This window comes from Lithobates pipiens, unplaced genomic scaffold (genome assembly GCF_037356315.1).
Source record: "Lithobates pipiens isolate NorthernLeopardFrog02 unplaced genomic scaffold, aLitPip1_a1.2 Scaffold_16, whole genome shotgun sequence".
Classification (NCBI taxonomy): Eukaryota; Metazoa; Chordata; class Amphibia; order Anura; family Ranidae; genus Lithobates; species Lithobates pipiens.
Window position 1 is genome coordinate 247,850,235 of NW_027507748.1, and position 144,179 is coordinate 247,994,413.

The window sequence follows — 144,179 nt, forward strand, 5'->3', positions numbered from 1 at the left end:
CCCTTTTAAGGGGGAAGAAGGTCCTCTTAAGGATGGACAACAAGGTTGCTGCCGCCTACATAAACAGACAGGGGGGGACCAGGAGTCCCTCCATGATGCAGGAAGTTATCCCTGTGATGGAATGGGCACAGTTGAACCTGTCAGACCTGAGGGCGACTTACATCTCAGGGGTCAAGAACATCTTAGCCGACACGCTCAGCAGGGAGTTTGCCTCCAACAACGAGTGGTCCCTGAGCCCTCAGGCCTTCTCCCTCATCTGCCAGACCTGGGGTCAACCAGACATAGACCTTGCTGTGACTCCGGCAAACTCCAAGTGCCGAAGGTTCCTGTCGAGGTTTCCCTTTCACTCAGCGGAGGGGACAGATTGCCTCCAGCATCCCTGGAATTTCCATCTCGGGTATATCTTCCCTCTGACTCTCCCTGATAGCGAGATTTCTCTTAAGGCTCAAGAGATCAACAACATTGGTGATAGCGGTGATTCCTTTTTGGCCCAGGGGGCCATGGTTTACCACCCTCCTACAACTGAGCACGGCAGACCCTCTTGCTCTTCCCCTGTCAGCCGACTTGCTCTCCCAGGGCCAGCTACTACATCCAGATCCGGGGAGGCTGCACTTGATGGCTTGGAGGCTGAGAGGGCTAGGTATCTAGGTCAGGGCTGCTCCCAGAAGGTAGTTGATACCCTGCTCCAGGCCAGAAAACCTACCACCAACTGCACCTACCGCAGGGTCTGGGAGAAGTTTGTTACCTTCTCTCAGGACCTTGGCCGGGATCTGTCCTCCCTTTCGGCTCCTCTGATCCTAGAGTTCCTGCAATCAGGCTTAGACAAAGGTCTTAGCTCTAGTACTCTGAAAGTTCAGGTGTCAGCTCTATCCGCTCTGACAGGGGTAAAATGGGCTCACGATCCCCTTGTTGTGCAATTTCAGAAGGCCTGTCTTAAACTAAGACCACCTAGGATGCCCTCCTTTCCAACATGGGACCTATCAGTCGTCTTAGAGGTACTATCCAAAGAACCCTTTTTTCCGCTGGAAAACATCTCCCTCTGGCACTAAAAGTTGCCTTCCTGGTCGCAATTACATCAGTGAAGAGAGTTTCAGAGATGCAAGCATTACTGATTAAGGAGCTGTATCTGATCATCCATCTGGACAGGGTAGTTCTTAGACCCTCGGATCGCTTTATCCCAAAGGTGGCATCCTCTTTTCACTTCAACCAGGAAATCAACTTGCCAGCTCTTAACACAGACCAGGGCAACCCTCATCCTCTGGATGTAAGGGGCAACATCATAAAATATCTTTCCATGTCCGAATCCTTTAGAAGATCGGAGAACCTCTTCATCATTTCCCACGGCCTTAGAAGAGGTCAAGCAGCATCGGCCTGAACCATTGCCTCCTGGTTGGTGAAGACCATTAAAAAGGCCTACTTGCTGAGTGAGCTGCAAATTCCTGAAGACCTGAGGGCTCATTCCCCCAGAGCAGTGGCCACCTCCTGGGCAGCGTATTGTAGGGTCTCAGCGGAAACCATCTGCAGAGCGGCCACTTGGTCCTCCAGGAACACCTTTATCTCTTACTACAAGGTGGACTCAGCTCGGCTATCAACAGTAGAATTTGGAAAGTCCATTATTCAAGCCAACTCTTCTATTCCTTGCTAATAAATGTTTACCTTTGCATCTCCCACCCAGTCTGCGAGTTAATCCCCAGAGTGTATGCTGCCATGATGCGTCAGGAAACCGGAAAATTGTATACTTACCTTTCCGTAATTTTCCTTTCCTGTCGCATCTTTATGGCAGCATACAATATCCCACCCACAAAGGTGATTCATATATACAGAGAATACCAGGGCGGGGGCGTATCTTCATCTTATAGCTATGTGGTCCTATCAGGTTGTGGGGGTGGAGTCACAACCCAGAGTGTATGCTGCCATGAAGATGCGACAGGAAAGGAAAATTACGGAAAGCTAAGTATACAATTTTCCGGTTTCATGATTTAAAAAATAACAAAACAGTAAAGTTAGCCCAATTTTTTTGTATAATATGAAAGATGATGTTACGCCGAGTAAATAGATACCTAACATGTCACGCTTTAAAATTGTGCACACTCATGGAATGACACCAAACTTCAGTACTTAAAAATCTCCATAGGCGACGCTTTAAATTTTTTTGCAGGTTACATAGAAATACAGAGGTGGTCTAGAGCTAGAATTGTTGCTTGCACTCTAACGCACGTGGCGATACCTCACATGTGTAGTTTGAATGGCGTTTACATATGTGGGCGGGACTAACATGTGCGTTCGCTTCTGAGCACGAGCTACTGGGGACAGGGGCGTTTAAAAAAAATATTTTTTAATTTATTTTTTATTTTACTTTATTTTTTTATGTGACAGGTCCTCTTTATGGAGAGATATGGGGTCAGTAATACCCCACATCTCTCCTCCAGGCTGGAAAGCATGAGATTGTGAACAAAAAATTTCACCGATCCCATGCTGACAGCCGCGGCCGCGGCTTTGTTTACTTTTGGGAACCCGGGCGTGAAGTCATAACATCGCTCCCGGGCCTCAGACAGTTATAGAGATGACTGGTGACCATCTGGTCACCGCAAATCTCTATAGTCATCATCCAGCGCTGGACAATTCTTTCTCCGGGTCTCCGATGGCACGATCAGGTGGCGGAACTGCCGCTATGATCGTTCTTATGGTGCACAGAATCGGCGTGTGAAAAAAAGGATATCTGAATGATGCCGGTGCCTGCTAACATCATTCAGATATTCCCACTGAAAGTCCAGGACGTCATATGATGGCCGTGGGCGGGAAGTGGTTAAACTGCAAAATTGTATCAGAAAAAAAATATATATAGGCAATAAATGCCTAAATAAGCCAGATAGATGAGAAAGAGATGGGTGCAACATTTCAACTCATGATGTCCTAATTACGCATCAGTAATGAATTTATCTAATTTTTCATTAATACATGCATAAAAATGCAATCAACGTATAATCCACAACTTCCAATTGTGATTTAACGATATTTTCATCCTTGTTCGATTGTAAAATCACACCATTCCCATATCTGTCAAGATGCGATTTTATCTGAAAATAGAAAATGCAATAAAATCGCTAACCATGTCATCATATAAAAATAAGTACAAATTGTAGTGCCTATTGATTCCATCTGGGTGGAGGGATCGTAATTTATTAATCCTCCAAACCTCTCATCTGAGTCTCAAAATTTTATCACCCCCTCTCCTGTCACGGGGAACCTCCTCAAGCACCATAAATCTTAGGTCTGAGTCCTGATGTCCTTTCTCTAAAAAGTGTCTTGAAACTGGCAACCCTGGGTTTTTCAGTCTTTTGGTGCTGCGATGCTGTGTGATTCGGTCTTTTGTCTTCTGAGTAGTCTCACCGACATACAGTAATTTGCACAGACAGGTCAGAATATAGATCACATGGGAGGATTGGCATGTAAAATATCCTTTTATTGCAACCTTATCCCCATTTTGAAGATGGACATAATGGTCACCTTTTAAAATGAGTTTGCACTGAATGCAATTCAAGCAGGGAAAGCACCCTTTCCCTTTCTTGCCAAGAAATGTCATTTTAGATAAATGTTCTCTTGGTCTATATTCTGATCTCACCAGTGCGTCTCGCAACGTTTTGTTCCTTCTGAAGGCTTTAAATGGTGTTTGTTGGAAGACCTCAATCTGTGGATAGGAACGTTTTAAAAGGGGCCAATGCTTTTTGATGATTCTAAAAACCTGCTTGCTGTAGCTATGAAATTGCATCAGAAACGGTAGTCGTCTCATCTGTGGTCTATGTCTCACTGAAGCTGTGCCCATCTCCTCCTGTTCTATCTTCTTTATTTCTTGTGAGATAATTCAATTGGGATATCCTCATTCCTGAAATTTAGAGCACATCTCCTTCATTCTTTTGTTCCTCACTGTTTCATTACTAACTATTCTCCTGTCCCGTAACAGTTGGCTTCTTATAATAGAACAAAAAACATGAGGGGGATGAAAGCTGTCATACACTAATAGTTGGTTCATGTTTGTAGGCTTGATGTACAAATCGGATTCCAACCAATTATTATCAAAGTAAATCCTAGTATCAAAAAATCGAATCAATTTACCCCCAATATTGATTTTAAATGAAATCTCATGAGAAAAATCGCTTAGCATCGCATCAAAGGCAAGTAGCGATTCAATGTTTCCCCACCATATAGCAAAAATGTAATCTATATAGCGCCACCAGGTGGTGCAGTGATCTTTGAATAAATCATTCTGAAATATATACCTGTGTTTAAAATCATTCATAAATGTACAGGCATATGGCGGGCCAACATTCGAACCCATTGCAACTCCTTTCAGTTGCACAAAAAAATGATCCCCAAAGAGGAAGTAGTTATTTGACAGTATAATTTGTTTCAATGTTTTTATTGATTATTATTGATAAAACAAAAATTGCATGTTACATACACATAGTAAAACATAAATCTGAATATCATGGTAATTATGAAATACAGAATTTGAAAATAAAGCAACAATATGAATTGATATTTGGCATAAGATAGAAATGCATAGATCAATAAAATAAAAATGAAACAAAAAAAAATACTTGTAAATATCTATCATATAGATGAAATTACTCCAATCTGGATAAAATTGATTTAAACAACACATGCGTATATATGGAGTCATATTAGTCGCATACCTACATCTCATAAGAAACCAAAAAAAGGTGTAACAAACTAGAGTAACAATGAATCTGTAAATTCAATATTATTTCACGCACCCCTAATGGGATCAAACTGTGCACGAAAATAATTTGAGTCCTAGCATCAGACTATATATAAGGTAGTGGTCTTTATGGCTTTAATCTGAGCTACAACCAACATGGTTGTCTACCTTATAAGGGATTAGTATCCAGAAATGAGTACAAGTTGCTATATAAAAGCAGTGAAATTTATTCTATTATATTAAGTTGGGGTCCCCAGGTCAAGCTAAACAGGGACAGATATTAGGGTGTTATATGTAGTCGAGCACTTAAAATGTGACCAACATGACCACGTTTTATGAAATTTAGTATGGGTATCTTTCACTTGAGAGATCAAGCCCTCCATTTCAGCTATTTTCTCTATTCTGCGGAGCCATTCAGAAATAGTGGGGGGAGAGGAAGAACGCCAATGAACGGGGACGCAAAGCTTTGCTGCATTTATAAGATGTAATGTGAGGGATCTTTTATAAGTCGATTGCGGAATAGATGTATGATGCAAGAGGTATTGAGCTGGCGTGTAGTCTGGGGTATAGGTTGTGATTTTAGTGATGAGCTTATGGACTTCCTTCCAATATGGTTGGATTAAAGGACAATCCCACCATATGTGGAGAAGAGAACCGTGTGCTAGATTACATCTCCAACATGTGGGAGGGATAGTAAAATGGAATTTGTGAATTCGGTCAGGCGTTCTATACCATCTAGAGTATAATTTGTATCCATTTTCTTGAGCGGTAACATTGTGTATGTGTGTATATATGTTTTGCCAGTCCTCGCGTGTTAAATCCAAGGACAGTTCTCTAACCCATTTCTTACATGTGGTGTCATTTGAGAAAGAAGCATCTGGGAACATTAAAGAATAGGTACATGAAATGAGGTGTCTTTGAGGGTCTGTTTTGGAGCATAAGTTTTCGAACGGCGTATGGTCTCTATACCACAGAGATTGGGAGTTAGAGCTTTGCAAAAAATGTCTTATTTGAAGGTATTTAAAGAAAGGAATCTTCATTCCAGGGAAACAAGCAAAAATTTCTTGAAAAGATAATATCTGACCATTGTGATAGAAGGATTTAGCTCTTGTGGGTTCCACTGCAGATATGTCAGCATCGGATTTAGGCGAAATACCAGGAGGGAAGTCCGGATTCTGGTCAATTGGGGTTAGTGGGCCCGGAACTGAGGCAATGTGTAGCTTCTTGTGAACCGAATGGAAGATTTGTAACGTGGGAGCTATTAGAGGATGTGATCTGAACTCATGTGTTAATTTTTGTGGATTGATCCATGGTAAATAAAACATTGGTAAATGGAGGACAGCTTCTTCGATACCTATCCAAGCCTTTGTCTTGTGATGTAAATGCCAATCTAATATTCTAGTCAGATGACAAGCCCAGTAATGCTTTTGAATATCAGGAAAACCTACCGTATTTGCCGGCGTATAAGACGACCTTTTACACTTAAAAAAACTGAGCAAAAAGGAGGGGTCGTCTTATACGCCGGGTCAGCTGCTGGGATGCCTTCTGGATGTCCGGTAATACTGTATGTAGCTTCGGCTACATACAGTATATACCACTGAACCAATCCCAGTGAGCGATGTATTCAAATGAATACAGAGCCTGCTCGGATTGGAGTAGCAATCTCTGCCAATCCGAGCAGGCTACACACAGTAGCCTGCTCCGATTGGCTTTGAGAGTGAGGCGCGGGCTGATGATGTAACAGCCTCCGCCAATCCCAGCAGGCTTTGTATTCATTAATAGAATACATTGCTCGCCGTGATTGGCTCCAGCACCAGCAAGAAGGAAGAAGGAAATGGCTCCAGCAAGAACGAAGAAGAGGGATATGAAGCGTCGGAAGCCTCGGAATGGGGGGTCGTCTTAAACGGTGAGTACGGGCAAAACATTTTAAAAACCTGCACAGTTAGGGGGTCGTCTTATATGCCGGGTCGTCTTATACGCCGGCAAATACGGTATTCCCCCCTTCAATTTTGGGGACACTAGCTTACCCTATTTGACCCGTGATGGTTTTTCTGCCCAGATAAATTTTAAACATAATCTTTTGTATGTGAAGAAGAAAGCTGGCGGTAGTTTTATAGGAATTGTTTGGAGTAAATATAAGAGTCTAGGGATTACATTCATTTTTATAATCACTGCCCTACCAAACCAGGAAAAATTGCCTTTGTTCCAGTCTTGAAGGTTCTTCTGTATGGTTTTTAAAATGGGGGCAAATTTTTTATTGTAAAGATAAGGTAGTTTTGAAGGCAATTGTATCCCTAGGTAGGTTATGCCTGATGTATCCCAGCCAAACGGGAAATTGGACAGACATTGCGATACAATAGAATCTGACAGAGAAATGTTTAGTGCTTTCGATTTGGATAAATTTATTTGGAGGTTGGAGATTTTTTTGAAAAGGTTAAAGTCCTTCAATAAGTTCGGAATTGTTATGATGGGATCAGTAAGAAAAAGAAGAATATCATCGGTGTAAGCCGCTAATTTGTAATGAGTATTTGCTATTTCAACTCCTTTAACCACTTCAGCTCCGGACCAATAAACACCTTAAGGACCAGAGGTCTTTTTGCAATTTCGCACTGCGCTGCTTTAACTGGTAATTGCGCGGTCATGCAATATTGCATCCAAACGAAATTTGCGTCCTTTTCTTCCCACAAATAGAGCTTTCTTTTGATGGTATTTGATTGCCTCTGCGATTTTTTTTTTTTGCGATATAAATGGAAAAGAGCGAAAATTTTGAAAAAAAAAGATATTTTCTTCTTTTTGTTATAAGAAAAATCGAATAAACTAAATTTTAGTCATACATTGAGGGCAAAATGTATTCAGCCACATGTCTTTAGTAAAAAAAATGTCAATAAGCGTATATTTTTTGGTTTGCGCAAAAGTTATAGCGTCTACAAACTAGAGTACATTTTCTGGAATTTACACAGCTTTTAATTTATGACTGCCGATCTCATTTCTTGAGGTGCTAAAATGGCAGGGCAGTACAAATCCCCCCCAAATGACCCCATTTTGGAAAGTAGACACCCCAAGGAAATTGCTGATGGGTATGTTGAGCCCATTGAATATTTATTTTTTTTGTCCTAAGGGATTGAATAATGACAAAAAAAAAAAAACTTTTACAAAAAGTTGTCACTAAATGATATATTGCTCACACATGCCATGGTTATATGTGGAATTGCACCCCAAAATATATTCCGCTACTTCTCCCGAGTATGGGGATACCACATGTGTGGGACTTTTTGGGAGTCTAGTCGCGCACGGCACCACGAAAACCAATCACCACCTTCAGGATTTCTAAGGGTGCAAATTTTTGATTTAACTCCTCACTACCTATCACAGTTTCGAAGGCCATAAAATGCCAAAATAGCACAAAACCCCCCAAAATGACCCCATTTTGGAAAGTAGACACCCCAAGCTATTTACTGAGAGGCATGTTGAGTCCATGGAATATTTTATATTTTGCCACAAGTTGCGGGAATATTACAAACTTTTTTTTTTTGCACCAAGTTGTCACTAAATGATATATTGCTCACACATGCTATGGGCATATGTGAAATGACACCCCAAAATACATTCTGCTGCTTCTCCCGAGTACGGGGATACCACATGTGTGGGACTTTTTGGGAGTCTAGTCGCGCACGGCACCCCGAAAACCAATCACCACCTTCAGGATTTCTAAGGGTGCAAATTTTTGATTTAACTCCTCACTACCTATCACAGTTTCGAAGGCCATAAAATGCCAAAATAGCACAAAACCCCCCCAAATGACCCCATTTTGGAAAGTAGACACCCCAAGCTATTTACTGAGAGGCATGTTGAGTCCATGGAATATTTTATATTTTGCCAAAAGTTGCGGGAATATTACAAACTTTTTTTTTTTTTGCACAAAGTTGTCACTAAATGATATATTGCTCACACATCCTATGGGCAGAAGTCAAATTACACCCCAAAATAAATTCTGCTGCTTCTCCCGAGTACGGGGATACCACATGTGGGGGACTTTTTGGGAGCCTAGCCACGTACGGGACCCCGAAAACCAAGCACTGCCTTCCGGATTTGAATATAAAATGCTATAAAAAACAAACTAACCAGAGTCACCCGTAACACTTATACGGTGATCAGTGGTGAAAGGGTTAACTAGGGGCAATAAGGGGGTTCAAATTTTTATTAGGTAGTATATGGGGGTCCCTGGCGCTATATAAAAACCTGACGGGGAACCTAAATAACTAACTGGCTAACCAGCGTCACCAGTGACACTTATACTGTGATCGCTGGTGAAAGGGGGTGAAAGGGTTAACTAGCAGCAATCAGGGGGTTAAAACCATTATTGGGTAGTATATCGGGGTACCTAGCGCTATAAAAACCTGGCGGTGAACCTAAAAAAATAACTAGCTACCTAGCGACACTAGCGACACTGATGCAGCGTTCAGAAAAATTATCGCTTAGTGACACTGGCAAAAGGGGGTGAAAGGGTTAACTAGCGGAAATCAGGGGGTTAAAACCATTATTGGGTAGTATATCGGGGTACCTAGCGCTATAAAAACCTGGCGGTGAACCTAAAAAAATAACTAGCTACCTAGCGACTGTAGCGACACTAATGCAGCGATCAGAAAAACGATCGCTTAGTGACACTGGCAAAAGGGGGTGAAAGGGTTAACTAGCGGCAATCAGGGGGTTAAAACCATTATTGGGTAGTATATCGGGGTACCTAGCGATATAAAAACCTGGCGGTGAACCTAAAAAAATAACTAGCTACCTAGCGACACATGCAGCGATCAGAAAAATGATCGCTTAGTGACACTGGCAAAAGGGGGTGAAAGGGTTAACTAGCGGCAATCAGGGGGTTAAAACCATTATTGGGTAGTATATCGGGGTACCTAGCGCTATAAAAACCTGGCGGTGAACCTAAAAAAATAACTAGCTACCTAGCGACTGTAGCGACACTAATGCAGCGATCAGAAAAACGATCGCTTAGTGACACTGGCAAAAGGGGGTGAAAGGGTTAACTAGCGGCAATCAGGGGGTTAAAACCATTATTGGGTAGTATATCGGGGTACCTAGCGATATAAAAACCTGGCGGTGAACCTAAAAAAATAACTAGCTACCTAGCGACACATGCAGCGATCAGAAAAATGATCGCTTAGTGACATTGGCAAAAGGGGGTGAAAGGGTTAACTCTAGGGGCAATCAGGGGGTTAAATCTTTATTGGGGGGTGATAGGGGGCTACCCTGGACCTAACACTAACTGTCCTGACAGTTTTTACTGTCACAACTGACACTGAATGCATTGATCAGTAAAGAAATGATCAATGCAATCAGTGACACTGTGACTGGGGGGGGAGGGGGGGCGGGGGGGGATCGGGGGGCGATCGGGGGGGGGATCGGGGGGGGGTTTGTGTGCCTGTGTGTACCTACATGTCAGTGTAGTGTTGGTGCACACTTACTTTGTGTCTTCTCCTCGTAGTCCGGTCAAAAAGACCGCCCCGAGGAGAATGACATCACTTCCTCCTTCCTGTGTAAACAATACACAGGGGAGGAAGCTTCTCATTGGCCAGGAGCGATCCAGAGGGGGTGGCCGAAAACCAACGGCCATCCCCTCATCACGGAGCGCTCCTGGACCGAATCGGACCGCCGTAAACAGCGGGAGGGGGTCCGATCGGACCCCCCACCCACTGGAAGGCAATCACGTAGATGTACGTGATTGTGCCTGCCTGTGCCATTGTGCTGACGTACAATGGCAATACGGCGGTCCTGAAGTGGTTAATATCTCTGTTGGCTCTAATTTTGCTTAGAATGGGTTCCATGGTTAGTATAAATATAAGGGGGATAAGGCTAGCTAGAAATTTGCTGGATTTATTCACAAACTCATAGAAGGTTTTTTGTGATAGGGCATATTTGCGACGTATGGATTTCCTTAGTTCTTCTAGAAATTCTTCCCTAGTTTTTAATAACTCTTAAAAACTTTGATCAGCCAATGATTGTTTATGCTGTCTTTCCAGGGAATGAATTTTATCCGATAATTTGGATATCAGAGCTTGTCTAGCTTTTTCACATTGAGCGTTTATGGAAATTAGTTCTCCCCGTATGACACACTTATGTGCCGCCCAAAGGGTAACCGGGGTAATTTTGGAGGAATCCTTCTCCTGAAAACACTGCAACAAGCGATCATTTATACGCTTTACATTGACGGGATCCGTTAAAATAGAGCTATTCACTCGCCCGATTGATTGTCTAGTGTTGGATGTAAAAAATGTGATTGTGACAGAAATAGGGTGATGATCTGAAATTACCATTGGGTCAATTGTAGCTTGATGAAGTAGATCCAAATCCGGTTGTGATAAGAAGAAGTATTCTATTCTTGTATATCTATGATGTGGGGGGGAATAGAAAGTGAAATTTTTAGAGTTTGGGTTCAATGTGCGCCAAGTATCGTGTAACTCCAGGTTAGATAGCTGTGTTTTTATTGCCCGAAGAGCCCTATGCGTGATAGAGGAGGCACCTGAGGACGTATCAAGTGAGGGGTTCAAGGCCAAATTGAAATCACCCCCGACGATGAGCATGCCTGCGTGAAATGTACTAAGGTTTTGTAAGGCTTCACGGAAATAAGGAACTTGTTGTTTGTTAGGGGCGTACAAATTAGCCAAAGTAACGAGTTTGTTATGCAATTTGCCTTTTAGAAAAATATATTTTGCATTAGTATCAATCAAAGTATCTTGGATCTGCAATGGGCATTTTTTAGATATCAGAATAGATACTCCCTTTGATTTGGAGTCTGGATTAGTGGCATGAAATACTGTTGGATACTCTGGATTGAAAAGTTTGGAGATATTATCTGATCTAAATTGTGTTTCTTGGAGGTATACAATGTCCGCTTTAGCTTTTCTTAGTAACATAAACAACTGAGATCTTTTTTCTGGAGTGTTAAGACCCCTTATATTTAAAGAATATAGCTTGACCTGGGGAGGAGGGCAGTGCCTTCCTGCAAGAGACATTGTATGTTTTGATTAGTAGCTTTCTTTTTGGATTCACTTTGGCAATAGGGGAAAGGAGGAAGGGGAATAGACCAGGTTATGTGATAAGGCTAAGATGGTGTAATGTGGGGAAAGGTCTGAAGCAATAACTGAGCAGGTTATGGGATCTACCCAAGATCTGCGTAAAATTAATTGGAGAAGTACAGAGCAAGGCCAGAGAAAGCCTACATAACACAGGCCAACTCTGGTCCAAGCTACTGTGTGGGGGTTGGATAAAACCTCAAGGAGAACAGGAGAATGAGTGACATGGTAATCCGTTGTTATCAATGCCAAATGCCTATAAAGGTGTAAATATGAGAAACTAAGGAAAATTTGTGTTGATACCGGTTATGTATAATGGCATGGGTGTGGAAGTACGAAATATCGAATTATGATAATAGACCCAAGCAACTACATGAGTAATGCAAATCAGGACATGGTGTATGCGAGTAGAGACTTGTTTTGTGGAATCTGCAAATAAAATACTGAGATGTTCTCACATAAAAAATAAAAATTGTAAATTTATAAAGCATAACAGTATCACGCCTATATAAACTTATACTTCTTTGGAAAGAACTAGAAACGACAGCTCTGAATCCTATTATATATAGAACAACTAACAGCAAATATTAGTGGGTGTATGGAATAGACGGTGTAAAATTAGAAATATTTGCCACACCAGAATGCCCTTACCAATATACCATTGATAAGGTGTCTTTGGTGTACTTTAACCTTAATATTAAAGATTATCTTAACCTAAGAAGACAAGTAAGGAACAGGAAAAATAAAAATAAAAAAAAATGTAATAAAATAATTCTAGTGCAGTCGGAGTATTTTGGGCTTTCTTGAACCAAACTAGTATCTTCCAACTACTTGTGTAGTGTCTAATTGTATTGGTACTATACCTATGTATAAACCCATTCACGTTCCTTAGTATATCCACAACGGTGGAAGAAATATAACAATCTCTCCCTGCCACATTCCAGTGGGTGTGAGGATAGGTGGGGATAGTTTAATGTAGAATCCTGGGATGGACTTATCAAGTGCTGGAAGTAAAATAGCCATACCTAAGCACTAACTAGGACAACAGCACAACTAATAATGCAAAACTAACAATTATAAAATGTAAAGAGTCTCACTTAATGTCTTGACCGCAGTGTAATTCAATAAAGCTTTCTAGTATTTCATCCATAAGAACGAGACATAACCATTATGATGATTCCACTAAAGTGGTATACTATAACACTAATATTGAAAATTAAAAATTAAAGGCCAATTTTACCTATGATGGCTTAAAAAATGCAAAAATAAAATGCAAAAATAAAAATAAATTAATAGTGCTTCCGATTTTCCTTGGGCCTTGTTGGACCACCTTTATGCCTTACATCTCATTTAAACAGTGCCTAGCTTGACTGTTTCTAGGTATCATATAGAGGATGATACTAGTTCATTGGTCTCCTCAGAGCAGGATAACTGAAAACAAATCCTAATAACCATAGTCCTACGGGTGTGATGAGGAGGAGGGGGGTTCTGCATTGGAAAACCTTATATAGGACTAATCAACTTCTGGAAATTAAAGAAACAAACTTAGCAGTAACTAATATCAAAGCACTATAAATGAGGATGAGGATGTTTAAAAACTGTGCAGTAGTACTTTCCTATGTACTCTTCTAGTGGGAACATGAGATTTGAATTGTATAAGAGAATTTATCATATCCATACTATAAAAGTAACTTAACCCCAGAATTTATATGATGTTGACAAACTCTAATCAGTTTAACCAAAGCAGATGAGTAAAGTCGGTGTAAAGAGGCTAGAAAAGGCATCTTGTACTATGCAATAAACCCATTGAGCTAGGAGATTATAAACATCCATGGATTAAACCAGTATACTCTCCAAGCTTGACTGTTAGCGCTGGTAAACACGGTTGCTCTGTGACCCGTGGTGCCTTCTGGCCCTTCTAGGTCGTGGGGATTCAGGTGAGCTTGTACCATTGTGCTGTCTTCTGGTGGACACTGAAGACCTGTCGTCTGATGGAGATCTGCGACGACGGTGTCGGGTCTCCTGTGCCTCCATAGGTTCTTCGTGTTGTTGTTCATTTTTAGTCGCAGATTGTCGGAATTCAGCGTACCAATTTGGGACTTCTGCTAGAGGCAGATGTGTTAGAGGCATGGTGTTGCAAAAGGATGGTGGGTCCTGGGGTACTCTCAGCAGAGCCGTGCGACCTTGAAATGTAGCTGAGAGCCCAAAGGGGAATTTACACCTGTACAGAATATTTTTGGCACGCAGTGTGTCTAATAGGAGTTTTAGGTCTCTTCGGTTCTTCAGAGTAATGCCAGAAAGGTCTTGGTATATATGAATCTCCGCTCCCTGAAACATAATGTGAATCCTGTTTCTCGCTTTGTGAAGAATATCTTGTTTAAGTTTATAATCAACCAAACAGCACACCACATCCCTGGAGGGATCATTCTCTCTGCCTTTAGGTTTGAGGGCCCTGTGAATTCTTTCCATTGCTATATTTGTGTGCCCTGGTCTGTCTAGCAGGTCATTGAATATAGTAGTAATGGCAGACAGTAAATGATCAGGATCCACAGCCTCTGGTAAACCTCTGACACGCAGATTATGTCTTCTCCCTCTATTATCCAAATCTTCTGTGTGTCTTTGTATGTCTCTAACCTGTAGTGTGTGGGCATCTATTTTATGGGACATTCTGCACAGAACTGTATGATGCTGGGCAGCTGTGTTTTCTACCACAAGAACCCTGTCAGCAATGGCACAGATGTCTAGACACAGGTTTGCAATGGCAGCTGACGGTGTATCCTTTATATCTGCTGCTACTGTTCTGAGGTCTAAAAGACTTGGATGTGTAGCAGCTAGGGCAGAAGCAGAGGCCACTGAAATATCAGTGGGGTGATAGTGGGGTGATAATCAGTCAGTGGGGTGATAATCTGGCTGCATTCCAGGTATTCTCTGCTGAGGTAACTGGGAGTTCTGTGAGGAAGTTTGACGGGAAGCCGCCATGTTCGAGCCCTGTGTCCAGAAAGGGTCACGAAAATTGCTGTTTGTGCCGCTTTGGTTACTACTTGGTGAGCGGGAACAAGAGGCGGAGGATGTCCGCGATGCTGTCCCCATGTCAGCTGGACCGAGTAAGCAAAGAAAAATCTCTCAGCAGCAAAACGGCAGTTGACACAGCGGGAGCTAACCTGTTATGCTTCCATCTTCCTGTGAGGTCCTACCATGCCCCCCTAAATTGAAATTTGATGTCAAAATTAACACGGGGTGGGTGGGAACAATTTCCTGGAGTAGAAGAACAGGTGCAGGGTGTGTGCTAATGAGGTGAGTTGGTGAATTACTTACTGTGTCCCAGGCCGGGTTCACACTGGTAGGACATATGCTCCGATTTTGGAAGCACACCGCATGACGTGTGTAAATCAATGGAGAGCTGTCCTAACTGGTCCAACACACGTCAGTCTGGATTTGAAAAAGGTTCCTGCACTATTTTGGGCCTACTTCAGCCCACTGACTATCATTAAATTCGGATCAAAGTAGGATCCTTGTCCTAACCATCCGACCTATGACATCCGACATGGTGATTTCAGCAGCAGTAAAAGGAATTTATGTCACACCGGGATTGTTTTGATTGGTCAAAGGACAGTCAGTAGACTATCACAAAGTTGGAACAAAGTAGTATTATGTTCATTCAAGTCAGATGGAAGTAGGGCTGATGTAGGACTGATGTTGCAGAGCAAAGTAGGATGACAGTTATATGACTGTCATGTAGTATAGGACAGGACAGTCGTACCACTTTGGATCTGACTTTGCCCTACGACTTGAAGTGCGAAGTGTTCGACTTCAATGAACAGGGATCCAACTTTGATCCCCAACAATACCAGGCATTGTGCCTGGAATACATTTTTAGGGGGAACTCCAAGCACAAAGTAAAAAAAAAACGGCCTGGGTTCCCCCTCCAAGAGCATACCAGGTCCTTCAGTCTGGTATGGGTTTTCAGGGGAACCCCCACGCCGAAAAAAAACGGCGTTGGGCTCCCCTTAAAATCCATACTAGACCATTATGCGAGCATACAGCCCGGGAAGGGTCAGGAAAGGGGATGGAGATGAGCTAGCATCCCCCCTCCTGAAGCGTACCAGGCCACATGCCCTCAATATGGGGGGGTGCTTTGGGGCAGGGGAGCCCTGCGCCCCCCACCCCAATGCACCCTGTCTCCTTGTTGATGAGGACAAGGGCTTCTTCCTGACAACCCTGGCTGTTGGTTGTCAGGGTTTGCAGGCAGGGGGGCTTATCGGAATCTAGAAGCCCCCTTTAGCAAGGAGGCACCATATTCCGGCCCCTCTCTATTTGAATGAGTATTCACCATTCATCTAAAAAAATAAAAAATAAAACACATTATATAGGTTTTCAAAGTAATTTATTAAGGCAGCTCTGGCGTCACTTCCGATTTCTTTCCCCCTCTTTGGCTTTTCTGCCTCTGCCGGTTCTTCTCCCCTTAGGCTGGGTTCACATTTTTTTCCCTATGAGAGCTGTCTTAACTGGTCTGACTTTGAAAATGCTCCCTGCACTACTTTGGTCCGACTTTGATCAGACTTCAATAATATTCAATGGGCTGAAGTAGGACCAAAGTCGGACCAAAGTAGTGCAGGGAGGGTTTTCAAAGTCAGACCAGTTAAGACAGCTACCATAGGGAAACAATGATTTTTACACATCATGCCCCCAATGCACCCCCCATGTTGAGGGCATGCTGCCTGGTATGGCTCGGGGGGGGGGGGGGGCGTTCGCTCATCCCCACCCCCTTTCCTGACCTGCTGAGGTGTGTGCTCGGATAAGGGTCTGATATGGATTTTGGGGGGACCCCAATGCTGTTTTTTTGGTGTGAGAGTTCCCCTGAAAATCCATACCAGACCGAAGGGCCTGGTATCCTCTTGGAGGGGAAACCCATGCCGTTTTCTTTTTACATTGTGCATGGAATTCCCCTTAAAGATTAATACCAGACACAGTGCCTGGTATTGTCGGGATCAAAGTCGGATCCCTGTTCATTGAAGTTGGACTTCAAGTCGCAGGGCAAAGTCAGATCCAAAGTTGTACGACTGTCCTGTCCTACACTACAAAACAGTCATCCTACTTTGCTCTGCGACATCAGTCCTACATAGGTCCTACCTCCTTCTGGCTTGAATGAACAGGATACTACTTTGATCCAACTTTGTGATAGTCTGACTTGTCCTTTGACCAATCAAAACAATCCCAGTGTGACATAAATTCCTTTTACTGCTGCTGCAATTACCACGTTGGATGTCATAAGTCGGATGGTTAGGACAAGGATCCTACTTTGATCAGATTTCAATGATATTCAATGGACTGAAGTAGGACCAACGTAGGATACTTGTCCTAACCATCCGACTTGTGACATCTGACATAGTGTTTACATCAACAGTAAAATTAATTTATGTCACACTGGGAAGGGTTTTGATTGGTCAAAAGACAAGTTGTACTATCTCAAAGCGGAGCAAAATCTTATCTTGTTCATTCAAGTCAGATGGAAGTAGGACCGATGTTGCAGGGCAAAGTAGGTTGTATAACAGTCGTGTAGTACCAGTGTGAACCCAGCTTAAACCTAGTTTCACCACTTTTACCTACAGGTAACCCTATAATAAGGCTTACCTGTAGGTACTAGAAATATCTCCTAAACCTACACTGAACAAAGGGCATGATCGTGCTGTTTCTGAGGAGCTCATGCCATGACTGGTGGCTCCCGCACGCATGCATGGTAGTGACGTCATGCAACTCTGGCCAGTCACAGAGTCAGAGTCCACGCCCCCCCCCTGGAAGGAAGAGGGGTAAAGATGGATGCGGCCACCAGCAGGGACACTGCGGGCTTTGTTTGCAGGTAAGTGGTGCATAATGGGCTAGTATGCGATGCATACTAGCCCATTATGCTTTTACTTTTTAGGGGAAAAAAGAGGAAGTAAAACCCATCAGGGTTTACTTCCCTTTTTACCAGATTTCAGTTATTGTAAGAAAAATATCATAGACAGTACTCACTTCTTCTTACCCACTAGATGGTGTTACTAATGACACACCTTAAATAAAGTTTTCCAGAACCAGAAACAGTTCCACAGAGCACATGGCACGATTAATTGCTAAAAGACACACCAAATATGCAGTGCATATACAGTGGGGATGGAAAGTATTCAGACCCCCTTAAATTTTTCACTCTTTGTTATATTGCAGCCATTTGCTAAAATAATTTAAGTTAATTTTCTTTTCCTCATTAATGTACACACAGCACCCCATATTGACAGAAAAACACAGAATTGTTGACATTTTTGCAGATTTATTAAAAAAGAAAAACTGGGGGGCGTGGCTAACCGCCGAGCAGGATGGACGTCTGACTCCTCAGCTCCCGCACCGACCGGACTTTCGAACGGAGCATCGCCGTACAGAGCACACGTACGAACTCCCTAACACGACCGGGTGACTACCGAAGAGCCCAGCTATGCCTCAGGCGAACCGAAAGCGGAAGGAATACCGGACACCGAAGAAATTGACCGATTATTTTACTCAGCCGCCTGACACAGAAATCCAAGATGGCGCCCGCGGCCCTGTCAGAAAACCTTCGGATTACACTGACCTCCCTGATGCGGACGAATCTGCAATATCCATCCAGCAGCACTCCCCTGCAATATCTCCACAGAATTCTCCCTCTTCAGCCAGTAACAGCCCTGCCAAAGCGCGGATGCGAATGGATTCTGCAGGGCCCAACTCTGCGGTAAGCCCTGCATCCATCTTACCCACACGCCAGCCCTCAGCTATTGCGGCCTTCCCCACATCAGACCAGCCTGTCCTGGACACTACTATGAAGGAGATGCTCATCTCCTTGCAATCTTCTATACATAATGAACTATCATCCATGTTTACCCAGTTTTCATCTCATATGCTACATATGGGGCAAAAAATCCAACGTATTGAACACCATATGAGTGACCTGACTATTACGGTTAATGACCTAGTGGATGCCCAAGACCACACACATGACGAACAAAAATGGATGAAATCCAAAATGGCGGACCTCGAAGACCGCTCTAGACGTAATAACGTCAAGATCAGGGGTATCCCCGAATCGGTATTACCTCATGACCTTAACACCTACGCCAGGAAAATGATCTCAACACTGCTACCTGATCTGTCACCGATGGAGACCATTATTGATCGCATACACCGCATCCCTAAGCCGTCGCACTTGGCTGACACCATACCCAGGGATGTCCTGATGAGGGTGCACTTCTATCATGCTAAAGATCAGCTAATGTTCAAGTCACGGCATATGAATAGGCTACCGGAACCATTCTCTGATCTACAACTATTTGCGGATCTGTCTCAACACACCAGACAACTGCGCAAACAGCTGATAACGATTACCAAACCGCTGTTCAACCACAAAATCCCCTATCAATGGGGTTACCCGACTAAACTCATTGTAACCAGGAATGGGTCTAAACACATTATTACATCAGTACCTGAGGGCATAAAGCTTCTACAACAATGGGATATTCTCCCGGAAGAGCCTGCCGTACAGTCCAACAACCGTGGAGGGCCTTCTCCGCCTCTATATCCTAAACAACCGCCTAATGCCCGCTGAATCTTTACTGCTGGCGATGCTCACCCGCTTCAATTCATGTTCTGCACCACTTTACTCCGGTTGGTGCCCTGCTCGAGATGTGTTATCCATAAACTTTCACCCCGCATAGTTTCAACAGCCTAGTGTTTTTTTTTTGGCTGTTCTGCACTACAGTATTAAGTACCTCTTTATTGCTCTGCCTACCACTACTGAAGTACTAATTTCTACCCTTTCTTTCCACTGTTCCTGCTTCTCCTCTTCCCTGGTTTGCCTCTGTTTTGAGAACTGCACCTGCTCCGGCTACAGGAACCCGCATCCGGACACCATCTGACATCTTATAGAGAACCTCACTCACTGTAAGTACCGACCACCACGCCTGACATCTGCACCTGACCTGCACAATGCCGAAATTTCTATCCCTTAACACTAAAGGACTTAACCACCCAGCGAAGAGATCCTCCATGTGGAGGACCGCTCTCCAATCCAAATGTGATGTCCTCTGCCTCCAAGAGACCCACTTCAAAAAGCTAGACAGCCCCCGTTGTTCCAATCGCCATTTTCCTCACATCTTTCACTCCTCAGGACCTGACAAACGTAATGGGGTTATGATAGCGGTAAAAGACACTGTCACCTTCGCCCTCCACAATAGCATGGAGGACGAGGATGGAAGATATATAGCCCTGGATTGTACCCTCAACAAAACCAGATATACTATCGTTAACGTCTACTCTCCCAATACGGACCAAATTAAATTCCTCTCTAGACTGATGAACAAGCTTAACAAGTTCCGACAGGGATGTCTCATTGTCTGTGGGGACTTTAACATAGTTCCAGATAATTTCATGGATGCCTCCTCCCGTTCCTCCAGGCTATCCTCCCCTATGACTACCTTCATACGGAACAACGACTTGTACGACATCTGGAGATGCCAACATACCACCGAAAGAGACTACTCCTTTTTTTCCCACAGACATAACTGCTACACGAGAATTGACTACTTCCTTGTAGATAAATGGACGCTGACCAACTCCACCGAATCAGGAATTGGTACGATCACTTGGTCGGACCACGCTCCGATCTCACTAACTGTCACTGATCATCTGAACTCCCCACGGCATACGGTATGGAGAGCGAATGCGGACATCATTCACTCTCCGGAACACTCCTTGTACATACGTAACCAGCTTGAAGAGTTTTTTACCCTTAATACTGGCTCAGTCTCCAGTAATACTGTCCTCTGGAATGCTCATAAGGCATTCGTCAGAGGGATTATAATGCAACTCTCTGCTCGAGAGAAGAGGAGGAGATCACAGCGTCTAGACACATTAATAGCCAAAATTCATGCACTCGATGTTCAAAACCAAACCACACCAGACCCTAATTCAAAAGACCAGTTAGTCCTCCTTAGACAGGAACTTAGAAATTTACTCCTAGAATATCATACTCGCACCAACACGAAATTCAAAGCACACTATTATACTACAGGTAACAAGGCGGGGAAAGCACTTGCTCTAAGGATCAAGGGTCACTATGCTAAATCTAGAATACATCATCTCTTTCATCCAACCACAAAGCAGAAACTTCTAGACCCTCAAGATATTGCAGATGCCTTTAGCCAGTACTACCATACTTTATATAACTTGAAAGATGACCCCAACACCACTCAACCCTCTATTGCTGACATCAATTCCTTTCTTCAAACGATCGACCTACCAACATTATCACAACAACACATCTCTGACCTGAACACCCCCTTCACACACTTAGAAGTTCAAAACATAGTATCAACCTTGCCTTCCCACAAATCACCAGGGCCTGACGGCTTAACTAATGAGTACTATAAACAATTCAGTACTACTTTGGCTCCCTACCTATCCCAAGTGTGCAATGACGCTGCCTCCTCCTCTTCTCTTCCCAATGAAATGCTTAATGCTCTGATAATTACTCTACCGAAGCCAGGGAAAGAGCCCAACACACCACAAAATTTTCGACCAATATCTCTCCTAAACACCGACACCAAAATCTTCGCTAAACTCATAGCCAATCGCTTAGTCCAAATTATGCCCACTTTGATACACCCTGATCAATCTGGCTTCACGAAGGGTAGACAAACTTATGATGCTTCAAGGAGATTGATTAACATAATTCACCACGCTGAGACTAGTAGAACGCCTTCTCTGCTTCTATCTCTAGACGCAGAGAAGGCGTTCGATAGAGTCCATTGGGCTTACCTAGAAGCTACCCTTAAAAAATTTGGATTCCAAGGTCATATTTTTTCAGCAATTATGGCCCTATATTCTTCTCCATCGGCACAAGTCTACACGGACGGAATAACCTCCCGAGCTTTTCCAATTACCAATGGTACCCGCCAGGGTTGTCCCTTATCACCACTTATCTTTAACCTGATCATGGAACCCCTGGCGGCACACATCAGAAATTGCACAACCATCTCTGGCTTTAAAATAGGCCACATAGAACACAAAATAAATTTATTTGCAGATGATGTCATATTGATGCTTACTAACCCTATGACTTCCCTGGCTTCGGTACAACATGTTTTAACTACCTTTGGCTCCGTCTCTTATTATAAGGTCAATGAAACCAAATCATATATTTTAGAACTGGGCCTTGATGCTGTCACTAGCAATATTCTAAGAAACCAATATGCATACCCTTGGGCTGACCAAGGAATACCGTACTTAGGCATTGTACTCACTAAATCGGTGTCTAGATTGTTTCAAGCCAACTATGTTAAAACCAAACAATTGTTAATCAAAGATCTGTCCAACCTCGCCAAATTTGAACTTTCATGGTCGGGTAGGCTCGCTGCGTTTAAAATGCTCACATTACCTAAAATTCTATATCAATTTCGCACCCTTCCCATCCCCTTATCTAAATCATACCTAGCTTCTTTGCAATCTATTCTTAGTAAATACATGTGGCAAGATAAAAAACCTAGAAGCAACTACTCCAAACTTCTCAAACATAAGCATGCTGGGGGTATGGGATATACAGACATCCGGGACTATTACTTGGCCACCATCCTCTCCCAACTGCGGGAATGGACTAACCCCCCCCATACTACGCTATGGGGAGATATAGAAAATTGTGCCACACCTGGTCCCGACCTCAAAAGCTGGTTATTTAGCTCCCTAGTCTCGGTGACAAATCTCAGCATCTACTCACCCACCATAAAAGCATCGCTTTCTGCATGGAAAATACTTCGCAATAACACATGGTCATCCCTCCCTATGAAAGACATACCGGTATCATTACAGACCCTCCAAATCTTATCACCTGATCTAACTATCCCTACATGGCTCACATCCAGGGCATCCCACACTAATGATCTTAGGACCCTCACGGATAACAAATCTTTCCCTGAGATCCAGTCCATTTATGGGGCACCCTCGTCAGATTTTTTCAATTATCATAGATTGCGCTCCTGTCTGACCACACACACCCGATTAGAGGGTGCAATACCCTTAAAACTATGGAATTACTATTTCAAACAAGATTCCACATATAAAGGTATATCGATTATTTACCCCCTGTTACAGGAGAAAAATATCTTCTTCAAATCCAAACCCTTCCTAGACTGGGAATCAGACACACTTCTCCACTTCTCTGACGCCCAATGGCAACAAGCCTTTACCTCTGTATACAAAGCCACACGGTGCACAGGCTTATGGGAACTGACGTCAAAAATCACTCTTCGCTGGTACATGACTCCCCATAGACTCGCTAAATTTCAACCCGGCACTACCCCACTGTGTTGGCGCAACTGCAACTATACAGGTACTTTACTCCACATTCTGTGGCAATGTCCACGTATTAATCTCCTTTGGTCAGACGTTACGAAACTTATTCGAGACGTATGCAATGTTCCAATCTCTCTGTCTCCGCAACTTGCTATACTCAACATATTTCCGGACGATGTCCCTCATACATGCCGCACAGTCCTTACTCATATCCTTCTGGCAACTAGACTACTTCTAACCAGAAATTGGAAATCCTCTACTATACCTAGCATCCTAGACGTTACCACACTAGTGCACTCTCACTATACATACGAGCTGATTGGGTCCAGAGGCTTACCATCCTATGCAAAAACCCAGGCCCAATGGCTCCCATGGCACAAATGGTACTCATCCCAGATAACCTGACTTTGTTCCTGATGAATATCGTTTTTGTTAACTTACTTGTGATTGCTGGGTCATCACTCCATACTTTGTTCTCAAAACCTCCCCCCCCCTTCCCTCCCAAACCCCATTCTCCCCCCCATCTTCTTCCCTTCTTTTTATCTGTCTCTCCCTCCCTTCATTACCCTACCCTCTACCCCACTTTTACTGCTGTACTATGTTCCAAGGCACACCCTTGAGTTACACATATGCTAGTACCTGTTTTCTGATTCAGATACAACTATGTGCCGAAGTTACTGTTGTTAATATCGTCATTGTTCATGCTGCCTATATCTGTATGACATCCAAGAATTGTATTGGATGTAGTTGCTATACATACTTTGTATTTTGTGAAATTTAATAAACATCATTTTGAAAAAAAAAAAGAAAAACTGAAATATCACATGGTCCTAAGGGCCGGTTCACACTGCAGGCGAGGCGAGGCGACTCCGACTTGCCTCGCCGCGACCTGCAGCGGCCTCGGCGGCGACTTGCAAATGACTTCTGTATAGAAGTCAATGCAAGTCGCCCCGAGGTCGCCCGAAAGTAGTACAGGAACCTTTTTTCTGAGTCGGAGCGACTCGAGTCGCTCCTCTCAGAATGGTTCCATTGTACAGAACGGGGGCGACTTGCGGGAGCGAGGCGAGGCGAGTCGTGTCGCCTCGCATCGCCCGCTGTGTGAACCGGCCCTAAGTATTCAGACCCTTTGCTGTGACACTCATATTTAACACTAGGTTCTGTCCACTTCTTCTGATCATCCTTGAGATGGTTCTACACCTTTGAGTCCAGCTGTGTTTGATTATACTGATTGGACTTGATTAGTAAAAGCAACAAACCTGCCTATATGAGACCTTACAGCTCACAGTGCATGTCAGAGCAAATGAGAATCATGAGGTCAAAGGATCTGCCTGCAGAGCTCAGAGGCAGAATTGTGGCAAGGCACAGATCTGGCCAAGGTTACAAAAAAATTCTGCTGCACTTAAGGTTCCTAAGAGCACAGTGGTCTCAATAATCCTTAAATGGATGACGTTTGGGATGACCAGAATCCTTCCTAGAGCTGGCCGTCCAGCCAAACTGAGCTATCAGGTGAGAAGAGCCTTGGTGAGAGCGGTAAAGAAGAACCCATAGATCACTGTGGCTGAGCTCCAGAGATGCAGTCGGGAGATGGGAGAAAGTTGTAGAAAGTCAACCATCAATGCAGCCCTCCACCGGTCGGGGCTTTATGGCAGAGTGGCCTGACTGAAACCTCTCCTCAGTGCAAGACACATGAAAGCCCGCATTGAGTTTGCTAAAAAAACACCCGAAGGACTCCAAGATGGTGAGAAATAAGATTCTCTGGTCTGATGAGACAAAGATAGAACTTTTTGGCCTTAATTCTAAGCAGTTTGTCTAGAGAAAACCAGGCACTGCTCATAACCTGTCCAATACAGTCCCAACAGTGAAACATGGTGGTGGCAGCATTATGCTGTGGGGGTGTTTTTCAGCTACGGGGACAGGACAACTGGTTGCAATCGAGGGAAAGATGAATGCAGCCAAGTATAGAGATATCCTGGATGAAAACCTTCTCCAGAGTGCTCAGGACCTCAGACTGGGCCAAAGCTTTACCTTCCAACAAGACAATGACCCTAAGCATACAACTAAAATAACGAAGGAGTGGCTTCACAACAACTCAGTGACTGTTCTTGAATTGCCCAGCCAGAGCCCTGACTTAAACCCAATTGAGCATCTCTGGAGAGACCTAAAAATGACTGTCCACCAATGTGTACCATTCAACCTGACAGAACTGGAGAGGATCTGCAAGGAGGAATGGCAGAGGATCCCCAAATCCAGGTGTGAAAAACTTGTTGCATCTTTCCCAAAAAGACTCATGGCTGTATTAGATCAAAAGGGTGCTTTGACTAAATACTGAGCAAAGCGTTTGAATACTTTTTCTTCTTTAAGAAATCTGCAAAAATGTCAACAATTCTGTGTTTTTCTGTCAATATGGGGTGCTGTGTGTACGTTTAATGAGGAAAAAAATGAACTTAAATAATTTTAGCAAATGGCTGCAATATAACAAAGAGTACAAAATTTAAGGGGGTCTGAATACTTTCCATCCTCACTGTAAGTGCTCAAAGTTCTATCGCGCTCAAATAGAGGTTGCAAAACCGTGCAATACCTGCATTTTCTAATAGTGAGAGAAAAATGCATAGCCACATTTCATTAATAGCAAAGTTGGATGGAATGCATGAAATATTGGTTGGAAACTTACCTTTAGTTTCTGTATCTGAAATGGAAGAAAAGGTCCTATAATGACAGACCCAATGTGCTCCCAGGCTTTTTTTTCTTTACCCAGTTTCTGCAATTGGGATCAGCTGGATTGTACAACTCTGGATGTTCTCGTACAGTGTTGATAAATTCATGTTTAGGCCGGGTTCACACCGCTGCGATGCGGGAACGCCGCGAATCCGCGGCGTTTTCCCGCATCGCATTACTCCCGCCGGCAGTTCACACTGCCCTATGCGGACGGCTGGGAGTGTCAATGATATGTTAATGACACCCCCAGATCCGTCCGCATATCGCAGTGCGATCTGCCGACTCGCACAGGAATCGGATCGCATGGTGTGAACCCCCATGCGATCCGATTCTGTTGCGGACCAAAAAAAGGGTCCCGTGCGAGTTTGCTGCGGGAGCGATGCGAATTCAGCCGAGTTTATCTGTATGGCTGAACTCGCATCGCTACGGAGATCGGATGTGATTTGCACTGCAGTGCGGGTGCGAATCACATCCGGATCTCCCCCCGCAGCAGTGTGAACCCAGCCTCAATGTCAAGGCTACTGGCTCTGCCACTCTTCCTGTGCTGGCTCATGTCTGGTCTTCTTTCCTCTCCCTCTCCTCAGTACTCCACCGAGGATTTACTGACTTCCAGAATGCAATTGGATATCCTGCACATGTGAGCGGAAAAAAATGCATAAAAAAATGCAACGCAGTGTGTTTTTAATGTGTTCCCATTGATATACAACATTTCTATTGGAGGTGCGTATTTTGTGCACTTTTTTCGCAGTGCACAAATGATGCTGCATGCAGGACTTTTCAAAACACAGCACACATGCAACGTACAGATGTGAAAATGTACATCTGATTTCAGGGGAAATACTTTTAAATACACCTTTGTCATACTGGAAATGTGCCTTCTAGTACTCCAAAAAGTGCATAGGTGTGAAAGGGCCCTAAGGGTTCAAACGCGGTCAAACTGAAGAACATTTTGTAATGTAAACAGAAGCAGAGGAAGTGATGTCATCTCTCCGCGTGAAGCCTTTTCGTTCCAGCTTCTGAGGAGAGAAGACATCCAAGTAATAAAAGTTTAACCCCCTGATCGCCTGGTGGGTGATATCAGTTAGGTTTTAGGGTCTGCATCACCCCAGGCGGCGTCAGGTTAGTGACAGTACCCCTAACACCCATGCACGCAACAGTGGTACAGTATCTGAACGGATCAATATCTGATCTGATCAGATCTATACTAGCGTCCTCAGCAGTTTAGGGTTCCCAAAAATGCAGTGTTAGCGGGATCAGCCCAGATACCTGCTAGCACCTGCATTTTGCTCCTCTGCCCAGCCCAGCCCACCCAAGTGCTGTATAGATCGATCACTGTCACTTATAAAACACAACACACATAACTGCAGCGTTCGCAGAGTCAGGCCTGATCCCTGCGATTGCTAACTTTTTTTTTGGTAGCGTTTGAATCAGTCACTAACAGTCAGGAGCTTTTTTACCTGTGAGTCTCACTAGTGTACCACTAAATTTAGAGCCCAAAATGGCTAATCGAAGGTACACTAGGGAAGAGGCCTACATATTTCTGAGCAGGACAGATAGCGAGGAGGAAGTCACTCATCTGTCAAATTCAGGTTCAGATACGATCCTATAGATGACAGTGGCTCCATGACAGATAGCTCTGACAATGGAGTTGTGATCCCTGCCAGGGTCAGGCATACCAGACCTCGATCTTCTTCTGCTGCTGAGGTGCCAGAACCACAGGGCTCTCGTATGGAGCAGAGAAGTACTAATGCCGCTATTCCTTCTGGTGAACTGGCAAGCGCCAACAGCCTAGTACACCTTGATCGTAGTCAAACCAGTACTGCAGTAACAGGTGGTGAGTCCCAAAAGTGCAGTTCAAGTTGGTGAGGTGGCAAGCACAAGTAGTTTCCTGCTGCCACCAGTGGCGTGACTAGAACCTTCAGGGCCCCGAAGCAGGAAACCATGGTGGGCCCCCCCCCCCGACCTCCGGACAGGGCTCTTTTCTCCGAGCCCGATGGTGGAACACCAGGGCCCAGTCCCAAGTGGGTGGCTGCATATAAAGGAACCGATTTAAAAAACATCAATTACAGCCACTGTGCCCATCAAACGCCACCACCATCATGTGTACCATCAATGTCACTACTGTGCCCATCAAACTCTGCCGCTGTGCCCATCAAATGCCACCGCTGTGCCCATCAAATGCCACTGCTGTGCCCATCAAATGCTGCCAGTGTACCCATCAAATGCTGCCAGTGTACCCATCAAATGCTGCCACTGTGCCCATCAAATGCTGTTGGTGTGCCCATCAAATTCTGCCACTGTGAATCCCCACCGCCCGCTCACTGTCTGCCCGCCACTTACCCTGTCTTGGTGGGGCAGCGGGTAACGGCCATGAGCGGGGTCCTCCATGCAGCTACTGCCATCCTCATCTCCCGTCCTCTCCTCCTGATGGGCGTCCAATAGCTGTGTCTATCGTTTCAGCCAATCGGGTGATGGGTAAAAGACCCGCACACCTGATTGGTGGAGAGGCCATTCAGTGTTAGGAAAGTGAATATTAATTCACTTTTCTAACACACCTGGGTAGACTGTGAGCGTCAAGCATGGCACTCGCAGTTCACCTATTTTGAAGCCTATTATAGCCCATGGCTCTAATCAGGTGCTGCAAGAACACCCCGCCGCTGTAATTCAGGCACCCGGCTCCCCAAAAGGGACCAGACACATAAATATGGGGGTGGCAGCGGTGGCCATGGATAGATTCATGCTATGCTATGCATGAGTCTATCCTTTGGTCATAGTGGGGGTGGAACCTGTGCACCCTTTTGGATGCACCGCCACTGATAAACACATGCACACACACACATGCATACATACATATATGAACACACACACACACATACATACATACATGCATGCTCTCACACACACTCACACACATACAAGCATGCTCACACGCACACATATAAGCATGCTCACACACACAAACATACATTAATGCTCACACACACACATACATGCATGCTCACACACACACACACACATATACAAGCATGCTCACACACACATACAAGCATGCTCACACACACATACATGCATGCTCACACACACACATACATGCATGCTCACAAACATACAAGCATGCTCACAAACATACAAGCATGCTCACACACACATACAAGCATGCTCACACACACATACAAGCATGCTCACACACACACATACATGCATGCTCACAAACATACAAGCATGCTCACACACGCACATACAAGCATGCTCACACACACACACGCACATGCAAGCATGCTCACGCACACACAAGCATGCTCACACACACACACAAGCATGCTCACACACACATACATGCATGCTCACACACACATACATGCATGCTCACACACACACACAAGCATGCTCACACACACATACATGCATGCTCACACACACATACATGCATGCTCACACACACACACACACATACATGCATGCTCACGCACACGCACACACACATACATGCTCACACACACGCACACACACATACATTCTCACACACACACGCACATGCAAGCATGCTCACGCACACACAAGCATGCTCACACACACACGCACATACAAGCATGCTCACACGCACATACAAGCATGCTCACACACACACACACGCACATACAAGCATGCTCACACACACGCACATACAAGCATGCTCACACACATGCACATACAAGCATGCTCACACACATGCACATACAAGCATGCTCACACACACATACATACAAGCATGTTTACACACACATACATACAAGCATGTTCACTCATACAAGCATGCTCACACACACACACATACAAACACAAATACAGTAGATAGTCTTATTAAAAAAAAAGGCAGACATTTACCTTCCTGGCTTTTCCTGCCGGGTACTGCACTCTAGGGGGAGACAAAGAGCACACACTGCTTTCACTACTAAGCCTAATGTGAGGAGCTCCCTGCACAGTGCCGATTTCAGTTCAGCTGATGATCGGGGAGCTCCTTTCAGCCTTCCCTCCTAACGAAGAGTGCAGGGGGCCCTTGGGCCCCCCCCCGCAGCAAGGGGCCCGGTCGCCATGGCGATCTTGGCGACCCCTATAATTCCGCCACTGGCTGCCACCAAGAAGAAGACAAACACAGGGACGTCAAGCCCATAGTACCCTTCCTGCTGCATTTGCCAATCCTAATTGGGAACCCACCACTTCTGCAGCACCTGTACTTCCCCCATTCACTGGCCAACCTGGCATTTAGATGGAAACAGTTGATTTTATGTCACTTGATTTTTATTCGCCGTTTTTCACCGAAGATCTCTATAGATCTATTGTGGACCAAAGCAATTTGTATGCTGGTTAATACATTGCCGCTATTCCCCAGTCCTCCCTTACCAGAGATTGGAAACCATTTACGGTTTCCGAATTTAAGATCTTTCTGGGTCTAACTAAAATGAGTGAGTTGCAGTCATATTGGTCCACTGACCCAATTCACCATATGCCCGTGTTCTCTGCCTCCACGACCAAGGCACGATACAAGCAGATCTTGCGGTTCATACATTTCAACAACAATGAACTCTGTCGTCCTTATACGATCCGTACTACAAAATTTGGCCCCTTGTAAACCACTTCAACCAACGTTTTACAGACTTGTTTACTCCCCATCATGTTGTCTGCATTGATGAGTCCCTCATTAAGTTTTCTGGCCACTTGTCTTTCAAACAGTATCTTCCCAGCAAGCGTGCCAGATACGGGGTCAAGATTTATAAGCTCTGTGACAGGGCCATAGGCTATACATGTTGTTTTATGGTTTACAAGGGAAAAGATAGCCACATTTGAGCCGCCAAACTGCCCAGGTTACATAGGGAGCATTGACAAGATTGACTTGGTGTCACCCTTATTTGGAAGGGGGTACCACTTGTATGTGGACAATTATTACACAAGCGTGCCACTTTTTAGTCACTTGTTTGATCATCGGATTGGAACATGTGGCACCGTCCGACCTAATCGCCGGGGGGTTTCCCCAGCGGCTTGTAAATTCCCATCTTAGGCTGGGAGAGAGAGTCTGCTTCAAATGTAATAATTTGCTTGCTGTGAAGTGGAGTCATAATAAGAATGTTTTCGTTCTAACCTCCCTTCATGCAGACACAACGGTCCATCAGGGTTTACTTCCCCTTTTTACCAGATTTCAGTTATTGCAAGAAAAATATCATAGACAGTACTCACTTCTTCTTACCCACTAGATGGTGTTACTAATAACACACCTTAAATAAAGTTTTCCAGAAGCAGAAACAGTTCCACAGAGCACATGGCACGATTAATTGCTAAAAGACACACCAAGTATGCAGTGCATATACAGTGGGGATGGAAAGTATTCAGACCCCCTTAAATCTTTCACTGTTTGTTATATTGCAGCCATTTGCTAAAATAATTTAAGTTCATTTTCTTTCCTCATTAATGTACACACAGCACCCCATATTGACAGAAAAACACAGAATTGTTGATATTTTTGCAGATTTATTAAAAAAGAAAAACTGAAATAACACATGGTCCTAAGTATTCAGACCCTTTGCTGTGACACTCATATTTAACACTAGGTTCTGTCCACTTCTTCTGATCATCCTTGAGATGGTTCTACACCTTTGAGTCCAGCTGTGGTTGATTATACTGATTGGACTTGATTAGTAAAAGCAACAAACCTGCCTATATGAGACCTTACAGCTCACAGTGCATGTCAGAGCAAATGAGAATCATGAGGTCAAAGAATCTGCCTGCAGAACTCAGAGGCAGAATTGTGGCAAGGCACAGATCTGGCCTAGGTTACAAAAAAATTCTGCTGCACTTAAGGTTCCTAAGAGCACAGTGGCCTCAATAATCCTTAAATGGATGACGTTTGGGATGACCAGAACCCTTCCTAGAGCTGGCCGTCCAGCCAAACTGAGCTATCAGGTGAGAAAATTCCTATGGCGACTGGTGTTGTGGAGAAACCCCTCTGTGTCCATGAATATAACCTTAATATGGGAGGGGTGGATCTCAACGTCCAGTTGTTGGCGCCATTCCTAGTTGCCCATAAGGCCAGATGCTGGTACAAAAAAGTGTCTATTTATTTATTTCAATTGGCTTTGCTGAACACTCATGTGCTATACAGAGCTTCAGGACGGACTGGATCCTTCTTTAAATTCCAGGAAGAGATTGTCAAAGCCCTTCTGTTTCCAGACGGCGCTCTACCTCCCCTTCCCAATCCAAATGCAGTAAGCCGGCTGCATGAGAGGCATTTTCTGTATGTCCTCCCGAGTACCCTCGTGTCTGCAGCAAGCACGGATATAGGCGTGACACCCGCTATTATTGTCCCTCCTGTCCTGACAATCCTGGTCTTTGCATTGGTGAATGTTTTGAACGCTACCATACACTAGTTGGGTATTAGCATAGGGTACAGCACTGCACAGAACTCTTTCACAGGGTCTCCCAAGACACGCATTTTGAGAGACCTGAACCTGGAACCATTACAGTTACAACAGTTACAGTGATGCCGCTTACACAGGATCAGACTATCCGGCGGACAACCCGCCGGACTTTGCAGCGGAGGTCCGCCGGACTTTCCAAACGTGTAGACTTGCCCACACACGACCGGACTTTTGAAATGAACGGACTTGCCCACACACAGAGTAAAGTCAGTTTAATTTGAACGTGGCTCCAGGTAGATGGAACTAGCGAAGGAATTGAATGTCGATGCCTCCATCGGCGAGATTGACACTTCGCGAGCCTATCACCTGGTATGGATTTAAAGGGGAACCCCATGCCAAAAAAATGCAGTGGGGTCCCCCCAAAGTCCATAGCAGACCCTTATCCGAGCATGCAGCCCGGCCTGTCAGGAAAGGGGGTGGGGACGAGCGAGCCGTACCAGGCCGTGTGCCCTCAACATGGGGGGGTGATTTGGGAAAGGGAGGGCCTGCAGCCCCCCCACCCCAAAGCACCTTGTCCCCATGTTGATAAGGACAAGGGTTGTCGGGAAGAGGCCCTTGTCCTCATCAACATGGGGACAAGGTGCTTTGGGGTGGGGGGGCTGCAAAGCACCCCCCCATGTTGAGGGCACGTGGCCTGGTACAGCTCAAGGGGGGGCACCCTCACTCGTCCCCACCCCCTTTCCTGACCGGCCGGGCTGCATGCTCGGATAAGGGTCTGGTATGGACTTTGGGGGGACCCCACGCCTTTTTTTCGGGGGTCGGTGTAGGGGTTCCCCTTTAAATCCATACCAGGTGATGGGGCTCGCGAGGTGTCAATCTCGCCAATGGAGGTACCGACATTCACTTCCTTCGTTAGTTCCATCTACCTGGAGCCACGTTCAAAATGAACGGACTTTACTCTGTGTGTGGGCAAGTCTGTTCATTTCAAAAGTCCGGCGGACTTGTCTGCCGGACTGCAGAAGTCCCGCGGACAATTTTGAGTCAAGACTTCTTTCTAAGTTCGCGGGACTTTTGGGAATAAAAAGTCAGCCGGAGCCCACACACGGGTGGATTATCCAAGTCCACAGGATAATCCGATCGTATGTACGCAGTATTACAAAAAGAAGTAAAAATAGTTGTCGTTTTATTGTTCTCTGTCTCTCGCTATTGTTCTCCACTTTTTTTTACTGTATTCTAGTCTGCAATATTTTATTGTTATTATGTTTTATCATGTTTGCTTTTCAGGTATGTAATTTTTTTATACTTTATACTGTTTACTGTGTTTTATTGTTAACCATTTTTTTTTTGTTTTCAGGTACGCCATTCAGCTGCAGCACGGATTTATTTATCTTGACAGCAACAGCGTTTGCTCCCACGATACATAAAGCCGTGACTCCAGCGCTGTAGGAGGTGATTTCACCACCACAATTAAAAACAAAATGGTGCATGTATGCCCATCATTAGAAGTGGGTGGATGAAGGGAGGTATTCTAATGGTAAGCATACCCACCGATCAATCTCTTTTTTTCGTTCAGCCCACAGGCTGCATGAAAAAAAAGATTACAATATATGCCCAACAAGGACCAACAACGTACTGGTATGTTGCTGGGCTTTGAGTGGTTATACCAGAATGATGCCTGTGTGTAGAGGTATCATCTTAGTATCCTTCTTTTCAGCCAGCGGTTGGCTTTCATGTAAAAGCAATCCTAGTGGATAATTAGCCTCTAGACGGCTTTTACAAGCAGTGGGAGGGAATGTCCCCCCCCCCCCCCCGTCCTCCACGGTTTTCTGTGGCTCTCCTGTCCCAACAGGGAACTTGAGAATGCAGCCGGTGGTTCCGCCAGCTGACCATAGAGCTGATCAGAGACCAGAATGGCTCCAATTATATATATATATATATATATATATATATATATATATATATATATATATATATTAAGGAGATTAAGTATATAAATCAATACGGAAAATTATCCTAGAGATGGGGCAGGAACGATTATAACCATTCACAAATATAGATGAAAATATTTAGCATATTCACTTCTCCAAAAAGGGCTGTAAACTACATTCCGTAGTGCTAATAGGGTCACCTGAACCACACCCCACCGTTTGGTGTGGATGAAAGTATCTGCATTATTTTTATAAATTAAATAGTGATTAATTAATAAATTTTTTGGTTGATACAGGCAACCTTTGTTATTTGTATGTATGTTCTTTAGGACCATTGCCCTTTTCTTGCCTTTGTGATCCCTCCACTATTTATTAATTTCTTTTTTTTTTTTGCAAATATAAGTTTTATTGATAATTTTGAACAGAAAAAACAAGAATATACAGAACAAAAAAGAGCCTGGATATTCACAATCTCTCGTAATATCCCTTATATCCTTTATCTCGTTAAAGAGTTAGCTTTACCCGTTACCCGTGCAAAGTGGTTATGGTACTAAGTCACTAGAATCCTTTATGGTTCATCAGCCCAAAGTCTACTCGTTGGCCTAGGAAGCACAGTTGTTGGGTTTCGTGTGTGAGATATCCAAGGCAAGTAAAGAGACAGAAAACAGAGAAAACAGCAAGAGGGGGTAAGATAGGGGGTAAGGGTAGGTACAGGGGGAGGGAAAGGTGGGGGGGTTGGGGATCCCAGGAAAAGCAGGACAAGAATGCCACGTGTCCTCCTCCCTGACAACTGCTGCAGACCACCAACCTGTGGGGTCTCCTGAGGGGTCTATGACTGAAGTAGAGATTTACCTTCCTGTGAATACTTAAATATGTTCCAGTGGGTCCAAGTTTGTCTATACGTCTCTTGTTTGTCTGTCGCGGTCAAGATCAGGTCTTCCATTTGATTTATATGTTCTACTTTTTGTAGCCATAATGCTACAGATGGAGGGTTTCGCTGCTTCCATAATAATGGAATACACGATTTCGCCGCATTCATCAGATGTCTCAGGATAGACTTTTTGTAAGTTTTAATCGGGATGTCGGAGACCTGCAGTAAAAAAAAAATGCTGGGTCATCAGGTATAATATAGTAAGTGAACTTCTGCGAGATGGTGCGTACTGTCCTCCAGAATGTGCTTAGCACAGGGCACTCCCAGAAGATGTGCAGGAGGGTTCCCCTGTTAGTGTCACACCTCCAGCAGTTACCTGACGCATCTGCGAAGATCACCTGAAGTCGACTTGGTGTCATGTACCACCTCGTCAGTACCTTGTAATTTAACTCCTGAGTTTTGGTGCATAGAGAGGATTTAAAGGATAGGTTTATAATGTTCTGCATTTGAGGTAGGGAGAATGATCGGTTTAAATCTGTTTCCCATTTTAGGATGCTGGGTAGTATTGGTAGTTCCGGGGGGGGGGGGGGGGTGTTTAGTAGCGCATACATTTTCGAGAGGGTCTGTGAGAGTGGCTCAAGCCCCGCACAAAATTCTTCGAAAGTGGTTAACTGTCGACCGAACGCCTGGGGGTGACCTAGCGTCCTGAGGAAGTGATGGATTTGTACCGCGTCCCAAAATGATAGGTTGTATGTGCCCGTAACGGTCATCATGTCTTCTATGGTAGGCCATGTGTTGTTATGTATAAATCGGCATGCAGTGACAAGATCTGAGTCTCTCAAAGTCTGATATCGCGCCAACGAGTTACCTGGGACAAATTTAGGGTGTCCCAGCACCGGTGTTATCGGTGACGTCTTAGTCGTCAGGCGTTGTTGTATAGTAACTCGGGAGCATTGACGTAAAGTATTGCCTATAAGGGGTTGTCTGTTTAGGCTGGGCGGTAAAGCTTCCCAGCACCAGAGTGCACTTTTGAGGGGGATCAGGGATTGATCTTGTTCCATCCGTACCCACAGTTTAGATCCACTATGTCGTTGCCAGTCCAGCTACCTACCCAGGTGTATCGCTTGATAATATTTCCTGATATTTGGCAATGCAAGCCCCCCTAGATGTTTCGGTAAAGTCAATTGGGTCTGGGGGATCCTCGGTTTCTTCCGGGCCCAGACAAATCTCGTAAAAAGTGATTGCACCCTCCTAAAATAAGAATCAGGGATTCTAATCGGCAAGGCTTGGATAAGGTAAAGATATTTGGGTAAAATGCTCATCTTGAGTAGGTTGTATCTGCCAAACCAGGAGTGTAGACCCTTTTGCCAGCTAAGAGCTCTCTCGTTTTAATAAAGAGGGGGGAATTTAGTTCATATATATCAGAGATGTCCGCCGTAATGTACGTGCCTAAATAATGCAGTGCTGTCATGGTCCACTTGAAGCGGAACTCGGATTGTAGCGCTGGAAGGGTTTGTGTTGGTAAAGCTATGCCCATGGCTTCCGATTTGTTGAAGTTTATTTTTAGATTAGAAAGGTTTCCGTAAATCTCAAATTGCCGGAGTAGATTTGGTAAAGATATGGTAGGATTAGAGAGGGAGAAAAGTAGATCGTCCGCATACGCGGAAACCTTATATTGCGTTCTACCAATAGTTATACCCTGTATGTCCGGGTGGCGTCTGATAGTAGCAAGGAAGGGTTCTAGGGAGGGGGCGAATAGCAACGGGGATAATGGGCACCCCTGCCTAGTACCGTTGGTGATCGGGAAGGATTCCGATAGGACCCCATTTGCCTTAACCCTAGCAGTGGGATTGGCATAGCATCATTCGCCCAGGTCCTAAACACACCTCAAAATCCACAGGGGATTACATCAAGAGGCGTAAACTGAAGGTTTTGCCATGGCCTTCACAATCTCCTGACCTCAGCATTATTGAAAATCTATGGATAGACCTTAAAAGAGCAGTGCGTGACAGACAGCCCAGAAATCTCAAAGAACTGGAACACTTTTGTAAGGAAGAATGGGCAAAGATATCCTCAAACAAGAATTGAAAGACTCTTGGCTGGCTACAAAAAGCGTTTACAAGCTGTGATACTTGCCAAAGGGGGCAGTACAAGATATTAACTCTGCAGGGTGCCCAAACTTTTTGTTTTCTGTCATTTTGAAAGTGTAAATGATGGAAATAAAATCTAACTTTTTTGACATATTATAAGAATGTTTAATCTGTAATTTGATGCCATTTGGAGATTTTTCCATCTTTCCTTGGCTTCGTTATGCACATTAATACACATTTTTACCTGGGGTGCCCAAACTTTCGATCCCCACTGTATCTCCCGACTCGTAACTAGCTTTACGGCAGAATTGTAACGCCGCCTTAGCCTTGTAGAGTAGTAAATCGTTCACCATTTGTCTTATCAACAGTAATTCCGTTTCCAGGATCAGCTGGCCGACTGTGAATTCTTGCAGTTTACCTAGAGTGTGATCCAAGAAGGCGGCTTGATAATCATTGGGGGAGTAGATCATGGCCAATGTCACCTGAGTCTTCCCCAGTAGTCCTCTAAGGAAGATATAGCGACCTAGTGGGTCAATAAGGGTGTCACAGGTTTGCCACGGGGTGTTACCGGATATCAGGATTGAGACACCTTTGGATTTGCTCGTCAGGTTGGTTGAATGGTATGTAAGGGGATAGTGCCTATTCTGTAGGTAGTGAAGTTTGTCAGTTCTGAAATGCGTCTCTTGTATAAACGCTATGTCAGTGCGAGATTTTTTCAAGTCGTGGAGCAGCATGCATCTTTTCTCTGGTACGTTAAGGCCCTTGACATTAAAGGACATCACCCTAATAGTGTCCATAGTCATTTTCCTGGGGGGGGGGTGGTGGAAGGGGTAGAGAAAGTGGGGTTAGGTGGGAGTTTATGGGGTAGACAGGTATATAGAGGCTCAGAAAGTGAGAAAGAAAAGACAGAGGAAAGAAAGAGAGAAATTAGTATACCGTAGACAAGAGGTCCACGGACCGCGTAAGCTTGCGGTTTTAGCAAGTAGTCCACCTGGGAGGAGAATCACCCTCCCGGTGGGCTTGCTATCCTATTAGGGGGAGAGGGAGGACAAGGCTCCACAATGGGGCACCCGAGTCTCCCGCCATCCCGGCAATCTAAAATTCAACCTATAACATCGTCATGTAAAACAGAGCAAAGGCAGCAGCACTCCATATAATGCAACAATGACAATTTGAAAAGATAGAAGAAAAAAGAAAAAAAAAAGAAACACAGAAAAAACAACCCATAATGGTTTAAGCAACGCAAATAGCATACATTAACTAGACATTATACTCAAAACGCATCCGCTCATTTATAGACCAACATCTCCCCCCAAGGAACAATGCTCCTGAACTCCCTCCCCCCGCACACCAGGTAGGTGAATTGGCCAACTAGACACATGTGCCAGAAATAGGCAATACCTTCGTAGCCATGATCGGCCATTGGGTGTCCCCCCTTTCACTGAGAGTGTAACCAGGGATTCCCCCTGGAATCTGCATCCGAGGTTAGGGGCACAAAGAACCCTCCTAGTCCCCCAGCTACACCCCCCACAGCAGATGTCCCAGTGTTCGTCTCCGCTGTCAAGGGACCCCAGTTCCTTGAATCCTGGCCTCCCCCACCCCACACCCCAATTCCCAACCATCAGTCAGCTCTGTGTGCCAGCTGTGTCCAGCGGCTGTCGTTTAGTGGAAGTAAGATCAGGGATCTGCAGGTAGAGCAAGGGCCATATCAAAATAGAGTCCGCTGCATAGTTTGGGGGGGAGCTCCTGTGCAAGTAGATCGTGTAGGGGGTGGAGGGGGGCCCAGACCCGGCCAAAGGTGTGTCCGCAGGTCGGTGACCCGGGTAGAATCACGCAGGCTCACCGCAAAGCCGCTGCCAATTTAAACAGGGGAAAGGGGGGACCGCTCAGGGGGTGCATATCTGCAGCAACAGGTAATCCACGGCCATATTAGTAGTCAGCCCCGAGCCTCACAACAGACAAAATCAGGGAAGTGATGTGAGTAGCAAGTCTAGCCCACCCGGGTAAGCACAGCTCCACCGTGCGGGGGGGGGGGGGGAGAAGGAAAAGTACTCATGACCTCGTTGTATCACAGTTCTCTGGCACTCTCCAAAGATGATGCCCTCTGACGACGACGTCCTCTCTGTGGTCTGGGAGGGGGGTCTCTACCTCCTTGAGTTGGCAGATGTAGACGGTTAGATGAGCGGGGAAGGAGAGTCATCCAATCTGGCACTGCAATAGGCTCCACCTGAAGAAATTCAAATAGGGCAGGCAAGGACGCCGGGGATCTAAGGTAAAAGGATCTCTGTTCCCGTCGAAAAGTCACTGAGAACAGGTATCCCCATCTGTAAGTGACGTTATGTTGCCGAGCAAGGTCCAATAAAGGTTTAAGCATTGCACGTCTATGCAGAGTGACTTGTGACAGGTCCGGCAGAATTTTAATGGGTACTCCATCGAATTCTAAGTCTCCTGCCTCCCACGCCTGCCTCATGATGTGTTCTTTCTGCGTGTAGTGGTGTAGTTTGCACAACACATCTCTGGGTCTCGCAGGGTCTGTAGGTATGGGCCCCAGGGTTCTGTGTATGCGGTCAATCGTTACTTGCACGGGTAGTTCGACCCCGTCAATACTGCGGAAAATGGCAAGTGCCGTGGGGGCTAGGTCTCTCGGGCCTGTAGCCTCTGGGATGCCTCGGAGCCGGAGGTTGTTCCTCCGGCTCCTGTCTTCCATCTCTTCTTGATGCAGTTGTTGGTCCACCATGGCCGTCATATGTGTTGTTTGCGACTTTTCTAATGCTGCGATTCGCTGTTCTAGGGAATTCGCGGTCGCTTCTCCACTATTCAGTCTGGTCACCAATTCCTGGATCTCCCCTCTAACCTCCGCTATCTCCCTCTTATGAGCTGCCTCCACCGTGCCAATAAGAGCAACAATATCTTCCTTTGTGGGAAGCGCCCGGAGCAGGGTGCAGAGCTCTGTGTCTGTGTGATACTGGAGGGATGTGGTCCGGGGAGGGCTGTCAGTGATAAGCGGAGAGTCCGGCGGAGCGGCCTGTATTAGCTCCAGGATCTCTGTGTCGCTTGTGGTGGCATGTGTGTGCTCTGGTGCCGGGGACTCCGCCATACCTGCATGTGTGTCCGCCATCTTGGAGTCTGGAGGTCGCGTCTGAGAGAGATGGAACAGCCGCTGTATTTCACTCGGCGGCAGGCCCGGAGGAGCGGGTTTTGTGAATTTTGTGTTCCGCTTGGCTGCTTTCTTCTTTGCGGAGTGCATGCTACGCAGTGTCCCGCTGAATTAGCCAGGATAGCCGAGCGACGGCCGGGAGACCCTAAGAAGCACGTCTGCTCACAGCCATGACCAGGCCACGCCCCCCCTATTTATTAATTTCTATTCCGCTACGGAAAGGTGGTTTGCCACAGACTCAACTTATAAATTGCAATAAGGTTTATATGATTGATGAAAATCTTGATAATGAAATTGAGACAGCATTCTCAATAAGTGGAGAAAATCATAATACTGGAGGAGAACCAATTCGAAAACTTTTCAAAAATCATATGAAATGAATGATTACATTTTTGAATAGAAAATGGCATATCTCTTCCCTCAAATCACACATTTCTAATAAAATCATCCCTAGAGGACTTAGGAAGAGAGTGATCCCAGCGGAACATTTACATACCGCTAGATTTTTAGAGGTATGGAAAGAGGAATGTTTGAATAGAGGTCTGGTGTTGATAAGACTGATATTAACAGAAGAGGAAATACAATTGCAGGAGATTCGTGATGAATTGGAGGTTAGTGCTAAAATTTTGGAACCCCTAAAAGATGATCCAGAATTTATTAGAAATAATGAGTTTATTAAAAAGGAAGTGGAAAGAATAAAAGAAAAATCTAAAATATACTAAACAAGAGAAATTTAGACAGAATGTTACTGACTGGGAAAGCGGAGATATCTTTAACCCTACTATACCAAATAGAAACAGGTCCTCTTCTAGAAAATCTAGACAATTACAACACTCTCCTAAGAGTAGAATTGGATCCTCTTAGGATAGTGACCCTGATAATTGGATTTTTATATACAGCTTACCTGTAAAATCCTTTTCTTGAGAGTACATCACGGGACACAGGAGCTTCATGACATAGTGGCTTATATAGGCACATCTGGTGATTGGACACTGGTTGACCCCAATTAAGGAGAATTCCTCCCCTATATAACCCCTCCCATATGGGAGGCACCTCAGTTTTGTAGCAAAGCAATAAGAAACCACGTAAAACCCATGAGGGGCGGGAGCCCTGTGTCCCATGATGTACTCTCAAGAAAAGGATTTTACAGGTAAGCTGTATATAAAAATCCAATTTTCTTGATCATACATCACGGGACACAGGAGCTTCATTACATAGTGGGTTGTCCCAAAGCAATGCTCAGATTGAGGGGAGGGAGACACAGATCATAATTATAGACCGCCAGGGACCGGAGGACCTAAACTGCAGCCTGCAGTACACTGCGCCCGAAGGCGATATCCTCTTGCCCTCTGACATCCACCTGATAGAATGTGGTGAATGTGTAACTGATGACCAAGTTGCAGCCTTACAGATCTGAGCCAGGGAGGCCCGGTGATGCACTGCCCAAGAAGCACTTACAGCCCTAGTTGAGTGCGCTTTCACTTGAAAAGGAGGAATCTTCCCTTTTACACTATAGGCCTGAGAAATAACCTGTCTAATCCATCTTGAGAGAGTGGATTTTGACGCCGCCTGGCCCATCCTTGGGCCTTCTGGCAAAACAAACAAGCAATCAGTTTTCCTTATCTGAGCAGTTGCTTGAAGATATATACTGATTGCTCTAATCACATTCAAAGTGTGCAAAGACTCTTCTTCTGCGGACTGTGGGTCCGGAAAAAAGGACGGTAGGATTACGTCTTGATTCAAATGGAATCCCAAAACCACCTTAGGTAGAAAGGACTTGTTGGGGCGCATGACCACCCGGTCCTTATGAATAATTAGATACAGCTCCTTGCTGGAAAGAGCTGCTAGCTCTGATACTCTTCTACCCGTGGATATGGCTACCAAGAAGACCAATTTTTTAGTCAGGAGAACTAATGAAGCCAGATGCAAAGGTTCAAATGGTTGCCCCTGCAAAGCCGAGAGAACCAAATTCAGATCCCATGGGCATACCGGAGGTTTGACTGGCGGCCTTAACCGCATGGCCCCCTGGATGAAAGCCCGCACCAGGGAATGCGATGCAAGTGGCTTCTGAAAAAACACAGACAGGGCCGAAATCTGCACCTTGATAGTGCTTATGGCCAAATTCATTTCTAGGCCTGACTGGAGAAAGGCCAAGATCCTGCTAATGACATACCTTCAAGATGCCATTTCCTGAGTTCACACCAGGAAACATATGCCCTCCAGATTTTGTAATAAATAAGCCTGGAGGCCAGCTTTCTGGCATTGACCAGAGTAGAAAGGACTGGCCCCGAAAGGCCACGGTCTCTCAGAATGTGGGTCTCAGCAGCCAGACCGTCAAATTCAGACTGCGTAAAGCAGGATGTTAAATTGGACCCTGTGAGAGCAGATCTGGCTGGAGAGGGAGGATCCATGGCCTGCCTACTGCCAACTTCATGATTTCTGCGTACCATGGTCGCCTGGGCCAAGCTGGGGCCACCAAAAGGACCGATTTTGTCTCCCTCTTTACTCTTCCCAGGAACCGCGACAGAAGCAGGCTCGGGGGCAAGGCATAGATCAGATTGTACTGATCCCAGGGAACTGTCAGAGCATCTGACCCCTGAGCAAGTGCATCTCTTATCCTTGACACAAAATTGTCCAGTTTCCTGTTGAACCTGGATGCAAACAGATCTACGTCTGGAGTACCCAACCTGCGACATATGTTCCGAAACACGTCGGGGTGTAGAGCCCATTCTCCTGGGCACAACTGCTGGCGGCTCAGAAAATCCACCTGCCAATTTTCCACTTCTGGAATGAAGACTGCAGAAAGACACGGAACATGCTTTTCTGCCCAGACAAGTATGCGATTCACCTCTTTTTGGGCCACCAGACTCCTGGTACCGCCCTGGTGATTGATATAAGCCACTGCTGTGGCATTGTCCGACTGAAAACGAACAGGGAGATCTTGTAGCCTGTAAGACCACCTTATGAGAGCCATATAAACTGCCCGGATCTCAAGACATTTATGGGCAATAGCCTCTCGATTGCAGACCATTTCCCCTGCGAGCACGTCTCCTCCAACACTGCTCCCCAGCCCGTCGGGCTGGCATCTGTCCTGATAATCTTCCATGGAAGAGGAAGAAAAGTTTTACCCTTCAGCAAATTCTTGGTTTGTAACCCCCCCACTCGGCCGAGCGGGGGCGCCCCTTCACAAGGAAGCTTTTGGGCTCTGCTTGGCAGGCTTTCGCCCCCAAGTCTTTTTCTGCCCCTGGGCTCGGCCCTGAGCCTTTCCTGTAGAGGAGGGCTGAGAAGGCCGTCGCCACTGCTTAGAGCTTGATACTCCGGGAGAGAGAGCACGCCTGAATGAAGGACGCTTGCTACTTTTGACTGGAAGGAGAGTAGATTTACCTCCTGAGATTTTTTGGACAAATTTATCTAATTCTTCTCCAAACAAACGTTCCCCTTTGAACGGGAATCCAATCAAATGCTTCTTGCATGACAGCTCAGCTGCCCAATTCTTTAGCCATAGGGCCCTTCGCATGTGAACCAACATGAGAGACAAACGTGATGCTCGTTGGACAGAATCCAAAATCGCATCAATCATGAAACACAGAATGTGAGGCAATTCTGCATAATTTTCTACTTCCTCACTGGGAAGGAGCCCAAGCATTTGCTTAACCTGTTCCTTGAGGAACTGACACAACCCCACGGCTGCGACTGTAGGTTGCACTACAGTGCTAGCCATGGAAAAGGAGGCTTTTTTTTGTGTAATCAGTATTTATTGCAATATAACAGAAACAGAAACATGAAATACAAGACAAGTCCAACATCACATTCAAGTGCAATACTTATCGGCCTCAGAAAAGCCGCTCTAGGGTCAGTTTAACAGCATGTAAGTTGAACAGATAAACGTACATAAAGAGAGAGGTCATAGAGTCGTAAAGAGTGGAAGAATATCGTGGGTATACATATAGTAGGTGGGCTGGTGAAACCATATAGTTGCAAGGGCAAAAAGCAAAAAATTACCCCAATAGGCCCTGGGACTACTCTGGTATAAAAGTTACCTGAAGAATGGACACCTTCCCGTCACTAGGGTAGAGGGGGGGGCCCTAACAGCCGCCAGCTATCCACCCTCCACCGCCGGCGTATCCCGGGAGTCCGGTGTCACCACAGAGGGTCGGCCGGAACGCCTCCCTCTGCCAATCTCGGAAATTCTCGCCTGGCAGCCCCAGGGCTAAAGTAGGGATCCCAGCCCACCATCTACCAGCTCCAGTAGCTCAGGCTTCACGACATTCAGACCAGGGAAAGGTTGAGATGTAAGAAAAGAGGGAGAGGAGGAGAGAAAAGGACAGTATAGGGTAGGAAAGAAGAACAACTGCGTCTGCAGCGGATAGGGGGGGAGGGGTATATTAGGAGAGGCACGAAGAAGGGAAGGGGGGCAAGAGGAAAAGGACAGGTAGAAGACAGGTAGAGTAGGTCAATTTACCTGAGTATGAGTTCCAAATGTCTGCTTCGTCCGCACCGGGCACACCATTCTCGAGTGTTAAGTGTCATAGGAAGCAGTCCCTCGCTAAGAGCCTCCAGGGGGAAATCCAGTCCCCCCCCCCGGGCTCCACCCAGTCTGAGAGTTTTAAGGGTAGGGTCTGCCAACTCCAGCAGAGCCACGTCTAAACTGGAGGGTACGTGGTTAGGGTCCGACGCATATGCCGACCAGGGTCTCCAGACATCATGAAATCGGTCTTTAAGGCCTTTACATGTGGCAACCCAATTCTCCGCCTCTTTCACCGCGTGCACTCCCCTGCACCACTCTTCTCAAGTGGGGATTCCAGGCCTTTTCCAGTATATCGGAATCAGGCGTCTGGCTGCATTCAGCAAATGTGCCAGCACAGTATTCTTATAAACACTGAGCGGGACCGGGGGTACCTGCAGAAGGAAGTGCAGCGGCGAGAGAGGGACATCTATCCCGGTCACTGCCTTTACTTGGCCCTGTATGTCTTCCCAGAAGGGTCGAATTAGGGGGCACTCCCACCATATGTGAACTAGGGTCCCTCGTTGCCCACATCCCCTCCAACAGAACTCCGATGCGGAGGGGTAAATACAAGCTAAGTCCGCTGGCACCCGGTACCAACGTGCCAATAGTTTAAAATTGGTCTCCTGGACCTTGGAGTCTCTAGAGGACGAATGGGTGAGGGAATAAAGGTGTGATAACTGCGTCTCTGTAAACATCGTCCCCATGTCAGTCTCCCATCGTCTAATATAGGCAGGGGTGGCCTGGGGGCCAGCCGAGTCCAACAGCCGGTATAACTCAGAAACCAGGTGCGGAGTCGGCTCCTCCGCAAGAAAAATGCGCTCAAATGGGGTAAGGGACAGGGGATCCCTAATAGTATGACCATGTGCCTGGAAAAAGTGGTGCAGTTGTCGGTATCTCCAGAAGTTCATTCGTGAGCCGCAACTACCTACGGGCAGGGCTTCATACGGCATAAGACCACCATCCCTCAAGAGTTTCCCGCAACTAGCGTTCTCATCGTCAACCCAATTCTCGAAGAAAGCCATCTGTTCTCCCGGCGGGAACCATAAGAAGCCACCCAGTGGGGCCAACGGGGACATAGGGGGAGCTAGCTTAAGGGTTGGGTTGAGCCTGTCCCAAACTGAAAACACATGGGTCGTCAAGGGGGAGGTCGTCTCCGCCAGGCCCCTATATTCCCGGGGCAGCCAGGGCGCGTAAGATAAGTTCCTACCCGCCAGACATTTCTCCAGAGGGACCCAGAGCTTAGTTCGAGAATGGAAATGCCAATCCAGAATCTTCTGGAGGGCTATAGCTTGATAATACTGTCTAATGTCCGGGACACCCAGGCCACCCCTCCTCTAAGAAACGACGCAGCACCCGTAACGCTATTCTAGGTTTACGGTCGTTCCAAATAAAGCGAGACATCATACTACTTAAGCGGTCAAAGAAGCACTTGGGCAAGGGGACCGGAAGCATCTGCAAGTAAAAGAGTATATGGGGTAGGACATTCATCTTTATGACGTTCACCCGGCCAAACCATGTAAACGCCGTCCACGTCCATTGCAAGAGATCTCTCTTGATCGCATCCAGTAAAGGTGGGTAATTAGCTAGGTACAGGGTATCAAAACGGTTCGTTAGGTGCACTCCCAAGTATCGCAGGGACGACATAGTCCAAACAAAGGGAAAGGCTGCCTTGAGGTGAGGGGCTAAGTGAACGGGGAGTATTTCTGACTTTGAAAAATTTATCTTAAAATTAGATAACGACCCAAAAAGTTTCAGTTCCCTCATCAGGTTTGGAGAGAGAGAAGGGGGTCCTTAAGGTGAAACAGCACATCATCAGCATAGGCCGAGAGTTTGTGTTTTGTATTACCAACTTGGAGGCCCTTAATATCAGGGCTAGCCCTCACCGTGCGGAGAAATGGCTCCAGCACCAGGGCAAACAAGAGGGGCGAAAGAGGACACCCCTGCCTCGTGCCGTTTCTAATGGGGAACCGGGCCGACAAAGTCCCATTCACCTTGACCTGAGCACAAGGCGTGGAATATAGGGCCGCGATCGTAGTCAACATCCGCGGGCCTAATTGTATAGAGTGAAGCACCTCTGTCAGGTAGGACCAGTCTATGCGGTCAAAGGCCTTTTCAGCGTCAGTGGACAAAACAATATACAGTTGCGGGACTGGGCGGGAGCGGGCCCAGTGAATAAGATGGACCGCTCGAAGGGAGTTATCCCTGGCTTCCCTCCCAGCAACAAAGCCTGTCTGGTCAGGGTGGACAAGGTCAGGAATAAGGAGCTTCATTCTATTTGCTAAAATTTTCGTCAGAATCTTTATGTCCAAATTAAGAAGGGAAATAGGGCGGTAGCTCTGGGGGACGGTAGGGTCCTTGCCCTCCTTCGGTATCACAGTAATGTGAGCTAGAAGGGCTTCCGGGGGGATGGCACCACCCCCAGCTATTGCATTAAAGTAGGCGCACATGGGAGCCTGTAGCTGGGGCAGGAAAGTTTTGTAGTAAACCTTAGTGAATCCGTCCGGACCAGGACTCTTACCATTAGGCAAGGACTCCACCGTGGCCCCAAGCTCCTCCACAGTAATTGGGAGCTCCAGGGCAGCGGATTGTTCATCGGTAAGTTTCGGCAGATCAGCCGCCGCCAAGTAGGCATGGGTCGCCTTGAGTCTATCCACTCGGGTTGCGGGGGAGATTGTAGAGTCTAAATTATATAGTGTTGTGTAATACTCACGGAACCCGGCCGCTATTTTAGAGGATTGGACAACTGGAACCCCCGCAGAATCGTGCAATTTGTGAATATAGGTCTGAGCGTGGCGTTTACGGAGGGCACGGGCCAGCATCCGTCCGCACTTATTCCCGTGTTCATAATATTTATGGGCCAAAAAGCGAAATTGTTTGCGGGCTTGGCGGTCTAATAACCGCAGAAATAATTCCCGTAGCTCCGTCAAAGCCGACAAAGCCTCCGGACTCCCATTAGTCTTATGATCGAGTTCAGCTTTCTGAAGGGCAGTATATACCCGTGTAAAATCAGCCCGACGTTCTTTTTTCAGCCTAGACCCCTGAGAGATTAATGCCCCTCTAACCACCGCCTTATGGGCTTCCCATACAACCCCCTCACCCATCTCGGCCGGCGGATTTTCCTTGAAGTAGTTAGTCAGTGTATCCGTGACCTCCTTCACCGCTACCCCATCATCCAGTAAATTATCATTGAGCCGCCATGTCCAGGTCCTCTGCAGGCCCATGGGCAGGGCAAAAGCAACCGTCACTGGGGCATGGTCTGAGATAGAAATTACGTCGATAGACGCGGACTGAAGGAGTTCCAGGATATTGCGGTCAACGTAGATGTGGTCAATACGTGTGTACACATCATGCACCTTTGAATAATAACTGTAGTCCCTATCAGGGGGGTGCAGTGTCCGCCAACCGTCCGATAGGAGATGGGATTGCATAGTCTTGCGGTAATGTTTAAGGAATTTGTAGGAATGGGAGGGTCTCGCATGGGATGTGTCCAGCTGGGGGTCAGGGCTTACGTTAAAGTCGCCTCCTACAATTAAAAAGCCTTCCCTAAAATCCGCTAGACGGTCTAATGTACGGTCAATAAAAGTGAGCTGGTCGGTGTTAGGGGCATAAAGCGTCGCGAACGTGTAGAGTTGTCCAGCTATAGTGCCCTTCAAAAAAACATACCTGCCCTGGGGGTCTACCTTGTGATCAGAGGGTTGGAAGGGGCAGGACTTATGTATGCCAATAGCTGTACCTCTCGATTTAGCTAGGGGGGAGTTGCTCAGGAACCACTGGTTAAAAAGATGGGTAGGTAGTCTAGGGGACGACTGATGCGTAAAGTGAGTCTCCTGAAGGAAAATCACCTGCGACTTCAGCCGCTTCAATTCCCCCCAGAGCTTACTACGCTTATGAGGGGAGCATAGGCCCCTAACATTGTAAGTGCTTACCTGCAGTGTAGCCATCCAAAAAGTCCAGGCAGGGACATGCTCGAAAATTGGTGGTGCGCCCGGTGCAGATGGCAGAGTGGCAGAGATGACCTAAAGAGGGAAGAGTCAGAAAAAGGAGAGCAGTCAAGGGAAGAGAGAGAAAGAGAAAGGGGGAGAAAAACATACGCGTGAGAGATATATAAGGCACATCTGATAAAACATAGCGGCCAGGGCCGGTTAGAGGTAGAAAAAAACTAAAAGTTATGGCGAGGTCCCCACCCCACCCAGGAGGGGGGTGGGGCCCAGGCCACAACTTCAGATCCCAACCAGGATCTAAGCCCGTAAAAAAGGAAAAAAAGAAAAAAACGGGCATCCTACTGGGGGTACGTGGAATTCCATAACAAAGAGGGAAGTCCCCATCCCCGTCCACCGCATCTAACTTGGTGCGAGAAAGGAGGGGGAAAATAAAGAAGGTAGCAATGACTAACATTTAGCAGGTTCCCTATGGCAGAACAAAAACAATGCCATTAAAAAGAAAAAAAATTAACTACAAATGCGAACCAAAAACCCGAACCAGCACAGGGTGCCGTGGGGAATTCCAGGTAAGTCAAGTCAGTCAACCCAGAGTTCCTCGCATCACAGGAGAGCGTCCTTGGGAGAAAGATTCGGTACCCTCAGGGACCCAGGGCAGCAGAGTCCGTGGAAGGATCCATGGATTGTCTCCTATGGCGCCGTCTGCGGTTCTGACTTCTAGCGGGCAGCCACGGTTGCGGTGTCGGCAATCTAAAAGCCGCAAAGTCCGAAGGGTTCCTCCAGTCCGGGAAGTCAACCTGTTCCAGCTCCAAGGAAGCCAAAAAGTGTGGGAGGTCATCTTTAGTGCGGAGAGTCACGGTCTTACCGTCCCTGGTAACTTGGAGGGCAAAGGGAAACCCCCACCGGTATGGCAGTCCAGCCTCCTGAATAGCCAGCAGGAGGGGGCGCAGGGCCCTGCGTTGCATAAGAGTGCGCCTTGAAATGTCCTGGTAAAAAGCCAGATGTGCACCATCAAAATCAAAATAGGGTTTCCCTCTCATTTTCTGCATTATGCGATCCTTAAGCGTATACTTATGTAGCTTACAGATAATGTCTCTGGGATTATTCACATCTTGAGAGGGGGGTTTCAAGGCCCTATGTGCACGGTCAATTTCCACAGTAGCTGTAGCAGGTAGGCCTAGGATCTCCTTAAAAACGCCTACCAGGGTGGGAATAATGTCCCTAGCTCCTGTGGCCTCAGGGAGGCCCCGGATCCTAATGTTAGCTCTGCGACTGCGGTTCTCGGTGTCGTCTAACTGGCAAAGCAGGGCCTCAATCTGACGGCCTTGCGCATCACATTGGTCCTGCAGCATAGTTATAACAGGGAGGGCCTCTTCAAACCTCTGCTCCAGGGACTCCATCCTGCCCCCCAGGTGTACTGTGTCTGCCTTAAGCTGTGCAATGTCCTCTTTAAACGCCTTCTCCACTCTATCAGCAAAGCGCTCCAGGTCAGCCTTGGTGGGGAGGGACAGGATATGGCGCCTGATATCTGCATCAGCCAGGGGGTCCGGTTCGTCAGGGGCTTCCGTCAGCAACCCGGGGGACAATGGGGAGGTCGGGGGGGCCGAATCACTCACCGACTGCGGGGAAGGTATCGGCGATGTATCCCTCCGGTGCGGCTTTGCGGCCGCGGATGGCGCGGCCTTGCCAGCTTTCAGGGCCTTGCCGGCCGGCGCCATTTTGGAGGCCTCCCGGCCCTTCTCCTCCTGCCCCGGGAAGAAATTATCTAGCTGCGCTTGCCTCGAGCGGTCCACCCGCCCGGCTCTTGTGGGACATCGCTGTGTGAGGATGGGGACGGATTCACCCTCCTTACGCTGTTATCATGCGGCGGTGAGACGGAGCTGAGGAGACACACGTCTTCACTCCTCCATGGTCAGGCCACGCCCCGAAAAGGAGGCTTTTAATAAGGTTTCCAGCTTTTTATCAGTTGGATCTTTAAATACCTGCGCATTATCCAAGGGACAAGTCAAGTTTTTATTCACGCAAGAAACAGCCGCATCGACAGATGGGACCCCCCACTTCTTGGTGAAACTTTCCTCCAGAGGATAATGCACAGAAAACCTTTTAGGAGGAGTAAACTGTTTATCGGGATGTCCCCAATCCTCATACAACAATTCCTCCATTAAGGGATGAATTGGGAAGGAATAGGCAGTCTGTGGGGCTTTCCTGACTCCCAGGGAAGAAACAGAGGATGTAGCGACTTCAGCAGCAGGCATTCTGAATGTGGTACGCACCAATTCAGTATAATACTGCACCTGTTTTCTGAGTGCCTGGGAGGAGGGGACTCTCTCCTCTTCCTCTGATTCATCCGACTGCTCATGATCCCTATCCCAAGATAGGGATCTCTCCTCATTTTCAGAAGAATCATCTGAGAGAGGGATTTCAGCAGAGGGAGGGGATCTACCCCTTTTCCTGCTATCTTTCAGGCAAGCAGAAATAAAATTAATGATTCTACCTTCAAAACCCTCCAATATAGCCTTAAGGGAGTACTCAGTGACATAAACCGGGGCTGAGACATTAGGCGAGGCTGCAAAACCTGACAGGGGCACTGACTCGTCTTGAGAGGCTGGCTCCAGTCTTGCAGGGGGGATGGTAACTTACAGGCACTTTTAGAACCCCTGGACCTAGGCGGTGATTTACCAGTGCCTTTGCCAACTCCCCCTGAGACCCTCTTACTAGGAGACATAGTCCTAAGCTACAAAGCAGAGGTACTAGTACAAGTGCAATCACTGTTGTGCTTAAAGTCTCACAATAAATATAAATGCTTAAACTGCACAACCTGATGCTGAGTAGGTGTCTAAGGTTTGCCTGGATCCAATCCCCACGGATGCTTACTGCCCACAGCTCCTGTGTCTCCAATTACAGCCCCCTGACGCTCTGGGCTTTTTAAATCTGCCGCCTGCGCAGTACAGCGCCGTGCACACTGACGTGCACGGCTCACAACCACACCCCCCCTCCTCCATTAGGCCGGGAACGCACCCGGCGCGCGTGCACGTGGACCGCGGGATCCAGGGGGGAAAGGAGAACCCCACCGGAGCTGCGTGGAACCCCCAGACTACGTGGGACCCCTGTGTTTACCTTGATGTGGCAGGGACTGCAATGGAGACGTGAGACAGCTGGAGAACCAGACTTCACTGAGTGTGTGTATTGAAAGGCATGTAAGTATGCATCAGGCTGCTCTTACTCCCTCTAGTGGTGGAAACCAGGTAAGACATACAACTACTCAAAACGAAGAAATCCATCACATAATTATGCATATAGGATTAACTTCCCTTACCTGTCCTCGCCGCAGGAATTGCTGAAACAGACAAATTCCAGCCTTCACCCATCACGGCGGGTAGTGTTAGCCAACCTTCAGGTTTATCTGGGGCTCTTTCTCGGAAGAGCCTCCTACCTGGACCATGTAAAAGACTCTGCCAGAAACTTTTGTGCGCTCTGTATAAACAGTACACCAAGTCTGGTTTTCCCAGAGCCCAGTCTTCCAATAGGAGAGGACTTACAGGCCAAACCTCGCTTTTTCGGCTGACGAGGCCCGGGTACCATACCATCTTGGGAGTCAAATATCGGCCCGAGGTATGGATCCGGTTTTGTTGTAGCCCTTAGGCCCCCACAGGGACCTGCATAGAGCTAAAGTTTTACGTGACCAACCACCATAGACACTGGCTAAAAAACTGAGGTGCCTCCCATATGGTAGGAGTTATATAGGGGAGGAATTCTCCTTAATTGGGGTCAACCAGTCTCCAATCACCAGAGCTGCCTATATAACCCACTATGTAATGAAGCTCCTATGTCCCGTGATGTATGATCAAGAAAATTATACTTCATTAAAATCAGTAATTTTTTTAGAGGAGCTCGAATGCAAAGTCTCTGTGGAGGATGTGACACAAAAGACAGACAAAAGACTGGCAAAGGAGGTGGGAAAAGGAAACATGGAAGGAAAAGGCCCAGCGAGGGAATCCGGTCAGAATCAAAGAAGTGGGAGACTAAGGAGCCAGAAGAGATGGTGATCGGTGTCATTGATGCCCCTCCTACTGATTTTACTGTTGTTAATTTATCAGATTTTTAGCTTAAGGTCCCTTTCACACCACACCGCCGATAGCGTGGGCGGTAAAACGCCGCTATTTTAGCGGCGTCTTACTGCCGGATTTGCGGCGGATTTTGGCCGCTAGCGCAAAAGGATTAAAATCAACGGCAATACGCCGCAATAGCGGCGTTTTGCAGGCGGTATTACAGCGCTGCCCCATTGATTTCAATGGGGAGCAGCGGTGGAGGAGCGGTAAAGAAAAAGAAGCTGCTGGCAGGACTTTTTTCTGACATCCTGCCAGCACACCGCTGTAGTGTGAAAGCCTTCGGGGCTTTCACACTACACACAATGGTGCAGCTTCTTTAGGGCGTTTTGCAGGCGCTATTTCTAACGCTATAGCGCCTGCAAAACGCCCTGGTGTGAAAGGGGTCTAATGATCACCATATTAAACTTCTCAAAAAGGGTCTCTCCTTCCCTCCCACTTCCCCCATGAATAAGTTTGAGGTGTTCAAGGACATTAGACTTTTTCTAAGGAAGGTTCTCTATAAACTCTGGCATTCTAGAAACATGAATAGTGAAGAAACCTTAGAAACAAATTTAGACAAGGAAGAAAGAGAAGCTATTGATAATCTCATGTCGCTATTAGATGAAAATGAGGATAGTGATCTTGAAGATGACATCAGTCATCCGTTGAGAAAATCTAATATTAGGATCAGGTCCACCAAAATGCCATCCCTTTCTAAACACAAATGGCTACAAGTCTTTTTGGACCGTGTCAAACAAGATCTTGGTAGGATAAACTGGAATTGGATGGGACCTAATAATTTATCTAATTCTGAGAGGAAATCTCTGCATGAACTTGAAAAAGCGCCAGGTCTGGTGATAAAAGGAAGTGACAAGGGTGGAAATGTGGTCCTTTTAAGTGAAAAACTATGAGGAGGAAACACTAAGACTGCTTGGTGATAAATCCACTTACCAGAGACCGTGGATCTGCAGCTAAGTAGACACCTGGATGGAATTGTGACCAGTACATTTTGTAAGGAAACAGCTGCAAACACCCTCCTCCTAGTCCAGAGTCACCATCCCAGGTCCCTTATTAATGGTATACCTACAGGACAGTTTCTACAAATTAGAAGAAACTGTTCCAAGGATGAACAGTTCCAAAAGGAACCTTTATCAGCGATTTAGTAAGAGAGGGTATTCACATCATACTCTCAAAAAAGCTAAAAGTAAAGCGTTAAACAAAAAACGTAGGGACTTTTTTTATTAACTTTAAAAAACAGTCACCGAAAAAACACTGAAATTTGCTCAGTTGCAGAATTGTCACTGTCATTACTTCTCAGTATTTGATGACGGATCTCCCCACAAATCACTATCCCTCAATTCTGCGAGTGATTCTAATTTATTATCGCTGTTTTCTAGCTGGTCTAAAACCATTTTTGATGTAAAAGGACAGTTTTGGTTGCTATTGACAATCTCCAGTTTCCAGGCATAAAGAAGTTTTTATATTATAAAACTGCATGCAGGACACTGGACAGAACACAGGGGACAAAGGGGATGTGAAATAATTACATACAGCAATGTAATCTGTAAGATTACATTATACTGTATGTATAGTGCGTGTTTCACTTTTTGAATTTGGCACCGCTCTCTGTCCCCGTGCATCGCAACGCTCACAGATCAGCTCCGTGATAGATCGAGCGGAGCACAGCTCGCTCGTACAGTGGGGGAACATCGCTGGATCCAGGGGAGAAGGTAAGTAAACTCTCCCTGCATTCAGCGATGCGGTCCCGAGTCTGGCTCGGGGTTACCAGCATTATCATTTAAAATCACTTTAAGTTAAGTTTCTCTAATAAAATACATGTAGTTAATGTGTGAGTGAATGGTTTCAAATTAATTACCGCACTTTCCCCCCCTAAAATCAGGGGGAAGTTGGGGGTGCGTGCTATATGCCGATCCCCCGCTGTTTGTAACCCTTTCTGCCGCACTCGGCTATTTTCGGCCGCTCTCTGCCATTCTTGCCGGCTTTCCGAAAGCCGACGAGAATGGCAGAGTGTGGCCGAAAATACCCGAAAGCCGCCAAGACACACACAGGACATCCGCTCTGTATCTCGGCTGCGCCATTTTTAAATGGCAAAGCCACAGACAAGGCTGCAAATGACTGACAAGGTTGCAATGCAAGGCTGCAAATGACTGACAAGGCTGCATTGATGGGCATTTAAATGTCCATAAAAGTTTTTTCCCTTAAACTTCCCTCCTAAAAGTTTTTTTCTTTTAAATTCCCTCCTAAACTTGGGGTGAGTCTTATACGCCAGTGCGTGTTATACGGTGATAAATACGGTAGATTTAAGTAGTATTTTTTTTAAATGGACTCTTTCATAAGAATCTGTGTGGGGGTTACATTTTAATTTTAATTTCCATAAAAATGCTCACCAAAATCCTCAGCACGAGGCCAATGATGCTCTTAAAGCAGAGTTCCACCCAAAAATGGAACTTCTGCTTTAAGTGTTGGTGACCCCCTGACATGCCACATTTGGTATGTATTTTTTTTCGGGGGGGGGGGGAGAGAGTGGGTACCCCGTTTTTACAGGCACCCAGCTCCCTCCCTGCCGGAAGGAAGATCTCTCCCCCTTCCCTGCAATCTAGCGCAGTTCACGCATGTACAGTGAATGCCCGGCTGTGAAGCCACAGCCGGTTGCCCACAGTTAGAATGCCGGTGCCACGGAGAGGAGAGGGAGAGGAGCGGGGCTCCGCGCTCCCGCATCGCTGGAACATGGGACAGGTAATTGTCTGATTATTAAAAGTCAATAGCTACAATTTTGGGGCTGCTGACTTTTAAATGAACTCCGCTTTAACTTCCCCCTGGCTGTGTACTGGCAAGGCAGAGAGATGCACCGCTTCTAAAGTGCCTCAAAGATGCTGCTTGCAGGACTTTTTTTTTTTTAACATCCCGCAAACGTACTCTGGCTTTCACACTGAAGGGACAGGAGAGGCACTTTACAGGCGCTACTTTTAGCGCTAAAACACCTGTAAAGAGTCTCAGTGTGAAAGTATCCTTATTCTTAAAGACCAAGCCGCCCCAGATATTAAATGGCACATGCGCAAGATCAGGCGAGATTCCGCTGCAAGGCACGAGCTATCACCAGTTAGAGAAACCAGGAAGACACAAATAAAATTTAATTACCAAGAATTATTATATTGTATAATTGACGTTTAGGGCCAGTTCACACCAGATGCAGTTCTGTGTGCTTTTTGTCTGCACTAAAAATGCATGCACAGTGTTTTCCCATGTATTCCAATGGCTCTAGTTCACACCAATCAGTCAGTTTCTGCACTGGTGTGAAATGTGCATGCATTTTTAGGGCCAGTTCACACCAAAAAAATGCACTCCGGATCAGTTTTTGCTTACAGTTCACACCACACGCAGTTCCAGTGCGTTTCTGATACAACTGGCTAGGTTACAGTAGAATTCTATGCAAAAAAAATGCAGCACTCTTTCTGCACCAGAAACTGACTGCACTGGTGTGAACTAGAGCCATTGCAATACATGGAAAACACTGCATGAATTTTTAGTGCAGATAAAAAAAAAAAGAAAATGCACAGAACTGCATTTGGTGTGAACTAATACTTACAATGTTTATGGATGGACATACAGGGCTACATGCACCATTTTTTTGTGGGTTTGGGGAGTAAGGCTGGATTCACACCTATGCATTTTTTTTGTGCTTTTTGAATTTTACAGATTTGCACTACTGATCGTGTTACATAGGAAACCATGTTAGATGGGCTGTAGTACAAATCTGCAAAAAGCATCAAAACTGCATAGGTGTGAATCCAGTCTAAAGGTTTGCTTTAAGAAGTGACAGCCTTGGAACAAGCTAAATTCACAAGCGCCAAATGTACTAGTTTTTATAAATTTTCTTATTGTATGCAGTGTTAATTTTGGCAGCAAATTTTGATTTAGTTTTAGTCTTAGGACTAAAATGGTATTTTAGATTTAGTCCCATTTTAGGCTTCTGCAAGTGTTTTAGTCATATTTAGTCGACTAAATCTCCAGTCGATTTTAGTCTACTAAAATGTCCTACGTTTTTAGTCGACTAAAACTAATTTTAGTCATCTAAAATCGAATGGGTGTAATGCATTAGGTAACATTTCTCAACTATTTCCAAACTCATTATATACTGCTGGAGTGAAAAATCGAATATGTAATTATTTCTGGTATTGAGGTATGAACATGCACTACAGACCGGTGTAAATTTTGAAGTCAAATTTCAATTTAGTTTTAGTATTTTGACTAAATTGGCATTTTAGTCTTCTCAATTGTTTTAGTCGTATTTTAGTCAACAAAATTAACACCGATAATATGTATATTTAAAGCAAAGAACAAAAATGTTACATACTGAAGCTTACCAGTCTTTAGATGTGTTGGCTACATTAGTTTTCTTTTCAGTACCAGTACATTTTCCACAAGTACATCAACATGTATAAATACATAAGTGGTCTATATAGTGAACTTGGTGTGGTTATTCACTTTCAGGTCATTACACAGGACAAAGAGGCACGCTGTACATCTGGAGTAAAAGAGATTTAAGGCTTCCACAGTAAGAGCTGTGAAAATGTGGAATAGACTCCAAGAACTGGTTATGGCCAATTCAGTAGATTGTCTTACAAGAGGCCAGGATGCATTCCTAAAAATATATCTGGATATTAACTCTAAAGTACTCTTTATGGAGGGATCGGGGGTCTAAAAGACTCCCAAACCCTCCTTTACACTTCAAAGAATTCAGATCGCCGTTTTCCGGGACTCTGAATACTGTATATATTTTTAAATCCGGCGCCATTGGCAGCCGAGTAAATGGGAAGTGACTTCATGACGTCGCTTCCGTGTTTACTATTAGGAGACTGGAATGAAGCCGCTTACGGCTTCATTCCAGTCCCTGCCCAGCCGCCGGAGGCATCGGATCGTGCTCCCTATCGAACGGGAGCACCGGTAAGAGCGGGGGGGGGGGGGGGGTTGGAGGCTCCCCCGGCATAACAGCCGATCGTGTGCGGGCATCATCCCGGTATAACCCTCGGAAGTCGAGTACGCACATCTGCGTAACGTTCAGCGGCAAGGGGTTAATATTTATAGGTAGAGTGATCCAGGGAATATCTGATTGCATCACAGGGGGTCAAGAGGGAATTTTTTTTGTTCCCCCCCACAGGAGCAAATTGGAACATACTTTCTATGGGTGTTTTTAGTTTTTCTTTTCTGTTGGTTGAACTAGACAAATGTCTTTTTTTCCTAACCACACTACGTAACTATGTACAAAAAAAATACCTGCTGGATCTGGCCAGAAATCCAGTGTCCTTTTACTGTACTGTGCAATTAACTAAAATATCAAGCAAGATATTTTTACTGGGGCGTGGCCTGCAGCTGCATGGTGTAGGACGCTCTTTCCATGAGCTCCGGCTGCACTTTATCCTTTATACTATCCTTGCGGACCTAATCGACTCTTTTCCACGGCATACTACTCTGCTTCTCCTGGGAGAACACCCCGCGTCCATGTCGCCGCCAAAAAAGACCCAGAGCGCTCTCGCAAAGCTCAGAAAGTTCAGAGCGGACGCTCCGGACCTCGTGGAGGACCGACCGCAGAGAACCCTCCCTCAGGTGATACGGCACGCATTCTCAAGGCTGTCACCCTCTGCCGAACCTCCCTCACTTCTAGGATTGAGGAGGTTAAAGTGGACATTTCCCTTATCCGCCAGGACCTACACAAGTTGAGGGAGAGGGTCGGCGAAACGGAGCGCAGGCTGGGACAGGTGGAAGATGCCATTCCCCCCCTTCGGATTTCCACTGAAAGATTGCAGCATCAGTTAACCGCTGTCCTGTGCAAACAGGACGAACTTGAGAACAGAATGCCCCACTGCAATCTTTGTTTTGTGGGATTGCCTGAGAAGGTGGAAGGCTCCAACCCCCCCCCCCGCATTCCTTGAACGCCTGCTGATTGCAAACTTTGGTCGTGAGGCCTTCTCCTCTACTTTCGCGGTCGAGCGCGCCCATCGCCTGGCATCAAGACCCCCGCCTCCAGATGCCCCACCGCGCACTTTCATTGCAAAGATGCTCAACTACCACGATCCGGACGCGGTTCTGCGCCTCACCCGCATCGCGGTGTTCCCGGATTTCTCCGCTGAGATCCAGAAGAGGGCTCAGTTTACTGAGCCCAACCGACAGCTCCGCATCCGCCACCTTGTATATGCAATGATGTTTCCTGCACGGCTCCGTGTTGTTCAAGGCCTACTTCTTTGAGGATCCTGCTGCTGTTCTCTCCTGGCTTGAACAACGCCCGGACGATGCCCCTGCTTGACTCTGATGGCCACTACGCTGCACTTCTGCAGACCTGCCCTTGCTCTTCATGCCTGGGGGCCAGCTATGTTACCAACCGTGAGTAATCCTGAACCCCTGCTGCCCTCCCCTATGTTACTGGCTTCTTTGATGCCTGTTGTGCCTCACCCATGCTCATGTGTGCCCCTGGATGCTCTGTGTGAGTCCCTGCTTATGCCACATATCCTGTTTGACCTATTCCATATGGGTCCCCCCTTTCCATAGACACTTTTGCAGCCGGGGAACTGGACACTGCTCTCGGCCGAGACTTTTCTATGCCGAGACTTCCTACCCGGCTGCACAGCACAGTTGACTTCTGTTCGTCCCCGCTCCTGACTGGGAGCGCACCTGGTCACATATGCTCTCTACACCTGGATGTCCCCCTTACTGTCCAAAGTGGCCGAGTGCACTCCCCACTATCACCCCAAGATGTGTTTCCCTGGCGGGCCTCAGTTCCCATGTGTTCCGTGGGCTACTGTGTACTTTGCCTGCCTTGCCGGGCCAGAGTAGGCACTGTTAAGTTGCACTTTACCAATTTCGGTTCCTGTTTGATGTTAACCTTCCATGTTCTTTTTATGCCTGTACCTATTAACCCATGTCTGACAATTGTTCCACTGCTCGATTTTGTGTATCAAGTATTATCTGCACTGCCCTTAGTTTTCATTTTTGCTATGGGGGTGGTTCCTGAGTGTGGGTGCGGGGTGGGCCTGCAGTGGGTGGGGGTGATACTGTCACCCTGTGCACTACTCCCCGTGGGGGACCCCTTGGGAGTTGGCGGGTCAGCTCGGTCACCACCTGTTCCACCTATCCTGCACTGCGTTTTCCACTTGCTATGGTGACCCTTAAGGTAGTCACGTGGAATGTGCGTGGCCTGCGGGATAGATCTAAGAGGGTGGCGGTGCTTTCTCACCTTAAGCAGCTACGTGCGGATATCATGGTACTGACTGAGATGCATATCACGGGTCAGTTACAACTGTCCCTTAAAAAACCGTGGGTTGGGTGGATGTATCATGCCCCTTATACTAACAACTCTAGTTCCATCTCCATGATTTGCAATCCGATAGACGAGGACGCTATTTATTTTTGCATGTCACGGTTGGGGGTCTGGAATTTTTATTACTAGCCTTTTACATACCCCCACCCTTCCAGTTTGAGGCCCTCCAGGAGGGGATTGATGTTATGTTACAGCACCCCGCATTGCCAGCTCTGTGGCTGGGGGATTTTACCTCCGTAGCGTCCCCCGCCCTTGATACACTCACCCGGTCCCCCGTGTCCTCCCCTCCTCCATCACAGACTAGATTTGGCAGTTTCTTTGCTGAATTTACTCTGACGGACGTCTGGAGATATAGGCACCCTACCCAGAGGGAGTACTCCTGCTTCACGCCAGCACATAATGCCATGTCCCAGATAGACTTGATCCTGTTCTCCCCTACCCTGCTTCCATACCTTCTGGATGCGGGGTTTGGGACCAGGATCACTCGCCCTGCTGGGCCAGGCTTCGCCTGCCCTCCACCCCGGTATCCCGTCTGTGGAGGTTAAACCCTTTCTGGCTGACAGCCCTCCCTGATCTGGAGGCCGTCCAGCGTGAATGGGCTCACTATTTTTGGACCAATACGGACTCTACATCGTTTGGCCTGGTATGGGAAGCTTTTAAACTGCACGCCCGCATGCTAATGTCCATTCGCATTAGTCGATTTAAGAACTCCTCAAAGCTCACTATACAGCAGGCTGAAAAGGTGCTGGAGGAGATGGAGAGCGAATCCCTTGCGCATCCCACATCCTCTAACTCCGCTAAATTGAGACTGCAATCTAGATTCACTGACCAATTACACCTTGAGAGATCGGGGAGGAAGGTCTTTTATAGCAAACAAGTTTATGAATATGGGGGGAAGGCTGGGAGGTTGTTGGCCTACATGGCTCACCTGGATCACAGCCCCCCGGTTGTGGTCCAGCTCACGTCTGCGGCTGGAACCACGCTGTCGGATCCGTTGGAGGTGGCCCAGGAATTTCGGCGTTTTTATGCCGATCTATATTCCTCTGAGGCCGACTTGCGTGCCCTGCTGCACACAGTGGATTTCCCGGTCCTCACAGACTCCCAAGTGGAGCTCCTGGAAGCTCCCATCACATAGCGGAGGCTATAGCATGCTTGCCATCTTCTAAAGCTCCAGGCTCGGATGGCCTCCCCCGGGAATTCTACGCCCAGTTTCAAGAGGTCCTGCTCCCCAAACTTCCCCTGCTTTACACCCACATATTTGACACCGGTGTGCTCCCCCACTCCATGAACGAAGCGCTGCTAGTCCTTATCCCTAAACCAGGCAAGGACCCCCTTTACCCTGAATCCTACCGCCCCATATCGCTCCTGCAACTGGACGTTAAAATTTTGGCCAAGATCCTCGCCCTTAGACTCAATAAGGTAATACTTCATCTTATACACACAGATCAGACCGGTTTTATGCCCAGAAAGAACACGGCCTTTAACCTCAGGAGACTGTTTATGAACCTACAAGCCTCTCATGACAACATTGGTTCTAGGGTGGTGGTTAGCCTGGATGCCGCAAAGGCTTTCAACTCGGTGGAGTGGGGTTACCTGTGGGAATGCCTGCACAGGTTTGGCTTCGGCCCTAAATTTGTGCGCTGGATACAGCTTCTCTACCAGGCCCCCACTGCCCGAGTCCTTGTTAATGGCCAGATTTCCAGCTCCTTTTCCCTATCAAGAGGCACACGCCAGGGGTGCCCCATTTCGCCCATGCTGTATGCATTGGAGCCCCTGGCTATCGCCATTAGAGCGCACCCGGACATTCGCGGTCTCCGTATGGGTCCGTTGTCAGAGGTTATCAGCCTCTATGCGGAAGACATGTTGCTATATTTGGAGGATGCTGGTTCTTCCCTGACGGCGGTTTTGGAAGTGATTCAACATTTTGGTGTTTTTTTTGGTCTCCGTATTAACTGGTCCAAGTCCCAAATTCTCCCCTTAGACGTCACCGCCCCCACGAAGACGCAGGCCCTATTACCTCTTGAGCGTACGGATCGGATCAAATACCTCGGCATACACTGCTCTCACTCCCTTGCGGAATATGTTAGCCTTAACCTCGAACCCTTTTTCCCGCTTCTGAAAAGGAAGACCCAGGTTTGGTCCAGACTCCCTCTCGGGGTCATGGGCCGCCTGGGGCTTGTCAAAATGATTCTTCTCCCTAAGCTGCTCTACCTATTTTGGCACGCCCCACTCCATCTACCGCCACGTTTGTTCCGTGATATGAAATCGATCCTCAACTCGTTCATTTGGGGCTCTTCCAGGCATAAGTTGGCCTGGCAGACCCTCAAATGTCCAGTCCGTCTTGGCGGCGCTGCACTTCCTGACTTAGAGACATACTATTTGGCCTCCCAGCTCTCCCATTTATACTATGTGAACACATATGACAAACTGAGGTACTCCCACCTGGTGTGTACCTTGATAACGGACGTTATTGCACACCCCTACCAAATTATTTTTTGCAAACATAGAGCTATTTCCAGTTTGAGTTATAAGCATACCATGATCGCGCACCATGGCCGGGTTTGGCGTGTGGCGCAATCTAGGTCTGGGGCCTCCTCTCTGCATACACATACACCTCTTTGGGATACCCTTGACCTACCTGAGCTGCTGGGGATACCGGACTATAAGATATGGATATGCAGGGGGGTTATATACCTGTCTCAACTTTACACAACTCAGGGTGTCAAGACATTCCAGGCACTCAAAGACGAATTCGGCCTTCCGAATTATGCGTTTTTTCGCTACCTGCAGGTCCGCCATGCATTGCAGACTCAGTTTGGGAATGCGCCCCCTGTCTTAGTGTGCTTGCCCTTGGAAAATCTGGTTCTAGGTAATGATTCCCGTAAACTTACTTCAACTATATACACGCACCTCCTCGCCCCTCGGGCCACAGCCCATGCCTACAACCTTAAACTTAGGTGGGAGGCTGATATTGGACAGGTGGAAGACGAGCACTGGGGAGAGATATTGGCGGTGTCGACTGAGGTTTCTCCCAAATTGTCGGATAGGCTGACCCACCTTTACATACTTCATCGCTCCTATGTCACCCCTGGGTGGCTATCTAAGTACAAACCTGACCTCGACCCTGTATGCCCCAGGTGCGGCGATCCAGTCAGCACATTTTATCATCTTATTTGGACCTATCCCCCCATCCAAAGGTATTGGGCTCAGATTATCCAATTTCTCCATGACCATATGGGGTCTCCCCTCACACTCTGCCCACGCCAGTGAATTCTCAGTCTCCTCCCCCTTTGGGAGGAAAGTAAATATCTTAGGATCCTTTTACAGGAGACTCTCTTCGCTGCTAGGATGCAGATAGCTCGATTGTAGCTTAGACCTGACCCTCCAACGATCCAGCAGTGGAAGAGAGCTGTTAACCAAACTTTACCCTACAAAAGAACTATTTATTCTAATCAAAGATGCCCGATGAAATGGTGGTTGGAAACTCCCCACAGCTGTACGAGTTAGAGGCTATGCGCAGGGGGTGAACCATAGTCCCTTTTGATGTGCCCATCTGGGCAAACTATTGCATGTATATCTATGTTATATGTAGTTATGATATTGTGTGCACTGCAAGTCGCGGTATGCTATGTCAGACATGGAATGTACTCTTCTTCATGATGTTTGGTACCTGTTGCGCCTATTTTTGTTTGTGTATTATTATGTAACCTTCTTTTTCTATATGCTCAATAAACTTCAATCTGGTTAAAAAAAAACTAAAATATCAAGCAATGTTATCAGCTCTACCAGTTAAAGGAAAGGAGAGGTGTTTGTAGTTGAAAATCAGAAGAGCAGCGCAAGATGACAATGCTACTCTTCCATACATACAGTAGCGTGTTGTCAACCTAGAACAGAAAGTGGGATACTAGCAGGATTATCAGGTAACTTATGGTACTTTATTGCAGCCTCCACATCTATAGACTAGTAAGCTTCAATGTTACATTTTTAGGTTTAGATGCACTTCAAAAACACAAATATAAAACGGCTCCGATAAGCTTTTCTCAAGAATTTATATTATTTTTAGTAGATCACACTATGAAAAATGAGTAGCAACTCCAGATTTCCATCGCCCTTCTCAAAGCCACATTCATCTAACCACAGCTCACACAGGTATTTGCATTGCAAACAACTTAAAATAAGTTTTAACTCTGTTCATTTTAGGACATTGCGTTCATCTTTTCAACAGTAGTAGCCAAAGTGCAGAAATTAGTCATACACAAATTTGTACTGTCTAAGAGCAAAGTCTCTCACAACCAAACATGTGGCCAAATACTGAATGACAAGTAATAAATAACATTAAATCTAAAATGAAGCAAATATAAATGTACACATTTATTAAAGTTCAAGGTTAAAAAGAAAATCTTTGTGGCGAGATAATTACTCAGCAAACTAAAAGGCTGGCATGGTATCTGTATTAGAAATACATTATTGCAGCAGGCAAAGTTTCAGCAAGTAACTCCAGCTCTGTGGCAATTCTACAGCAAAATCAAAACTTCAGGGAGTATCCAAAACCCTTCTAGGCATCAGTGTCCACACCCTGTAACAACATCAGTGTTTTTCAACATGAAGAAAATGCTTATAAGACTGGCATTGAGGCATGCATGTTACATGCCAATGTGCTTTGTACATACATAATAGGGCCGCCTAACACTCCAAAAAAAGTGAATGTACTATATACAGTAATACCTCGGATTGCGAGGTTAATGACCGTTTTGCAATATGAGCTATTATTTTTTTTTTTAATCCAGACTCGGTTTGCGAGCATTGTTCAAGCCTCTGCATTGTGCAGTACCACACCTCTGGACAAATGCGGTACTGCATTATGCAGTACCGCATTTGTCCGAGGTGTGGGGGCGCCGGTGACATTCGGAGCCACTCAGATGCACTCCGTTCCTGAGTGCATCCGCACAGTTTCCGAGTGTCTCTGGCGCCCCTCGCCTCTGGCCACATGCGGTACTGCATACCAAAGAACTCACTGTGGAAAAAATGATCTGAATTTCCATGGACTTCTATGGGGAAACTCACTTTGATATACGAGTCCTTTGGATTACAAGCATGCTTCTGGAACGAATTATGCTTAAAATTCAAGGTTCCACTGTATTTGTGACACAGCACGCCACAATGCATGGTAATGTGCTACCGTGCATCGTGATGTAATGCAATGCATGACGCTTTCAACTTGGGCGGCACAGTGGTATAGTGGATAGCATTTTTGCCTAGCAGTAAAAGGGGTCGCTGGTTCAAATCCCAACCACACTACCTGTCAGAAGTTTGCATGTTCTCCCTGTGCCTGCATGGGTTTCCTTCCACACTCCAAAGACATGCTTGTAGGTTAATTGGATCCTGTCTAAATTGTCCCTAGTATGTGTATGTATGAATGTGGAATTAGGGACCTTAGAGTGTAAGCTCCTTGAGGGTAGGGACTGATGTGAAAGTACAATGTATATGTAAACGCTGCGTAAATTAATGGCACTATACAAGTACCTGAAATAAATACATTTGGAATAGCACTGTGGTGCAACGATGTGCAAAACTGCAGCTCGATAGCATGAACCACGCCCTAAAGCGATAATAATATTATTATTATTAAGATTAATAAGATTATATTGCAGTTTACCAATTCTTAGATGTGATAACTACATTCGTTTTGTTTTAGGCTTTCTTCTATTTGCATCTGGCGATCCAGCCAGTACGTCTGTTTTTCAAAAAGAACAAGCTCCCTTGCAGATGTCAGACAGGGGTACTTACAATTGTAAAACCTTTATCTCAAAAGGAAGAAAAACAAACAGTTTGTTGTACCTGCTTATAAAGATTTGGCTTCAATCTGTTAGTACAGCTAACACCCCCTAGACTGACAATGCTGCTATCGAAAATGTGCTCTCTGCTTCTTTAGCCAAAGTGGGAGCACTCTCATACAAAACATGTGTTCCAGGCCAAAGCACCAGCTAAAAACAGAGGGAGAAAAAGCCTAAAGATAATAAAAAATAAAAAAATAAAAAATGAAAACAAAACACAGCCATCTAAAGATATTGTTTTTGATAGTTAACACCACTGCCTAATAAGCCCATGGTCATGGTCTACTATGCAGCAGCTTTTATTATTTATTTTTTTCATGCAAATTTTGTTCATGCTGTTGCAACACACTGATGCCTGAATGTCTCAATCTAGCAAATCTGGAAGTACCCATTTTGTTGCAGTATTACCATAAAGATTAGAGTTGCATTACTGAAGCCGGCAGGGATTTTGCAAGTACCAAATAACTGCCTGCCTTTAGTGAGCTGAATATCAGATGGTGACAGGTCCCTTTAACATTAAAAGCTGCAGGGCTTACAGGAGCATACAAGATGTTCTGTTCCTGGTCATTTTATCATACATATAATACTCAGCTGCATTATACAGAAATGTAACAGTTTGGCCCCTTACTCACAGGCAGACTCCGCCAGCAGATCTGCTGCTGAGCGGGGGTCTGTCCACTGATCCTTGTTGAACAGGCAGATGACAGGCTCGTTTCAGCTTTGTTATCGGATCCTCTAGACAGGGAATTTAATCAATTATCTATTTTTGGCAGATTGGATGAAGGCAGGTGTAAATAGACATGTCTGTTTACATCTGTCACTCCATAGAAGGCAATGGATTGTCCAACTGAAAAACAGACAAGTAGACCCGATTGGTTCGTCTATGTGAAAGGGGCCTTAAAGTGTACATCCAGCCAAAACAGTTTAACTTTAGGAGACGTTAGAACCCGTGTCAGAGTTCTGGGTCCCTGTTGAAATTTTCACTCACTGCCTGATGAAACTGTTGTCATTAAGACCTCTTTCACAGTGTGGCAGTTTTCAGGCTTTTTAGCACCTGTAAACCGCCTCCCATTTATATCAGTGTGACTTTTCACACTGGGGCGGTGCGCTTGCGGGACTTTAAAAAAAGTCCTGCAAGCAGCATCTTTGGGGCAGTTTGGGAGCACTGTTTATAGCACTCAAAAAACGCCCTACCCATTGAAATGAATGGACAGCACTTCCAAGGCGCCTAAAAAGCGATTCAGACGTGCCGCAACACTGGTGCTTTTAACCCCTACTTCTGCGACTAGCAGGGGTTAAAAGCACCCCACTAGTGGGGAAAAAGTGCCACTAAAACCAGTGGCGCTTTACCGCTAATGCTCGGGCTGCCCCAGTATGAAAGGGGTCTTACACAGGAAGTGAGAGTAAATCTTGGGAGTGATAGATGGCAGCATTTGGTGAGAAAAAAAAAAGCAATGCAGATGAACCAATTTCAAAAATATACTATATGGCCAAACAATTTGTAAATAGACTCTGTTAGCAACTGGTACACAAACTAAAGTCAGGTAAATGAACAGCATTACCCAATATACTCCTCTTTAGTGCAATAAGGAAAGGTTAAAACCAGTCAGAATGCATTTATTTTATCCCCCCCCCCCTCCTCACTTTTTTGTATAGTGAAACGGTTGTCAGCAGTTCAGATAGTGAAGATAAATCCACACTGTGCCCTGGATAGAAGTAACCTTTCAAATGTTATCCAAAAACTATAAACAAAGGTGTTGGCTTGAACTACACTTTAAAGAGGAAGTAAACCCTTTCAAACCACTTTGACCTACAGGTAAGCCTAGATTAAGGCTTACCTGTAGGTCCAAGCAATATCTCCTAAACCTATATGGTTTAGGAGATATTTGCCCGAAAATGGGCACCGCTGTCTACGGCGCATGCGCCGTAGACAGCGGCGCGCAGGCGCACTAAATGCGGCAAGTCCAAGAATGGATTTGCCTAATTTGTCGACTCCCGGGCGCATGCGCGGGAGTGACGTCATCGCGGCTTCGCCGAATGGCAGCGGCGGAGCTGCGAGACGCGACTCCCGTGCGCATGCGCGGGAGTGACGTCATCGCGGCTTCGCCGAATGGCAGCGGCGGAGCTGCGATACGCGACTCCCGCGCATGCCGTCATCGCGGCTTCGCCGCTGTCATTCGTCGGAGCTGCGAGACGCCACCAGCAAGATGGATGCGGCGGACTACAGGGGACAGCGGCGACGTCGCTGGCTCCTGTGTCAGGTAAGTGACACATAATGAGCTACTATGCGATGCATAGTAGTCCATTATGCTTTACCTTTGCAGGGAAAAAAAGAGGAAGTAAACCCATCAGGGTTTACTTCCTCTTTAAGGTTTGCATGTTCTAGTTTGGGGGGGGGGACTCAGCCTTTTGTGTTAGGTTTCAATTTTATTGCATCTACTAAGCTAAGGCAAGCCATATATGAATCAGATTTTATTTCCTTGGCAGCTGGGAGAATATGAATACTGCTAGCAGCTAGAGCATGCAGAAAAAAGGCGACAGATTGGTTTTACCCAAGTCATATCAATTGATCAACATGGGTACAAGCAGCCTGCCCATTCATGGATTGAATTTCAATCATGTATGTCAGGCATAAATGCTTCAAAAGGCATTCTCTGTGACAGAATTACATTACAGACAAAATGAAGGGATCATGAGGGATGAAAAGTAAATGCATAAAACAAAGAAATCCAATTAAAAGGTAAATTGGCAATTAGTAGCAAATATAATGCTCCACTTTTTGGATTTAGGATGACCATTTCCATAAAACACATAAGTAGATATATAATTTTGTAAAAAATTAAGGAAATTCTGCAGAGTCTGAGGCTTAAAACGCTGGTGGGACTAGCTTCTCCACTGTCCTTGCATTCTCTCCCATGCTCTTTGTCTGTGATCAGGTGTCAAGCAATGTCCAATAACAAATTCGGTTTCCTTTATACGACGCTGAAAACGGCAGCGGTCCCGGGCTAGCTCCTCCCAATGACCTTTGCGTTCTTCATTGCACACATAGTGGATCGTGACTTTTTCATGGAAAGTAACCTATTAAAAAAAGAACAAAGAAAAAAAAAAAAACATAATGAAAGGCATGTAGAACAAACCAAAGTAACCTATCCAGTAGGAGCGAAGACTGCTGCTCTAGTGCTTCCCACCCTCAACCTGTGGATTAAGGCGCCCCACCCTGTCAAAAAGCCTTGTGCTAAGGATGCTTTAATCTACATAATCTCTTTGACAGATACCAGCCATCCCTTTGTATGGTTGCTATCCTTTACATCTGGCTGTCACAGCTCCAGTCCCATTCACAGTTGGCATTTTAAAATCGTGGCAGAATTGCCGCTATTCTTCCTGCGATCTCAAAAAGCACTACAATCGCACGACAAAGATTCAAGTGCCATTATTTTCAGAGGCACCTAAAATGCAGTGCAGTTTTACTGCAATTGTCCAGCGGCAAATTGCATTGCGTGAAGCTTTTTCAACAAACTTAAAACCGCAGTATCACAGCAAGGCTGCAGCTGATAGTCAACTTCCCTACCCCAGGAGTTTTTTGCTTAGAATGAAAATCACAATTCTCTCACTATTCTCATGGCATAACATCTGTCACATAATACAAAAAAACTAACTTTACGGTTTCGTTTTTTTATTAATTCCTTAACCACTTGACCACTGGGCACATAAACACCCTTAATAACCAGACCAATTTTCAGCTTTTGGTGCTCTCACATTTTGAATGACAATTACTCAGTCATGCAACACTGGACCTATATGAAATTTTTGTCCTTTTTTTCCACACAAATAGATTTCTTTTGGTGGTATTTAATCACCTCTCAGTTTTTTTTTTTGTGCTATAAAAAGAAAAAAAAAAAAAAACGAAAATTCTGTGAAGAAATGAATTTTTCTTCGTTTCTGTTATAAAATTTAGCAGATTAGTAATTTTTTCTTCATAAATTTTGGCCAAAATTTATACTACTACATATCTTTGGTAAAAATAAGTACAAATTGGTGGATATTATTTGGTCTTTGTGAAAGTTATAGAGTCCACAAGCTATGGTGCCAGTATCTGAAAATTGATCACACCTGAAGTACCTATTTCAATTCTTGAGACCCTAACATGACAGAAAAGTACAAATACCCCCCAAATGACCCCTTTTTGGAAAGAAGACATTCCAATGTATTTAGTAAGAGGCATGATGAGTTTTTTGAAGTTGTAATTTTTTCCCACAATTCTTTGCAAAATCAAGATTTTTTTTCCTTTTTTTTTTTCTTCCACAAAATTGTCATATTATCAGGTTATTTCTCACACACAGCATATGCATACCACAAATTACACCCCAAAACACATTCTGCTATTACTCCCGAGTACGGCGATACCACATGTGTGAGACTTTTACACAGTGTGGCCACATACAGAGGCCCAACATGCAGGGAGCGCTATCAGGCGTTCTGGAGCACCCAGGACAATTCTGACATTTCTCTCCTACATGTAAAAATCATAATTTATTTGCTAGAAAAATACAGAGAACCCCAAAACATTATATATTTTTTTTTTAGCAAAGACCCTGGAGAATACAATGGTGGTCGTTGCAAATTTTTATCTCACACGGTATTTGCGCAGCAATTTTTCGAACGCGTTTTTTTGGGGTAAAAAACAGTTTTGTGCTTAAAAAAAATTAATAAATAAATAAACAGTAAAGTTAGCCCAATTTTTGCATAAAGTGAAAGATGAAGTTATGATGAGTAAATAGATATCGAACATGTCACTCTTCAAAATTGCACATGCCCGTGGAATGGCGCCAAACGTCGCTACTTAAAAAATCCCCATAGGCGACGCTTAAAATTTTTTTTACTGGTTACATTTTTTGAGTTGCAGAGGAGGTCTAGGGCTAGAATTATTGCTCTCGCTCTAACGTTCACGGCGATACCTCACGTGTGGTTTGAACACCGTTGTCATATGTGGGCGGGGCTTACGTATGCGTTCGCTTCTGCATGCGAGCACATGGGGACAGGGGCGCTTTAAAAAAAAAAAAATGTATTGTTCATTTTACTTTATTTATTTTAGTTTGACATTTTTTTCCTCAAAAATAAATTTTTGATCACTTTTATTCATATTACAAGGAATGTAAACATCCCTTGTAATAGGAATATGGGGTGACAGGTCCTCTTTACAGTGAAATCTGGGGGTCAATATGACCCCACATCTCACCTCTAGGCTGGGAAGCCTGAAATAAAAAATAAAAAATAAAAAAAAGATTCTGGCTTTGATCGTACTGGCGAGTTGGTAGAAGCACCGGAGGGTGGTGAGGGGGCGTCTATGGCTGGGTATTGCAGGGTATCACCGAGTATGGCTGGGTATCTCAGAGTATGGCTGGGTATGGCAATTTATGGGTATGGCAATTTATGGCAGGGTATTGGGGGGTATTGCAGAGTAATGGCAAGGTACTGCAGAGTAATGGCAGGGTACTGCAGAGTAATGGGGGGTACTGCAGAGCAATGGCAGGGTACTGCAGAGCAATGGCAGGGTACTGCAGAGCAATGGCAGGGTACTGCAGAGCAATGGCAGGGTACTGCAGAGCAATGGCAGGGTACTGCAGAGTAATGGCAGGGAATTGAGGGGTTAAATTCGGTGAGCAGCGATGTGGGCAGATGCAGCCCACATCGCTGCTGACACCGATCTCTTTCCCCTCCGCTGTACCGATCGGTACAGAGAGGGGGAGGGAGGAACCGGCGTCATAACATGATACCGGTTTGTTTACAAGTGATCACTCCGTCATTTGACGGAGCGATCACGTGGTAAACGGCCGCGACGAGCGGCCGTTTACCGTGATCACGGATGATCTCGTGCGAGAGTGGCGCGCGAGAGCAGAATTCTGGGAGGCCGTTAATTAACGGCCTCCCAGATTTAAACAACCGCCCTGAAGCCGTTAATCGGCAATGGGCGGTTGTTAAGTGGTTAAAGTGAGTTTTTTCCAATAAATAAATAAATAGTGTTTGATAGAAAGATCGCTGCGCAAATACAGTGTGACAATATATATATATATATATATAATTTTTTTTATATTATATATATTTTTTATATTTATTATATTTCAAGTCATTTTCTATCAAAAAAATACAGATTTAACAAATGTTAGAAAAAGGTTTAGTCTTAAAAGAGGAAGTAAAGCCTCTGGAAAAAAAAAATACACACTGCAAGACAAAAAGGCATAATGAGCTAGTATGCATACCATATACATCGGCAGAATGGCACTCCTGTGCAAACTGATGTACCTGTACATCAGTCCGCAAAAGCACAGTAGAGTGTGTCCGGTGGTTGGCCGCGATCACGGCGAGGAGAGGCAGAACAGTGAACTGCCTATGTAAACAAGGCATTTCCCTGTTCTGCCTATTAACATTAAAATATCGATATTCCCGATGACAGGGAACAGAAGATCTCTCAGTGGTAGCCCATCCCGCCTACAGTTAGAACATGCTGAAGGAACACACGTAACCCCGTGATCGCCCCCTAGTGTTTAACCCTTTCCCTGACAGTAATATCTGTACAGTAATGAGGGGCTATTTTTAACTCTGATCGCTGTATAAGTGTCAATGGTCCCAAAATAGTGTCATAAGTGTCAGATCTGTCTGCCGCAATGTCAGTCCCGATTAAAAAAATAAATAAAATAAAAAATAAAAAAACACACAGATCACCGCCTTTACTAAGAAAAAAAAAAAAAAAACCATGAATCTATCCTCTATTTTGTAGAAGCTATAACTTTTAGACAAGCAAATCAACATACACTTATTGCATTTTTTTTTACCAAACATATGTAGAACACATATTGGCTTAAACTGAAAATTGTCAGTTTTTTTTGTTTATAGCGCAAAAAATATAAACCACAAATACCACAAAAGAAAGCTCTATTTGTGGGGGGGGGGGGGGGGGGGGGGGGACGCAAATTTCATATGGAAACAGCATCACACGACCAGGCAATTGTCAGTTAAACCAACACAGTGCCAAATTCTAAAGAGTGCTCTGGTCAGGAAGAGGGTAAAATCTTCCAGGGCTGAAGTGGTTAAACTTCCCTTATTTACAGACCAAAGTTCATTCCTTTGATCTAAATGGACTTATGCCCCGTACACACGATCGCAAAATTCGGCCAGCAAAAGACCGATAAGAGCTTTTGGTTGGAAAATGCGATCGTGTGTATGCTCCATTGGACTTTTGCTGGCCAAATTTTGGCCAGCAAAAGATTGAGAGCATGTTCTCAATTTTTCGGTCGGAAAAAGTTCCCATCTAAAAATGCATTCGTGTGTATACAATTCTGACGTGCAAAAACTCACGCATGCTCAGATTCAACTACGAGACGGAAGCTATTGGCTACTGAACTTTTTTTCTAATCCCGTCATACATGTTGTACTTCACCGCGTTCTTGACGGTCGGAATGTGGTGTGACCGTGTGTATGCAAGACAGCTTGAGAGAAATCTCATCGGAATTCCATCAGGAAAAACATCAGGGCTTTTTCCAACCAAAATTCTGATCGTTTGTACGTGGCATAAGTGTTACATTGCATCTCTATCTCCATCTAAGCGATGTTGTTATAAACTTGACAGGCTGCCTGGATATTTTATTTTTTATGACAGCTGTCAGCTGTGAGCAGAGCACTCTATGCACTTGTTACATAAGAGTCAGGAAGACGGAAAAAAAAAAAACGATCAAATACTTACCGTAATTTTCCTTTCCTGATCGACTCCATGATAGCAACATGTGGGTTAACTACCCTATAGAACACCTCTCCCATAAATCTTTGCTCTAGGCTGCTATCCATGTTTCGTAACTAGCCTACTCCAGACATTTGGGAGGGAACTCCTGCTGCTATGGAGTCTATCAGGAAAGGAAAATTACGGTAAGTATTTGATAGGAAATGTTCAGTTTTCCTGACAGACTCCATGGTAGCAGTGTGGGAAATAAGTCGCCATACCGGGTGGGCAAAAAGTTGAGCAAAGAAACCAAAAATGTATTTAACGTTGTCAATTGACAACACTTTTAAACCAAAATCAATAGAAGACAAGGCAGCTGGTTCAACACAGTGAGAAACAAATGTGTTAATAGAAGACCAGGAGGCCGCTCTATAGATGATATCGGGAGCGACATGCTGAGAAGCCGCCCACGAGGTTGAGATACTGCGAGTCGAATGAGCTGTCACTACCTTGGGAGGAACCAAGCCCTTTACCATGTAAGCCCTTTGAATGGTTTGTACAATCCAAGCAGAGACGGTTCTAACCAAAGCACTCATCCCTTTGTTTTTACCATAAAGCAGGATACAAAGAAAATCAGATTGTCTGAAGGCAGCCATAACCTCCAAGTACTGCTTCAGAGTGTTGCTCACAGCAAGAGGATGGACAGTCTGACCTTCTGATGACCTGAAAGTGGGAAGCACAATCTCTTGATTTTCATGGAAGACTGAGGTCACTTTAGGGTTTTACCCCAACATGGGAATCAACACCGCTCTATCAGGGAAAAAGGTTAGAAAAGGGTCCTCCGAAGCTAGATTACTAATTTCAGAGACCATTTTGGCTGAAGTCACAGCTACCAGGAAAGTAATCTCGAGTGTGAGGTCTTTTACTGAAAGAGGCTTCTCAGGATCTGAAGCGAGATTAGAGAGGAAATCCAGAACAAGAGGTAGATCCCATTTGGGGAACCTTGGCTTCCTCTGAGGCCTATGCCTGATAGCACCCTTGAATAACTGCTGGACAAGGTCATGATTTGCCCATGAAACCCCTGTGAAGGCCAAGATGGCTGATACTTGCACCAGTAGAGAGCTTACTGCCAGAGACAGGTCCAGCCCTCATTGGAGAAAACTTGAATGGATGTCTTGGACTGCTGCCGAATTACAAGGATTCCGTCTAGAGCAGTGAACCTGTACCATATCCGTTCATATACTCTATTGGTGCTTTTTCTTCTGGCATTCAGAAATGTCAGAATGGCTTTGGGCCTTCCCCTCTAAAAAACCAAACCCTGAGGTGTAGGTAGGATGGATGGACAAGGGTGTATAGTTGTGCCTTGAGATAATAGACCCAGCCTGAGCGGTAGGGGAAATGGATCTTGATAACGGAGGCGTGTTAACAGAGGGAACCAAGGCCTGTCGGGCCAGAAAGCAATCACCGCTATGATCTCCACCTTCTCTGTTCTGAGCCTCCTGAGAAATTGAAGTATTACCGGTACCAGAGGGAAGGCATAGGCTTTCTGAAACCTCCACTGGTCCGTGAGAGCATCTATCCCAAATGCCTGAGGGTCTTGGAACCTCAAATAGCATTTGGTAATCTTGTAGTTGCATGGGGAAGCAAACAGGTCTACCTCTGGAGAAACTCCAAGGGTCAATAACCAAAACACCTCTATGTGGAGAGACCGCTCATCGTTGTTCATTTGAACACAAGAGAGGGAATCCACCTGTACATTCTGAATCCCTGGAATGTATACCGCAGAGATGTTGGACAAGTTCTTCTGAGCCCAGCTATTATTGGCTCCACCTCCTGAAGCCGGGACCAGCTGTGAGTTTGGCCCTGCTTCCTTACATAGGCGCCACGGTTGTATTTTCAAACCTGAGCATTACTGACAAGTTCATTATTAGGTGGCGAAATGACAAAAGTGCCTGAAAGGAGGCCCTCAGTTCCAGTATGTTGGAGACAATCCCCAGGGAAGGGGAATTCCATCTGCCCTGAGCCACTTCCGTCAGGCAATGAGTGCCCCAGCCCCGATTTCTGGCATCTGCGGTTATCGTAACCCATATGATGGGGACGATTGAATGGCAATTGCGCAGATTTTTCCCTTGAAGCCAAAGTACAGATAGTACTACATAGTTGAAGTAAGGAATATGCGTTCGTTTTTGCAGTAGGAACCCTTTTTGGAAGGGCTGTGTGTGCCATTGTGCCCACTTCATACATGGGAATAGTGGCTATCATCATGCCTATCACTTTCAAACATTGGAGAGTGGAGAGATGAGATGAAGCGAGGGTTGAGGGGATTCTGTCTCTAATTTCTCCAATCTGCTCGTCTGGGAGGGAGATTGTGCCTTCCCTCGTATTGAAGGGAGCCCCTAGTGATTGGGTTGGGTCTAGATTGGGTTGGCTCTTCTCCAGATTCAAGAACCGCCCAAATTCTTGAAGGGTGGATATGACTAGGCTTCTGTGCTTTAAAATGTGATCTTTGTCTTGAGCTAGGAGAAGGTCGTCCAGATAACGTTGGAGACGAACCCCTTTAACCCGAAGAAGAGCAACAAAGTAGAACCTTGGAAAAGACTTGAGGTGACGTTGTTAGACCGAAGGGGAGACATGTGAATTGAAGATGCTATTTGCCTACCGCAAAACTGAGGAATTTCTGGAAGTCCGCTACCACTGGAACATGAAAGTTGGCATCCTTAAGATTGACTGATGCCAACCAATCTCCCGGATGCACTGATGGATTGTAAGTAAAGATTTTATTTTTAACTTTTCTTTTCGGATAAATTGAGATGGGTCAAGTCTATGACTGGTCTCCATGTGCCATTTTTTTTTCAGAATCATGAACAGAGGAGAATACATCCCGCTGACTCGCTTGCCTTCTGGAACAGGGATGGCTGCGCCATGATCCAATAAACAGCTTACGCAAGATAACAGAACCTGCTTTTTCTCCTGAGTCTGGAAGAGTCGTGGGGATGAATCTGAGTCTTGGAGTACCGTTGAAGATCCAGGTGTGACCGCAAGAGACCGTTTTGACTGTCCAGAAATCTTGGATTGAGGCCACCCAGACATGCCGTAAGTGAAGATGAGGCCCCACATGCCTGAGCGGGTCCAGTCTCAAAAGGACTTAGTGGAATCCTGGCTGCCAGAGGAACCACCTTTTGTGGGTTTTGTGAAGGAGGACTGCCTGGATTTCCAAGACCTTGAAAACTCCCGACCAGGCTTGTAACTACAAGCTTCCCTGGCGCGATCAGAATTGTGTCTCCTTGGAAAAGAACGCTGCTGGTTCTGCGAACGCCGATCCTGAGGGAGGAAACACGATTTACCACCTGTGGCCCGGGTTATGGCACTATCAAGCTTATTGCCAAAAAGAGAACTTCCTTCAAAAGGGAATTCGGCACCAAGTTTGTTTGTAAGCTGGATCCGCCAACCATGGACGGAACCATAAAGCACGATGTGCTGAAACAGCTGCCAACATAACCCAGGACATCAGGCGAACATCATCAATAGATGCCTCCCCAAGAAATACGGATGCCAGCCTGATCTCCTGGATAGGTGAACTCTTTGCCACTTCACTGGAGATACCTCTAAGCCCTTGTACACACGGGCGGACATTCCGACCACAAAATCAGTCAGATTTTTTACGACGGATTATGTCCGAAACTGGTGTTTCGTGCACACGCGGTCGGACAAAGTTGTCGGAAAATACAATCATTCGGAGCGTGAGGATGTTTGTTCGTTAAGACGGGACTACATTCAAGCTAGTAGCTAATAGCTTTGGTCTCGTAATTTGATCTGAGCATGCGTGGCACTTTGTCCGATCGGAATTCTCTACAAACGAGCGGCCAAAGTCCGATCGGATCATGTTGTCAGAAAATTGTATATCCAGCTCTCAAACTTTGTTGGTTGCACATTCCGACAGAAAAAGTCAGATTTGAGCCCACACACGGTCGGATTATCCGACAACATGGTCCGATCGAACATTTTCCGTCAGAATGCCCGTACAAGGGCTTAGTGTCTCATCAACGCTGTATGACCAGATTTCTATGGCTTTCGATACTGCGACTACAGCGAGTACTGGTTTACAAGCCATTCCTGTTGTCAGGTAAATCCTTTTGAGATCCATCTCCCCAAGGGAGCTTTAAAAAAACAAAACAAAAAAATGCATCTTCCAAGGGAAGTTACATATCACACTAATCTCAAGTGCTGTGTTCACCAACGGAGCTGATTCAATGTGTTTAACATCCTCTTTCTTAAAAGGATACAACTTCAGAACTTTTGATTGCATGGAACTTTTCTTATCCATCTTGCTCCACTCATCAGAGATGATGCCACCCAGTTCAGAGAGAAAGGGAAAATATTGACACTTTATTGAGCTGTTTGAAAAATGTTCTCTGCTTTGGAGAAGTAACTGGGTCTTCCCAACTCAGAGCCTCTCTCACAGCTTTCACCAAAGAGGGAACTAAAGCATATTCATTCTTCTAGATCTGATTCGCTGTCAGAGAGGAGCAAAAGGACGACTTGGCTGGGAGGAATCCCATGTCTCTTGGGCCAGATCTTCTCTTAATGAAGGGCGTAATGGTGGGGAATCCCTCTCCTGTAGAGATTCTCTCACAACCAGTCTTATCATAGATTCAAGGTGCTGGTCTGCACCATCCCTCTCATCTGCAGCCATAGAAAAGCAGTGATCAGATTTGTCAGCTGGAAAAGGAGCCCTACGCACCACCAGTATGATTTTTCTGACCTCTTGCTAGGAGAAAGATGGGGGGGGGGGGGGGGGGGCGGGGACGGGGGTTGCAAAAGATCTCTACTATGCTGTCTGGAAGAAGATCTATTTATTACGGCTGGACCTGGAGGAAGATTGCCGGTGGTGCAACTTTGAAGACCCACTTCCTTTACGGGAACTACCTGGATCAGACCTAGAAGGGGGCTGTGAGAGAGAAAGCAGAAAAAAGAGAAAAACAGGAATCAGCTGGTGCCCTAATACCATACTCCACCACCCCCCCCCCCCCCCCCCGAACAGGCAGAAAGGTATAAACTACAAACATGCCTGTTAAAAAAGGGCTGGCCACCAGGAGGCAGTGAGGGATCCATGGTATCAGCAGGAAACTGCAGGGATAAATAGGAGTCAGCTGCTAGGCAGAGAACCTACCCTTACCTCATAGAGCCAGTGCTTACCTGGAACACCACATCAGAAGCCCAGGGAAGCAACCGCAGAGCCCACGATCATTCCCAGGGCTCTGTGGGCTACACCAGGATTTAAAGGTGGTGCTGAGTGACGTCACCGCCACGTCAGACATGAGACGGACATGCACGAACCATGCCTCGATTTCACTTCGGGTCCATGCACACCGATACCCGGACGAGAGAGGCCAGGAACACCAGCAGAGGAAAAGACAAGAAAGCAAGGTACATATAACATACAAACACTGCTGCCATGTAAATAGATGCAGTCTTACCACTCCACCTACGATCGCCTGGGCCGAGGGGACAGACACACATCCGACTAGCAGATAATGGCCACCTGATAAGGATAGGCAAACAGGCCGTGCGCACTCTGACAATCAAATATTCAAATCTTCAGCACTACTCTGCAAAACCACTCCATGCCCCGCTTAACAGTCAGGGCCTATAGGAGGAAATTAAACTGGCGCCTGGCTGAGCCTGATCGCAGGGGAGTCATCTTCAGGTATAGAACCACAACATGGTCCTACGGAGCACGACAAAAAAGGAACATGGATAGCAGCCTAGAGCATACATTTATGGGAGAGGTGTCCTATAGGGTAGTTATGGAGACGGGGGCTAACCCACACATTGTTGCCATGCAGTGGCGTCAGGAAAATGATTTGTTAAGATGGAGATCGGATCGTTTAATAATTAATCTTGCAGCTCTAATATGGGGTCATTATCAGCTTGCCGACCGATGTCGGCATATATACGTCAGCAGAATGGCACGGCTGGGCAAAGTAACGTACCCGTACATTACTTTGAACTTCACGCCACGCGCGCGTGACTGCCGCGAGCTCCGTGACCGCGGGGATACCAGCGATCGTGTCACGGAGCTCAAGAACGGGGAGATGCCAAAGTAAACAGCATCTCCCCGTTCTGCCTAATGACAGGACACCGATCGTGTGCTCCCTGTCATCGGGAGCAGTGATCAGTGTCCACGTCACACACAGCCCATCCCTCAGACAGTTAGAAACACTCCCCTAGGACACACTTAACCCCTCTACTGCCAGTGACATTTTTAATCAATGCAATTTTATAGCACTGATCGCTGTATTAATGTCAATGGTCTCAAAAATGTGTCAAAATTGTCCAATGTGTCCGCCATAATGTAGCAGTCACGTCAAAAATCGTTGATCACCGCCATTACTAGTAAAAAATAATAAATTATGAATAAAAATGCCATAAAACGATCCCCTATTTTGTAGACGCTATAACTTTTGCGCCAATCAATATACGCTTATTGCTATTTTTTTAACCAAAAATATGAATAATACACATCGGCCTAAACTGAGGAAAATAAATGTTTTTATATATTTTTGGGGTATATTTATTATAGCAAAAAGTTAAAAATAATGTGTTTTTTCCAAAATTGTCGCTATTTTTGTTTATAGCACAAAAAATAAATCAATCACAGGGGTGATCAAATACCACCAAAAGAGCGTTCTATTTGTGAGGAAAAAAAAAGATGCCAATTTTATAGTGCCCCATCACTGGTGTTCCCGGGAGGAAATAGCGCCCCGTCACTGGTGTTCCCGGGAGGAAATAGCGCCCCGTCACTGGTGTTCCCGGGAGGAAATAGCGCCCCGTCACTGGTGTTCCCGGGAGGAAATAGCGCCCCGTCACTGGTGTTCCCGGGAGGAAATAGCGCCCCGTCACTGGTGTTCCCGGGAGGAAATAACGCCCCGTCACTGGTGTTCCCGGGAGAAAATAACGCCCCGTCACTGGTGTTCCCGGGAGGAAATAACGCCCCGACACTGGTGTTCCCGGGAGGAAATAACGCCCCGACACTGGTGTTTTCCCAGGAGGAATAGCACCCCATCACTGGTGTTTTATTCTGCAGTTTGAGTGTAACACTTTTAACCACTTGAGGACCGCCGTATTGCCATTGTACGTCAGCACAATGGCACAGGCAGGCATAATCACGTACATCTACGTGATTGCCTTCCAGCGGGTGGGGGGTCCGATCGGACCCCCTCCCGCTGGTTACGGCGGTCCGATTCGGTCCAGGAGCGCTCCGTGATGAGGGGATGGCCGTTGGTTTTCGGCCACCCCCTCTGGATCGCTCCTGGCCAATGAGAAGCTTCCTCCCCTGTGTATTGTTTACACAGGAAGGAGGAAGTGATGTCATTCTCCTCGGGGCGGTCTTTTTGACCGGACTACGAGGAGAACAGTAAAAGTAAGTGTGCACCAACACTACACTGACATGTAGGTACACACAGGCACACAAACCCCCCCCGATCGCCCCCCCTGTCACAGTGTCACTGATTGCATTGATCATTTCTTTACTGATCAATGCATTCAGTGTCAGTTGTGACAGTAAAAACTGTCAGGACAGTTAGTGTTAGGTCCAGGGTAGCCCCCTATCACCCCCCAATAAAGATTTAACCCCCTGATTGCCCCTAGAGTTAACCCTTTCACCCCCTTTTGCCAGTGTCACTAAGCGATCATTTTTCTGATCGCTGCATGTGTCGCTAGTGTCGCTAGGTAGCTAGTTATTTTTTTAGGTTCACCGCCAGGTTTTTATATCGCTAGGTACCCCGATATACTACCCAATAATGTTTTTAACCCCCTGATTGCCGCTAGTTAACCCTTTCACCCCCTTTTGCCAGTGTCACTAAGCGATCGTTTTTCTGATCGCTGCATTAGTGTCGCTACAGTCGCTAGGTAGCTAGTTATTTTTTTAGGTTCACCGCCAGGTTTTTATAGCGCTAGGTACCCCGATATACTACCCAATAATGTTTTTAACCCCCTGATTGCCGCTAGTTAACCCTTTCACCCCCTTTTGCCAGTGTCACTAAGCGATCATTTTTCTGAACGCTGCATCAGTGTCGCTAGTGTCGCTAGGTAGCTAGTTATTTTTTTAGGTTCACCGCCAGGTTTTTATAGCGCTAGGTACCCCGATATACTACCCAATAATGGTTTTAACCCCCTGATTGCTGCTAGTTAACCCTTTCACCCCCTTTCACCAGCGATCACAGTATAAGTGTCACTGGTGACGCTGGTTAGCCAGTTAGTTATTTAGGTTCCCCGTCAGGTTTTTATATAGCGCCAGGGACCCCCATATACTACCTAATAAAAATTTGAACCACCTGATTGCCCCTAGTTAACCCTTTCACCACTGATCACCGTATAAGTGTTACGGGTGACTCTGGTTAGTTTGTTTTTTATAGCATTTTATATTCAAATCCGGAAGGCAGTGCTTGGTTTTCGGGGTCCCGTACGTGGCTAGGCTCCCAAAAAGTCCCCCACATGTGGTATCCCCGTACTCGGGAGAAGCAGCAGAATTTATTTTGGGGTGTAATTTGACTTCTGCCCATAGCATGTGTGAGCAATATATCATTTAGTGACAACTTTGTGCAAAAAAAAAAAAGTTTGTAATATTCCCGCAACTTTTGGCAAAATATAAAATATTCCATGGACTCAACATGCCTCTCAGTAAATAGCTTGGGGTGTCTACTTTCCAAAATGGGGTCATTTGGGGGGGTTTTGTGCTATTTTGGCATTTTATGGCCTTCGAAACTGTGATAGGTAGTGAGGAGTTAAATCAAAAATTTGCACCCTTAGAAATCCTGAAGGTGGTGATTGGTTTTCGGGGTGCCGTGCGCGACTAGACTCCCAAAAAGTCCCACACATGTGGTATCCCCGTACTCGGGAGAAGCAGCAGAATGTATTTTGGGGTGCAATTCCACATATAACCATGGCATGTGTGAGCAATATATCATTTAGTGACAACTTTTTGTAAAAAAAATTTTTTTTTTTTTTTTTTGTCATTATTCAATCCCTTAGGACAAAAAAAATAAATATTCAATGGGCTCAACATACCCATCAGCAATTTCCTTGGGGTGTCTACTTTCCAAAATGGGGTCATTTGGGGGGGATTTGTACTGCCCTGCCATTTTAGCACCTCAAGAAATGAGATCGGCAGTCATAAATTAAAAGCTGTGTAAATTCCAGAAAATGTACTCTAGTTTGTAGACGCTATAACTTTTGCGCAAACCAAAAAATATTCGCTTATTGACATTTTTTTTACTAAAGACATGTGGCTGAATAAATTTTGCCCTCAATGTATGACTAAAATTTAGTTTATTCGATTTTTCTTATAACAAAAAGAAGAAAATATCTTTTTTTTTCAAAATTTTCGCTCTTTTTCCATTTATATCGCAAAAAAAAAAAATCGCAGAGGCAATCAAATACCATCAAAAGAAAGCTCTATTTGTGGGAAGAAAAGGACGCAAATTTCGTTTGGGTGCAATATTGCATGACCGCGCAATTACCAGTTAAAGCAGCGCAGTGCGAAATTGCAAAAAGACCTCTGGTCCTTAAGGTATTTATTGGTCCGAGGCTGAAGTGGTTAAACAAAATGGAAAAATGGCATATTATGTTTTTTTAATGATTTTATCCGATTAATCGAAAAAATAATTGGCCAATTAATCGATTATGAAAATAATTGTTAGTTGCAGCCCTAATAGGAACCCAAGCAGTCCTCCTAAACATCCTCCTCCAAATAAGAGATATCAACATGACATTTTTGATAGACGCAGTTAGAGACAGGACAGGGGTTTAACAGCCTGGGAGGTCAACAGCCCATCTATGGGGTCCGACGCTGCAAATAACTTAAAAAAAAACATTGTTGGGTCAATTGAAGCATCACGTGAAGCTTGCTGCCCAAAAAAAGGAGTAGGAGCTTCTTTTGGGTGACAAGCTTCATGCAATTTGCTGAACAATTTCACAGCAAAACTTCACCACATTTTAGGTGCCATTGAAAACAAAGGCAACTGAACCTGCATTTTGCGAGTGTAGTGCATTTTGATATTATGGGCAGAATCGCAGCAATTGTGTGAATGGAGCCTAATAATCAGCATCAGAGTGGTTCCTGATCATATGTTCACGTCGTCAGGTATAACCCATGTATGCAGAAGGCGAGATTCATAACTGGATTGCCTCGGTTTAAAATACATATGTATGCTAATCTAAGAAAAACATAATCAGTATAGCTTTTCAATACATGCGTTCAACATTTTGTGTCTGTGCAAGTGCAAAAATAAATAAATAAATAAATAAATAAAAACACCCTGACAATTCCGCTTGAAAAGCAGGTAAATTCTAACTTTATGTTGTCGGCGAACGCAAAGTAATGTGCATATTAAAGGACAGTTATGAGGCTTAATACTGTAATTGTCACATAGAATTATAGTTTCAGGAATAGTAAGTTAAGTGGGTAAATAAATTGCTTCAGCAGTAAGTAGTAAAAAAAAAAGCGCGCGTGTGGGTGTACATGATTTTCCACCTTTTTGTCAGCGGATAGTAAAAAAAAAAAAAAAAAAAAAAAAAAAAAAAAAAAAAGGTAAAAGATTTTATAAATAACAAAATACGTGTTTACTCACATGTTGATTTCACAAACACCCTTCTTTACAGTAAATGTTTTAGACTTCTGGAATTAAAACAACTAAAAAAAAAAAAACTTGTAAAGAATATATATTATTGTGCTGAAACAGGACTGTCGGGTTAACATAAATGTAAAAGCGGCTATTTGTCAGCATTGTATGTACTGCAGAGATATGGCCATGCGTAGGCTAGCATGACTCTGCCTTTTGGAGCCCAGTGACTCTGCATTTTTAAATCCAGTGACTTTGATAACCTAGCTAGTGCTTCAAGTACACAGCCCTGAATTCAAACATTTTGAATGGGATATTTGCAGAACAGTACATAACACTGGAAAAAGGGCAAGCTGGAGCTGAAAGGGATTATAAAGTTAGGTTTTTTATCTTAATGCATTCTATGCATTAAGATAAAAACCTTCTGTGTGCAGCAGCCCCCCTAATACTTACCTGAAGTTCCTCTCTGTCCAGAGATGTCCACGAGCGTCTCAGCTGTCCGACATTTTCCCTCCTGATTGGCTGAGACATAACAGCGGTGCCATTGGCTCCCACTGCTGTCTAAGTTAGCTAGCCAGTCTGAAGAGAGGAGGCCAGGTCGGGGCTCGGTGTCTAAATGGACACAGGGAGCTGTGACTTAGCACAAGTGCCCCCATAGAAGATGGGTATATTGGCTGCTCTGTGCAAATCCACTGCAACAGAGCAGGTAAGTATAACAGGTTTGTTATTTTTAAAGGAAAAAAAAACAAGACTTTACAATCACTTGAAGGGGCCAAGTAACGTGGTTATAAATGCAAAAAGGTTGTTACACCTTAATGCATTCTCTGCATTTGGGTAAAGAAAACCACAAACCACCCCCCTTAGTAAACACTTACCCAAGTCCTCTCTCGATCCAGTGTTTTCCCCTTCTGCAGCCCCTGCCCTCTCTCTTACTGATCTCACAGGACACACTGGGAACAGTGGGAGCCATTGGCTACTGCTGCAGTCAGTCAAATTCTGTGAGGAGAGTGAGCGGCATGGCCAAGCCAGGCTGTGCTTGTGTGTCTCTTTGAAAACACACAGCCCAGCATGGGAGTGTGCCCACATGGTTTCCCAAATGGCATGGTGTGGTACGGGAGCACCTGCAGGGAAGGAGGAGTGGAGCATGCCGGTGGGGCACTCCAGAAGGGGAGGTAAGAGACCAAATTTGTGCAATATAGTTGCACAGAGCAGGCAAGTAACTTTTGTAAGTTTAACCACTTCACACAAATTGCCGTACCTGTAAGTCGGTAACTTGATGCTAAAGACTGCGGTTATGGCAGCAGCTAGCTGCCATAACCCCAGTATTTTAAGGAATGGTGTGTTTTCTGAGATAAAAGTGGTCTCTGCAGAAGATTCACTGCAAGATCACTTTTATTGATGGCGGGAGAGGGCCCCCCCTCTCCCGTTGCGCTCCAGTCGTCTCCGTCGCTTACCGGAGCCAATCGCATCTGCTCACCTCACTGTCTGGATGCAGAGTGAGGGAAAGATGCTCCCCGCTCAGCTCCATAGCATTGGAGGCTGGAAGTGACATCAAACATCTCTTGCACAGGGTCTTCCCCTCATGAAAACTATTCAGATCCTGACAGCTTGGTATTGCCAAGCGATGATCAACAGTAACCTCCTGCTGCATTCTTGAAGTGCAATAAATAAAAAAATAAATAGGGAAAACCAACATTAACCTCGTCCCGCCCACCCTATAGCCGAATGACGGCCGTAGAGCGGGCGCTTTCATCCGGGAGGCCGTCCCTGGATGTCCAGTTGTTTACTTCCGCAATGCGCGCCACCGCGGGCGCACGCATCGGGGAAGTTCTGTGTTTGCCAACACATTTTTGTAAACGGCCAATCACAGCGGCCGTTTACAGCGTGATCGGCGTGTCCAAGGTGAGATGATCTCATATGTAAACATATGAGAACATCTCTCAGCGCCGCTCTCCCTCCTCACACAGACAGCGTGTGAGAGGGGAGAGATGAACGGCTGTAGCGGCCGTAAGTGTAAAAAAAAAAGAAAGAAAAAAAAAAAGTTAAAAAAAGTGCCATCCGCCCCAGTGCCACCTGTTGTCAGTGACATTTATCCCCAGTGCCACGTGTCATCAGTGCCACATAGTGCCATCAGTACCACATATTAGTGCCATCTGTCATCAGTGCCACGTATTAGTGCCACATATTAGTGCCACCTGTCATCAGTGCCACGTGTCATTAGTGCCACGTATAAGTGTCATCATTGCCACGTATCAGTGCCATCTGTCATCAGTGCCACGTGTCATTGTCCTGGTGCTCCAGGGCCTTCAAAAGTGTAATAGGTAGACAACAAGTTCATCACGTGTCATCAGTGCCACATATTAGTGCCATCTGTCATCAGTGCCACATATTAGTGCCATCTGTCATCAGTGCCACGTGTCATCAGTGCCACGTGTCATCAGTGCCACGTATAAGTGTCATCATTGCCACGTATCAGTGCCATCTGTCATCAGTGCCAGTGCCATTGTCCTGGTGCTCCAGGGCCTTCAAAAGTGTAATAGGTAGACAACAAGTTCATCAAGTGTCATCAGTGCCACATATTAGTGCCATCTGTCATCAGTGCCACATATTAGTGCCATCTGTCATCAGTGCCACGTGTCATCATTGCCACGTATCAGTGCCATCTGTCATCAGTGTCACGTGTCATTGTCCTGGTGCTTCAAAAGTGTAATAAATAGTCAACAAGTTAGATGTGTAATTTATGTTCCTAGAACACATGATGGCGCTCCCTGCATGTTGGGCCTCTCTATGTGGCCAGGCTGTGAAAAAGTCCCACACATGTGGTATTGTAATACTCAGGAGGAGTAGCAGAATTTTTTTGGGGGTGTAATTTGTGGTATACACATGCCATGTGAGAGAAATAACCTATTACAATGACAATTTTGTGGAAAAAATAAATAAATGAAAAATCTTAATTTTGTAAAGAATTGTGGGAAAAAAATGACAACATCAAAAAGCTCACTATGCCTCTTACTAAATAACTTGGAATGTCTACTTTCCAAAAAGGGGTCATTTGGGGGGTATTTGTACTTTCCTGGCTTGTTCGGGTCACAAGAAGCGAGATAGGCCACCAGTACATCAGATGTGATCAATTTTGTGCGAGTCGCACCACAGCTTGTAGACTCTCTAACTTTCACAAAGGCCAAATAATATCCACTAGTTTGGGTTATTTTTACCAAAGATATGTAGCAAGATAAATTGTGGCCAAAATTTATGAAGAAAAAATTAATAATTTGCATAATTCTGTCACAGAAACAAAGAAATATGCGTTTTTTTTCAAAATTTTCAGTCTTTTTTCATTTATAGCGCAAAAAATAAAAACCCCAGAGGTGATCAAATACCACCAAAAGAAAGCTCTATTTGTGGGAAAAAAAAGGACACAAAATTCATTTGGGTACAGTGTTGCATGACTGAGTAATTGTCATTCAAAGTGTGAGAGCACCGAAAGCTGAAAATTGGTCTGGGCAGGCAGGGTGTTTAAGTGCCAAGTAAGCAAGTGGTTAACAGAACTTTTGACCTATCATAAAATCCTTTTCTTGGAATTAAAGCTGAAACTATCTGATCATTACGAACAAACATTTAGTTCATTTTTTATATTCAAAGTAAACTCACCCACAGAGCCTAGATCTAACACTTAAAGGGGTTGTAAAGGTTAATTTTTTTTTTTTTTTACCTTAATGCCTCCTATGCATTAAGGTGAAAAAACATTCAGTGATTGCAGGCCTCCCAGTTTACTTACCTGAGCCCTTAAGTCCCACGCCGAGAACGTGCTCGATGTCGGCCAAGTCTTCCTGGCTCTTCATTGGATAGATTGACAGCAGGGCGAGCCAATGGCTGTGCTGCCATCAATCAACTCCAATGACACGAGGGCCGGGGCTGAGTCCTGTCGCTGGTGGCTTATGGATGCCAGATACCGGACTCGGGAGTGCGCCTGAAAGCTAACCCCCCCCGAGAAAGCGCTTCCCAGAGGGAATTAACTGATGCGGGTGGAGGAGCCAAGACAGCCACCGAGGGACCCCAGAAGACGTGGCTCGGGGCCACTGTGTGCAAAACGAGCAGCACAGTGGAGGTAAGTGTGACATTTTTTTAAATAACAAACAAAGCTTTACAACCCACTAAAAAGGAGTTGTAAAGGCAGGTTTTTTTATATCTTAAATGCATTAAGATAAAAAGAAGACAGCGGAGAGAGAAGAACCGGGAGGAAGAAGACATCAGCGCAGCGACAAGAACCATAGGATGAAGACATCACCGGAGAGAAGAACCCGGAGGGAGAAGACACGTTAGAGCTACTTTATTAAAAGGACTTTGTCAAAAACCTGTGTACTGGTTTCATTTATTTTTGACACTTGCTTTGGGTGAATGAGTAGGAGTACAGTGTACCCTATACTCATTCACATGGGGGGGGGTGTCGAGATCTGGGGGCCCTCTTTCAGATTCTGATAAGCCTCCCGTCCGCAGACCCCACAACCACTGCCCAGGGTTGTCAGGAAAAGGCCCTTGACCATCATCAAGGTGCTTCGGGGTGGGGGGCACAGAGGCCACTCTGCCCCCACTTCAAGGGCACATGGCCTGGTATGGTCTAGGAGGGGGGGTGGTCGGGATGCGTGCTTGTCCCCCCCTTTCTGTACCTGCCGGTCTGCCTGCTTGGATAAGGGTCTGGTATAGATTGGGGGGGGGTGGAGAACCACACGCTATTTTCTTAAAAGTGTTGCCATGGGGGTTACCCTTAAAATCCATACTGGAGTTCGATATGGTATGGGGGGGGAACCAAACACAATTTATCAGACCTGAAGGACCTGGTATTGAATTGAGGGAAAACCGTATGTTTTTTTTTTTACATTGTGGAGTTTGGTTCTCCCTCAGGAGCCTCAGAGCTCAAGTCGCATCAGTTAAGATGATGATGATTCGACATCAATGATATTGAATGGGCTGAAGTTGGACCAAAGTAGTGCAGGAGCAGTGTGTGTGTGTGTGTGTGTGTGTGTGTGTGTGTGTGTGTGTGTGTGTCCCTTCCTTCCAAACAGCTCTACTCGCTGAGCTCTGCAGTGTGCAATTGCAGTTTTTTCCCTAAACTCTCAGACGAACCAAAGTAGTGCAGGAACAGTGTGTGTGTGTGTGTGTGTGTGTGTGTGTGTGTGTGTGTGTGTGTGTGTGTGTGTGTGTGTGTGTGTGTGTGTGTGTCCCTTCCTTCCAAACAGCTCTCCTCGCTGAGCTCTGCAGTGTGCAATTGCAGTTTTTTCCCTAAACTCTCAGACGAACTTTATAAATTCTGGACTTTGAATATCTGTACAGGAGAGAATATTTCAGATGAACAGGTTAAACCTATGTAGGAGGATTGATTTAATCTCGGTGTATCACCTTAAGCTAGGCAAGAACAAAAAGGTAACCCCCCCCCCCATACTTATAGAGCCTACAAACTATGAGATAGATTTGTTTTTTTAACCAGTAATGGCAGCAATCAGCGACTTATAGCAGGCTATGGCAACAGACAAATCGGACACTAAGGGTATTATTTACAAAAGTCAAACCCACTTTTCACTGCAAGTGCACTTGGAAGTGCAGTTCTAAATCTAAGGAGTAGATCCGAAATGAATGGAAGCTCTGCTGATTTTATCATCCAATCATGTGCAAGCTAAAATGCTGTTTTTTTATTTTCCTTGCATGTCCCCCTCGGATCTACAGCCACTTTACTTCCAAGTGCATTTGCAGTGCAAAGTGGATTTTCCTTTAGTAAATAACCACCCTAAGTGACACCAATACAGTGATCAGCTTAAAAAAAAAAAAAATTGCTCCTGGCCACCAGTAGAGCTACACAATTAATTGTGAAAAAAAATAATCATGATCTCGATTCAACCCCTCTGACAATCTCTATTGCAGAGTTTGCTTATTCTTTCATAACAAGTGGAGAGACTTATTTGCTCACTCAGCTGTCAAAAGAAAAAGAAAAGGAAAATTGTAACTAACTTCCTTCTTAAATCAAAAGGGAACTTCTGTGTGTAAAGAAAAAAGTCAGGCAGTTTGCCAAGTTTTTAAACAAGTGTAAATGCAGGAAGTTTAACCACTTAAAGTCCAAATCTTTTTTCTGACACTTGTGTCTCAAGTTAAAAAAAATCAATATTTTTTGCTAGAAAGTTACTTGGAACCCCCAAACATATATTTTAGCAGCAACCCTAGGGAATAAAATGTCAAGTGCTGCAATATTTTGTCACACTGTATTTGCCCAGCGGTCTTTCAAACGTAATTTTTCTGGAAAAAAATAAACTTCAATGAATTAAACAAAAACAGTAAAGTTAGCCCAATTTTTTTGTTGTTGTTGTAATGTGAATGATGATGTTACGCCACGAAAATCGTGATCTATCTTCTAAGCAAAAATTTTTTTAGCTAGAATCGTGCAGCTCTACCTCTGAGGGCCATATCCCCGATCCCTGTACAAGCTATCAAGCGGCTAAACAGCAGCCAAGATGGCTTTTACACTGTAGGGAAATCGCTGGCTAAAAAAATTTAAATGGATATCTGGATGATGCCTGTATCTGCACCCATCAACCAAATATCTCCACTCAAAGTCAATGATGTCCTAACGTCCACTCGGGGGAACTGGTTAAGGAAAGAAATAGCATGATAGACTAGAGGGACGATTTCTGAAAACAAAAGCCTCAATAGGGTATTGTGAAATACGTTTGGGAGGGTTGGTGGCTGGTAATCTTAGAAAGCAAATGCAAGTTGCTCCAGTTCCAAACATGTGCAAATTGCATTAATGAGAAACCAAGATAGTCCTTACTGCACCTCCTCAGGCACTAAATCCAAAAGTGAGATTAGACTCATCAGTTGTATGTGCAAAAAAATGTCTACAGGCACATCAAAACAGGTTCTGCAGGAGAAACTGTAGAAATATGCTTGCAGCCTGTGCATTCTAAGTCAGCAGTCATGGCAACAATCTTTTACATAAATCACATCAACATAGTTGCAGAAAGTTTCTCCCTGATAAAGCAGAAGTGGAGGTCATTACAGACACAGCCAATGAAGACCTCAACAAATGTGTGGACTGAAATAGGAAAAAATTATCCAGGCTACATGTGTCTGGTCAAACAACACTAAAAGACACCCTGGAGCCGTTAGTGGATCTAACAATCACAAGGTTTATCACAAAAACTAGCTGCAAGAGCAAGTGAGTTCAGGAGACCTGCCATAACCAAGTCACTGTAGGTAGCAAGTAGGACTGGCCCTGGAATCCTCACAGGGAGCTGGCTGTGCTTCTTAGGTCATAGGGTGGTAGAAGACTCTGGCACACCAAAGTCACAGACATGTTCCATAACAGGAGTACAAGTAAATTAAGTAATAACCCACTGGAGGGGGTAAACTGGGGAGGCAGAGGGGACATGCCAGGTTCCCAGTAAGGATGAGTGCTGCAAGCGCCACACTTGCCACAAGGGTGGTGGGGAATCATCTTAGAACAGACAGTCAAAGTCCAGTCTTGTCCTCCTGATGCGCATACACCAAAGGAGTCTTCAAAGGCAGGCAAATATCTACAGGTGAATTACAGCACGGGACCTGGATCGCCAGGTGTCTTTAAAGCACCAACAGCAGAGTCCAGTGCACTAGCGTAAGATTACAGTTATTACACTGCTTGTTCAATCATTTTCTTACTCAGGAGCTTTTATTAAACCCATTGAACACCAGTGCTGGAAGGGGGCTTTTGCTACTCTCACTGGACACCAACTTGAGGTGGGGGGGGGGGGGGGACTCCCACTGAACACGAATTCTGGGGGGCTTTTATTACCCTCAAACAGGTTAATGTGACATAATGAGATTAATTTACTATAGGATTTGATCATTTTACCACAATAATGTGTTTTAAGATTCAATTATCCATATTATGAAAAAAAAATCTGTTTCATTATTTCTGCTACATATGATTGGATAATTCAAAGTAATATTCACACAAAGTATATGTATTCTAAAATCCTTTAGTAAGTTTCAAGACCTCACATTCCCTTGAAAATTTTCCCCCAGGAGCTGTATAATAATAATACAAAAATAAATAAATGATGTGCTTCCCTCTTCGTTTATCCCCGGGTATCCAAAAATGTTGTTATAATTTAACCTCCCTGGTGGTATTCCAGAGTCTGGCTCAGGGTGGAATTTCAGAAAATCTTACAGATTACATTACTGTATGAAATTATTTCACATCCCCTTTGTCCCTAGTGGTCTGTCCGGTGTCCTGCATGCAGTTTTATATTATAAAAACCGTTCTTTCTGCTTGGAAACTGGAGATTGTCCATAGCAACTAAAACTGTCCCTTTACATTAAAAGTGGTTTTAAATCAACTAGAAAACAGCGATAAGTTAGAATCACTTGCAGAATTGAGCGATAGCGATTTGTGTGGAGATCCGCCAAACACTGAAAAGTAATGACAGCGACAATTCTGCAACTGAGCAAATTTCAGCGTTTTAGATTTGATTACATTATTTGGTATAATTATTATATTATAATTTATGATTTTGTTTTTCAAAAACTTTATCATACCTGGGATGTCTACCAGACTCTGGTTTTATGTGCTATGGACTACTGTCTGTATGGCTAAAAAAGTTAGGAACCAGTTTTTTTGAACTAACAGATCTTATGGGTGGAAAATGTAACATGTTCCTGAAGGCAAACTTATCCTTTAACCATTTAACCTTTAACCAAAGCTGTTTTTTGCACACGTTTAAAAAAAAAAAAAAAAAATTGTAGGCCTGAAGATCACATGAAACCCCCAAACATATCTTTTCTGAAAGCAGAATCCCTACAGCACAGGTGGCAAACACAAGGCTGACAGCAGACTTGCCTGGCATTGTCATGTGGCCCGCGCAATGGCCACCACCTCCTGCTCTCACCAGCTTCTTTTTGCTGTGACAGAACGGGTCTCCTTGGCAACAGAAGTAAACACGCCCCCCTCCTCAGTCTCCACAGTGGCACCGGTTGTGTTCGTGTAGCTGAGCACATGAGCTGTCGGTCTAGCATGTCAGTGGCAGAGGTAACCGACGGCTCAGGCAGCTGTGTGTTCTAATCTACATCCAGCGGCTGCATCTTGAGGGCAGGCTTTTGAGGACTTGTAGCAGTAGTGGCCATGAAAGCATTCTTGTACATTGAGTAGTGCACCCCTAAACCTTGCTTTCCATACATAGCACACCTCTAAACCCGGCTCTCCGCGTGTAGTGCACCCCTAAACACAACTCTGTGTGTAGCATAATCCTGAACGCTGCACTCTGTATGTAGTGCGACAACTGGCCCTTTGCAAGCAAACGCACTTCTGATGCGGCCCGTGATGAAATGGAGTTGGACACCCCTGCCCTACAGAATAAAATGGTGGTAGTTAAAAAAAAAAATAAAAAAATTGTCCCACGATATTACTCCAAAGGTCTAGGAAGAAAAAAACATTTCAGAAAAAACTAAAACTAAAAAACAAACACCTGACATTAAAAGTTAAAATGGTTGTAAACCCTTACAAACCACTTTGACCTACAGGTAAGCCTAGATTAAGGCTTACCTGTAGGTCCAAGCAATATCTCCTAAACCTATATGGTTTAGGAGATATTTGCCCGAAAACAGGCACCGCTGTCTACGGCGCATGCACCGTAGACAGCAGCGCGCATGCGCCGTAGACAGCAGCGCGCAGGCGCACTGAGCGCGGCATTTCCAAGAATGGAGCTGCCGCGCGTGTCGACTCCCGTGTGCATGCGCGAGAGTGACGTCATCGCGGCTTCGCCGAATGACAGCGGCGGAGCTGCGAGACGCCACCAGCAAGATGGATGCGGCGGACTACAGGGGACAGCGGCGACTTCGCTGGCTCCTGTGTCAGGTAAGTGACACATAATGGGCTACTATGCGATGCATAGTAGTCCATTATGCTTTGCCTTTGCAGGGAATGAAAGAGGAAGTAAACCCATCAGGGTTTACTTCCTCTTTAATTTTAGGGAGCCCAATTTGTTGGTAAAATATGAAAGCCGAGGTTGCACCATGTCAAACCTTAAAACATGTCATAGTTTCATAAGGTTGAATAAAGACACCAGTCCATCCAGTTCAGCCTGAGTGAGTGTCTACAATTGCCCCTATCCCTGTACATTGCACACTCATGTCGGTCCCTACCTTCAAGGAGCCACAATCCAAGGTCCCCATTCATATACTAGGGCCAATTTTGAACAGAAGCCAATTAACCTACCTGCATGTCTTTGGACTGTGGGAGGAAGCCGGAGCACCCAGAGGAAACCCACGCAGGCACGGAGAACATGCAAACTCCAGGCAGGTAGTGTCGTGGTTGGGATTTGAACCAGTGACCCTTCTTACTGCTAGGTGAGAGAGTGCTAACCACTAAATCACTGTGCTGCCAATGTCCGTACCCTATATTTTCCCATAGGCAACGCTTTAAAAGCCCCCTATAAGTCATTTGTTTTAGGTTAGGAATATGAGTTGGGGCTAGGGTTATTTATTATTTTATTTCTTATTATAGGAATAATAATAAATACATTATTGAATTTATTTATGTATTTAATACTAAGTAACAAAAAAAATAACCCTTACACAGTACTGGTGAACACAGAACACAGTACTGGTGAACACTTACCACACACACACACACCACGTCCTCTTGTCAGCTGGGAACTCCGCCGGCTGTGTCACCGTCCTCACACACCCGCTCCGGCCTCGTCATCATCCATGGAACCACACAGGCTAGCTGAGGCTCAGAGACACAGGCTGAACAACGCTCTGGGGGTGACATCAGCGCGCAGCTCGATGCCGCCGGGTGTACCAAGATGGCCGCCAGCTCCGGAGCTAGGCCGAAGCCGCGGCCTTTCCTAAGGCCGCGGCCCGCTCCGCGCATCGCATGGTGCGGACCAACTAATCGATAATTAAAATCGTTGACAACGATTTTTATTATCGATTATTATCGATAATATCGATTAATCGTTTCAGCCCTAATCCGATCTGCTCTGCAGACGGATAGAATAATAGGATTTACCTCCGTCTGCAGAATCAGACAATTGCGGAGGCGGACAATAGCGGGTGTCTGCGGATGTTCATCTGCAGACACCCGTTATCCCATAGGAATGCATGTCCGTATTTCATCCGCAAATGGATGGATGAAATACGGACATACTGTCCGCATGTGTGAAAGGGGCCTTAGAAGGGAAGGAAAGCGGACACGTGTTTCTACTTAAAAATACATGCAATGATGTATTACTGATTGCCGAACAATGTGTCTTAAATCTGAAGTTCAACTTTAACAGTCTTCTGTAATGTTATGTTGCTAACCCCTTCCTGCTGGGCATACACCAATATGTGGTACCATGGAGGTGGAATTTATTCCGTCCTGCCTCATATATGCATATGACTGAAGTTGCGGTTTTGTGTTGGGAGCGTTCAACTGCTGTCACTAAGCTCCCATTGTCACATCAATCTGGAGCTGCCAGGATAGGCTCTCCTTTCCTTGATGAATTACAGCTACCGTATATACTCGAGTATAAGCCGAGATTTTCAGCCTCTTTTTTGAGGCTGAAAGTGCCCCCCTCGGCTTATACTCGAGTCATCGCTGTCTGCCCGCTCGATCAGCGTGTCGAGCAGACAGACAGCGGCCATTCTATTCAAAAGCCGCTCCTCCGGCTCCGCCTTCGCCTGTGATAGGCGGAACACTGAATTTCCCAGCAGCCTGTGTTCCGCCTATCACGGACATCGTATCATCCTCGTACTACGGACGAGGATGATACGACGTCTGTGATAGGCGGAACACAGGCTGCTGGGAAATTCAGTGTTCCGCCTATCACAGGCGAAGGCGGCGGCGCAGCTTTTGAATTTTACAATGGCCGCCGACGAAGAGGGCACGGGACGGAGGCAAGGCAAGGCACGGCACGGCACGGGACGGGACGGGACGGGGGCAAGGCAAGGCACGACACGGGACGGATGCAAGGCAAGGCACGGGACGGAGGCAAGGAGGCAAGGCACGGGACGGAGGCTCGGGACAAAGGTAGGCTGGACACACACACACACACACACACAGGGATGGATGGAGACACACACAGGGAAGGATGGATGGATGGAGACACACACACACAGGGATGGATGGATGGATGGAGACACACACACACAGGGATGGATGGATGGATGGATGGAGACACACACACACAGGGATGGATGGATGGATGGAGACACACACACACAGGGATGGATGGATGGATGGACACACACACACACACAGGGATGGATGGACGGACACACAGGGATGGACGGACACACAGGGATGGACGGACACACAGGGATGGACGGACACACAGGGATGGACGGACACACAGGGATGGACGGACACACAGGGATGGACGGACACACACACAGGGATGGACGGACACACAGGGATGGACGGACACACACACAGGGATGGACAGGCATGTCTCACCCTCGGCTTATACACGAGTCAATAAGTTTGCCAGTTTTTTTGGGGGTAAATTGGGGGCCTCGGCTTATATTCGGGTCGGCCTATACTCGAGTATATACGGTAAATACAGTGATCCCATGATCAGAAAAGCCCAGGAAACGTAATCACTTCCAACACGGCCAATGCACAAATACGGCCAGGTGGGAGCCGTCTACTTCTGATAGGACGTTATTTTTTTTTCCAAATTTCTGCTTTTTTGCGCTTATATCGCAAAAAATAAAAAACGGAGTCGTGAATAAATACCACCAAAATAAAGCTCTATTTGTGCGAACAAAATGATAAAAATTTCATTTGGGTACAGTGTAGCATGACCGCGCAATTGTCACTGAAAGCGCTAGAGCGATGAAAGCTGAAAATTGGGCTGGGAAGGAAGGGGGCGAAAGTGCCCTGTATGGTAGTGGTTAAAGGGTAAGTTCACATTTACAGAAAAATTTGTAAGGTGAACTTAAACAGGACCTTCCTCATTCCCCCAGTCCTGCTAACCTAGAGCGCGGCGATCACCCGCACTGACACACCGGGTCGCTGCTTCACCGCGTAGCCCATCTTTTCACTGCAGGTGAAGAGGAAAAAGCCTCAGGGATTTCAAATCCCCAGAATGGTAAAGTGGTGATACAATCTGTCAGAACGGGAAATAGCAGGACTCCAGGTTAACGGGACCGGGTGCGATGGGAAGGGGCTCCAGTGAACTTACACTGCTAAATACCTTTTCCCATCAGTAGCATATAGCAGCCTTGTGACTCCTATCAGTGTCTGAATGAGATCTGGTTAAATCTTGTAGGAGTTTTCATTCTCCTGATTGTCCAGTGAGGATGCAGGACACCTGATCCTCTGTCTGGACAGTGCTGATAGGCCCTGTGCCGATCACATGCACTCTTCCAAGAAAAAAATAAAAAAATAAACCTCTAGCAACACACACACCTACCTGAGCATGTGCAGCTTCTCCTTTGTACTATCAGGAGATAGATTTGGGACAGTGGAAGGAGAAAATCAGAAGGAGGCACAACCAAACAGCCTTTTTCCACAATGCAGAGGATTAACCCCTTAGGTTCCACAGTGAGTATAATGTATGCTTTTGTGCATATAAAGACCAATTTTACTGTTGTGGGTTTAGCAACACTTTAAATGAAATAAAAATAAAAACAATTATGCATTTGTAAACTTACATACAAAGCATGTGATGCAATCTGTATATGTAACTGATGCAATATACATATACAAAGCTGGCCATAGACTGTTCATTTTTTTCATTCAGCTAGCAGGCAGATGAAAAAAGCTAGAAGATTTCTCCACTCATGCAAAGATGATCAAATGAATGATTTCTGCCAAGCAGGGACGGCCACACACTGATCAAAATTCATTGTCTCTACTGAACTGGCTGAATAAAAAAATAATCTCCTATAGCAGTAGTCAAGTAATTACTTGTACCGAACTAGTTCCACTTGCAGGCAACTGGAATCTGCAGTAATCTGAGCAAGGATTCCAGGTCCTCTTCCTAGTGCAGAACTTCCAGGGGGAGTTATCAGCTTCTGTGAGCTTCAGGGAAAAAGATCCGACTGGGACCCACCCCCTCCTCCTCCCCTTTCATCCACTGAGATGCATATGTAGTTTACACTGCATGTAACACGATTTCTAAATGGGGGAGAGAATCTTGTCATTCACCAGACTCTCCCCCATTCAGAGACTGTTACAGGCAGTGTATACTATATACAAGACACTCAATGAAAGAGGAGCCTTTCTACTTAAAGAGGAGGGCCGGTTAAAATAAAAAAAAATAAAAAAAAGTCAGCAGCTGCAAACACTGCAGTTGCTGACTTAATAAACACACTCACCTGTCCAGGGCGCATGCGATGTCGGCCGCCCGAGGCCGACCCGTCCCTCGGCTCTCGGGTCCCGGCGCCGCCATTCCCTGTAAGGGAAACAGGCAGTGGAGCCTTATGGCTTCACTGCCCGTTTCCTACTGCGCATGCGCGAGTCCCGCAGCTACTGCGCATGCGCGAGTCCCGCAGCGCTTTCCGAATGGGACGCGCTGTGTTCTGGAACACACAGTTCCCAGAACACAGCGCGACTCATTACCCAGAAGACGCCGCAACGAAGACAGAAGATCTCCGCGGAGGAGGAAGAGGAAGATTAGGATAAAGTGCCTAGCAACAGGCATTTCTGGTAAGTAAAAAAAAAATTTTTTTTCATTTTTTTTTTTTTTTTAGATGTTTTTCTAATTTTTAAAATGTTTTTGTTTTTCAGGGTGGCCCTCCACTTTAAGACGCTTTTTTTTATCTTAAAGCAATTTTTTTTTTTATTGAAAAAAAAAAAAAAAAAAAAAAAAAAAAGATTTTGCAAACATGTTATATAGGGCTGCAAAGATTAATCGATAATCGTTGTCAACGATTATCATTATCGAATAGTTGGTCCGCACCTTCCTCCCTGTCCATCCATTAAATAAATCCTCCTCCAGTCTTTACACAAGGTACATCTGCGCCTCTCCTAACGTCAGCTCCCCACTGATCTTCTCAGCCCTGCTCGCTGCTGCCTCCAGGGAACAGAGGCGAGAAGCAGCCGCGAGGGGAGCAGAGCTGGCGAGCTGCACACTGACTGTGAAAGGTAGCAGCCAATATAACAATAAGATAAAAATTCATGTACTGTGTATGTTTTATGACAAGTGCCCCATCCTAACACCAAGTATTCCTGGGGGGGGGGGTGCCCCATTGGTGTTCCCGGGCAGGGGAGAATAGCGCCCTATCATTGGGGTTCCCGGGAGGAATGGCACCCCATCATTGGTGTTTTATTCTGAAGTTCAAGTGTAACACTCAGTTTTTTCATTATTACTTTAAAATAAATGGAAAAATGGCATATTACATTATTATTATTTTTTATTTAATTTTTTTGGGATTTTAGCTGAAAAAATAATCGATTATGAAAATAATCGTTAGTTAGCAGCCCTAATGTTATACTTACCCGCTGTTGATTTTGCACAGAGCAGCCTGGATCCTCTTCTAGGTTCCCTCTTCACTGCTCCTGGCCCCTCCCTCCTGTTGAATGCCCCCACAGCAAGCAACTTGCTATGGGGCACCCGAGCCAAGCTGTCCCTGTGTCCATTCAGAAACAGGGCCTTGGGCTGGGCCGGCCCCATCTCTCTCTCCTGATTGGCTCCCACTGCTGTCAGTCAATGACATCACTGCTGTGTCTCAGCCAAGGAGGGAGCGTCTCGGACAGCCCGAGACACTCATAGACAGTGCTGGATAGAGATGGGGCTCAGGTATTAAGGGGGACTGCTGCACACAGAAGACTTTTTATCTTAATGCACGGCCCTATGTCTGAATGGATACACAGAGCTGCAGCTTAGCTCGGATGTCCCCACCAAGCATTTTTGGTGCAGTTTGAGTCACACATCCTTTTAACTACTTCAATACCCGGCCATAGTCATGACGGCCACAGATGGGATCTCCCATCCTGGGTGGACGTCATATGATGGCCTCGGTATTACGCTGCTCCTGCGGGCCCCCGGGGGCCCGCAGTGCAGCAATCGTGGATGAGCCGTGTCCCTCGGACACAGCCCATCTCCGATCTGTGGGATTTTCCTCCCCATCGACCCCCCCTGATACATATGACTGGCCGTTACCAATCATAGCTGGTCACATGTACTGTGCCGTTCTAGGGCTGGTGCACGTGCCTAGGGCGCGTGCAGCACGCCGATCGGGGATGTGGCTTGTCACCCTGACACAGCCCAACCACCGATCGCAGTAAATAGTCAATGAAATTGGCTCTTTACCACGTGACCGGCTGTGTCCAATGACAGCTGGTCACAGAATTTAAACAAACCGCAGTAACGAGATGTTACCGGGTTCTCCTCCTCACACACTAATCGTGTGTGAGGAGGAGATTGCGGTAATATCTCGTTACCGCTCAGTGTACACACCAACCACACCGATTACCCCCCCCCCCCAATAAAGAGTACCCGTCCCAGCCCATCCGAGTATCCGAGTACCCGTCCCAGCCCATCCGAGTATCCGAGTACCCGTCCCAGCCCGTCCGAGTACCCGTCCCAGCCCGTCCGAGTACCCGTCCCAGCCCGTCCGAGTACCCGTCCCAGCCCGTCCGAGTACCCGTCCCAGCCCGTCCGAGTACCCGTCCCAGGCCGTCCGAGTACCCGTCCCAGGCCGTCCGAGTACCCGTCCCAGGCCGTCCGAGTACCCGTCCCAGGCCGTCCGAGTACCCGTCCCAGGCCGTCCGAGTACCCGTCCCAGGCCGTCCGAGTACCCGTCCCAGGCCGTCCGAGTACCCGTCCCAGGCCGTCCGAGTACCCGTCCCAGGCCGTCCGAGTACCCGTCCCAGGCCGTCCGAGTACCCGTCCCAGGCCGTCCGAGTACCCGTCCCAGGCCGTCCGAGTACCCGTCCCAGCCCGTCCGAGTACCCGTCCCAGCCCGTCCGAGTACCCGTCCCAGCCCGTCCGAGTACCCGTCCGAGTACCCGTCCCAGCCCGTCCGAGTGCCCGTCCGAGTGCCCGTCCCCAGCCCATCCGAGTGCCTGTCCCCAGCCCGTCGGAGTGCCCGAGTGCCTGTCCCCAGCCCGTCGGAGTGCCCGAGTGCCTGTCCCCAGCCCGTCGGAGTGCCCGAGTGCCTGTCCCCAGCCCGTCGGAGTGCCCGAGTGCCTGTCCCCAGCCCGTCGGAGTGCCCGAGTGCCTGTCCCCAGCCCGTCGGAGTGCCCGAGTGCCTGTCCCCAGCCCGTCGGAGTACCCGAGTGCCTGTCCCCAGCCCGTCAGAGTACCCAAGTGCCTGTCACAAATGGAATAGGTTGTTAGGAAATTAGAGGAGTCATTTATGCTCCTAGAATCCCTGACGGTGCTCCCTGCATTTTGGACTTCTCTGTGTGGCCAACCTGTGTAAAAGTCCCACACGTGGTATTGCCATACTCGGGAAGAGTTGCAGAATGTATTTTGGGGTGTAATTGGAAGTATGCCTATGCTGTGTATGAGAAATAACTTGTTATTATGACAATTTTGTAAAAAACAAAAGCAAAAAAAATAAATAAAAAAAAACATTTTCCCAAGAATTGTGGGAAAAAATTACAACTTCAAAAAACTCACCATGCCTCTTACTAAATACCTTGGCCTGTCTATTTTTCAAAAAGGGGTCATTTGGGGGGTATTTGTACTTTCCTGACATTTCAGAGCCTCAAGAAATGAGATAGGCCGTCAGTGCATCAGGTGTGATCAGATGTGATCAATTTTCAATGATTTGCATTTGATTCGTTTTCCATAGCTTGTAGACTAACTTTTAAAGAGACTAAATAATATCCACTAATTTGGTTTATTTTTACCAAAGAGATGTAGCCGTATAAATGTTGGCCCAAATTTATGAACAAAAATGACTTAGTTGCAAGATTTTATCAGAAACTTTTTTTATTTTTTTTCTAAATTTTCGCTCTTTTTTCACTTATGCCGCAAAAAAAAAAAAAAAAACCCAGTGGTGATCAAATACCACCAAAAGAAAGCTCTATTTGTATGAAAAAATTATAAAAATTGTTTGGGTACAGTGTTGCATGACTGAGTAACTGGCATTCAAAGTGTGAGAGCGCTGAAAGCTAAAAATTGGTCTGGTAAGGAAGCTGTATAAATGCCCTGTATTAAAGTGGTTAAAAACCGCTCCATTAACTCATAGGCTTTTACTGGCAGTTTTGAAGCAAACCAGTGTGAAAGTGCCCTTGTCAACGACCAGAATACAATTTTTTTGGACCAATTAAATTACATGCTTTTTTTTCCAAAGCATTTTTTTTTCTGATAAATTGCTGCTGCAAGGAGGAAAGGTGTCTAAGATGGGCAAAAGCCCTGCATGCATAGAGTGATATTAGGGTTCCAATATTTCTCTATTTTATAACTTCTTATACTATACTTTTGCACACAAGGTTTGTCAAACCAGTTAATAGCAATAATATAAGAGTTATTTTAACCACTTAAGGATCGCCTCACGCTGATATACGTCGGCAGAATGGCACGGCTGGGGACAATCACGTAGCGTTACGTGATTCTTTAAGTGCCCAGCTGTGGGTCGGGAGCGCGCCGCCGGCGGGGCGCTCCCGACCTGGTCCTGTGCTCTGTGATCGTGGGACCAGCGGACCTGATCGCCGCTGGTGTCCCGCGATCGGGTCACAGAGCTGAAGAACGAGGAGAGTAAACCAACCTCTCCCTGTGCTTACTTGTGTGGCTGTCACGATCGTCTCTTCCCTTTTATAGGGAAGGACGATCAGTGACGTCACATGCCAGGCCACGCCCCCCCCTACGATAAAAAACAAAACAACACTACACTGCCCCCTAGCGGTTAACTCCTTCACTGCCAGTGTCATTTACACAGGAATCAATGCATTTAAATAGCACTGATTTCTGTATATCTGACAATGGTCCCAAAAATGTGTCAAAAATGTCCGATGTGTCCGCCATAATGTCACAGTCACAATAAAAATCGCTGATTGCCGCCATTACTAGTAAAAAAAAAAAAAAAAATGTAACAAAAATGCTATAAATCTATCCCCTATTTTGTAAACGCTATAACTTTTGCGCAAACCAATCAATCCTTAATTGCGATTTTGTTTACCAAAAATATGTAGAAGAATATGTATCGGCCTAAAGTGAGGGAAAAAAAAAATGTTTTTCTATATATTTTTGGGGGATATTATAGCAAAAAATATTGAATTTTTTTCAAAATTGACGCTCTATTGTTTATAGCGCAAAAAATAAAAACCACAGAGGTGATCAAATACCACCAAAAGAAAGCTCTATTTGTGGGAAAAAAAGGACACTAATTTTGTTTGGGAGCCACATAGCACGACCGCGCAATTGTCAGTTAAAGCGACGCAGTGCTGAATCGCAAAAAGGGGCCTGGTCCTTTGGATGCAAATTGGTCCGGGACTTAAGTGGTTAATAAACACCAAATTCACACTTGAGCATTTTTCTGCTCACTTTTACACCTGACTACACAGAGTTCCATTCTGATTGTCCCAGTTGATCCCAAGGACTTCAACTGGAACACCTGTAAATGCACAATACACTTTTTAACACCAGAATAATAATTCTCCTATAGAACTGGTCTTTTCACTCATGCGATTCCAGAATCGCAGCAAAACCTGAAATGCGATGTCATGATTTCTTAATGGCACTTCAAATGCAGTGCGATTTTTCCATGCTGGTCAAGTGACAAAATACACAAAAACCGTGGCAAAAAGGCAATGCCAAACGCACCTGGCTCAGTGCAAAAATTTGGTACATTTTTGAATGATGGCTCTCCAACAAACCCACAAAATCGTGCAGAAAAAAAAAAAATAATTTTAGGTCTTTTATGATTTTTTGGGCACATACATTTTGGAGGCTTGACACTTTTGTCATTTACCAAGAATGACAACAGAGGAGGAAAATCATCCAGGTGAAGCCTACAAATCTTAGTAAAATTTTTAAGTAAAAGTGTTTTCAGCAATTTTGCTCAGTAAGGGTGTTAAAAAAAATAAACACACAAAACCTAAACAAGTCTAAAATGCGTGGCCATTGAAAAAACTGAACTAGTTGCCCTTTAGGCTTCTTTCACACTGAGGAGGTGCCGGTGTTGGTAAAGCACCGCTAGTTTTAATGGGCAGGGCGTTTTGAGAGCGGTGTATACACCGCTCCCCCAACCATGATGCTTGCAGAACTTTTCCCATCCTGCAAGCACACCGTCCCAGTGTGAAAGCACTAGGGCTTTCACAATGGGGAGGCTTGAGAGGTGCTTTACAGACGCTATTTTTTGCGATAAAACGCCTGAAAAGTGTCTCAGTGTGAAAGGGGTCTTATAAGCGTCTCATCTGGGTACAGCACCTCAGACTGATAAAAATTGAATCTGAAATATCAGTTTGTTTATGGATTATCTCCTAATCGAATCTCAGTAAGGAGAACATTGTAAGGATTGGCACAATCTTAAACGTACTGTAGCTACCACTGCCTTTACAGCGGTATAAACCCCCTAAACCACAAATGTAATATTTTGCAGCTTACCAATCATATGTAGTAGCTGTATTTGTTTTCCCTCCCCCCCCCTCCCCCTCTGATTTTAACCTGGGGATTCGGCCATTAACACCCTAACACCCTCGGACAGCAGAGAACAGACAAATTTTGATCCACATGTGGCTACTGCAGTCTATCGATAGACTTCTGCCCAACCGCCCAGTTGGATAAAATCTGCTTAACTAGCAGCTGCTGCTCTGATCTGTGTATTCAGACAGCAGAATACAATAGCCCAATGGAAACGTTTTCCCTATCCAATGCCAATGTGTGGATGGGGTGTTTGGGTCAGGTTTGTTAGTTCACACGTATCTAATGAACCAGGTAGAGCCAGCTTTACACTTTTTAAAGAGGAAGTAAAGTCTTCCTTTTTAATTGTACCTTCAGGTAATCCTATAATAAGGCTAATCTGTAGGTACTGTAATTATCTCCTATACTTACTATATACGCGGCCATCGGCGCATGTGCTCTGAAGAAACGGTCACCAGTGCCATTTCATCAGGGCCTTGCACACATGCAGGGGAGTGACATTGCGGCTCCAGCCAATCACAGCGACAAAGCCCACGAACACGAAAAAAAACAAAAAAAAAACAAGGAAGATGTCAGCTAACTCATCGGTGTGCGGGAGCTTCAATCTAAGGTAACTATTTCATAATGAACTAGTATGAGATGCATATTAGGTCATTATGCCTTTGTCTTATAGTTTTTAAAAATGTTTACGCTTTTACAGCAACAGTTTTATTCTTTTTGGGATAAAGGTTTTGCACGAATAAATGAATAAAAGCTGATCACTGTAAGCACCAGTGAGAGTGTTAAAAGGTTTTATCTCAACCTTTTACAGCCGCAGGGCAGCTTGACCTAAAAAAAAAAAAAAAAACAGAATTGCTGGCTGGATCGCCACATGAAGATAAAAAAAAATAAAGCCTAAGGCTGGGTTCACACTGGTACGACAAATGCTCTGACATTGTCAGCTCATGTCGCATGACGTGTGAAAACCAATGTTTCCCTATGAGAGCCTTAACTGGTCCGACACAAGTCGGTCAGACTTTGAAAATGCTCCCTGTACTACTTTGGTCCGACTCTGATCCTACTTCAGCCCATTGACGATCACTGAACTAGGATCAAATTTGGATCCTTGTCCTAACCATCCTACTTTGGCATCAGACATTGTGTTATTTCCTGCCCTCTGCTGTAGCCCCTCCCATTGTGCGTTAGTTTTGATTGGTCAAAGGACAAGTCGTACTATCTGAAAAGTCGGATCAAAGTAGTATCCTGTTCATGAAAGTTGGATGGATGTAGGACTGATATCGCAGAGCAAAGTAGGATGAAAGTCTTACTAGCGTTGTGTATAATAGTGTGAACCCGGCAAAACTCCCCCCACACACACACTAGTGCAGCCATCAAACATAAGAATTGGTAAACTGCAATATATTAAAAGTTTGGGTTTAAGGCTGGGTTCACATTGCTGCGGCTACGAGAACCGGATGTGATTTGCACCGCACTGCAGTGCAAATCACATCCGATCTCTGTGCAATGCGAGTTCAGCCATACAGATAGTATGGCTGAATTCGCATCGCACCCGCCCCAAACTCACACAGGACCCTTTTTTTGGTCCGCAGCAGAATCGGTTCGCATGGGTGTTCACGCCATGCGATCCGATTCCTGTCCGAGTTTGCAAATCGCACTGCGATATGCGAACTGATCTGGGGGTGTCATTAACATTTCACTGACACTCCCAGCAGTTCGCATAGGGTAGTGTGAACTGCCGCCGGGAGGCATGCGATGCGGGAACCCACCGCGGATTCACAGCGTTCCCGCATCGCTGCAGTGTGAACCCAGCCTAACACTGCTTTAATTACCTACCAGAAAAACATCTTCTCCCAAGTAGAAACCTATTGAATTTACCATAAAACAAAAATCGTCTATATGCCTCATGACTTATTTTTTGCATATTGTATTCTGCTTATTATGCTGCGTGTTGGTTCCCAGTAGACAACTTTGTCTGTCCAACAGTTACATCATCTTGATCTTGTCGCAGGTTTTAAGTTTCAGTCCTTTGCATCAGTCTCATTATCTCTCGGGAAGTCATTACCTGGAATGCTTTTATATTGCTTCCAAAGTTACTTTAACAACATATATATCTACTCAACAATGAATTATGTTGACTATTGAAGACAAGACAAATCGAACATCATGAAAATGAAATCAGGTTTCAAAATCTGAAGTGTGCAATCTTAACCACTTAAGGGCCGCCACATGGCAATGTACGTCGGCAGAATGGAACTGACAGGCACAAGCACGTACATGTACGTGCTTGCCTTCCAGCGAGTGGGGGGGTCAGATCGGACCCCCTCCCGCTGGCTGCGGCAGTCCGTTACGCTTCAGGAGCGATCCGGGATGAGGGGATGGCCGTTGGTTTCTGGCCATCCCCTCTCGATCGCTCGTACACATAGGCACACAAATCCCCCCGATCCCCCGCCCCCCCTCCCAGTCACAGTGTCAGTGATTGCAGTAATCATTTATTTACTGATCACTGCATTTAGTGTCAGTTCTGACAGTAAAAACTGTCAGGGCAGTTAGTGTTAGGTCCAGGGTAGCCCCCTACCCCCCCAATAAAGGTTTAACCCCCTGATTGCCCCTAGAGTTAACCCTTTCACCCCCTTTTGCCAGTGTCACTAAGCGATCGTTTTTCTGATCGCTGCATTAGTGTCACTGGTGCTGCTAGGTAGCTAGTTATTTTTTATGTTCACCGCCAGGTTTTTATAGCGTTAGGTACCCCCCATATACTACCTAATAAAGATTTTAACCCCCTGATTGCCCCTAGAGTTAACCCTTTCACCAGCGATCACCATATAAGTGCCACTGGTGACGCTGGTTAGCCAGTTAGTTATTTAGGTTCCCCGTCAGGTTTTTATATAGCGTCAGGGACCCCCATATACTATCCAATAAAGATTTTAACCTCCTGATTGCCCCTAGTTAACCCTTTCACCAGTGATCACCGTATAAGTGTTACGGGTGACTCTGGTTAGTTAGTTTGCTTTTTATAGCATCAGGGCACCCACCATTTATTACCCAATAAAGGTTTAACCCCTTGATCACCCAGCGAGTGATATCAATTAGGTTTTAGGGTCAGGGTCTGCGTTGCCCCAGGCAGCGCTAGGTTAGTGCCAGTACCGCTAACACCCACGCGCAAAGCATACACCTCCCATAGTGGTAGATTATCTGAACAGATCAATATCTGATCAGATCTATACTAGCGTCCCCAGCAGTTTAGGGTTCCAAAAAAACGCATTGTTAGCGGGATCAGCCCAGATACCTGCTAGCACCTGCGTTTTGCCCCTCCGCCCAGCCCACCCAAGTGCAGTATCGATCGCTGTCACTTACAAAACACTAAACACATAACTGCAGCGTTCGCAGAGTCAGGCCTGATCCCTGCGATCGCTAACAGTTTTTGGTAGCGTTTTATATTTAAATCCTGAAGGCAGTGCTTGGTTTTTGGGGTCCAATACGTGGCTAGGCTTCCAAAAAGTCCCCCACATGTGGTATCCCCGTACTCGGGAGAAACAGCAGAATTTATTTTGGGGTGTAATTTCACTTATGCCCATAGCATGTGTGAGCAATATATCATTTAGTGACAACTTTGTGCAAAAAAAAATAATTTTTTTTTAATATTCCTGCAACTTGTGGCAAAATATGAAATATTTCATGGACTCAACATGCCTCTCATTAAATAGCTTGGGGTGTCTACTTTCCAAAATGGGGTCATTTGGGGGGGGGGTTGTGCTATTTTAGCATTTTATGGCCTTCGAAACTGTGATAGGTAGTGAGGAGTGAAATCAAAAATTTGCACCCTCAGAAATCCTGAAGGCAGTGATTGGTTTTCGGGGGTCCTGTACGTGGCTAGACTCCCAAAAAGTCCCACATATGTGGTATCCCCGTACTCAGGAGAAGCAACAGAATATATTTTGGGGTGCAATTCCACAGATAACTATGGCATGTGTGAGCAATATATCATTTAGTGACAACTTTTTGGAAACTTTTTTTTTGTGTCATTATTCAATCACTTTTCCTACAAAAAAAAAATATTCAATGGGCTCAACATGCCCCTCAGCAATTTCTTTGGGGCGTCTACTTTCCAAAATGGGGTCATGGGGGGGGGGGGGGGGGGGGAGTTGTACTGCCCTGCCATTTTAGCACCTCAAGAAATGAGATAGGCAGTCATAAATTAAAACCTGTGTAAATTCCAGAAAATGTACTCTAGTTTGTAGACGCTATAACTTTTGCGCAAACCAATAAATATACGCTTATTGACATTTTTTTTTTACTAAAGACATGTGGCTGAATAAATTTTGGCCTAAATGTATGACTAAAATTTAGTTCATTCGATTTTTCTTATAACAAAAAGTAGAAAATATCTTTTTTTTTTTAAATGTTTAGTCTTTTTCCTTTTATATCGTAAAAAATAAATATCGCAGAGGCAATCAAATACCAATCAAAATAAAGCTCTATTTGTGGGAAGAAAAGGACGCAAATTTCGTTTGGGTACAACATTGCATGACCGCGCAATTACCAGTTAAAGCAGTGCAGTGCTAAATTGTAAAAAGACCTCTGGTCCTTAGGCTGACAATTGGTCCGGGGCTGAAGTGGTTAATACAGAAATAAATAGTAGTGGCAGGCTATTGGTGTAATTTAAAAGCATTTTTGGATGGAAAACAGCAAGTTTCCTTTAGTTATTATCTCCCTTGCCATTCTTATCCATTATGGCCCCATACTATGCCTAAATGAGATTTGTGTAACATCAGCAGCAGAGGGAGAAGAATAAAATAAAAATAAAAGGGGGGGGGGGGATACTGGCAAAGGACCATTGAAACTAGATTTGAACTGCACATTGGCAAATTCAGGAATCACCTTGTAGTCACTGAAAAAATACAAGGACTTCTTTGAATGGTAGCAAAGCCAAGAGAACCCAATGAGCTTATTGTGCAGAGAAGAAGCCACTTCCATAGAATACTAGCAGAGCTGGGGAAATTGTTCCTTTAGACAACTTTAGGTTATGGTGGGAAAAAAAAAAGAAGAAGAACGTGCAAAACCAAACATACAGGCTTATCCCGTGTCCTTCAATGTTTTCAGAAAAAGAAGTGTCTAGGTCTTATGACTGATTTTTCCTATAACAGGAGTGGGCAGATTAATGAACAACTCACAGCTGCAATAAGGCTAGGATCACATATCTATGGTCACACCTTTTCTGAACCACAAAGAACTGCACATTAGCACAGTCACAGGGATACAATTAATTCCTAATGGCACCTCCATGCATTGGCAAATGCAGAGCATTTTCTATGCATGCCGAGAGAGAGAATGAATGAATATATACACCTAATCTTACTGCTACTTGCTTTGCAAGTGCAGACAGACCTCTGTTACTTAAGGGTCCATTTTTACTAGATATGGAAGATTTTTACTATTTAAAAAGAGTAATGTAGGCAACTCACATTAATAAAGATTATCAAGTCCATCTCCAGTAGAGGAGAGTCTCCATATATAGCGCAAACTACTTGAGTGGTCCACAATTTGGTGTGTGCTTCCTGGCATTTTAGTGCACCTGGGAGGCTCCTGAAAGAAGTAGGGCCAAAACTTTTTGACCCTACTTCTATTGATCACAGAAGTGCAGTTCGCTCTGCACTCCTGTGATCCGTTTTCAGCCGACAGCAGGCTAAAATCATCTGTCAGCTGACTTCCCTCAGCCAGTACAGGAGCTGGATCAATCCCACCGTTACAGCCAGGATCCACCCAGATGTCTGGACTGCCAGCTAGCTTAAACATTCAGGGAGATGCTGAGTGAGCCAGGCCCTCCCACCCACAACCCAGCAGCTCAGAGCAGAGAACTGAGCAATCAGCAGCCTTTCAATTGCTCAATTCTCAGTGCAGAGGTGGCTGGGAACAGATGCAGCATCAGATTGATGCTGTCTCCACCTAGGGGAGTAGCATTTTATTTTCTGAAACTCCACTTTTTAAAAGACAACACTACATGCCAATACTTTCAGGACATGACTAAAATAGCAGCACTATTCATACAAACAAAAACAAAAACAAAAAAATCCACCAAACCCAAAAAAGATTAAGACCCCTTTCACACTGAGGGCGTTTTGCAGGTGCTATAGCATTAGAAATAGCGCCTGCAATCCGCCCTCAATCTGCTGCAAGGGCTTTCACACCGGAGCGGTGCGCTGGCAGGACGTCAGGAAAAGTCCTGCCAGCAGCTTCTTTGGAGCGGTGTGTTTACCGCTCCTCCATTGCTGCTCCCCATTGAAATCAACGGGGGAGTGCTGCCGGCCAAACGCTGCTATTGCGGGTGGTTTTAACCCTCTCTCAGCCGCTAGCATGGGTAAAAGCGCCTCGCTAGCGGCCAAAATGCGCTGCAAAATCCGACGCTATGGGCACGGCAGTATGAAAGCCCTCTAACAGATTGCAAACACAGTGGGTAATTACAATATTATAACAATGTTATGGAGACATTAAAAAGAGAAGTGCAGCTCAAACTAGGTTGGCTATACGTCACCTCTGAATCACAGTTTGTTCTGCACTCCTGTGACCCATTTTCAGCAGACAGTGGGCTATAGCCAGCTGACATCACAGAGCCGGCCCAGGCCTGGGCAAGATCACAACCATATGGTCGGACATTGGGATCCACTCACATGCATGGACCGACACCGTCTCAGCGAGCTGCTGAGTGTATGCGCTGGCCGCTCCCACCCCCTCCACAGCCCAGAGCTCCAATGAGTGAGGAAGGGGCAGAGCAGATAGCAGTGACTGACAGTCACCAGCTCTCTGCTCAGTGAGCTGGGGGGGGGGGGGAGAAACACCCATACTTCTCTTTTAAAAATTACTATTCATTAGGAACATGCAAGCAAATTTTAGGGCTGATACACCAGCAGCATTGGTGCTTTTGGGGCCGCTGGGAGAATAAACTGTTTAAAATTAAATTCCAGTTATACCCCAAGCCCAAATCTACTCACACTCCCATTCTAAGACTATTCTATCAAGCCTGCAAAAATGAGATGTGTATACTTTTCTATTCTGAAGCAGATCCAGTCTGGTCACATGGCTGTCTTCAGTGTAGAGGAGGCTTTAATATTTTTTTTTTTTAGCTCATATTCATGCAGTATTTTCACACTTTATTCCATTCACATCACCGATTTCAGAAAAGGTATAGACATCTTTTCTTTTATAGGGTAGAACAGCATAGTCCTAGAATGGTGGTAGGAGCAGATTTGGGCTTAGGGTTTAACTGGAATGCCACTTTAAAGCCCAACTCCAGACACATTCTCTTTTCCATTGCAGTGTGGCTGAGCTCAGTTTTTTTTATCTTCTTCTAGGGGTGAGCACAAAGTTTATACTAACTTTATAAGCCAATCCTCTGGAAAACCACACTCTCCCACAGTCCAGCAGTGGACTATTCCTGCCTATGGAGCATGCTGTCGTACGAAAGAGTCAATTTTTGAGACTGCTGGAGCGTGGGGGGAAGTAAACATCGGTAAGGATGTAGTGGTTTGCATGCATTACTTTTTACAGCATACACCATTACAATGCTGCACACAAAAAAAAATGGTATGAATGGGCCCTAGCACCGCAGTATAAGCATAAAAGCATGGCCAATTATACTAGAAACAAAAATATTTTTTTCTGGAGTGCTTTGAAAATGGTACCTATGCCAAGCACCAGAACTTTTTCTCTATTTATTTGTCAAACCTTGTAAAGTAGAGGTTTGGTACTGGTCCATATACGGTAAGGAAACTGGTCACACAGCAGAAACTTACATGGGAATGTAGAGCTGCCACTGAGCTTTACCATTCGGGCAGCTGTCCAATAAACGGCTGAGATGGGGGGCTGTGTGGTGCGTGACTCAGTAAGCTATGCTGCAGTACATTGCCATGTGATTTGGGACGTGGTGCACTGAAATAAAATGCAGCATGTCAGCATTTTAGATCAGCCACAGACTGAGTTGCATTGTGAATGGAAAAAAGGGGGTTGTCATTGCATCCAGTGTGAATAAGCCCTAGCATATCCCCCCGCCCGATACTTGGAAAAAATAGTTTTCCATGAAAAACTGGACCCTGGTGCCGAAAAGGTTGGGGACCATTATTGTAAATTATAGTGCACTGTTCATAACAAAGCTTTGTGGAACAAAGATATAACAAACATATACCTTTTTATGTCCAAGATTGGCACCATCTTCCAAACTGTACTTTTCTTTAAACTGCAGTTGCTGGAGATCATAAGTTTGATGTGTAACCAAGGTTACCTTTTCATTAGAAAGGGATGTACAAACCATCTCTGAATTTACAATGGCAATTTCACTACTCTGTCTTTTTTCTGAGGTTTGCACAGGGGCTGTAAAGTAAAGGGGGTTGTAAGGATCATCTGATTTTAAAAATGCATTCCAAAGTCTTAGATTTTCCTGTTCATCGGCACTACAGTCACTCTCACTGTCTGACTCTGCATTACTATCGCACCACAATTCTTCATCATACTGAGTCTGATCTAGTGTTTCCAAAGAAAGAGTGGTTTCTCCAGTTGTAACACCAGTTTGTAACGAGGCTGTGAAATTCTGAAGGTTGTAAGGATCACCAGAACAAAACAAATCCCACATGACATGTTCAGGGACAGAAGTTTCACTGTCAGTGGAGGATATTGATCCTTCACTGTCAAATCCATCATCATTGTCATCCTCTTCCTTGTCCCATTCATCGCTGCTTGATGGACTTGTAGCATCATCATCATCATCATCGCTTACAACTGTTCCCAAAATGAAGCCAATATGTTTATTTGTGCAAACAGTAACAGAGGAAATAGGAAATTCTTTGTGCAGATCAGAGTCCACGTCTTTATTGTTTTGGTCATCTGGACAAGTAAACAGCTCGGTTGGCAAGGCAAATACAGACTCCCTGTCTAACTCACAGGGTTCAGGTGTTCCAACTATGGTAAGATTTGGTGGAAGAGGGCACTGCCAGTATTCCAGACTGTGATATCCTTGGTCCTTATCAGCACTGGAAGGACATAAATGCTGGTGGTTGTTGGACTCGTCTACTTCCAGAACTACAACTGGTTGCTGGTCACAGGGACTATACTTCTCATACATTTCTGGAAACTCTGGAACATCTCCCTGTGTAAAGCCAAAATCTGGTAACCACTCACACTGGTCATGTATTTTTTTACTTTGTGCCTCAAGACATTCAGAAACAGGCAAGTCTAAATTTAAATTAGAAACATCCTGGTCGGCTAATGAGAAGTTCATAGGATCGGGGAGTTTGGACACTATTGTTTGACTCTGTTCTATCTCACTAGCTTCTTGCTCGACACCAGAAGTGACCACCTCCTGAGTCTTGTTCTGCTGGAGAAATCGGAGTCTCTTATTCCGGATATGCTGAATCTCAAACGAACTCTGACTAGGGTCATCTACACTTTGGTCATCTTTCCATTGAAATCCAGCCTGTACCCCACCACTCCCTACATTAAAGATATATGATAGTATACCAAGGGAGGAAGACTGTGGCAGGGCTCCACTTATCTTGTGGGTCACTTTGTAGGGTTCGTGTTCATTAGTAAGGGTCTGGTCAGCAGAAGAGAAATTATGACTGGCAGAGGCTGTTTTATGGCACTCTTCTTGGTTTGGCTCTGCAGTATCATTCCAAGCCAAGCCTTGCTCCCAGAACACCTGCATGTTACCATGAACCTTTTGCCAGGTGGTCAGTTCCTCGAACGTGGAGTCCTCATCTTTACCAGAAGTAACACCTTGCCACGATTTTAGAAGGTCCAGATCAACTCCAACCTCCGGAGGAAGGAACTCTTTCCAAGTACCCAGCTCGTCCAAGCATTCTCCCAGCTCCTCCCAGGACCCCGAACTCAAGCCCAGCGCTTCAAGCACCTCGGGTAACTCACCAGACTGTACCGACCTGTGAATCAACCAACCGGAAGGGAGGAAGGACGACACTTCCCAGGGTCCCATTACATAAGACCAAGCAGCTCCCACCCGCTCAAAAAGACGATACGGGTGCAAGCCGCGCAGAAAGCGGCCTAGCAAGGCCCGGAGTCCCGGGGAGGACCTGTCCTTCTTGTCAGCAAACATCAGGCCGCGCCGACAAAGCTCCAGGATGTTTCCAAAAGTCGAGCGGTAGCCATGAGGGTCGCTTAACGACCAAGCGACCGCAGGACCCACCGGCCAGAAAGCGCACACCGGTAATACTCCCAACAGCTGGAAAAGCTTCGAAGGAAAGAACGTCGAATGGGCGGAGCGATATGACGCAAGTCTGTCAAAGCAAGAAGTGGTGTTTCGTCAGATGAGTCGACTTGTCAGCATCTGTAACGGAAGTGACGTTTCTCCGCCGCCATCTTGCTACACCCCGCACTCCTCCACAGCATGAAGGCGGTGTTCTATCGATACACGCTACCAGCCTACTGCGCATGCGCAGCCGAAGCGACGTTACCTCGCGGCGGTTTTAGTACATCCGCACTCGTCCGCAGGAAGCCTGGATTTAGAACTAGGCAAGCGGACATTCTGACACGCATCGCAGTCTTGCTGTTCACTTTTTTTTTTTTTTTTTTTTTTAAACGCAAACTCAGCTTATATAATGATATGCAGTAGTTAGAAGTGAGCAACACTGTTTTGATCTTTAATTTTAAAAGCAGCGGTGTTTCGGCACATCAGCAAACCTGTGAGATCGGCAGGCTTGCCGCTGCTTTTAAAAGTTGGCCATTGGATAGAACAGGGAGTAGTGGACATCTTGTTACACCCACCACAGTCTTGCATTTAACACTTATTTAACAGTAAACAAAGTACACATAGCAAAATACAGTATATAGACATCTGACGTACTGTTGAACTTTAAAAGCAGCAGTGTAGTGTCATATTTTGCACCCCATCGTACTATGCTCCACAAGTGACATTGCGGCCAGAAATTGCACATGCGCCATGCGTTCGACAATGTCACGGAAGTGAGGGGAGGTAATTCCCCTCCCCAAGCCATGGTTACCCACGCTCTCTCCGCCGCTCTCCACTCTGTCTAAAGTTAATGTCACGATTACCTCCCCTCACTTTCGTGACATTATCTGACGGTTTTACTGAACGCCAGTGTCGCAAATCCTCTGGAACGCATCGCGCATGCACAGTGCAAAATTTCTGGCTGCAACATCACAACATCACAAAACATCAACATCACAAAATATGACACTACAGCGGCAAGCCTGCTGAATTCGCAGGTTTGCGAATGTGACAGAACACCACTGCTTTTATAATTCAATATGTAAACAGTACGACCGATTTCTAAATATTGTATTTCACTATATAAGCTCTGTTTACTGCTAAAAAAATAAGTGTGACATGCAAGACTCCGGAGGGTGTAACAAAATGTACGCTTGCCGCCTTCTCACTGTATCCTTACTGTGGAGGAGTGTGGGGTATAGCAAGATGGTGGCGACAAAACATCACTTCTGTTACAAATTCTGACAGTTCATCTAATCTGACAAAAGCTATGAGCTTCTACCTGAAGTTATCGTGAGATTTCACAGGCACGTAAAAAGTTCAACAAAAAGAATTGCAATTATTTTTTTCAGAGGAGAAATGAATATCCAAACTTTGGATTACAGATATGCATTAGGGTATGCTCCCTATCAATGTTACATCATCAGAATAGAACTGTAGGTGGTTTTTGTTTTGTTTGTTTCTATTTTGGATCGAGTAGAGGAGAGTTATAACACTTGTTAGGTTATCTTTTGCCATCTGTGTCGCACAGGGGAAGTTTCCATTCACTTCCTGTCCCAGAGCTACAATTAAAACAACAGCAAATCCCTCCAAAGTGAGGAAAATCCCTGAACGTCACTGAAACAAGAGTTCCCATTGGAAGGGTGCCCTGTTTTTCTTGTTCTGTTGACCACTCAAAATGTGGGAACACCAAGACAAAATGAAAGTGCGTGAATCTCCTTGGGGCTAGGTTCACAATTACGTATTAGGCGAAGTGCAATGCTTTGTATGCATTTCCCACAACGCATTGGCTTCACACTGGCCTTGCATAGCTCCTAACTGTCCCTGATTTGAAGCAATGTCCCTCTTTCCTCCTCATTTTGGCCCGATCTATATAGTTGTATATAAAATGCACTATTTATCTTTGAAAAAGTGTTTCCCAGTGTTAAACCTTTCATCCAATTTCTTTTTTTTTACTTTATTTCTTTATTAAGATATTTATTTTGTTTACAAAATACATTAAAATTGAACATCCCCTCAGTCCCCCCCCTCCCATCACCTTATCAGATAAAAAAAAAGATATAAAAAAGGATGATTCATATCTTGGGTGACCTAAGAGGGGATTGGTATCATGAGGGCCATCCTAGCTGAGGTTCCATGTAATTTAGATTCCCACTCTATCAATCTTCCCTCCCATCCCCATTCTCGCCTACTACCACCCTCTTCATTTACCCTCTTACTTTAATTCTTATTAGGTCACTTTTCATCGTTAAAATATTTATTTTTCACACTATTTTTATTCACATATCAATCCCTCTGGCATCCCACCAAGGTTTCCACATCTTGTCATATTTCTTTAAAGTCCCTTGTTTTATATACAACGCTTTCTCTTTAAGAATTACCACATTCATGCTATTTATCCATTCTCTACCGGACGGAGGCGACACCGACAACCATCTTAGGGCAATCAATTTCCTTGCCTGAAATAGGCATCTCAGGACCGCCGTCTGGCTGCTTCCCGGGTTTCCAACTCCCTCAACTAATCCCAGGAGACAAAACTTCACCTGCATCCTGGTGGAGGTTCCAAAAACCCGATCAATGGTTCCTGTCACCTCCGTCCAGTAGCGGATCAACTTTGGGCATCTCCAAAATATATGAATCATGTCTCCCTCCATGTCCCCGCACCAGGGGCAGCTTGCATCTGGCCGTCGGCCAAATTGAAAACATTTATGAGGAGTATAATAGGTTCTATATAATAAGAACAGATGTGACATCCTCTGAGAGGGAGCGAGTGATACCAACGGAGCCAGTTCAAGAATTCGATTCCATTGTATTTCGGAGATATCTCCCAGATCTTTTTCTCACTTCCTCTTGTACATAGGGATTTCTATCCCTCCCATTCTCCCCTTGTTTATATGTGGGTATATTTTCAAAATTAAACCTTTTCCTGTTTCTGCATTAATTATTTTTTGAAGAACTGGGATTGTGCTCCATTCTAAAGTCCTCCCTCTAAACTGCTCCTCCAGTGCGTGCCTGACCTGTAAATACTTATAGAAGGATTTGATTGGTAGAGCAAAATAATCTCTCAGTTCCTGAAAGGTTTTCAGGGCACCATCTTGGTAAAGCTGAGCGATAAATTTTATTCCACATCTCTCCCATTCTCTTACTGTCCCCATCTTCTGCAGTTCTCCCAATTTACTATTCTTCCATAAGGGGGTACACTCATTAAATCCTCTGTATTTTAATATGGCCTTCGCTGTGTCCCACACTCTCGTCATTAAACTCAAAGTAGGGAGTCCTAATGGGAAGGATCCTGCCTCCAGAGGTTCCACTATCGAGTCATGTGGTGTATTTTGTAGGAGCATTTTTCTCCCTGCCTCTCCCCCTTCTAAATTACCTCCCCCCCCCCCCATGTACTGGAGTTGTGACGCGAGGAAGTAGCTAAAGGAGTGTGGGAGTGCTTTTCCTCCTTCCTGTTTTTGTAACTGCAGTGTACTCAATCGAATTCTTGCCGACCCACCCTTCCAAATCAGTTCCCTGAACACCATATCTATCTTTTTATTATATCAATACATTTTTATTGAATTCGTCATGGACAAAGCAAAACATAACACAAGGAAGAAAAGAAAGGTAGGTTGGGTTGTTGGACACAGTATACAAGACAGCGAATAATGATCTGATCACGCAGTACACACAGTATAAGCACTGCTCGTTCAGTTGGTGAACATTAACCACTTGCTTACTGGGCACTTAAACACCCTTCCTGCCCAGACCAATTTTCAGCTTTCGGTGCTCTCACACTTTGAATGACAATTACTCAGTCATGCAACACTGTACCCAAATGAATTTTTTGTCCTTTTTTTCCCCACAAATAGAGCTTTCTTTTGGTGGTATTGGATCACCTCTGGGGTTTTTATTTTTTGCGCTATAAATGAAAAAAGACCGAAAATTTAGGAAAAAAACGCATATTTCTTTGTTTCTGTGACAGAATTATGCAAATTATTAATTTTTCTTCATAAATTTTGGCCACAATTTATACTGCTACATATCTTTGGTAAAAATAACCCAAATTAGTGGATATTATTTGGTCTTTGTGAAAGTTAGAGAGTCTACAAGCTGTGGTGCGAATCGCACAAAATTGATCACATCTGATGTACTGGTGGCCTATCTCGCTTCTTGTGACCCGAACAAGTCAGGAAAGTACAAATACCCCCCAAATGACCCCTTTTTGGAAAGTAGACATTCCAAGGTATTTAGTAAGAGGCATAGTGAGCTTTTTGATGTTGTCATTTTTTTTCCCACAATTCTTTGCAAAATTAAGATTTTTCATTTTTTTTTCTCTCCACAAAATTGTCATTGTAATAGGTTATTTCTCTCACGTGGCATGTGTATACCACAAATGACACCCCCCAAAAAATTCTGCTACTCCTCCTGGGTATTACAATACCACATGTGTGGGACTTTTTCACAGCCTGGCCACATAGAGAGGCCCAACATGCAGGTAGCGCCATCATGTGTTCTAGGAACATAAATTACACATCTAACTTGTTGACTATTTATTACACTTTTGAAGCACCAGGACAATGACACGTGACACTGATGACAGATGGCACTGATACATGGCAATGATGACACTTATACGTGGCACTGATGACACGTGGCACTGATGACAGATGGCACTAATATGTGGCACTGATGACAGATGGCACTAATATGTGGCACTAATATGTGCCACCGATGACAGATGGCACTTATACATGGCACCGATGACGCGTGACACTGATGACAGATGGCACTGATAAGTGGCATTGATGGCACGTGACACTAACAGGTGGCACTGATGACAAATGGCACTGATACGTGGCACTGACAGATGGCACTAATACGTGGCACTGATGACAGATGGCACTATGTGGCACTGATGACACGTGGCACTGATGACAGATGGCACTTATACGTGGCACTGATGACAGATGGCACTGACAACAGGTGGCACTGGGGGCAGGTGGCACTGGGGTGGATGGCACTGGGGGCAGGTAGCACTGGGGTGGATGGCACTGCTGGGGGAGGATGGCACTGCTGGGGTAGGATGGCACTGCTGGGGGAGGATGGCACTTTTTTTTCTTTTTTTTTTACTCAAGGCAGAACGGCTGCCGCTGCAGCCGTTCATCTCTCCCCTCTCACACTGTGTGAGGAGGGAGAGCGGCGCTGAGAGATGATCTCATATGTTTACATATGAGATCATCTCCCATTGGACACGCCGATCACGCTGTAAACGGCCGCTGTGATTGGCCGTTTACAGCGATCTGTGTTTGCCTGTCCCCGGGGGACACGGCGAACACAGAACTTCCGCGATGCGCGCCCACGGCGGCGCGCATTGTGGAAGTAAACATTAGGACGTTCAAGGTACGGCCTCCCGGACGAACGCGCCTGCTCTACGGCCGTCATTCGGCTATAGGGCGGGCGCGAGGTGGTTAAAGCAAAATTATTGCATCAATTAATGACATTAAGGTTTAACAAGAGGATACTACCATTTAACAAGGTTTAAACCTGGTGGTCCATATTTTCCAATCCTTGTCAAATTGCTTGCATGAAAAAGAGTTAATTGCAATCAAACGTTCGAATGAGTAGTTCCTATTCACAATGGCAATTACTTCGGAGAAGTTAAGGGCTAGAGTATTCTTCCAGTTACGAAGAATCAGGTTTCGTGTTGCCAGGAGAATGTGTGTTACCATAGCCCTATCTCCATGTGGAAAGGTTTCTATGCCAATGTGCAGAATGGCTATATTAGGGTTCGGAGGGGTCAGGATACCCGTGAGGTCAGAGATTGTTTGGAAGGTTTTGTTCCATAGGCTTTTTAAGCACGGGCAGTCCCACAGAACGTGTATCAAGTTCCTGATGTGACCGCAATTCCGCCAGCAAAGGGATGAAGAGGACGGGAACATGATAGACAGTCTGTAAGGGGTATAATGCCACCTATATACGATTTTCAGGGTCATTTCCCAGTGACTCACGCAATGGGAGGATTTTTGGATGGTTTTGAAGGCATAGAGCCATTGTTCGTCAGTGAAGGTGGTTGCTAAATCTCCTTCCCATTTCTTGAGGGCAGATTGTTTATGAAACCGTCTTTTGTCCTGGAAGATGTTGTAAAATAGTGATATGCCTTTGGCATTATGATGTGAAGTCGAATAAAAATCCCAGGCCTTAGTGGGTAGGGAGGTGGTGGGTATCGGGCGTGACTTTAAATAGTGATAAGCACGAGTGCAAGAAAACCACGTGGTGTGCGATAAATCAAATTCTGACATAATTTGTATTGCCGATTTAGGTACCCTATCTTGGAATAAGTCCTGGATATAGCAGATATTCTTCGCTTTGAGTTGCAAAGTTTGTAGTGAAGGGAGTTTGGCATTCAAGTTTTCTATTGGTAAGTCATACATTAGCTCAGTCGATTCCTTGCTATTTTGTTTGAGGAGATGTCGCCACGCTTGTAGCGACACCTGTATAGTTGGGGACATATTTCTAGTGTTCCAAGGATCCCATGAGTCACTAAAGAGGAAGTCAGAGGGATTATCTACGGGGAGCAGAGAAGTTTCTATGGCTACCCACAGTGGGCTTTCCACAGGTCGGAACCAGTGCTTGAGTTGGTCAAGTCTTGTAGCCCACATGTAGTCCCTGAGGTCCATATAACCGGCTCCCCCAACTGATTTATGGGGCGTGAGAACGCGACGAGGGCATCTAGCCTTTTTACCCCCCCATGTGAATTTCCACATGCTTTTAGACAGCGCATTAAGGTAGTGGAGAGGTATTGGAATTGGCAAGGAGCGAAACAGGTATAGTATTTGGGGCAGTATGGACATTTTATAGGCCGCAATTCTGCCCAGCCATGATAACTCTCTCTTTCCTATGTCCGAAAGTTGTTGGTCTATTTTGGCCGATAAAGGTTTAAAGTTTTTTTCAGCTAGGGTGGAGAGTGTATCCGTCAACGTCAGACCCAAGTAGGTAATGCCCTTTTTTGACCAAGAGTATGGAAGGGTAGCCTGCAGGAATGTTTTTGGGTGGACTCCCAAGTCCAAGATCAATGATTTGGTGTGGTTAACTTTATAGTAAGAGATAGCCCCAAAGTCAGATAGGACCTTGTGGGCTTGAGGGAGGGAATGTACAGGATCTGTCAATAGTATAATGTCATCGGCAAATAAATTTATGACGTGTTTGGATCTGCCAAAGGAGAAGCCCTTGATCAGGTCATTCGCCCGTATAGATTCTGCCAGCGGTTCTATGATTAAGTTGAATATAGTTGGGGAGAGAGGGCAACCCTGGCGAGTGCCATTGGTTATAACAAACGATTTGGACAATAGGTCCGCCGTGTACACCTGTGCAGATGGGCATGAATAAAGTGCCAAAATAGCAGTGAGTATTGGTCCCCTGAAACCAAATTCATGCAACACAACTTTCATATATGTCCAGTGCACTCTATCAAACGCCTTCTCTGCATCTACGGAGAGAAGCAGAGAAGGCGTTCTTGAGGTTTTAGCTTGGTGAACATTGATAATACGCCTGGTGGCATCTGAGGTTTGCCGCCCCCTCACAAAGCCCATCTGGTCTTTTGATATAATGCATGGGATGATGTTTGTCAGCCTTTTGGCCAGTAATTTCGCGTAAATCTTTATGTCAGAATTTAGAAGAGATATCGGCCTAAAATTAGCAGGAGTAGTGGGATCTTTGCCTGGTTTTGGTAAGGTCACTATATGGGCTCTCAGCATCTTAGAGGGGAAGGAAGATTTCGATTCTGCTTTGGTGAATACTTCAAGAAGGTATGGGGATAGTAAATCTTTGAGGGCTTTATAGTATTCATTCCCGAAGCCATTCGGACCCGGGGATTTACCATTGGGCAGTGTGGATATAGTTTTGTCTATCTCCTGGAGTGTGAATGGAGCATTTCGGTAAGTGAGATGATCCTCCGATAGAGAAGGGAGATTAATGGTCTGCAGGAAGGTTTGAATGTCTTGTGCAGACGGTTGGGGGGTGTTTGCATCATTGTGTAGGTTATAGAGAGCCCCATAGTAATCCGCAAATTGATTCGCTATGTCCTGGGGGTTCACAATTTTGTGGTGGGTTGTTGGATGTAGTAAGTGGGCAATTTTGGTGCGGGTGCGAGCTGCTTTTATTCTATGGGCTAGGTATTTTCCTGCTCGGTTTGCGTGCGCATAGGAATTGAGTTGTAACTTGCGTAAGTGTCCATCAAATCTTTGCGTAAGGAGGTTTCTTAATTTGTTCCTAAGGTCAGTGAGTGTAGCCACTATAGTGGGTGTGGGGGAGACTTTGTTGCGGGTGTCTAGTATATGTATTTCATTCAATACTTCCTTAAGAAGGGTATTGTATTTTTTCTTTTCTCTAGCCCCTAATTGTATAAGAATACCTCGCATGAATGCTCTGTGAGTATTCCAAAGGATAAAGGGATCAATACCTGGGGTAGAGTTATTCTGGAAAAAATCCCTGAGATGCTGAGAGATAAGTGGAGCAAGCGTGGGTTCTTGAAGGAGCCTAATATTGCAACGCCAGATAGGTGGTGAGGGGGCGGTCCCCTGTGAATTAATAGACAATGAAATTGCAGCGTGGTCTGACCATGTGATATCATGTATCATAGTGGCCCGGACCCTCTGCAGAAGCCATTTGTCAGAACATATCAATTCGTGAGTAAGTACAGTGTCTAGCTGAGAAAAACGTATAGTCCCTTTCGGTAGCATGATGGCATCTCCAGACGTCGAAAAGGTCTTTTGTGTGCAAAAAATTAGGTAGAGGTGATGATCTGCGTTGATGAACAGCAGTAGTGTCCAAATTGTGATCCGCGATAAGATTAAAGTCCCCTCCGATGAGAAGATTTCCATAGAGCATAGATTCAGCCTTTTTGATCACCCGTCTGAGGAATCTCAGTTGGTGAGAGTTGGGGGTGTACAGCGTTACTAAGGTGAAGGGCTGGGAATCAAAGTCACCCGTTAGGATTATGAATCTACCTTTGTCATCTATGAACGAGGAGGAAAGACACAGTGTTCTTTATGGCTACCATTACTCCGCCTTTTTTTTTATCAGGGGCGCATGCTAAAAAAAATTGGGGGTAATCCTTGTGGGTGCAAATTGGCGTTTTCAGTCGTTGGAAGTGAGTCTCTTGGATGAGGAGTATGTCCGCTTTCTGTTTATGGGCCTCTCGCCACAGTGAAAAGCATTTTGCGGGGTGGTTCAGTCCTCGAACATTAAGGGACAAGCAAGTAATAGTCATTTATGTTGTGCAAATAAGGTCTGTGAGGTTGTAAGTGCATGGTACTCACTGTTACCGCGTCTTCTCAGTGCATGAGGGGGTACTGATGGCTCTTCCACATGGGTATCCATTTTCCTGGCGTATAGTCCACCGTGTCCAGAATAAAGGGAGAGGGGAAAGAAACAAAAACATAAGACAAAAACTCGCAACTGATGTATAGTAAAAAAGGATCTTACAAATGATCCGCGTGCTAAACTTAGTAACAGGGTGATTGGAGACTAGTAACTGACTCCGTCTGCCAGAGAGATATAATATGAAAGTCTGTGAGAGCCTGTTTATTCCCTGGGTGTGAGGAGACCTCTGCCCTCCGCGCTGCTCTGTGTGGCCTGTTCCGCTGTGTGGTGAGGACGCGATCCACCGCCATCTTGCGCAGGCCCGCGGGATTTCGCCGAGAAAAAATGTGCCATGGCTGGGGGGTGTTCTTCCTCCGCCGCGACATTGCCCTGCTGTCCTGCCAAATGTTCAGGTGAGTCTGAGCTTAGTTTGTGGCCGGTGAGCGCTGGTGCGGCGTGTTCTCTCTGGCGGGCGAACGGAGCTCCAGAGTCAGACGTCCATCTTAGAGCTCGGTCGCCACGCCCCCCACCATATCTATCTTTTGAAACCACATTTTATATAACCAAATCGGGGAGTTATGCAGTACATAGAGAAGCTGCGGCATCCATATAATTTTGATAAAATTACAGCGACCTGCCACAGATAATGGCAGGCGTTTCCACACTTTTGTCTTCCTCCTAAATTTATTCAGTAACGGAATTATATTATCTGCAGTGTACTGTTGAGGGTCTCTTGATACGTTTCTTCCTAGGTATTTAAATTTACTTACTACTTGGATCTGGGTCACCTCCTCAGGCAAGGGGCTTCCCAGAGGATCTACTGGCAGAAGGCTAGATTTTTCCCAATTTATCTTAAGTCCGGAAATTTGGCCACATTTGTTAATAATGTCCATAGCTTTCTGAAGGGAATCCTGTGTATCGCCAAGGAATAACATTAAGTCATCTGCGTATAATGCCACTTTTTCTTCCAAGTCTCCCCTTCTAAGACCCTTCACCTGAGCAGAAGACCGCAGGGCAATGGCAAAGAGGAGGGGTGACAAGGGACACCCTTGTCTTGTCCCCCTCCCCAGTCTAAATTTATCGGACTTTTCATTATTCACCTTTACTCTGGCTTCTGGTGCCTTATAAAGGATTTTTACCCATTTTATGAAACCCGGTCCAAATTGGGCCGTCTCCATAACTCTCCAGAAATACTGCCACTCAAGACGATCAAAGGCCTTGGCGGCATTTAAAGACAAAAAAGCCCTCTCTCGGGGGGTGTGTCTGGGCGTGGACGACGGCGGACGTCTTTCTGGAGAGCTCCGAGTGCACCGGTGCTTATCCGCCGCCATCGGGCTCATACACGGCGGCTAGCTTCACAAAAAGCAGCCTGCATGACAGTCCGGGCTCCCCTGCAGTGCCCGAAGTGATTATTGTCCGGGGATACGGCTGATGACATCGGGGAGAGACTGCACCGGTACTCCCGCGGCCGCCGCCATCTTGCTACTCCCAGGCCTCCCGGGGACAACGCCACCCATCTGGAGGTAGGAGACCTTTCCTTCACCCCTACCCTGTCAGGGGACTGTCCAGGCAGCATAGGAGGGCCCCTCCGGGTCCCGGGGACGCCGCGGCCCGGTCCGGCCTAGTGCGGCCTAGTGGAGCCTGCGGATCCCTGCTGTTTCCTGGGGCTGGATCTCCGCCGGAGGCTGCCGCGGCCAGTCCTGCCTACTTCATCAGTGCGGCCGCCTGTCTGGGCCCACCCCGTCATCTCTCCGGACCCTGGCCCTGTCCTGGGGTGTCACCACAGCCCCTGGACTGGTCCCTTCTGGCTACAGATGCTGCAGTGTGTGACTCTGTGCCCTGGGCCCACCGCATCGGGGAGATCCCAGCCCTGGGGCCTTACTGCCTGGCCGTCTCCTCTGGCCTATTAGTGTGCCCGGGGGGCCTGAGGCCGCCTAGTGACCTACCCGACTGTCACTCAACAACAGCCCGGGACCGGGTGTGGCAGAGAGGGGGCGCTCCCAGGGGAATTCCTGTGGACCATAGCAGGACAGCTCCCCTCCCCGGGGACGGTGACTTGAAGATGGCTGGGTGATGACAAGCCCTGGAGGGACCCCATGCCTGACCCGGACCATATGGGCCACAACGCAACTTCATCGGATGTGACCTCGGCATGACCACCCCCAAAAGTTACAGGACAAGATCAGCAACCCGCGGTACCCCCAATCGACCTTCACAGCCCGGTATTCAACGTTTCTTCAGGGGAAACCCATGCACTTCACCTGGTGACACCTCCGATACGCCTCGGGTACCCCAATTGGAAACAGCCCCCGCTGGGACACAGAACCTCCCAGGTACACCCGCATCAGACTGTCTTTCAGGGACTCCGGCGGTGTTCAGATGTGAGATGGCAGGCTCTTCCTCAAACCAGGGAAACCTTGATGACGACCTCCGCAGTATGCTACGTGCTCTGCCTACAAGGGCGGACATTGAGGCCCTCCCTACGAGGGCAGACATCGAAACCCTAATCCTGCGGATAGAGGAGGCACATAACAGGGATATACAAGAGGTGAGGCCTGAGCTGCATGCCATAGAAGACCGAGTCTCCTCAGGGGAAACCCAGCTCACTTCATTGGCGACTAGGGTGCAAGCACTGGAACATGCACAGGATACCCAGGCGGTGGTGGCGCAGGAGATGCAGCTCCACCTGGAGGAAATGGAGGACCGCAGTCGCCGCAATAACTTGCGACTGCGGGGTATCCCAGAGGCTACGGGTCACGAAGATCTGGCAGAGACTGTCACGGCTATCTTTCACAGGCTCCTGGGTGACCCGCCTCCCTCCCTGGAAATTGTCCGAGTTCACCGGGCACTGGGCCCTAGATCTACCGATCCAGCACGACCTCGTGATGTTCTATGCCGTTTACACAGATACGTACAGAAGGAAGCACTTCTAAAGAGGGCGTGGGACCACGGGACCATTGACTTTGACGGTGCACAGATTCAGATCTCTTCAGGGCCACGCTACAACGCCGTGCCATGCTGAAACCAGCTCTGGAAGCTGCAAGACGCCGGGGTTGCATGTACAGATGGGGCTACCCCCTAACAGTCATCTTCCGCACGGATAGCGGAACCTTTACATTATGCACACCGGCGGACCTCCCCGCCCTCTTTGCTTTCCTGGGCACAGATCCAGTCCAGGTGCCTAACTGGCTGGTGAGGATCCCGCGCCCGGCAGGCCGTTTGGGCCCAACGTCGGGCGGCTCCGCCCCACCGGCTCGCTCCCAGAGATCCAGAGGTCGATCCCGCACTACGTCCGCTTCAGTGACCAGGTCACGTGAGTCATAACAGCTCCCCTCAGCACCCACTATGTTGTTCTGCACTGGCTGAATTTTTTCACCCCTCATCCACAATATTTTCCTGTGCTCTACATCCCCCCCAATCAGGATTGTCCCCGGCCGTCCTGGTCCCTGACGACATGCTAGGGACATGAGGAGACGTGCCATCCCTGGACGCTTCCATATGTGTGTCACCATCTGGGGAGAGGGAGGGGTCACTGTTGCAACGCCCTGGGGAGACGCTTTCGGTCCCCCGGTGGGCCTGGGCGGCCCCCACCCTCAGGGCCTTTCACGACACATCCACATGGACCCCAAGACTATTGTGCTCCTGCGGAGGCTTGGAGTGGGATGACATAACGGAACATTTGGGGATCCGGGTGGGTTACTGTGATGGGCCCTGTACAGCGGTTGGGGGGGGGCTGGGTGGTGGCTCTGGACTTTGTGATGTGGGGTGGGGGCTGTTGGGGTGGGGCCTGTTGTCCTCCCTCCTCCGTCCCCTCCATCCCTGCCTTCCTCTCTTCCCGCCCCCCCCCTCTATCTATCTCCCTCTATCCGGGACCTGTTGATGCCCCCCCGGGTGGCGTGGGGGGGGGGATGTGTCGCAATGTTATATATGGGGGAATGTATGGGGGGATGTTTGTTTGTAGCTGTTATATGGGTTTTTCTTTTTTTTTGCTTTTGTTAGCGTAATGTGTTTCCAGCCAGTGTAGTTACCTTGTAGATACCTGTGCAACTTTATAATTTGTTTAGTTGTATGACATGTTTTGTGCTCATGAATCCTGGACGACCCCTATCCTTCTGCTCATATTGTCCTGCCTATACAGACGTCACTTTATTGCCCACATCTATACATACACATAGGTGCCGAGGCTCCGGGGTGGCTCCGGGAGCTCCCCGTCGGACCGCACTGCTCGTTCCCCCACTTAGGTTGACGCTTTTCATCCAGGCACTCCTGGTGGGCGTTGAAGCGGCAATTGGCTGCACTTTAGTGATCCAGCTTCGCTGGACAGTATCGGCTGGGAGTCTTTCCCTGTCCGTCGCTACCCATTTTCTGGAAAGTCTATCCCCCACTTCTTTAACCTTTTATTTTCACACCCCGATACTGCACTCTTCCTCCCTTCAGCTTTTCCCCTCCCTCTCTTCCCCCTTCCCATACCATCCATCCTGACACGAACATGGACGTGCTTAAAATTGTTACCCTTAATGCAAAGGGACTCAATGTCCCAGAGAAGAGACGCATGCTACTAAACGATATGAAACGACAAAACGCTGATATTGTCTTGATACAGGAGACACACTTTAGGGAGAACAGGTTCCCTATCCTGTAAAAGAGGGGGTGGTGTTGCGCTCCTATTTGATATGTTTAGTACAATATTAACAAAGTAGTGCAATTAGCTATCTAATATATAGCGCAAAAATAGGTAAAGTGCAAAACAAATTTCATTCATAAATAAATATATATAAAAAAACTACAATAATTATGACACTTGTGCAAAAATAAATAAAACAATTATTAGGTGATATAAAAAATAAATAAATCCACATTGAAGGTGCAACTATAGGTGATTATATCACTGTGCAAAATGTAGGACGCATACGTGAATAATTCATATGGTGACTGATATGGAAATATATAAAACAAATTAGCAATAAATTTAAAACGACAGAAAAGTAGTAATTTAAATCATCTAGCTAGACAAATAGCCAGTGCGGTATGGACTTTAAAATCCTTAGTCCAATGTGCAATATAAGTGCAAACGTGCAGAGTGTTTCGCTTAGGGTTGCCACCTGTACGGGAATGACCCGGACAGTCCGGATTTTGACAGCTGTGCCCGGGTTTCTCTGCTCTTGAAACCCGGACACAGCAGCATAGGCTCCAGCCAGTGTGGGAGGTGAGAGTTTATCATACCTCCAGTCCACCAACAGCATAGCCCCCCACTCCTGTAGCTGCGCTCCACCCTGTATCCCTCCAGCAGCGCGACCTCCGTCACTGGATATACACTCTAAAATAGCACCTGCCCCCCTGACAGCTCCTGTCCTGTGTGGCTTTAGTGGTGAGCGTTCTCCTCCGCCCACCTCAGGCACCTCTCCCCCAGTAAAAGTGTGGCTGTGCCGATCGGCAAATGCAGCCTGCTCTTCATGCGCTCTCTCTCCCGCAAGCAGCGCGCTTCCCGGGCCCCCCTCCTTCCCCTGCTCCAGCAAGGCTAATGATTTTTGGCAGTCTCACTGCCAATGGTGAATGGCGACAGCGGTGAGTCAGTCCCCCGATCCATTCGCCCCTGTCAATGCAGCGCTAGGCTAATGAATCAAACGCTGCAAGTCACAGTGGCTCTCTTCTCCCAGCACCATGCCAGCCCCACTCCTCTGTTAGTCCCCCCTTTGTCAGCCCCCCCTGTCAGCCCCACTCCTCTGTCAGTCCCCTCTCCTCTGTCAGCCCCCCTCTGTCAGACCCCTCCTCTGTCAGACCCCTCTCCTCTGTAAACCCCCCCTGTCAGTCCTCTCTCCTCTGTCAGCCCCCCCCCCTGTCAGCCCCACTTCTCTGTCAGTCCCCCCTCCTCTGTCAGTCCCCCCTCTGTCACCCCCCCCCCTCTGTCAGCCCCCTCCTCTGTTAGCCCCCTCCTCTGTTAGCCCCCTCCTCTGTCAGAACCCTCTCCTCTGTAAACCCCCCCCTGTCAGTCCCCTCTCCTTTGTCAGCCCGCCTCTGTCAGTCCCCTCTCCTCTGTAAACCCCCCTCTTCTGTCAGTCCCCTCTCCTCTGTCAACCCCCCCTCTGTCAGCCCCCTCCTCTGTCAGCCCCCCTCTGTCAGTCCCTTCTCCTCTGTAAACCCCCCGTCAGTCCCCTCTCCTCTGTTGCCCCCTCCTCTGTCAGCCCCCCTCTGTCAGTCCCCAGTCCCCTCTCCTCTGTCGCCCCCTCCTCTGTCAGCCCCCCTCTGTCAGTCCCCTCTCCTCTTTCAGCCCCTCCTCTGTCAGTCCCCTCTCCTCAGTAAGCCCCCCTCCTCTGTAAACCCCCCCCATCAGTCGCATCTCCTCTGTCAGCCCCCCTCTGTCAGTCCCCTCTCGATTGTAAACCCCCCCCATCAGTCCCTTCTCCTCTGTCAGCCCCCCTCTGTAAGTCCCCTCTCCTCTGTAAACCCCCCTCTTCTGTCAGTCCCCTCTCCTCTGTCAACCCCCCCTCTGTCAGCCCCCTCCTCTGTCAGCCCCCCTCTCGTCTGTAAACCCCCCCATCAGTCCCTTCTCCTCTGTCAGCCCCCCTCTGTCAGTCCCCTCTCCTCTGTAAACCCCCCTCTTCTGTCAGTCCCCTCTCCTCTGTCAACCCCCCCTCTGTCAGCCCCCTCCTCTGTCAACCCCCCTCTTCTGTCAGTCCCCTCTCCTCTGTCAACCCCCCCCCCCTCTGTCAGCCCCCTCCTCTGTCAGCCCCCCTCTGTCAGTCCCCTCTCCTCTGTCTGTTCCTCCTCTGTCAGTCCCCTCTCCTCTGTCAGCCCCCACTCTGCCAGTCCCCTCTCCTCTGTCAACCCCCCCTCTGTCAGCCCCCTCCTATGTCAGTCCCCTCTGTCAGTCCCCTCTCCTCTGTCAGCCCCTCCTCTGTCAGTCCCCCCCTCTGTCAGCCCCCCCTCTGTCAGCCCCCACCCTCTGTCAACCCCCCTCTTCTGTCAGTCCCCTCTCCTCTGTCAGCCCCCTCTGTCAGTCCCCTCTCCTCTGTAAACCCCCCCATCAGTCCGCTCTCCTCTGTCAGCCCCCCTCCTCTGTCAGCCCCCCCTCTGTCAGTCCCCTCTCCTCTGTAAACCCCCCCTCTGTCAGTCCCCTCTCCTCTGTCAGCCCCCACTCTGTCAGTCCCCTCTCCTCTGTCAACCCCCCCTCTGTCAGCCCCCTCCTATGTCAGTCCCCTCTGTCAGTCCCCTCTCCTCTGTCAGTCCCCCCCTCTGTCAGCCCCCCCTCTGTCAGCCCCCTCTCTGTCAGCCCCCACCCTCTGTCAACCCCCCTCTTCTGTCAGCCCCCTCTCCTCTGTCAGCCCCCCCTCTGTCAGCCCCCCTCTGTCAGTCCCCTCTCCTCTGTAAACCCCCCCATCAGTCCCCTCTCCTCTGTCAGCCCCCCTCCTCTGTCAGCCCCCCCTCCTCTGTATACCCCCCCTCTGTCAGTCCCCTCTCCTCTGTCAGCCCCCCTGTCAGCCCCCTCCTCCATCAGTCGCCCCTTTGTCAGCTCCCCCCTGTCAGCCCCCTCCTCTGTCAGCCCCCCTCGGTCAGTCCCCTCTCCTCTGTCAATCCCCCTCTGTCAGTCCCCTCTCCTCTGTCAACCCCCCTCTTCTGTCAGTCCCCTCTCCTCTGGCAGCCTCCACTCCTCTGTCAGCACCCCTCTGTCAGCCCCCCTCCTCTGTCAGCCCCTCTCCTCTTTCAGTCCCTTCTCCTCTGTCAGCCCCCCTCCTCTCTGTCAGCCCCCCTCCTCTCTGTCAGCCCCCCTCCTCTCTGTCAGCCCCCTTCCTCTCTGTCAGCCCCTTCCTCTCTGTCAGCCCCCCTCCTCTCTCAGCTCCCCTCCTCTCTCAGCCCCCTCCTCTGTCAGCTCCCCTCCTCCCTGTCAGCCCCCCTCCTCCCTGTCAGCCCCCCTCCTCCCTGTCAGCCCCCCTCCTCCCTGTCAGCCCCCCTCTCCTCTGTCAGCCCCCCTCTCCTCTGTCAGCCCCCCTCCTCTCTGTCAGCCCCCCTCCTCTGTCAGCCCCCCTCCTGTGAGCTCCCCTCTTCTCTGTCAGCTCCCCTCCTCTCTGTCAGCTCCCCTCCTCTCTGTCAGCCCCCCTCCTCTCTGTCAGCCCCCCCTCCTCCTCTGTCAGCCCTCCTCTTCTCTGTCAGCTCCCCTCCTGTCAGCTCCCCTCCTCTGTCGGCCCCCCTCCTCTCTTTCAGCCCCCCTCCTCTGTCAGTCCCCTCTCCTCTGTCAGTCCCCTCTCCTCTGTCAGCTCCCCTCCTCTGTCAGCTCCCCTCCTCTGTCAGCTCCCCTCCTCTGCCATCCCTCCTCTCTGTCAGCTTCCCTCCTCTCTGTCAGCACCCCTCCTCCGTCAGCTCCCCTCCTCTCTGTAAGCTCCCCTCCTCTCTGTCAACTCCCCTCCTCACTGTCAGCCCCCCCTCCTCTCTGTCAGCCACCCTTCTCTCTCAACCACCCTCCTGTGAGCTCCCCTCCTCTCTGTCAGCTCCCCTCCTCTGTCAGCCCTCCTCCTTCTCTGTCAGCCCCCTCCTCTCTGTCAGCTCCCCTCCTCTGTCAGCTCCCCTCCTCTGTCGGCCCCCCTCCTCTCTTTCAGCCCCCCTCTCTGTCCACCCCCCTCCTCTCTGTTTGCCCCCCTCCTCTGTCAGCTAGCCCCCTCTGTCAGCTACCCCCTGCTCCTCTGTCAGCTACCCCCAAACAGCACGCACCTCCTCCCTTCTTCCCCTGCTCCAGCGGGGCTAATGTCCTGCAGCCAGGTCACACTGCACTGTCTGTGCACTCTCTTTCTCCCACCCAGCCGCCAGCAACGATGCCGCCAGAGACAGTGAATGGAGGGCGACTAGACTGGTGTCCTAGCAACCAGGGACGCTTTTGCAGGAGAAGGCATGGTATTACAGAGTCCGCCCCCTAACAGGTTCACACACACACATCTTTGCAGCGGCTCCTGGAAGGTAAGGTTTTTTTTGTCTCGCTGTAATGGAGGTCTCTATTGGGGGGGCACAGGCACTGTCTGATATATAATCTGTTACTTTCCACGGCCCTTCTGACACCATCCACTGCCCTTCTGACACTGTCCACTGCCCTACTGACACCGTCCACTGCCCTACTGACACCATTTACTCTGCTGACACTGTCCACTGCCCTACTGACACTGTCCACTGCCCTACTGACACCGTCCACTTCCCTACTGACACTGTCCACTGCCCTACTGACACCGTCCACTGCCCTACTGACACCATTTACTCTACTGACACTGTCCTCTGCCCTACTGACACTGCCCTGCTGACACTGTCCACTGCCCTGCTGACACTGTCCTCTGCCCTACTGACACTGCCCTGCTGACACTGTCCACTTCCCTGCTGACACCGTCGTCTTCACTACTGACACTGCCCTGCTGACACTGCCCTCTGCCCTGCTGACTCCATCCACTGCTCTACTGACACTGCCCTGCTGACACTGTCCTCTGCCCTACTGACACCGTCCTCTGCCCTACTGACACCGTCCTCTGCTCTACTGGCTGACAGTGTCCACTTTTAAGGTAGGCTATTTTCACTGACATTTCTTTTATTAATCAAATCATTTTTTATGGGTACACTAAATGCTTTTGTTTTATTTAATCATGCCCCTTTAAGTCCCCCCACTGTTAATGCAGTTTGGCTATAGCAACTGTTCACTGTAGCACACTTCATTACTACTCTTTTTGGGTAACCCAAGGTATTTTACAATCCTATAGCATGTACTACAAAAAAATTGCCATGCGCCGTGAAAATGTTCGGGTTTGGCTTGAAGAAAAGGTGGCAACCCTAGTTTCGCTGTCTTTGGCTTATAGGTGACACTGTGCCTTTAAGTGCAAATACAAAAGAAAATCTTCAGCGTCACTGACACCCGTGGTAAAAATGAATGGTTACCTTACTGCTGTAAGGTAAACAGCATATAGCAGATAAAGGAGGAGGGTAAGGTTCCCTTCAGCTTGATCCTTTCCTGGATGTCCGTTTTCACTTTTAAGTGCAGACAGGGGAGGTGGGGGAGGGGGGTAAGGGTGATCCTTATCTTCCTCTCTTTCCACTGGGTGCTTCAAATGGTGTGGTTCTCAGTATACATTAAAAAGATAAAGGAGGTCCACCATAGTGTAGTATTTTAAAATAGGAATAAATACTTTTATTTACATCTATAAGAAAAAACACTCACATTTTTCAAGGAGTTACAGTGGTATTGTAAAACCGAGCGCCGAGCTCGTGTCACAGTCTGAGCGTCTGTTCCGTTCTCTGAATAGCCTCGGATCCTACGCGTTACGTCACACACGTGACTTCAACTGGGATGAGGCATTGTGGTAAGTGTAGTCTATTTATACATGCTCAGTTAATTGTATTCGTTTCATTGCCGGTGGCCATTTTGTTGTGGATCCTATATGTATGAATGGGGCGGCCATGTTTTAGTGGACCAAGTATGTTGTAATTGCGATGATCTTTATTTGTTCATCAGCATTTACGATCCTGGTGCTCTCTCTGCTGTACATGGTTCACAGGCATGGAGAAGAGCCGCATCGAATTATAATTCTATCCCGCAGTGAGGTTTTATGCTCACAAAAGGCTTCAATATGCTGCGAATGATAGAAGGAATAAATGGACAGCATGAAGCATTATATGTCCCAGCATATCCCTAATAACAGCAAAGTAGTCACATCGCTGATAGGGAGGGGGGTATGGGACATATGTAGCCGCAATATTTTATAGCCGAAAATAAATCTTTATATTAAATCTAAAAAATCTAAAAAATCAAAAAGACAAAAGAGGGGTATTTATATTATATTAGGGGACCAGTAGTTACAATCATGTTTGTATATATATTAGGTTAAAAGTATATGTATATTAAATAAAAAGGAGGTGAAAAAAATAAAAACAATAAAATAAATAAATAATAAAAAAAATATATAGGTTCCCTATCCTAACAAACAGATTTTACCCGATAGTCTATCATTCCACATACTCTGAGGCCAAATCTAGAGGGGTCTCCATTCAAATATCTGCCAAGGTCCCATGGACTCTGATAGCTGTAATGACAGACCCTGAGGGACGGTTTTTATTTCTCAATGGCCTGGTAGGTAGTGTGAAGGTTACCATCGCTAATCTCTACGCCCCTAATAGCAGACAGGACCGGTTTGTGAAAAAACAGTTAAACTTGCTTCAAGGCTTTACGGAAGGACAACTGATCGTAGGAGGGGACCTAAATATCCCATTAATACCCGCAGAGGACACCTCTACTGGGCTGTCCTCCATCCCCAGTAGCACACGGAAAGCTGTACAGACTGCCCTACATGCCTCACAACTAGTGGATGTTTGGCGCCTCTTACATTCCTGCGAACATTAGGCCGCACCTCGGTTATTCACATCTCGATTATTTTTTGATGCCACATAACCAGCTTCAGGCGGTCAAAGGCTCCACTATCGGGTCTATCACGTGGTCAGATCATGCCCCTGTAACATTACACTACGCTTTAACCGAATTTTATAGGGGGCAAAAGAAGCCATGGAGGCTTAATGAGGGCCTCCTCCAGGACGCAGAGGTACTAACTGACGTGACGACAGAATTATCACATTACTTTCACTCTAACAACACAGGGGACTGCGACGCGGGCCTCGTTTGGGAGGCGCATAAGGCGGTGATTAGAGGGGTATTGATAAAACACGGCGCACGGATCAAGAGACAAAGAACAGCTCAATTATCCGAGCTATTCCGCTAACTTCAAATCCTAGAAGCGACACACAAACAGACACCGACTACTCCCTTAGGTAGTGAGCTGGACACGATACGAACTCAAATAACCGACCTTCTCCACTTTAAAGCTAAGGCAGCACTCCAGATTTCCCGTAAAAAAAATCTACGAATCGGGTAATAAATGTGGCAGACTGTTGGCGCAATCTCTGAAAGCCCAACGGACAGCTTCTTATATACCTCACGTCTTCTCTTCCTCCGGGAGTCGAGAAACGTTGCCCCACCAAATTACCAACACTTTCAAGTCCTTTTACGAGACTCTATACAACCTAAACGTGACCCAGCCTACCCAGGAACATATAGCCGACTACATAACCTCTTCCAACATGCCCACCCTGACGACGGAAATACGGGACACTCTAGAGGCACCTATAACATTGTCCGAACTCCAACTGGCAATAAGTAATACCAAGCGAGGGAAGGCCCCGGGACCTGATGGCTTAACGATACAATATTACTTTACTCCCATCTCTCGGGCATCATCTACTTAATCTTTTTAATCACCTTCCGAAGGGAAGTAAACTCCATGAGGCCACGATGCAGGCCCATATAGCAGTGATCCCCAAAGAGGGTAAGGACCCGTCCCAGTGTGGGAGCTATCGTCCGATTTCCCTACTGAATACAGATCTTAAGCTGTTTACCAAAATTGTGGCTTTAAGGCTGCAGCCATATATACCCGACCTGATACACCTAGACCAGGTAGGATTTGTCCCGACCAGGGAGGCTAGGAATAATACCACCAAAGTCCTCAACCTGCTGCACGCTGCCATCTTGGGAGACAAGCCAAGTGTCTTTCTCAGCACAGATGCTGAGAAAGCCTTTGACAGGGTGAACTGGGCTTTCATGTCGGCCACACTACGCCATATAGGACTGGGTAATAACATGCTACAATGGATTTCCGCAATATATACGTCACCGTCGGCCAGGGTTGGGGCTAATGGGGTAATTTCCGAACCCTTTCAGATTACCAACGGTACGCGACAGGGATGCCCACTTTCGCCCCTCCTTTTCGCGCTGTCACTCGAGCCATTCCTATGCCGCATCAGATCAAATCAGAACATAACGGGTATACCGATTAAGCAAACTCAATACAAAGTGTCAGCCTACGCTGATGACTTGCTATTCTCACTCTCAAACCCGGTGATATCCCTTCCCAATTTGATGCATGAGTTTGCAACCTATGGGGCGCTCTCCAACCTAAAGATGAATTTTGCGAAGTCTGAGGCAATGGGGGTAGGGATACCGGCAGCGCAGCTCACGCACCTTCAAACCAGCTTCCACTTGAAGTGGACAAATAAGGCCCTGAAGTACCTAGGAACATACATTCCCCATACACTCTCGAAATTGTATGAACTTAATTTCCCACCACTACTGTTGGAAATAAAAACCCTTTTGACCCAATGTCAATCAGGCATGCACTCCTGGATAGGCCGCTGCAACATCTTAAAGATGTCTATCCTCCCAAAAATTCTCTACCTGATGCAGGCACTACCTATACACATCCCGACCGCCTTCTTTAAAAGGGTGCAATCTGTATTTACAGACTTTGGGCAAAAAAAAGGCCTAGACTCGCCAATAAACTTCTTGTTCTCCCCAAGTCTCATGGTGGGCTAGCTTTACCGAACATCCGAGCTTCCTATAGAGCTGTGCATTTGGGGAGACTCATAGATTGGTGCCGACATCAGGGAATTAAGCTGTGGGCCAAGCTGGAACAGTCTCAAAGGGGGCGCCATGGTGTTACCCAGCACTTCTGACAGAGATAAAACGCCACCCACTGATAGGTAACACGGCGAGAGTTTGCGCCCGGATAATATCGCAAACGTCCCTCTCCTCCCCGAATTCGCCCCTTTACCCTATAATAGGCAACCCCCTATTTACGCCGGGTCTCTACGACGGCTGTCTCCGGAGTCTAGGCGAGGCGGGCCTACACCAAGCCTCACACTACAGTTCAGGAGGGCGCTGGAAACCGATGGCGGAACTCATGGACCCTACGGGCCCATTGGCCTGGATTTTCTGAGGACTCTCCAATTGACACATTTTCTTTCCACAATCCCACCTCCCAATGCGGATGCCCAGACGCTCACAGCCCTGGAGGTGCTATGCACTGACACGGGTACCATACCTCACACACTTTCGTTGACATATAACCTTTTAAATGCCCCCTCAGTAGACTTTACACCCCCGGGATTACTTAATTGGGAAAAAGAACTAGTTTGCCAATTCAATGCCTCCATGAGGCACCGTATTCTTAGATTTACGCACAAATCCTCCATATGTGCCAAGATCCAGGAAACCAATTACAAAATTCTTTCACGTTGGTATAGGACTCCCTCGTTACTCCACCAGTACTACCCAAATACACCGGACCTGTGTTGGCGTTGCCACACCGATAAAGGGACAATGTTGCATATCTTTTGGTCATGCCCGAAACTAGCGCACTTCTGGAAAGTGGTGCGTGAGACCGTACAACAATTCATAGACCAGCCCATCACAGACGACCCAGCATTTTTTCTCTTACACGCCTCCAACATCCCTGAGAGGAAATATCAGAAATCAGTGATTCGCCACCTGCTTGACGCAGCTAAGGCCTGCATACCACTTCAATGGAAATCGGCTCTTCCGCCGACCATTGACCTCTGGCTTCGCAAGGTGGAGGACATCAGAAAAATGGAGGACCTTATCCTCACAGCACAACATAGAGAAGGGGCCTTCACTAAAACCTGGCAGGGCTGGACTGTGTTTATATATTCAGCTGCGGGCCAGGCCCTGAGAGGGTCTGACACATAATACTGCAGAACAAAACTATAGTAGGCTGAGCTAAGGGGTCGTAGATATAGATCCCGTATATGCGCATCTGCTCAGATTTCCGCATGCTCCATGATCGTGTGTCCCACTGCTCCCCACCTTTTTTCCTTCCCTTCACCCCCACCCCTCTCCCGCTACCTCCCGCATACTAACTGCTCTCCCGCTCCTCTCCTTTCCACCTGCCCCCCCTGATTACCTCCTTTTTTCTTTCTCTTTCTCTCTCCTTCTCGACTGATGGTGATAAATAGAATCCACCTGTGTGTAATCAAGTCTCTGTATAAATGCACCTGCTCTGTGATAGTCTCAGGGTTCTGTTGAAAGCGCAGAGAGCATCATGAAGACCAAGGAACACACCAGGCAGGTCCGTAATACTGTTGTGGAGAAGTTTAAAGCAGGATTTGGATACAAAAAGATTTCCCAAGCTTTAAACATCCCAAGGAGCACTGTGCAAGTGATCATTTTGAAATGGGAGTATCAGACCACTGCAAATCTACCAAGACCTGGCCGTCCCTCTAAACTTTCAGCTCAGACAAGGTGAAGACTGATCAGAGATGCAGCCAGAAGGTCCATGATCACTCTGGATGAACTGTAGAGAACTACAGCTGAGGTGGGAGAGTCTGTCCATAGGACAACAATCAGTCGTACACTGCACAAATCTGGCCTTTATGGAAGAGTGGCAAGAAGAAAGCCATTTCTCAAAGATATCCATAAAAAGTCTAGTCTAAAGTTTGCCACAAGCCACCTGGGAGACACACTAAACATGTGGTAGAAGGTGCTCTGGTCAGATGAAACCAAAATCGAACTTTTTGCCCACAATGCAAAATGATATGTTTGGCGTAAAAGCAACACAGCTCATCACCCTCAACACACCATCCCCACTGTCAAACATGGTGGTGGCAGCATCATGGTTTGGGCCTGCTTTTCTTCAGCAGGGACAGGGAAGATGGTTAAAATTGAGGGGAAGATGGATGCAGCCAAATACAGGACCATTCTGGATGAAAACCTGTTGGAGTCTGCAAAAGACCTGAAACTGGGTCGGAGATTTATCTTCCAACAAGACAATGATCCCAAACATACAGCAAAATCTACAAAGGAATGGTTCACAAATAAACGTATCCAGGTGTTAGAATAGCCAAGTCAAAGTCCAGACCTGAATCCAATCGAGAATCTGTGGAAAGAGCGGAAAACTGCTGTTAACAAACGCTCTCCATCCAACCTCACTGAGCTCAAGCTGTTTTGCAAGGAAGAATGGGCAAGAATTTCAGTCTCTCGATGTGCAAAACTGATAGAGACATACCCCAAGCGACTTGCAGCTGTAATCGCAGCAAAAGGTGGCTCTACAAAGTATTAACGCAAGGGGGCCGAATAATTTTGCATGCCCCACTTTTCATTTTTTTATTAGTTAAAAAAGTTTCAAAAATCCAATAGATTTCGTTCCACTTCACAATTGTGTCCCACTTGTTGGTGATTCTTCACAAATATAAAAATGTTATTATTATGTTTGAAGCCTGAAATGTGGCAAAAGGTTGAAAAGTTCAAGGGGGCCGAATACTTTCGCAAGGCACTGTAAAACCTGATTGATCAGGGTGGATGAGTTTCAGTATAACCTTGTTCACCCTAGCCGCCAAGACCTTTGCCAGTATTTTTATGTCAGTGTTTAATAAAGCGATAGGCCTATATGAGACAGGATCAAGTGGGTCTTTACCTTCCTTGTGTATGGTGATTATGGTGGATTCCATCATCGATGAGGGGAGCTCTCCCCTCATTAATGACCAATTCAATACCCTCAACAGCTCGGGAAGCAATACCTTACCACACTGCCGATATATATCTCGGTCGGGAGTCCGTCTGGGCCCGGGGATTTCTGTTGCGCCATCTCAATAGTGACCCTTTGTATTTCCTCTATCGTTATGGGTCTATCTAACTCAGTTCTATGTGTTTCATCAAGACAGGGGAAATTCAGATCCCTGAAAAAGCTGTCCATTTCATCCCCCATTTCCTCCTGTTGTGATCTATACAAGTCCTCAAAATATTCTTTAAACTTGCCTGCTATTTCTGGAGTATATGAGGATACCCTTCCATCTCCTATAGTTATCGTGGGTATAACGGATGGGGGGGAGTTCACCCTAATTGTGCCAGCATACGTCCCGCACTTTCCCCCTCTCCAAAGGCAAATTGTTTCGGGAAGAGATGTTTATTCTCTATTTTTCTAAGAGTCAACCGATAATTTTGTTGTTCCTCTATCCATTTCCTAAGTCTATCCGGTGTTGGGTCATTGATATACTGTTCCTCTGCTGTAGTTACCCTCTCCCCTATTAGTCTCTCCCAGTCCTTAGTCTGTTTTTAAATTTTTGAGATTTGTTGGATCATTATGCCTCTTAGGAAAGCCTTCAGAGTGTCCCACACTATTCCTTCCGAGACGGTACCTATATTCAAATCGAGAAACTCCCCCATTGATGCCAATATCTCGTTCGGATCCTCCATCAGTTCGATCCAAAATGGGTTTATCCTCCACTCCCCAGGATGGTTACACTCGCCCAGCTCTAGCGATATTGTCACTGGGGAATAGTCCGACAGACCCCTTGGTCTGTAGTTCACATTCTTTATGATAGACATAATTTCGTAATTTCCCAGCACTAGGTCGATCCTGGAGAGTGTTGAATGTGTCCTGGAGAAGCACGAGTATTGACGGGCCTCCGGGTTCCGTATTCTCCAGATGTCCCACAATCATGTCTCCCCTAAAAAATCAGGGAGCCAGCTATCCGTGACACCACCCGTTAGTGTCCCCGGGGGGAACCCGTCTAGTCTCCGGTCCATTACCATATTGATGTCCCCCGTTACTATCACTGGCACTCTCGGCTTATCCACAACAAACTCATCAAGCTCACAAAGGATTGAAACGTTAAAGGGTGGAGGGAGGTACACATTTGCCAATACACAGACTCTGTTCTCAATCTTACAAAATAAAAAAATGAGTCTCCCATATTCATCCACCTTAGCCTGCATACAAGAGAAAGCCACCCCTGATCTAACAAATATACTCACTCCCCTAGAATAGGAGGTGTGTACTGAATGGAACTGTGTGCTGTAGTTCCTCCATCTCAATTGGGGAATAGAGATTTTAGTAAGATGTGTCTCCTGCAAACAAAGGATAGCCACCTCGTATGTCTTTGCAATCAGGACGACTGCTGCTTTTTTCTCTGTATCTCCCATTCCCCGGACATTCCATGAGCACAAAATACATTTTTTAACCTGGGTGCGTATAACCATCATAGTTTAATTTTTTAGTGAATCTAACCAGTGCCTTTTCAAATGTATATGGTTTTCTCGTATCATTTTTTGTGACTCCATAGTGTCTCTTCTCATACCTGTGATTTAAATCGAACAAACTTTCGTGCCAGGCCCACCACTCATTCCATCCCATACATCCGTACCTCCTCTCATGCCTATAATTGTGTTCACACAGTCTTTTGTACCAAGCAACCCACTTGTTCCATCTCATACACCCATGCACACCATTCACCTGCCCACTGGGCCTATTTTGGGGCTTCCTAATGTGACCTTTACATTCATCTATCAATTTAAGTGTTATCAACTTTAAACTTGTGTTCTCACACTCTTCCCTCCCTATCCCACCCCCCCTCAGAAAACCATACAAACCACATTTAATAAAATAAACAAACGAGACAAGACAAACATAACAAAACAGACAACACAAATAGAGAGAACTCTTCGCTCCACCCCTTAGAAACATGGGGTGGTATGCTCGTTGTTCCCTCCCCCTTTCCACCACCAACACCCTCCTCTCTCCCTAAATTATTCAACAGTGTAGTGGTTTGTGTCTTAAACAAAATCATATTGCTAATAAAAGTCCAGGGCAATATAGTCAGATTGGTCTACAGTCTCCCACTATAGGTTACTATCCAGTTCTCCACTCCCTCCGGGGTATCGAAAAACACAGTCCCCCCCGGGGTGTTTATACGGAGTCTTGCCGGGTATAGCAGTGCATAGTTCAATTTTAATCATTGCAATTTGTGTTTGACTTCTCCAAACTTAGCCCTTCTTTTTTGCAGATCAGGTGAGAAATCTGGGTACATAGAGATCCTATTGCCATTGTGAAGAATATTACCCATTTCTCTGGCTTTATTTAATATAGTTACTTTATCTTTATAGTAAAGCAGTTTTACCAATAAGGGTCTAGGAGGGGCTCCTGATTGGCGAGGTCTAGAGGGGGTCCTATGAACTCTTTCCAGCACAAAAAAGGGTGAGAAGGACTGTTCTCCAAACAAGTCTTTAAGCCATTTTTCCAAAAATGTAGTGGGATCTGTACCCTCACTACGTTCTGGGAGTCCCACTATCCTCAAGTTCTTCCATCGCATCCTGTTCTCCATTTCATCGATCTTTATCTGGTAGTTAGCCATTTGTTCCCTTATAGTTCTCATCTACCGTTTAAGAGGGTTCATGTCGTCCTCTAATAGGCTGACCCTCCCCTCGAGGGCGGTAGTCCTTTCGCATACTTTTTGCATGTTGTGCCTAACGAGGGACATGTCTTCCTGAATAGTTTGAAGCTGGGTAGACATTTCATTGATGGAAGTTTTACAAGAGTTAATTGCGTTCAGTACTTCCCTCAATGATGGTTCTGCTTCCCACAAAGCTACCATTTTAGTTGGTGATAATGACCGCTTTTGAGCATCCTCTCCCCCAAAGGGTTTCCTGCAGGGGGATGGACTGCCTTCACAGGAGTTACCTGTCCATGTCCCTGACTCTTTCTTGTGATGGGAGCAGGGGCCCCGGTCTGTGGTTTGGACAACATGCTAAATTCTCGACTGTTGTTTTTAGGGGAGCTCTGCTCAGAAAGTTGACGTTGTGCGTGCGAAAATTTCCCCAGTTTAGCTGCTGCTGCCTGGCTTACTTTTGTGGTGTGCTGCGATGGCATAATAGTATATAGTCGGGTGGTTTAATTCCTGAAAAATATTTATCTCAATCCCCCTTTTTACCCTCCTCCGCTGTCCCCTAAAGCCTGCCCCCTAAATAACGTAATACGCTGGACCAGTAGACAAAAAAAAAAAAAAGGTGGAGGCAATCCACCACAGTTCAAGAGGATTACTCTTCACAGTCCAGTTTCCAAAATCTACGCCGGGAGATAGT

The 144,179-nt window shown here is 46.1% G+C and overlaps 1 protein-coding gene across 1 annotated transcript; it reads right to left on the reverse strand.

Annotated features, from left to right (window-relative positions):
• Window positions 1-64,083: 64,083 nt before the first annotated feature.
• On the reverse strand, window positions 64,084-115,144 carry PPP1R15B (protein phosphatase 1 regulatory subunit 15B). The gene is made up of 2 exons (XM_077481255.1): window positions 113,063-115,144; window positions 64,084-69,082 (listed from the first exon to the last, which is right to left on the reverse strand). Exons 1-2 carry the CDS (start codon window positions 114,980-114,982, stop codon window positions 68,888-68,890), a joined length of 2,115 nt encoding a protein of 704 aa, XP_077337381.1. The 5' UTR covers window positions 114,983-115,144; the 3' UTR covers window positions 64,084-68,887.
• Window positions 115,145-144,179: the final 29,035 nt, after the last annotated feature.

What these genes read in the sequence shown, in the direction of transcription:
- PPP1R15B (XM_077481255.1), bottom strand. Translation starts at nt 114,982, where the DNA reads ATGTTTGCTGACAAGAAGGACAGGTCCTCCCCGGGACTCCGGGCCTTG. An exon ending in CCAATCTTGGACATAAAAAG is followed by an intron (nt 69,083 to 113,062) that starts GTATATGTTTGT and finishes TTTTTTTAATAG; the next exon opens with GTTACTTTCCATGAAAAAGT.